We start from the raw sequence: 134,882 nt of genomic DNA, 5'->3' as shown, positions 1-134,882 counted from the left end.
GGTGCCTGCAAGGAACTTGCCGGAGTGAAGCTAAACTAAGAATGCGTGTTTTGCGTATGCTGCTTGGAAAAGATGGAATCTGTAATATTTTTTACTTTTTTTTTTTTTTTTTAATGTCTTCACAGAATGGATTCCCGTCTCTGTTCACCTTCCAGCCCAACAAACATGAAAATCCTCTCTGCTATTATATCATTTGCAATACATAATCATGTGTTACATAGCATCGTCACAATCCAGCTTCCTCCATCCGACTAGAAGTATGTATGCTCCCTTGAACACTTCATTTTCAGCACCTTGGAGTTTCTTTGCTGACTTTGGTAGTTTCCCCAGGAACTCTACTGCTGCAGGAGGTGATAATCTTGGAGATCAATTTTGTCTACTGTTATGTGGACATTTGATCAACAGACAAGAAGACTTGAACAGGATTTCCTATATGGTGAGAGCCAAAGGTGAAGAACACAGTACTGGGACATGATCTGCTTTGTTAACCAAGGTGGCTGCAGCATTTTATTCCTCTGGAAGCTTTTCCAGAGTAGCAGTGGTTCTCTGTGGTGGTGGTAATGAGTTCTTCCTACCAGAAGGGAACTGAATTGAAATATACTTGTGAAAACAATGCTGCAGCTAATAGCAGCAAAGAATGAACATGAAAGGTGAAAGCTGGTCTTCTGTACCTGTCCTTATCAAGTGGATCATTTTGTGGGAGTTTAACTATACATTTATCTCTACTCTTAGTGATTTTATGTCAACTTCATGCTAGTCATGCAGAAACACCCTTACGCATGAGGTATTCAGACAACAGAAGGTATTTGCTTAGTTATAGATCCTGGTGTTACGGAATCAGCAGAATGACTTCAGAGCAGTTCTCCCTTCCGGCTGTTGCTTGTTGGATTTCTTATGACTGAATGTCTTTAACTGTCGTGTAAACTGTCAGCAGCTGCACATGATAGCCTAGGCAGATGTGCAGCCAGAGTAGGACCAGGGAGATCAAGGATTGCAGGTGAAAAGCTCCTTCATGGCCTGATGTGCTAACTATTCTGTGGGAATTAGTTGGTCACACAACCCATAGTTCTGCTAATGTTTTTCTTGGCAAGAGTGAACCGACGTGGTTTACGTGTAATTACACAGTTTCACTTTGATTTCTACTTCCCAATTATGCCAATGGGCAGCATTTTTGGCTATTAAGGAATCTATATGTAGTTTAACACCATATATAGTGATGATATATGAATTGATATTGGAACAATGGCCGAATTCCTTCATGGTTTATTAATACCATTCCAAATTCAAGCAGTTTTGATTGAATGCTTACTCAGACACATGCTGTTTTATAGCCATGTGGTGCTTTTTGTAAAGAGGAATTGTTTTCTAACTTGTTTGTGCAAATACCAGTCCTGGTCAAAACACGGAATTTATGCATTTATGATTTTTTTTCCATTGCAAATGTGTTTTTATTCTGAATCAAATGAGAGATTAACTTGAAACCTATTTTCTCAACATCTCATGACTGTTATGGAAATCAAAATTTTGGTTTAGATTTTTAAAATATTTTCTGCATCTCTTACTTTATGTTTTTACATTTTTATATTGATAATCCCATCTTTAATATTTAGAAATCAGATTACATAGACCAACTTCAGCGGTACCATATTTTATTAAAAAGATTTTAAAAAATTGTTAGTATTGGCTCCTGTTTACCTTTCACTGAAGATTTTTATCTTGCAGATGTAAATGTCTCCTATTTCTGTCGGTTTGAAACAGTTTATCAGCTTGTTCAGTATCAATACAAACAGGAAATAAATACTTAGAGGGATGTGACATGCCACTTCTCTGCAACAATGACTAGACACTGTGATCAAGGAAAGATGCTTAATTCAGTGTTCAATAGCAGTTCACAATAATAATTGAAAAGGATGACACCACCCAAGAAATGAATGTAATATGTCAACCATGATATTCATTTGTACAGCATTATATTTTGCTCTCCTGCCAACAGCAGTAGTTTATAACATGCCATACTTTATAGAAACATTTAAAAATGAATAAAAGACAAATAGCATCATCATTTTGGAATGCCAAAATGAAGTTTGGTAATGTATGATGAATTTTATGTTCCTGAAATAGTCAGTGTTGGTGCAGAAAGCCTTTGGGGGGGGGGGGTTCATTTATATCAACATGTTTTTAAATGTTTCCATTTTGATGAAAAATGCACTGCTGCAAAGGAAAACATTTTGATGGAAAAGCCAGCCAATATTTTAGGTACTATTCGAAGACAGGATGGCAGTTTATTACAAACTTCAGATGAAGGAAATGAACATATTTCAAAGATGTATGCAGATGGAGGTACAGATATTACTACTTGTTTCCTGAGAGGCAGAACAAGCCACCATTGAAGTGAATGGAAAAGATACAATATATTTTTTTGTCTCTTATAGGACTCTGTGTTGTTTAGTCCTTTAAAAGCTATTAAATATTTACTTGAAGTTCAACTGCTCTTTGAATAGGCCCTTTTAGAGTACTTTTACTATTTTTCCTCTTTCTGATGGTGGTTTACCCTTAGAAACCTTCATGAGCTCTAGAGAGACCAGTAAGGCAGCATCTTTATAGACATCCTTTGCTTTAAACTTTCACATTCAGCAGTTTGAAAGACAGAAACCAAATCAAAATCTTGGACCTACTGGAGTCAATGGGATATTTGCCACTGGTTTTAGTGCAGCCAAGATTTCTTTGTGTGTTGAGAGAATTACTTTTTTTTTTTTAGTTTTATATTTCACTGTCTGAAAGGAAAGCTGTGCAAATCCAATACAGTTAAACAAACATATGGTGGATTTGGATGCATAACTCCTCTCTGAAGCAAATTATGTTGGAACCTGCCTGTGTTCATTACATGCAGGTGGCAGAGCGGTTGCTGATTCATAGCAGCGTGCAAAGTTGTTCAAAAGCTGGAGTTTCCCACATATCTGCAGGAAATAGTGCTCCAACATTAGCAATGATATTGCAAAGATGAAAGCAAGGCCATATAGAGAGAAAGGTGATTTTGTATGAAAGTTTGAATAATTTCAATTATACTCACACTTGAGTCCATATGCTCATGCTGACAAACAGTGGGAGAGTATATACCCTCAAATTGTCTGTCTAACACTCAGGCTTCCAGATGTGAGTATCTAGGTGGTCTGATCAGGACTCTCTGGCAGCTAGAACAAGGGATGTCACCTGTGAAGTCCTCTTCCACATCTTGTGGTTTCTTTTCAGCTTAGTAAAAATGACCCAGTTTTCAGTGCACCTCTTTCACACCATCTAGGAGTTGAGAATAATTAATTACTACATCCCAGCTCACCTTCGTGTCTCACTGTTTTGAGAAGCATCCTACAGATCTGCTGGGATCTTTATGGATGGCTAATTCAGGCACTGTTGTTCTTACAGACCTTGCCCTACTGCTCTGCACATGGTTGCCCATCTTCACCTTCCCATTCCCTCTCCTTTCATATCACTACTACTGCAGTTCTCTACATGCTGGTGCAAAATTCGACAGACTTCCTTTGTCTGAAACATTTTGAAGGTCTATGCAAATTCGAGCTGTTTGTAAACAAATATAGCCCCCTCCTTTTCACTTTTTTACATTGAATGTGGCTCTGTTCTAATGCTAAGATTAGCTTTCGCTCTCAGGAAAAAACACAAAACAAACCAACACAACAAAACATTGTAATGAATAGTTTGTCATGATTGCAAAACTTCACAGGATAATTCCTGTGTTTATATATATTTTGTGTATTACATCATACTGAGAGGCCTCCACAAGACGTATTTCTGCATGGCTTATGTTAAAAAGAATCATCTTTTTCAGCTTAACTGTTCGGCTCTGTGATTAAGAGACATCCATTTGGTGGGGCCCCGGGTGCTAAGCCCTGTAAGACGAGTAAAAGATCTCATTTTCCATCAAATTGTAAACATCACATTCTTTTAAAAAGATCTTGGATCAAGAGACAAGAGAGAAAAGAGGTATCTTAAATCTACTGTTTAACAGTTAGTGCAGTTCTTGCTTTTTATAGATTATCGCATGTGAAGAACAGTGAAGCTGACCAAATTAGAAACAAAACATTGCTTACCATTGCAAAAATGAATCAAGGCTTTAAAATGAAATGAAAGAACAACCTTCCGCCCACAGAAACCAGTCCAAAAGTAAGATTTTTATTTATTTGATTCTACACATATTTTTGTCATTAAGCTTTGTAGCATATTCTAAACTTTTGCTGTACTGTTATGCATACTAAGCCACTGATTCCCACGTGGCAAGCTAACAGCAAGGAAAACACTTGTGGTGACAGCTGTGGAAAAGAGAAAGTCCAAGGCAGAGACGCAGAAGATTTCAGTGTTCTGACAGAACCTACAAGGAAATGCCACTGTACGGGATTTCTGGGCTCTTCTTCCCTGCCTTAGAATCACAGAATCATTAAGATTGGAAAAGACCTCTATGATCATCTAGTCCACCAACCCATCACCACCATACCCGCTAACCCATGCCCCTCGGTGCTACATCTCCACGTTTCGTGAACACCTCCATCACTTCTACCTGAGCTGACTGTCTCAGTGTGTGACATCTGCTTGAGCTCCTTCCAGTTACAAGAACAGAAGCAGTTTAATGAAACCACAATATATATAAAAAAAAAAAAAAAAAAAAAAAAAAGGGAAAGGAAGAGCCAGCTAAGATGAGCTAAGATCTTTTATTTTAGATAGCTGTGCAGAGTGAGCAGGGCAGTTTTGCAAGAAATGAGTCAAAATTGCAGATGGCCATGAAAAAAGAAGAAGCAAAGCTGTTAGTAGCACTGAAGCTGCATCAGCTAAGTATGCGTACAAGCAAATGTGGGGACTCCTAGAACAAGCTCTTATAGGTTGATATGCACTCATTCACGCCTAAGGGAGCCTCAGCTCTGCTGGTGGCTGCCCCAGGACCTGGCCCTTAATTATGGGGAATTTCTTGGACTTTTCTTTCTTATAAACAAGAACAATAAATTGCTCACGTAAATACCACGCCATTCTCATTCTTCATGTGGGTCAAAAAATCATTTTCAGAATGATTTCTGTAGGTGCGTGCTTTACACAAATTAGGAACTGGCAATCTAAACCTTTATTTTATTCATCTGTTTGCTTGTCTTAAATCTTGGCTGGCCTACAGAGTTCTGCTTGCTCATCTGTGTCAGTGCTGGACTGGAAGAGGAGCTTACCCAGCTGTCCTGCAGAAACTCTCCTACTGTCCAGCACCAACAGCTTCCCTCCGAGGTGGGAGAGGAGGGCTGGGGATAGCTGTGGCAGCACAAGCCCTGGGATGTTGCTCATCCCCACAAAAGGGGCATAACAAGCCAGGCAGATGCCAACTCGTGGAGGAGGTTGCAAGGAGAATTGCAGTCCCCTCAAATCAAAGCAAGGCTGCAGCTGCAGAGATGCCCATCTTCACTTATTAGTAGAGCTATTTCATCAGTCAGCCTACCTCCTGGTGGTTTTCATCAAGAGTCACGCTGTGAAGTTCTGTTGGTGTATGTCTTATCAGAAAGGAGCATTCTCAAACTAACAGATTTTACCAACAGACTGTTTGCAATGTAAACATATAACTCCATTTTTTAGTGGGCGTGTTGTCCTCACTAAAGGCATTTGCCCATGTTTATCAGGCCTCCTAACTGAAGGATCATGAACTGAGGGATCAAAGTCCAAGCATTTTCTTGCATGGCACTGCCAGAATCGTTGTCACTACAACCAAATACTAAGGCTAGACCACAAAAACACCTTGATTAGCTCTATTTTTCCCCTTTTGCCTGCTCCCTTATTTGTATCTGCGGGAATATGTGTGCATGTGTGCCTTAATTTTTCACAGTTGTTTCACAATCTCCTTTCTGATGTCTTGAAGACCACACATTAGAGAAAGCCCGGATGTAGGCGAATTGTTAAGACTTTACTAGTAGCACAAATTCAAGCTTGAAATCCCCTACTCTATTCTTCTTCTTCTCAGAAGCAATACCAAAACGCCAACAGACAGAGAGACATTTTTCATGTGAAAACATCTTTATTTTGCATCATCCGGTGTGCTTGCTTGCTGGAAGGGTCAACCCGTCAGGGGCAGACAAACAAGTTATTCTGAATAAATTAAAGGTGTGAGCTTATGGCATAGCTGCATCTAGATAATTACAGATCCCTTCCATCTCCTCTTTGTGTAAAGGATTTTACCTGCAGTCACGGCTGGGTGAGCTTCCTGCTGCTGGCTGCAAGGTAGGATAACACAGAGGGGTACTGCAGACTGAGGTGGTGACTGTGAAAATTAGTTCACCTTTCTGATTATTTTAATGTTCTTCACTGCAGAGGGCAAGACAAGGATTGAAACCATAAAATGTCATGGAAACAAAAGGAAGAAATACGTGCTTTACTGAAAATATGTGTGTAAGTGCTATGTGCCTTTTCAAAGTAAAGCAAATGAACACACAACAGAAATAGTGTTTCGTATTTCTTTTAAATGTGGGATGTTTGCTAATGTTGTTAGACCAACACAAAGCCAGATGGCTTCATTTTGGATTGTTATAGGGTGTTCTTTTTCCACTGTGCCTAACAAGAAATCATTTATGAAGCAAAAGAAAAAAAAAAAAAACAGACTCTTTATATTACGTAATTTCAGAAGGAAAAAAAAAAAAAAGAAAGAAAAGAAAAAGAAGCCTTTTGAGATTGCACGGAAATATGATTGGACTGTTGCTGAAACTTCATTGCTTAAGACAAACACTGGATTAAATGACAGCTATTATGATGATACCTTTGTGACCAGTATGTGCATTCATGGGAGAGCAGTTAATGTTCCCTGCAAAGCAGCTCAGCTTTTCCGAAAGGCAAAAAACCCACCACATATCTTTCAGAGGCAGTCAGAACTCTCTGCACAATTGCACTGCTGGAGATGCCCAGGGGCTGAGGGTGCCTGCAGAAACCTCCCGCAGCCTGCACTTTCCTGATGGCTGCCTGTATCCGTGGCATTCATCATAGCGTGGCTCCCCAGATCCCTCCCCACATGTGCTAGGCAGGGATTGGAAACACCGTTTCCTCCGTCTCCCTTAACTAATATAGATACGAGCTACCATTGTAACAGCTGTGCAGTCTATGAGTGCCAGCGCTACTGCATGGTGAAAGATGGAAATGAAGCAGAGAGGAGCTGTGTGTCACGTAGCGCAATGGTGACAGTGCCAAGAATAGACCAAGACCTCCTGACTCCCTATCTTGTGATTTCACCACTAGACATCTTCCTGTTTGCCTTTGAAGATGTTGACAGCTTACTGGAGAGGAAAATCTACAAACATTACACATTCCTCTGTCAAAAAAGGGCTTTGTTATTTGATATAGGAACTCTTTTAATTATTTTGGTAACTTCACAGCATGAGGTCAAAAAGGGCAGATTTGTTAGCAGCATTTATTAGTGATCTCTCCATGGGTAGCGCACAAGTCCAGAAGAACTGTTGTGGCATGCTGAAGATTTTTCCCTGGTCCCATCCAAGAACATCTTAACAAGAAGCACCAAAACTTTTTGACTGGAAATAGTGAAATTGGTGCTGATCCAGAGAGAACTGACCTTATTTTTCATGCACCATTTGAATCAACACCAAAAGATGTTCCAGCTCTTGCTGCTTTGGGTATTACTTTCAGATAGAAACAGATGTACACAAATCCAAAGAGACTCTTTTTGCCTGTACAAGCCAAACATTTAAGTAAAACTTCTTATACCTCCATCACTCCAATTGCACTTCAACAGTTTGAGTTCTTAGATGAGTGTAAACTTATTAACAGAATTGATTACACATCTGGATAGATCAGATTCATTAGTCACAGAAAGCTTTTGTTGTTTCTTGGGAACATTTTTACCAGATTTGTTCACAATAAGCCATTTTTGTCACTTCTTTGTAATGACATAAAAGGGGTTGATAATGATGCAATATCGTAGGCAAAAACTCTTCCCCCTTTGCACAGTAAATGGATAGTAAAAGGGTGAAAAGCACTATTCAGTTATGTAAGTTATTTTATGGAAATTATATCCAAAATTGTTCTCAGTCTGAATTTGGCAGCAAAGTTCTGCTAGCTTTTTGCCTTATGCCTAATGGTACAAGGCACATTAGACTCAGCACTTGGCTAGGAGCTGAGAAAATCTGGAAAGTTTTCATCTTTAAAACAGCAACATGTCTGACTACACATAACAAGTCAAAGCACACATATTTGGGAATTCTGCATCACTGGCAGAACACCTTGTCTGTGCCTGAAGTGGTGCACTGGTTTAAATGAGCACCTTGAAGGGGAACTCTGCTAACAAGTTTATGTTCTCGCATTACTGGAACTGGTATGAACTCTTTACTTCAAGCAGATTTTAAGTGACCATGATATTATACTGGCTGGGCTAGGAGAGGGCACATTCTTTCAATGACTACGTGACGTAAGGACTATGGATGGAAACCAAATAAAGATTATGAAAGTGTGTACCACAGCTCTTAAAGAGTTTCACAGAAGGTGGTGTGGATCTGTCTTTTTTATGCTGAAGATGGGAAAAAACACAGAAAGCTTCTTCCAACATCAATCCAAAGAATGAAAGTTGGTAATTCAGGTTCCCTCATTCTCCAGTCCAGCACCCTTTCCATTACTGGCCACAGTTTTCAGTGTATGCATATGGGTTTGGGATCTGAGCCTGCAATTAAGCTGCAGCATGTCACCTGCCTCATCCTGGGTGTTTGAAAGGCTCAGAGCTTTGCAGTGTTAGGATTCCCAAGCACTAAGCCATGCACATTGCTGTAACTGCATTGCTACTGTGATGTCTTCATAATAGAGCCCGATGAGCTTATCAGAGATTCCTGGTGTGCTAGATTGCTAGGTCCTGGTTTATACTGGAGGGCTCAGAGAAGGAAAGTTTTGACATCTCAGCTGAGACAACTCTTCACAGCAGGCATCCATCTTAGGTACTACAAATAATAAGGCATTAGGTACAAGAGAGGTGGGACTATTGGACCCTGAGTTCCTGTATGATTCCAGCCTGCCCCGAGAGGAGCCCAGAAAAACAGTGGTGGATCATGCTCAGTCTGTCTGTCCCTGACTTTTAGCCGCTTTGTTTGAAAAACCAAGGCAGCCTAAGGTTGTAGGTGGTCTGAAGGGCTCATGAAGATCTTGACCTTTGACATAGCAGCGGCACCTGAATGTGGCCCAAATGTTCTTTCCCGGCAACACAATCCACAGGGGTAGACCTTTATAATGAACCTTTTGCATTCCCAAAGAAACTCGTGGGGCTACAAGTGAGCTGAAGAGTCTCAGCTTCAAATAGCGTACCCCTGAAAACTGTTACACCCTCATGGATGTTTGTATGAACTAACACCACACCTTCAAAAGGGAGGTTTGTTTTCCGCCTCTACTGATCTTTACATGTGAAATACTTTGGATCATTCATATCATATAGCGGGGTCAAGCATTTTAATTTATGGGGGGTCACAGTTGCTACTCCTGTTAAACACCAATGGAATTTTTCAATATCCTTGAAGTAAATCCCTTTTTTCAAAACAGTAAATGTTAGCATGACAGCATGTCAAACATGGATTTGTTTCAAGATTATTTACTTACAATTAGACAACTGTGCTGGCTCTCAGAGAGAATAGTCAGCAAAACCAACATTATTTGAAAGAGCAGCAGGGATGGCTAGTGCTTTAGAATCCAAGGAATGTGGTTTTCATGAATTCCACAGCCTTATGAGATGCCACAGAGCTAGCTAATTTGTTCTTTAAAGGTTTGTTTGGGCCTATTTTACATGCAGCTAAAGTTGAAGGGTGTTATAGTTTGGGAGGAAAAAGGAAACAGTGATTTCTCCATATGCATACTTGTGAAATGGACATTTTCACATTAAGGCCAAAGTGTTTTCCATTCTTTTTTTTTTTTTCACTTTTACTTTAACAAAACCATACACAAAAACCTATAGACCTCTTGGGCAGAGCAGATCAGGGAATTAAGATAGCAGACCCAGGCAGTGAGACGGGCAAATACAACAAGGCAGCTGGTCTGCCTCTAACTCTGATGTGCTTAATGGCACTGTTAGCATTTCTGCATGCTGCAACCCTGGCTCATCTTGGAAACTTCTGTTCCTTAATAAGCATCCCTTGTAAATCCTTTCTGCTTTGTTAGCTCTTTTCTAAGCAGAAAGCAAAAGGTAGAGCTTGTAGTTATGTGTAGGGAAGCACTTTTTAAAGGCACGTTCTTCCTGATGTGTGTTTTCAATAAAATCTTAATTATCCTCTTCACTGAAGCTAAATTGACGTGTTTGTCTTTGTGGGCACAGACGTGGCTCAGCCCATACTTTTGGAGCAGGGCAGGGACAGCTGAGAAGCAGCAGAGCCCTCCTGGGAGTTCCAAAATGGGTGCTTGGACATCATTTAGGCACACATGGCGGGGCTGGGTTCTGGTTTAACAAAACCCAACAGAGTGATGACAAGTCAGACATACAGACACTGCCCAGACCAAGACAAGAAGCAGGCAGGAAAACAGAGAGATGCTGGGGCAGAGCAGCAGTATGGCCACAAAATGGCGGCCTGGAGCCTCCCTCACCCGGGCCATGACTCTGGATAGGCAGAGATGCTGCTTCTCTGACTTCAGCTGCTCTGAAATTCCTTGAAATCCCTGCACTCTTTTTACAATAACCCAATGATTTCACTTCCTTTTTCCAAATTTTCATATTTCTGTTTCACATCTTGCAGATGATGCTGTGACATGCTGAATTCCCTCTCCTCCTACACCCATCCCCTCCAGCTAGGACTGGGCTCTAACTGGACAAGAGCAGATAAATGAGGTATCAGATAGCAATACTTCACATCAGAAGTGCCAGGCAAAAGAAGCAGGAAATCCTAAGTTTTTAATAAATGTTACAAGGCATTTTTCAAACTCAGTTTGAAGAGAAAAAGGGTTGGTGAGAAAGACGGAAGATCTCCTTACAGATTTACAGATCTTCATGTACTTGACAAGCTAGGTAGATTCTTGCTAGAACATTAAAGACATTTTTTGTACTCAGTGTTCACATAATGATGTGGAAACAGATGCCAAAAATGGTCTCAAGGGAGGAAAAAGAAACAGTGAACTAGGAAATGAGGCTCCTGTTAGGGCAGATAATTAGAATATCTGAAGAGTGACAAAATTCTACTGCCAAAACAGCTCCATTTCACATCACTAAGAAGGTGCCCGGAAGATGGAATACAACAAAGAGCCCAGAAAATTGCTAGTTTCTGTTAAGCTTCTGGTAGAAAGCCCATGCATTCTGAAATTTGGCACAGAGCAATACTCTCTTTCTTTCTCATCCAATTTGTGCTTTTGTTACTTTAGTACATGCCTCTTACAAATTTGCAGGTAGACTTTGGCTACCATGGAGATTCACCAACCTCAAGCAGAAGACATTTAAGTCTCCAGAACAAGACCTAGACCCAGAGCTGCACCAGGACTGGCTGTGGGATTCCAGCCCTGCCGCAACCTGTATGAGGTGTTCAAGCTGCTGTGTTCTGTATCAGGGTCCTGAGGTACAGAAACAACCATGACTTATATCCCCATCAGGATAGCAAAAGACTGCCAGTGCAGGCACTCTTCTTTACCCCGGGGTGTGTAAGGAAAGGGGTAGGAGGAGGCATCTGGCAGCAAGGAGCAGAAGAGCAGAGAACAAAGGACATGCTTTACTCTGCTCGGTTGGGTAGCCCTGCCCTGGACCATTTGTTGTGCAATCCAAAACTGCCTGTCAGCAGCATTATTTATGGCAATGTACAGGCTGAGTCTAAGAATCAGGAAGCCGAATCCAGCTTCCCTGATGTCATTTCCTATCCTAGATTTTTAGCCTAACTTGTTAAAAAAGTGATTGTTACGTGACTTCTGCAGCCTGTTTGTACCACCATCTATCAGTCTTCTTAGAACTATAGAACCTTTAAGTTTGGAAAAGATGTCTAAGATCAACCATCCAGCTGCCACCAACATTGCTCACTAAACCGCTTATTACCACTTCTACGCATTTCTTGAACGCCTACTTCCATGGCTGGTGACTACATCACCTCCCTGGGCAACCTGTTCAAATGCCCAACAAATCTTTCAGATAAGTTTTTCCTAACATCCAAACTGAGCCTCCTCTGGCACAACCTGAGGCCAAACCTTCTTAACCTATCATCCTTTTACCCTTATCTTAACAAGTTTATAGGGCAGATCACCAGTTTCAGACAGTTGGTAGAAGGTCGCAGGGCTCAACATTGTACAGTTCGCAAATGTTTGATTGAACCACTTGTCTGCATAGAAAAATGAGAGCCAGAGGAGCACCTGTTCCTCAAGGAAGGTGGGCAGAGCTCAGCCTTTATTCAGTCTGGAAGTGGGTCACCTGACACCTGACCCATCCACATCCGCACACTAGCTGGCAAACACATAACTTGTGCTTTCTGAAAGACTTAGTGGTACTGAAGGACACTGGAGGAGGTTTGTCTGTATTGCAATGGTGGGAAGCATGGGTGACTTGAGAGCAACTGGAGGAAGAGGGCAATAGTGTTTTCATGGGGACAGGAAGAAGGAATGGAACACTTCACTGGGAGACGGAGGCATGAAACAGAAGCCTGCAGTGTGCCAGTTCCATGGTACATGGTTTAGTGGGCATAGTGGTGTTGGATTAGATGATCTTACTGGTCTTCTCCAAACTAATGATTCAATGATTCCAGATCCTATGGTCCAACCCAGCCATCACAGGACTCCTGGGCTAAGAGCAAATTCTCTGAAGTCTCTTGAGAGAAGTGGACATACAGCAAGAGCAAAACTGAGCACTCTTCATGACGCTGTGTATTTCGTGGCACAGACAAAGTATTAGAGACAAGCCAGATGGTGCATAAAGTCCCAGATCTTAGTTTAAAAGGGTTACATAAATAAGGCTTTTGACTTAAAAAAAAAGTCCAAAGGAACCTTAAGGGTGGAAATGGGAACAGAAAGGGTCCAGGGACATGTCAACAGCTGAGATGATTGCATTCCTAATCATAAACCAAGGGGCTGTGATTGATGTATGGAATGATCAGACAGAAGGAATTTGAGTGGAATTTTTGTGCCTGCAGAGAAGTGGATGGAGTATGCAGGTCAAATAGTGAGCTGATAGGGGTATGAGGATTTTTAAAAAGTGTGGGCTGAGAAGTATTGTGGAGTTTATCTAGAAATTCAGAGAGGGGAATGCTTAATTAGAAAGGACACTTAGCTTCCTTCTGAACCAAAATGTCTCTCATTTGCTATTAGCAGCTCAGCAGGGGTGGTACGATACAATTACTCATTAGGTAAAGGAATGTCAAACCTTTGCCCTAAGAGGAGGCTAAACTCGTCACCCAAACTCAACCCTACATCTTTTCATAAGCCTAAGCACTACTCAAACAAGGATCACTTTTTTTTCTTCTTTTTTTTTTTTTTGGTGAGTGCTCTAATTCTGAAACCATGAGTTTGCTCCTGTTTCTCTCTGCTGAGCTGTAATGCAGCTGTTGTGCGCAAAGCTGGGAGGGACCAGTCTCATCTGTGCAAACTCATTTCCTCCATGAAAAGCATCAAGTACAGCTTCTCTCTCTCTCTCTCTTCTTTTTTTTTTTCTTCCTAAATAAATCATTAGCTGTAAGTGTTACAACCATATTTTTTATTCTGGGCAGAGGGGAAGAAGACAATAAAGCTACATGGCTCTGTGGCCATGTCTGCACTAATGATTCATATTTTGCGCTGTCATACTGCTGTTGCTGCAGCTTTTGTGGTTTAAGGCTGCAAGAGAGGTACTTTTATTTTAGACAGAATGATTTAATTGGAAAAATGGGCAAGACTTTTAGATTTGTGTCCTTTATTTCAGCTGTGGTTGTCAGGCTAGTAAAAGATGTTTGCTCCCTCAACAAATCTTGCTTTTCTGATTCAATCTCAACAGATTAAATGCTGCAGTGATTTACGGCACATTCAACATTATTCCTGGGTTTCACTCTTTTCAATCAGTAATAAATAAAAATATCAAGTTTAGGTACATCAAAGGCATTTAGAATAAAATCTTCAAATTAAATGGGAACATATGTAGCTCACATATCTTTATTTGAATAAAGAATATGGAAAAACTAACAAAGTGTACTATTTCAGCTGATCTATTTTCCTCAGAAAAGTTTGCTGAGTAAGGCACTGAAATGTTAAACTTTGTTGCTTTTTCCATTTCTGTTGCTTAAGGAATTTTCTGCAAAACTGTTGAATGTGTGTTGCGAAAATAACACCACTTTAGCATTTTTTTATAAGTTACTGATTCTCTTTTGTTATGCCAGAGATTTAATGTTTCTTTCGACATCGTAATGGCTGTTTTTTGCAAAGACTGCCTGGGATGGCAGAAAAGTGACCTCAGCAGTTCCCATCCTCACACATGGAACAAAAAACTAACAGGTACCAAGCAGTATCATAGGTGGGTAACAAGGAACTAGTGAAATCCCACAAAATTCTCACTGAGAAAAGGAAGCAAAGTTATCCAGAAATAACACCATTCAGTATGGGACCAAAGCAAAGAGTAGCCTCTGGGATTTCTTTGGGAGGCCATCACTTGGGATCAGGTGCTCTATGGGCTGTGTGCTGCAGGCCAAGATTTTTTCCCAAGACGTGTGTGGGACTGCCTTTGCTTTCCACAGTGGAAATACTGCCCAAAGGGCTGAACTTGCTTTTTCAAGGACACATGAGTGGGCAGGAGAGCTATTTCCCCTAAGAAAGTGGGTTATCTGTCAGCAAGAGAGCCATCTTTCTGCAAACAGTAGCTCTTTCATAGCAGAGCTACTTTGTGGAATCCTGTGGTTTCAGATGATTTCCACAGAAACCTCTAATGGTAAATTCAGCAGACAGTGCACTGATAATGTTCTTTGCTCAGAAATCCAAGCCTGAGCCTGGAGAACAGGTACTTTCCATTCCTCAACACTTCCTTTTGTACAAGTTCTTACAGGGGCACTAGGATTAAACACTCTTAAGACTTCCTTATGAGGTTACTCTGGTTAGAGATATAAGAAAAAGTAGATTTCACTTTTAGGAAAATGAATTCAAAAGTTTTCAGCCAAAATGCATTACTTCCATCATCCAAACTGATAGAAAGAAAACACATTTTAAAAATATGATGAAGAAAACAGCAAAGCAGGTGGCCTAAAATTCAGGGTTATGGAAAATGTGACAATGGGCAGAAATGCCTTTATTTCTGGCATATTAGACTGTGTAAATTTTCCAATTGTAGCTAACATGAATTGGATGTACTAAGCAGTTTTTGTTGTATGGCAGCTAACACTACAGGCAAAGCAGAGCAGGACAGGGCACTGCATATATTCTGAGTTACTTGAAGAAGAGCTAACAAGAAACCAGACAGCACAGCCACTGTAGCATGCTAGCAAAACCACACAAGCACTGAGAAATAGAATGGAGAAGAAAACATCTTGTTTGATGAAGGACACGAGAAGAGATGGACAATATGCTTACCTGTGTAATAGATTTCTGGTCTAACCTACAGCACTGCTCCTGCATGGGCAGGAGCACAGCATGGTCTCTCACTCAGTGGGTAATATCATTATTGCGGCCTAGCAACATTCAATATTGTACTAGCATCTCAGCTCAAAGCATTTCATAACGGCTATGAAAGGAGGAGAACTCATGAATCCAGCTCCCAGTCCCAAGATTTCTCCTGGGAAGTCATGTCCCCCATCACACCAACAGTTCTGTCTTTGCCATGCAGATGAGTGCAGTCTGTCAGCTTGTAGGGATTAGCTCAGTTCTCAGTGGAGGAGCAGATCCCCTCGCAGCTCCCTGACAGTGAAACTGCCAGATGATTTACAGAGAACATTTGAGGAACACTTCTGATTGCTGAGGCTATGGGGGGTGTCTTACAAAATCTGCTCTGGCAAGCACAGCCACATAACTGGATTCCTACTAAAACTGCCTCTAGTTCCATATGCAGACAGCACTTTCATATGGTTACAAAATGGAAGCTGACAGTGAATCTGTCGTTTTGACATCAGTGATGTAGCCACATCAGTGGCTACTAGGGCAAAATGGATAAGAAATGGAAGAGGAGGACTCAATTGATATATAAGAATTAGAAAAAATACATGCTAAGATATAAATTTGGCATTTCTGGCAAATGTTCACATGTAAGTGGACTACATGTACTACTCTGGATAAATTGTGTTGTAAATTGAAGACAAAATTTCACTTTTTTCTTTTTTTTTAAACAATAAATAAAAACACTAAAAAGTATGTTTATCAGTAAATGCTATTCAACTACCAGCAAACTTTACCAACAGAAGTTAAGTTTACATGTATTCTTTTTGCGTGCATGTGAAAAGCAACAGCCTTAAGTGCACTTAGTAAAGTAAATGCAACACTTGGAGGACTGTTGATAAAAATTTCTCTTTAACTTTGATTAGTGTTGAAATAAGTAGATTATGAGTCTTTATCCTCTAATCTGGTCTTTGCTCTGACAACAGTAACAAATTGAGATGAATGAAAGATAAGCGAGCACTTTGCATGGCTATTTCAGTCCCAAATAACACTTGGTGGATTGCCACAGGAGTGTCCTTCAGACACAGATATGCCTGAAGATCCTCAGGCACAGAAGATAAGTGCACACTGCTCGCTTGCAGCCTTTGGACAGAAGAAAAACCATTTTCTTGATGAAGTTTCTGTCATAATGTCTTTACATTCATTTCTCTAAACAAAAAAGAGATATCTGTTAGTTCTGAAGATATGACAGGAGGGAAGATCTCCCTTTAGCTGAAGTGAATGGAGAGAGAACTTTCCATTGGAGGCATAAAAGCATGAAGCTTTCTCTGATTGAAATATTTCAGTTTTATGCCTGAATGCTAAAAACTAGGGCAGAACCTTGTCCTGGCACTCCAAGCATGTGGCAGAATGAGGCACAGAGCTTCCATTTCTAGAACCACCTCCACTGTTCAAGAAAAATAGAAGGAGGCTCTGGTCACAGTCTAACATTGAACTGGCTAAAATTTTCAAATGTCACAGAGCATGATTTTTTTATGATGGTTTCTTTGATAGATGTTCCATTCTGAATTTCATGAGTGTGTATGTTTCTTCAGTGACCAAAAAGCCTAACTTCACATCTGTGAGAATTGAAGCCTTACTTGGATAGTATAGTGGTTATTATGTGTAGAAAGAATAGAGGTTAGATGTGGTTTCAATGACAGTAAGTCCTTCATTATCACAGTGACATACCTGTAAGGAAAGTGGAGAGCCTATGCTACTTACCGATGTGATAGCACCACTGTGCCCTTAAACATGCAGCTGTTTTAAGACAAACACTTCAGACAGATGGGGCATTGTCATAAACTTTTTTTCTGATTAATGATCCAGTAAATTATGTTACAGAAAAATACGTATCAGATGTCACCCAGGTCTCCACCTCTGGAAATTTACAGCTGTATTGTAATAAGAGATGATGCTCTCTGTATGGATGTTATGAGATTGCAGCAAAGGGCTATGGCTGTCCTGGTTTTGGTTGGAGCAGAGTTAATATTTTTGCTAGTAGCTGGTATGGTTCTGTGTTGTGGACTTAGAATGTGAATAACGTTGATAGCGCACCAACAGTTGTTGCTGAGCAGTGCTTAAACAGAGCCCACATGAGACACTGGGGTACTTGTTTCAGTCATATGAAGATGCAGCTCTCAGTTGCAGTTTGTTACTTGGCTGGTGGCTAAAAGTGATGCCTAAACATCAGTCATTGTGTGAAGAGAAAAGGAGAAAACACAATACTTATGTTGTGTTTTTCTGGGCTAACGGTTCAGAGATGGAACCATTTTCCTAGGAAAGATGGAAGGGGGGAAACTGCCGCTAGGTTCCCAAGGATTCAGCCCTGGTTTTTCAGCACTACAGCTGATCGCTGAGAGAAGGTATGCACAGAAATATCCACATTTCTGCTCCTTCTGGGAGCCATAGATAACACTTGTCAGTTAGACCTCGAGAGGAATCTGTTACAGAAAGGAAAACTAAAGCCAAATGCTGTCAGTGGATGTGGGCCCACATCCTTACTTACTGTCTCTCCGTCATTGTTGGATTAAATTCTGTTATAAAATTGATGAATAGTGATGGAATGTGAGTTCCAAGTAATTGATTCTATTTCGGATGTAGCCAATTATTTGCATTTATTTAATCTGAAGATATAAAACTTGATTTTACCTCTCTTTCAAGGTTTTATCTTTCTCCTATGAGACTGACAGAAATCTCTTTGTTTGCTGATTGTCTTAATTTCATTAGATTGCATTTAATGTCTGAGCTGAGATCATAATTTTCCAGATAAGTACATTATATAGGGTGAGCAGAGCACGTAGTTTGGATATACATATGATCATATTCCATGAGAACGACAGCATCACTTCAGGCTCTACCTGACCAAGCTACAACAAAGCAGCTGACATAGAATCATAGAATCCTTAGAGTTGGAAGGGATCTTTAAAGGTCATCTGGTCCAACTCTCTTGCAGTGAACAGGCAAACCACAACTAAATCAGGTTGCTCAGAGCCCCCTTGAAAGTCTCCGGGGATGGGGCATCCATCACATCTCTCAGCAACCCATTTCAGTACTTCACCACCCTCACTGTAAAAGACTTTTTCTTTATATCCAACCTAAACATATCCTCTTATAGAAATCAGAATAACAGAATGATCTTTAAAAAAAAAAATCTCAGTTTCATGTGCACTTTGTTCAGCCAGGAAGAACGCTCCTCCTAAACTGAAGAAATATAAAATAAATGAAAATTACTGTATTTTCCTTTGGAAAGGTTCATCTGGTTTAACCTCTTCTGTATGTGTATGTGCCTACCCCCAATATTCCAGACAAAGATTAATGGAATAATGATGCTGCCTTCACTATTAATAGCACGAGTTCAGGCTGATTAGTCAAGCTTAACCTACTTGTTTTGACAAGGTCTTCAAGTTTACTTCAGTTTAAACAAGAATAGAAAGCTCCTTAATGATGTTTATTAAGTATGAAGCTATATTTTTCTATATTGGCAGAGAAGAGAAATGAATAGCTCAAAGATGTCAAACAAACATTTTAAAGTGTGCTCTGTAGAATAAGTGACCCATCTGGTTTGTTTCCTTAGATTTAGTCAAAATACCCCATCCACAGAATAACAGGAAGAGATTTCAGCATCAAATTCCTTTGTTAGAAGGTGAGCAAGAAATACTGTTTTAAGCATTTCTTAGTCAAAAGAATTAGTCATAAGCATTATTTACTGGAAGGATTGGCTTTACTATTAGAAAACTCTAAGTTGCAATTCTGTATAGTGAATACAAATTAATGTCACTTGATCTTTAAGAAAAGAAGCCTAAACCTTAAATGCAAGTCCAGGTCAGACGCACACAAGATGATTAAGAATTGAAAGCTCTTTTAGCTAGTGAATTTAATGTACTGACCAGATACTTTGGTTTCCACCAAATTTCCTAAGACCCTTTCTCTGCTATATCCTCCTCCTTCAGACAGCAATAGCTATGGAGACAATTAAGCCCTTAGAGGAGGAATGTCACTGACGCAGATCAAGACAGGAGCCCTTTTATTTGATAATGCAGAACAGTGGCTAGTGGAGGGACACTTTCCCCTGGAGCTATGGCTTTTAAAATAAAACTACATGAGTTCCTGTGCAGTTTCTACAGCTGTTACTCATCTCCCCTAGGCTCATCACTCAATTAGAGAAAGTTTTTATAGAAAGTATCATGATGTTATATTTCATACCACACTTCCTCATGTGTGCTGCAGTTTATGTCGACCCACACAACCTAGAACCAGTCCTAGGCTGTGTACATTGTACAGATATATTAGGGTTTGGTGGAATGGCAAGCTGATGCTCACCTGTGTCTAATGTCAATCTGGAAACAGATAACAGCCTAGTCCCAGAAACTGAAAGTGAAGACAGATCTGATACATTACATATTGCCCAAGCATCCCCATCTGCAATGAAAGCATTACTTATCAATCTGAGAAGACACATAGCTCCATAATGATACAATTCTCTTCCAACCACAGCCCTGAACCATCAGCCTGAAACTTACTTGCCCTGACTAATAACATCAACCAGGTGGAGTGGCAATGAGGAGCATGGAGGACTGGATTTGAGGTCTTATGTGATGGGCACAGGGCAGAGGAGGAGCTGTCTGTGCAGCCAACCACAGGCAATTCAGCTCCCCGGAGAAGCTTGCTGGAGGCAGTCTGTAACATCTGGGTTGAGAAACAGCTGTGATTTGCTGATCCGCATAATTGAGATGCCTCCCTGGAATTAAGTGTCTCCAGAGGAAACTCAGCATCTGAGCAAACAAGACAACCAGGAAGGATGTGGGATTGAAATAGATGGGAGTCAGGTCTGTCCTCTCTCTAGCTGTGTGCTAAACGCTGTTCTTGTGTGCCTTGCTTCTTTGCAGGAGATTTATAACATGCAGCGTCAGTGCACAGCCTCCTGGGATCACCATGTGGAAGTTAGTAGCTTACAACTAATCTTGTGTCTCTGGTCATGGTATTTGGGCTGACAGACATACATCCATCTCCCTGTCAGTGCAGAATTCTTGCCCAGGAAGCATTTCCAGCCTTTTGTCCAGTCTCTGTCTTCAGACACTGAGTTTTTCCTTTGGATTCTATTCCAGTCCAACAATACCAGGATATTTTCCCTACATTTTAAATAACTTTTCATTACTTTGAAATTTTTGTACTACTCCACACCATTCGGCTGCCCCCTCAGCTGCTGGCCCCCATGGCACTGTTCCAGCATTTCACTCCACACTCCTGTATCAAATGCTCACTTCTCCTGTTAAGACTTTTCTTGGAAAAGCCCATTTCTCTGGTCTCTATCAATATATATTCTCGAAGAGATTCTGTATGAAAGGTTCTTGACCTAAATGCAGCTTTGGGTAGTGAGGGGAATAGGAGACAGAGGAGGCCGGGATCAGGAGAAAGGAAAGAAACAATGAGTGAAATATTTCACATTCCCCAAAAATCATGAAACTGTGCCTATAATTTCACCAGTAAGAGTGGGACTTAGCTGCCTTAACCGATAGCGTTTTGAAATGATGGGTGTTGTTTTTGCAGTTTGGAGACTGCTGAGAATAAGATGCTATTTCTAAAATATATCATATAGCAAAGGCATCATTTGCTGGAATTTTTTACAAAGACACTTTCATGTGGCAGCTAATTGCTTCATAAAACAATCTTCATCAGTAACATTGACAGTGAGATTGAGTGCACCCTCAGCAAGTTGGCAGATGACACCAAACTGTGGGGTGCAGTTGACATGTCAAAAGGATGGGATGCCATTCAGAGGGACCTAGACAGGCTTGAGCAGTGTGCCCAGGTGAACCTCATGAGGTTCAACAAATCCAAATGCAAAATCTTGCACCTGGGTCGAGGCAATCCCCATTACCAATACAAGACAGGGGATGAAAGGATCAAGCACAGCTCTGCAGAAAAACATATGCATCTGTGTCTCATTTTTCATTTAAAAATCTTGGCCTCACCTGAAATATGTAGATTCAGTGAAAAACCATGTATCCCCCCTACACCAAGGCTGTAGTACCAAGAGGTCAGTCAGTAACAGCACAATTAGTGCATACAGCTGAATGATTTGATTCTAGAAAATATCTGCAAAAAAGGAATTCCCCTACATCTTCATTCTTTCAACAGTAGGGAACTGGTGGATGGCAAGCTGGACATAAGCCAGCAATGTGCCCTTGCAACCCAGAAAGTAAACCATTTTCTGGACTGCATCAAAAGAAGTGTGGCCAGCAGTGTGAGGGAGGTGATCTTGCCCCTGTGCTCTGCGCTGGTAAAGCCTCACATGGAGTACTGGATCCAGATGCAGAGTCCTCAGTAAAGGAGAGACATGGAGCTGTTGGCATGCATCCAGAGGAGTGCCACAAAAATGATGCAAGAGATAGAACCACTCTCCTGTGAGGATAGGCTGAGAGAACTGGGGCTGTTCAGCCTGGAGGCGAGAAGGCTCCAAGGTGACCTGACAGTGGCCTTTTGATATCTAAAAGGGAGCTAAAGGAAAGAAGGAGACAGACTCTTTAGCAGAGTCTGTGGTGACAGAACAAGAGGAAATGGTTTCAAGCTTAAAAAGGGAAGATTTAGGTTAGATATAAGGAAGAAGTATCTTACAGTGAGGGTGGTGAGGCATTGGAACAGGTTGCCCAGAGATATGGTGGATGCTCCATCCTTGAAGACTTTCAAGGACAGGCTGGACCTGATCCTGGGCAACCTGATCTAGCTGTGAATATCCCTGTTCATTGCAGAGAAGACAGACTAGATGACCTTTAAAGGTTCCTTCCTACTTTAATGATTCCATGATTCTACAATCCTAATTTTTATATGCTTTATCATTTTTGGACTCGCCTGTGGGAATTTTGAACTGCCAAGTAGAACAAAGTTGTATCTCAAGTTACCTTTGCCCCATGAAGTCCTGAGCATTTGTATTTTAAGGATGGAAAGTGCAGAATACAAATCTACCCACAAGGACACGAAACCATTACATACAATTCTTCCCTCCTGTGGCTATGCCCAAAGACAATAATGTCACATAGTTGCCTGGATGTTTTTTATTTCAATTTGTAAAAGGTAAAATATTCCTTATTCCTCTATTTACACTCCTAAATATTTTACTTATATATAAATGGCAGCCACAGGAGCACTGTATTAACACTTACCTAATGACAAATGTGACTTTATAGGCAATTATTCATCAATTCCTCATTGACTCTATATGCCTGCATAAACAAGAGTAGGAGAATTGCACCTTAGCGCTTATCAAAAAGCCTAACATTTAAACTAGGATCATCTCAATGCCATGAAAAACACAGGAGTCTTAAACGGTGATATTTTTGGGAGAAGTGCACAGTTAATTACTCCCAGTGTACGTCCTGGATCTAACGCTGCCATACTGAAACTTGCAGGAGTTCTGGCTTAAAACTGCAGCAAAACATTTCTGCTATGAACTGGTTCCTCACAGTTATACCAGCTGTGCTTCTGGCCCAGAACAAGAGCCTTTTCTCATTTAAAACACAGCCAATACTCATGTGGGCTGATCTCAGTTTTGTTTTGGGAAATGGACAAACTGTGGTGAAACAGCTTTTCTCCTGTGGCTGAATTCTGCATGGGCTTAGACCATGCTAAACTTCTCTCCCACAAGCAACTTTCAAAGCTTTTCACTTCAATGAACCTTTAATAGCGAGTGATCATAAGACTATACCCTAAGGTATCTTTGATCAAGTGTTCACACATTTAATTTCTGCAAAGGTGCTGATGTTAGTTCAAGCTGTGACTGTGGTCACATAGGTACATGTATTTATCAGAAGCTGAGCTGCATTCTCTTTAAACTCCTGTTGACTTGGACAGAAGCTGTGTGTTTAGCTGAAGTCTTGTCCACACACAGAGAAGTCAATAGGATTATTTTCAGGGACTTTTATGGTCTTTAATGGCCCTGGCCCAGGATTAGAGTTTATAGTCTTTGCAGCCAGAAAAAACTGAATGAGATCATCTGATCTGATATCTGGTTAATCGCAAGACATGCAAGTTTTATGCAGATATGCCAGCATTGCGAGAACATTCTTTTCCTCAGGATATTGGGAAGCCCTCAGCATGATGAGAAGGAGTGGAGATGCCTTTCTCTCCATATTACCCTCACCCCATTGCCAGCCATGACTGCCAGAGAAGACTGCAAACACTGGCCAGCCTCCTCCTCTCACAGCGTGTGTGTGCTTCATGCAGTCTCAAAATAAGTACAATTGTAGTAGATTAAATCAAAAATACATGTAGCCCAGTACTACTTCCAAATGTAGCAGATGCTTTCAAGAGATGCAAAAAGATGGGCAATATAAAAACATCCTTCTAATAATCAGTGGCTTAGGAATCTCTTGAACCAGGGGTTGGTGCTGGATCATCATACTGGAATAATCTGATGGAGGGGTCTCTCCTCCAGGAGCTGCCTATTTTATTTTTTTTAACCCATTAATTTTGCTCCCAGAATCTATATTAATCCCCTTTTGCTTATAATATATTATAACTCATTGGAAGAACTCTGAGGGTAAATCCACTTCCTTCATATAAGCAGTCTCAATATTTTCTGCACAGCTATTAGGAAATTTCTCATTTCAAGGCTAGATTTTTCCAATTCTAACTTCCCGAAGCTAGATCTTATCAGACTTTCATCAGCACACTTGAAGCAGAGGATGGAAAACAGATTTTTCTCTTTCCCTTTCCCTATTGTACTGTATCCGTCTTTAAGTAATAGCCACTCTGAATTTTAAAATCCTGATCCAGAGGCGAGTGATTTACTTTAAGCGCATAAGCAATCCCATTGACTTCAGTGTGACTACTCTCTGGCTAAAAGTTAAACGTGTTCTTAAGTGCTCTGCTTGAATAGTATTTGAGTTCTCATTAATTTCTAATTCACTTTCATTCCTTGCTCATGATACTTGATCCCTACAATGAGTTGGGAGCGCAGTGTTTAAGTAAATAGTTCAGCCTGGGATCACGTAAGTAGCTCACAGCGCAGCAATTTCCATTGTAGGCTTTTGTCTAGTGCTAAAGGAATTCCGACTGATGGATACCAAGGGCTCTTCTGATGTTATTTTCTCTGAGGAGCTAATACTCTTCATTCTTGTTAATTCCCTCTGCTGCTTGGTTTATTTATTCAGCAGTGCCCTAAACAAGAAAGGTTTTCTTCAAACAATAGGCTGCTTTGCACTCTGTTCTGTGTGTGGTTTACTGAATCCAGACCTAGGGAAAATGTGCTGGTCTTCAGCTGGTATGAATCAAAGCTGTTTGCAGAGATGAGGGAGATATGCTTATTTACATCAGCTAAGGATCTGACAAGCTGTCTACAATATTAATATACAAATGCGTGCATACGTGCACACATTAGGACCTAGGCAAATCAATAGACTTTCAGCAACGTGTTCTTAGGATATGAGATATTTTATTAGAAATGTAAAGGCAAAAGAGAGAAATGAAGGCTTATTTCTTCCCGAGGTCAAGTAGAAGAATATACAGTATGATACTGTCTCCCAGTGCTAATAGCAAAATACATTTGAGTTATGTTAGCAACAAAGTCACATGGGTGCTACAGACCTCCTAGAGCTTTCTAGAACTTACGTTGTTTCAGATGAATCTGCTTTATTTCAGAATTTTTGATATTGGTTAATGTCTGTTCCTATGTCCTCGATATACGTGACTAGAGATTCTGCCTCCCTTTGTAGGCAACACAAAGTGGACATTTAAGCCAAATTAGAAAGTTAAATACTGCCTAGCTCATGGTTTCAATAATTTTCTTCTGTATCTCTCTGTTGACCAGATGCAGAGCTAAATCCCTTCTGTAAGGTGCACAGAATGTGCGATGAGAGTACATCTTAATGTACAGTACTTGCCCAGTACTCCAGATTTTTGTCAATATTCTGAAATAAATTGTTTTTAATGAAATTGCCTGTTACTAATTTGCATACACTAGCTATATTGCACGTCAAGGTACAGTTCTTAAAGAACTAAAAAAAACTTGACTTGGGTGAACAAATGGTTATGTTTTAGTGTACAGTTTCCAGCTGGAACTAAGCAAATTTTTTACTACCTCTTCAAATCTTACAAAAAAAATCTCAATGTAGATGTATAAAATTGCCTTCACAGGCAGAGGAGATTCCTTATTTTTCCAAAGCTCAAGAAAAAACGGTGAAGTATCTAGCATTAGCACTTTTGTGAGAAAATAAATATCTCCTGTGTAAGTGCATAAATAAGAATCTACACTTAACATCATTCCAGCAGCAGTAGAGACAGCATTTTCTCCATTGTGCTGAAAACCACAATGAGTCTATGCCCCATGATTATTTTTATGTCCTTTATGTATAGGAAATAAAGTAAAAACATAGAATCATAGAATCATAGAATCATAGAATCATAGAATCATAGAATCATAGAATCATAGAATCATAGAATGGCTTGGGTTGGAAGGGACCTCAAGGATCATCAAGTTCCAAAGCCCCCACGACAAGCAGGATTGCAAGCTGCTAGAACAGATTGCCCAGGACCCCATGCAAGCTGGCCCTAAACACTTCCAGGGATAGGGCATCCACAAGCTCTCTGGGCAACATGTCCCAGCACCTCACCACTCTCTCAGTAAATAACTTTCCCCTGACATCCAATCTTAATTTTCCTTCCTTCAGTTTAAAACCATTCCCCTTTGTCTTATCACTACCTGCCCACATCAAAAGTTGATTTTCCCATTTATAAATTCCCATTAAATATTGGAAGACCACAATGAAATCTCTCTTCAGCCTTCTGTTTTCCAAGCTGAACAAGACCAATTCCTTCAGTCTGTCCTCATAGGAGGAGTACTTCAGCCCTTGGATCATCTTTGTGGCCCTCTGCTGGACCTTCTCCAAAAGCTCCACATCTTTTTTGTGTTGGGGGTTCCAGACTTGGACACAGTACTCCAGCTGGAATCTCACAAGTGCACATGGGAACAATCACCTCTTTGCTCCTGCTGGCCATCCCTCTTCTGATGGAATCCAGGATACCATTGGCCTTTTGGGCTGAAAGTGCACACTGCTGGCTCATGTTAAGTTTTTCATCTACCAGGACCCCTAAGTCCTTCTCAGCAGAGCTACTCTCAAGGATTTCTTCTCCCCATTCTGTATACATATCTGGAATTATGTCAACCCAGGTGCTAAACTCTCTGGACAGCATCCTTTCTTTTTGCTGTATCAACCACACCAGTCAGCTTGATGTTGTCAGCAAACTTGCTGTACGTGCTCAATTCCATCATCTACGTAATCAATAGATGTCAAAGAGTACTGGTCCCAGCACAGAGTCCTGGGGGACAACACCTGCCACCAGCCTCCACCTGGACATAGAGCCATTGACCACAACCCCCTGGCCTTCCAACCAATTCCTTATCCACTGAATAGTCCACGCTTAAATCCATATCTCTCCAATTCAGCGATAAGGATGCAGTGGGAGACCATGCCAAAGGCCTTGCAGAAGTCTGGGTAGATTATATCAGCCGCCTCAGGAACTGCATCAGGAATCACTACTAGCCATTGTCAAGAAATTAGGACATCTGATACCATGCTGGATACTAATAAATGTATCTGACCCAAAACCTAAGTGAAAATCTAGCAAGACTTTCAGTTGTTATGGTCTAATCCTGAAGTAAATTACTGAGTTAGGTTATGCTCAAAATGAGCTTTCCTTTATCTTTTATGACTTTAACACTTTGATTCAAGCTTTAAAAAAGATGATGGCTTAGATATGGAAATGCCATCTCATCTAACCTCAGATGGTGCTAGGAAATGGTAGACAGGAATTTGTACAGCTTGAAATAATTGCTAACATCATTATGCTCTAAGTGTGAGTGCTCAGATCCATGCATGCCAGAAGTTACACGTAGCAGACTATAAATCCAATTTTGGCTTGTATTATACAAATATAAACAGGAAATGAGAGAATAGCTGAGGTTGGAAGGGACCTCTTGAGATTATCTGGTCCAAACTCTGCTCAAGTAAGACCACTTAGAGCTGGTTGCCCATGACCATATCCCATCAGATTTCAAATGCCTTCACAGATGTAGACACCACAGCCTCTCTGGGTAACCTCTTTCAGTATTTGACTGCCCTCATGGTAAAAAAACCTGTTTTCTTCCACTCAGATTGCATTTCATGTGTTTACTTTATGCCCAATGCCTCTTGTTCTGTCACTGGCATCACTGAGTCTTGCTCTTTTATCTGCATTCTCTCCCATCAGGTATTTATCTATAATAGGATCCCTATCAGCCTTCTCCAGGTTGAGGAGCCCCAGTTCTCCTGACCTCTCTTCATATAGAAGATGCTCCTGTCCCTTAATAATCTTTATGGCCCTGCACTGGACTTACTCCAGGGACTCCATGTCTCTTGTACTGACAAACCCAGAACTGGACCCTGCATTCCAGATGTGGCCTCACTAGTGCCACTAGTGACACATTTAGGGGTCAAAGATCAACTTCCTTGGCCTGCTGGCAATCCTGTTCTTAATATAGAACAGGATATCACTGGCAAAGACTTACAGACAAACCAGGTCAAGTTTAAGCTGCATGTCCTATCAATTAGATTAATCTGTCCCAGTTTTAGAGACCTACGTTTAGATTAGTCTGCTACTAACTGTCCACTTTCCACTCGGGACAAAAACAAGGTCTTGCAAAATGTGACTCATCTAATTCTGAGGAAAAGGTCTACAGCAGATCAGCTGAATCTCAGCTCAGAAAAAAACTGCTGGCTGAAGTGCACACCTTACGTACTCAAATCCAGACTGATAAGTCCCGTATTCTTTTTCTAGCACTTACTATTTCACAGCACCTGCAAAAGTATTAAGAAAGTTGAAGCTCAGGCAAATCCTCATATTTGCCTGAATGGTTTCATAACAGAGAAGAAAATAACAGAGAAAGTATTTCAAGGTTTGTGTGTTTGTCCTCTTATGTCACATGTGCATTTTCATGGGCTTCATTTCCACTAATTGCAAATACTTATTTGTTGGTAGGGGATATGGAAATGTAATTAATTTCATGTATTTGCAATTAGAGAGACTGTTCTCTTCAGTGTCTTTCCTGATGTTTTGGTTTTTCATGTCTTACCTCCATTTCCTTCCCTGCCTTTTTTGTCTCACTGCTAATTCTCATTTGCTCAGAACTCAGTGTTTCTTTTTTATTCTCCTCCCATTTGTCAGGTCTCTGTAACTGATGTTGTTGTTTCTTTGTAGATCTTTAAAAGTTGTGAGTACTGAGGCAGCTGCATGGGGCAGTGTACTAGTTATATAAAAAGACAGCTGTAAAAACACATGCAGTGACAATTAAGCAAGAACTCTTAGGAGCATGAAGTCATTAATTCTAATTGCAGCAAAGCTCTTCTTAAAAATTGTTTCTAATATCTGTAATGATGAAAAAGCTCCTGGAAGCATTCCAGATTTACTTCCTCCATTTCTGTGCTACTGCAAATAAGGAGGCTGTGTTTGCCTTATTACTGACTGTATTGTGGAACTTTTATCTTCAGATATCCCTCTTTGGTCTTCTGATCTCTCAGGCACTTTAGCAGGCTCCCCTTTAGATGCAGCAGAAGCAAAAAGTTAAGTTTCCAGCCAAAGGATTGTTTCTCACCAAAGCAACATCCACATTCTTCACTGATTATTATTATAAAGGCCATTCTGTGAATGCCTTCAATAATCTTTTCAGGAAACCAGCAGACTGGGGCAGTTAGCAGCATCGTCAAGAGTTTTTAAGCACCTCACAAACTATTCACTGATTATTCAGTCATCTTAATATCATTAAAATCCAGAGTAGTTTCCAACAAGCAACCACTCTTTAACTGGCTGATACAGAGTTGAATGACAAAGATGCTTAAGCAAACCAGATGAAAACGCACAAGGAACCTTGCTCTTTTCAGTTGCAGGATGAAAGCTGATATATTACATGTCTGCATGCAATAAAACTTTTTTGTTTTAATGTTCCTAGGGAAGCTTGAAACTAAATCCTTGCAAAACATCTGGTTGAAAACTTCAGCATTTTCATATTAAATGCTTCCTGAAATCTGTTTATGTAACTGTACCATGCAGATTTGCTTCACAGCTTTATAATAAATTGTTTCTAACTCATTTTGTTATCTTTGCACTGACTTTAATATCTCCTGCTGATAACATAACATCAGTAATAGTGCTACTCCAAGTTCAATAGTTAACTGATATCCCACGCACAAATTCTAAAGACAACCATATAATTTTTAGGTTTCAGCTTCATACTGTCTTACATTCAGTCCTAAAGCTTTCATTCTCTGTTCCTTAAAAGTATTTAAATCCTGTTACCCCATAGGTTTGTCTCTCCAAATGTGGTGTTCAGTATCTTGTTACAACTTTGTTGGCACAATAGATCCCTTCTTTCTGTGTAGTATCTTCGGATAAGACATTAAGAAACTTTGCACACCTCTGTGAACAACAGATGGCACTTTACTGCTGGCATTTGGAGCTTTGTGTCAAAGTCCTGGAGGGCCTGGGAAAGAAATCAGTAGCAAAGTGGAAGATTTTTCCGCACCTAATAGTCTTCCTGAGTGACCAAGGATAGGCAACCAAAGGGAAATCCGAAGAGACTCATGCATTCAAGGAATATTTGGACACTGTCAGACGCTGAGTTTGGATTTTGGGTGTTGGATTTTGCCTCCTGTATGGAGCCAGGAGTTGGACTCCATGATCCTTATGAGTCCTTCCAAATCAGGATATTCTATGGTTCTATGATTTTAAAGCACATTAAAAACTGTGAGGATGATTCCTCTGATCTCAAAAGCTGTAGCTTAGCAGTTCCAAATAAAGACATATTGAAGTGCAGCCATGTCCAACCTGCGGCCCACATGCAGCGCAGTCCAGCTGGCAGGGTGGCCGCCCCTGCCTCATGCCATCATGGCTGCAGCTCTTCCCGCCGAGCAGCCCAGCCCTCAACACCAACCAAATCCTGGTGCGCTGTGAGCCCCTTCTGTGCTGAAACCAGGGCACGGGGCGTGGTGCAGCGCCAGCCCAAGTCGTAGCCAGTAAGGTTATGAGCTTTGATACATTGGCTAAATACAGCCCTGTGAACAGCAAAAAAGATGCAGCCATGCCTTACATTTTGATTACGAAATTTGAGAATAAGTTTTAAGATTGCCAAAAAAATAAGCAAGTTCTTTGGTTTATTTGTGACTCCATTTTCAGTTGACATAAATACATTACCTGCTAATTTTCACATTGAATGTACAGGGTTGCAGTCAGATACAACTTAAAAGAAAATGTGACCATGTCTCTCTACCAGACTTCTACGAGCCCCCTCTTGCCAGAAAGAAATACAGCTCACTTCACAGCCGTACCTTGTTCACATAACCACTTTTTGGCAGTATGTACATTTGCGAATCAAGGATGAAGAGTAACAGAAAGAGTAAAATTTCATCAGAAATCTCTGATGAACACCTTGAGATCTCACTGCGGATTGCAATCACTGCCATTGAACTAGACTGATGTGTTAGTTTCACAAAAACAAGGTCACGTATCTCACAAGTTTTATGGTTTTGTTTCTCTCATTTGTATATGTTTTAATAAAAAGCATTAAAATTAAAGTAAGTCTTATTACCTTCTATACATTAACCTTATTGTATGTTTATTGAGAGTTGATCAGAAAGTAATGTCTCCCACTTTATGATGTTTGCCCACAGTTTTAGGGGCAGATGTTGGTGTTATGGCAGTAGAGGTTAAACCTTCCCGCCAGCCTTCCATTAGATGTTGTTGCTGTGTGACAGATGGCAGCAGAGGGGCAGTCTGACAGAATGGGGTCTGACATGGAGGTGCGTATGAAGCAAAGGCATGTCATTGAATTCCTCCATGATGAAGAAGTGGCACCTACTGACATTCATCAGTGCTTACTGAGTGTTCATGGAGTTCAACAAGTGGATGTGAGCATGGTGAGGCATGGGTAGTGCGTTTCAGCAGTGATAACAGCAACAGTGCTGGTACCACATCCGCTGGTACAGATTTTTACAAGTGCACCATGCAGTCTCTTATTCATTGCTGGCAAAAATACATAGCTAATGGTGATGACTATGTTAGAAAATAATGTTTGATAGCTGAGAATCTGTTCAACCGGTGTTATTGTGCTCTTTGTATCTTTTGTTGTTTCCATGGAAATAAATGGGAGGCATTTCTTTTGGAGTGGCATATATATATGTGGCCCAAGACAAAACCTCTTCACTCAGTATGGCCCAGGCAAGCCAACAGTTTGGATATCCATGGCTTAACATGATTCACCAAGCTAGGCACACTGATTTCATGCCTTCAACTGGTTTCATGTTTTTTTGAGCACAGTGCAGAGCCTGAGCATGACTGCATCTCAGGATCTGCCTCTCTCTCCAGGCCTTTTATCCTAATTTTGGCTACTCAGGTAAAGCTCAAAGGCAGATTGAGTACAAACTGAAGGATGACTCCAATCACCTCTGAAATACACAGGGAAATAGAAACCACTTGAGAGCTCCTGAAGTGCTAGAAAGGATTAAAAACAAAACAAAACAAAACAAAACAAAATTTTGAATTTCTATAGCCTCAAAAACCATACCAACTTTTAACAAAGTTTTGAGCCTGCTTTAGATTAGCCACATAATTAGACAATAGGCCTCCATTAAGATTTAATTTCAGTGGAAAGCAGTGGAACTAGTGGTGTGCTTACAAACAAAACTAGCTAAGATTTTGTACAACTGGAGACTATTTCATAAAAGTATCAAGAGATTAAGCACTTTGCATGACTCATAGAGTCTGTAAGTGCATCCACATATTCTCAGTCTGATTGTTATATGACTGGCCTGTCTCAGACATAGTAGAAAACAACTCTTCCAAACAGCAAATAATTGTATAAATATATAACTGGAACAAAACCCTACAGCTGAAGTACAACACAGGAAATTCCATTTCAACATATTTCTTGATTCTTAATCCTGCCAGGTGGAATGGATCAACAAAAAAGGGAGAAGTCACTGTACATTGTAAAAAATGTTATACATTTGTGGAGGTCATCCAGTAGGACAGAAGGAAACTCCAGAAATCAGCTACAATTTCAATTTCTAGAGTTCAATTAGGTTCAGGTTTAGTGTCTATGTGAATCACTACAATTATTCAGTTTGAATTTATCAGTGTCTTGCAAAAAGCCAATTTTTCCTGAAGTCCATTCTCAAGTTATTTTCTTATTTTTTCCAGTGTATACATATTAATTTCAGTACAAATACAAGAGTACTGGAATAATAGTTGGGAGGAGAGAAACACACTTTCTATCATTTGCTCATAAGAGCTCCTTCAGATTGTCTTCTGTGTAAGAGCTGTTACAAGGCTCCCTCATAATCTGCAACCACAGCAGCGAGCACTGAATCATCTGCTTGTGAAAATCATCTGATTGTGAAAAAACAAACATGTCTGTATCATAATGTGGTGAAATGGCACAGTATGGGTTATTGATCCATTAAAATTTAGAGGAAAATAAAATGTTAAGAGGAAACAGCTGAATACATCAGCTAACATTAAAATTGCAGATATTCATGACGAGTCATTGCAAATTCGAATTAAAACATTAAAAGAAAATGAAGTGGATATTTGATATGTAACCTAATTTCTTTTTCTTTTTTTTTTTTTTTTGAGACGTCTGCTTAATTAAGTTCAAAATTGAAATGAAACAGAAAAGATTTCCAGAGTGATCACTACTTGCAATTACATTTAAAGAACAGTGTTAAGTTCCAAAGTGCATTTCAAAGGCTAAATTTAAGTTCAGGATTAACTTTATCAGGCATACTAGCTATGGATAATTTTGTCCTCGGGTTGAAATTCCCTAAGTTTCTTTGGGTATTGTCACAAAAGGGATCTTGAAAGATTTTGTGTACAAATGAATCTTGCTCAAGTATTCAGCAGCATTTCAGTGAACCATAAATTCATATTTATTCCCCTCCCCTCCGTCATTTTCAGAAAATGAGACAAATTCCAATAGCTCCAATTGGAATTTGTAATGCAAGTTGAGGACTTCCAGTTTCCGTTAAGTGCTAATTGGTCATCTACTCTTCCTGATACACCTCCTGACCAAGAAGAACTAATCATGTTGGATCTTGATCATCAGTCATCAACTGACTCTTATGAACTTTGAGGTAAATTTTAAAAAGGGGGGTTATTTTAAAACTGATGTTACAGTGCATGAGCTGTAGGCATCTACATTCCCTGTCTACTCTTTTGCTTTAATGGGGTAATAGTGGTAAACATCACAGGTGGGATATAACCTGGTAACAATACTTGTGCATATTTTATATCAAGCATCTGCTAGTACTTAAGTATTTCATTTCAAAATACCTAAGACTTTGTGCAAGTCAGGTCCCAAACATATTTCACACACACGGATTATCTGAAGAAAATCACTGAAGGGCAAAACCCCAAAACGTGAGCAAGTTTGATGATGTACAGAACGCCAAAAATTGCTTATCTTATTTCTGAGTCTACTCGCCTGACAGCCTGCATCTAGGTTTCCCAATTCTTTTGATTTCTGTACCTTCAGAAGTTATATGAAGAAGGCCTTTCCATAATCCAATGTTTCTCATAGCAAAATAAACTACACTGAAGATTAAAAGTTGGAAGCTATTTTTAGCCAAACTAATTGTGATATTTTCACTAAGAACATAAGCTGCAGATGCCTCCTAAGGTAAAAGGCAAGATGATGAAAGACCTGAAAAGACGGAAAGACTACCAAGATACAGCGTTTCATTACGTAATTCTATCCAACGCTCCCCCTAGTGGCTTTACTCACACATCTGAGCGTGAAGTCCCATACGCACAAATACGCCCCAGCCTAATGACAGAATGTACCACTAATAGGATTAAATACCTTGTCATCAGATAAGTCGAACATGGCAAAATCCCTGTCACTCCCAGCAATTAGATCAGAGCACAGCCCCAGCCCTTCCCGACGCGGGCAGCAATTTTGCAGAAGAGGTGTTTCAGTATTAATGGTAAATATGTTGTTTTTTTTACTTATCTTTTGTAAGGGATTTGTGTTCTTTTGCAAAGTAGATCAATCTTTCACTATAGATGTAAGTTTGCAATGTGCAAGTGACTAAATAAGTAAATCCAGGCTATAAATAAATGCAGGCTTTTAATTTACGTATGCATTTGCAGCTGCTATATGCATCTTCAAGAAGGCTGCACTGGCTAGCAAAAAGGAACTTAAACACTGTGTTCACTCAATGAGATGAAAACTATAAAGTGTAGTTGAACGGTTCCTAAAAAACAAATCTTTCTCATTAAACTGTTTCTGGGAGGGAAATAAAATAAATGGCATTTCTTCCCCTTATTTTGCAGGAGTTTCTTTTAATTTCTGATGTGTTTATTTTTAAAACTGATCTAATTGCCAGTATCTTAGCACGTCTATTACTGCCTTTGCTATGTTAAGTATTATCCTGAAGGACAATGCATATTTGGAGATACGGATAGGAACAACATTTTAGAAATTTCCCTTTTTAAATCTGGCAGCAGAGTTTAGCACGGAAACGCTCGTAACATGAAATAATGATAAAAAGAGTAAAAGGATTTTATTACAGTACTTAGCATGTTTTGAAAAGTAGGAAAGAGAAAGGCTGAGCTCTATAAGCCTGCAGTTTTATTTATCTGTGTCCTGGTTCTATTACACTGCTGCGTAAACTCAGTAGAATGAATCTATTTAGAATTAATCTATTAATAGAAACATAATGAATGAGGTCAGCTTCTTACTCATGTGTTTTCGCTAGGAGTATCATTTAAGAGCATGTTATAGATCTCAGAAGTTATAGTTAGGGAAAAAAATAACAGGATTGTATTATACTTAGTAAAAACTGCACCTAGGCATTTGAGCACCAGAAAGATGCTTACATTTAACTGTTTCAACTTGCTTCTTTAACAGAAAGAACATGAAGTCCACTTGGTTATTTATAATATACTTGCTATGGCTGAATGGTCATCAGTGTGCACCGACCAGGCAGGAGGAAATGAATCTCCGGGAAAACCTGAAGAGTAAGTATGCAGGGGTGTGCTGCAAGCCTTCAGGCCCAGGTCTTCACTGAGGCTTGCTCTGATTTGCTTTGCCTTCCACGCTCATTGGAGTCAAGAGGTTCTGTTTTTAAGTCTGGGCTGACTTTTGTGGAAGCAAAGTGTCCACATGTCTGACTGGGAGATAACATCTGAAATGAGAAACCAGAGGGATTAACAGAGCCTCCCTTACAGAAACTCTTTACAACGTTTTAATAGGTTATTTGCTCCATCATAAATCATTAGAGTATAAATCAAACCTAACAATTAAACCAATTGATTTACATTTTATTATACTTAGCTGTAAAATGTAGTTATTAAAAATAACTGCAGCAGAATGACTTAATAAAGAAAAAAAAACAGCTGTTATGCATATACTCACCTTGAAGCATGGCTTTATTGTGTAGGTCAGAATCCCAGGAGGACCAGCCATGAAATATTCCTTAGCTTCAATGTATTTTAAAAATATTTCTGTGACAAATAAAATGCTAGGAGAGAGGAAGAAGGCTAAAGCAGAAGACATGAATGACATGTGTGCATGCAAGTAATGTGCACTTTAGTTGTTTTTATATCCCCAGTAATATTCACAGCACTTTTGCAAAGAGAACAAATAAAGGATTTGCACTCAGGCAGAGACTCAAGGTCCAATGTAAAGACCAACCTGCCTTTCACCAAAACTCTACAGCCATTATCTCACAGGAAGTCTAGAGATTATATTTTAGGAAAGTGGGTTGAAGATTCCTGTAATCCATATTTTCAAAATGTTATGTGAAACTGTCTCTGATCGATTTCAGATTAAGAATAACTATATATGTTATGTCACCAAGAAACTGATGAGCAATCCTAGGAGATTCCCAAAACCCAGGCTGAGGCCCTGAGCATCCTGCTCTCCTTGACCCTGCTCTCATCAACCCTTCTCTGAGCAAGGAGTTGAACTTGGTGTTCTCCAGGGTTGTCTTCCAATCTCAACTATTCTGGAGTTCAGAGATCAGAAATGGGATAGCCAAATACACAGTCTGAGCTACACACAACTGATCACTGAACACGGCTCTGGGCCAGATTCTTATCTGATGGAAATTGTCTTGGCTCTGTTATTCAGCATTCACTATCCCATGAGTTGGCTCTGCAGTTGTAGGGAAACATAAAGCTGTTTCACTTTGTCATTAGAGAATGGCCATTTTTGCTAGTATTAAAATTGGATTAACTCACTATATAATTTGGCTTTTTTAGCTTTATCTGAAGTTGGGGAGAAATATGTAGATGAAGAGGTAAAGAAAGCTTTGATTGGTATTAAGCACATGAAAATTATGATGGAAAGAAATGAAGATAAGCACATAGATCTGATGAAAACTTTGAAGAAGAGCAGTGAAGAAAAACAGGTAACAAGTGCATCTGTTTTCATTTGTTTGTTTGTTTGCTTGTTCTTGAAGTTGCATCTATTTTTAATCCAAGATGAAGCAGGTTGTACATAGATTTTAGTGCACCTTCTTGAAGAGGTAGAGTATGTGTAGACTCCCTTGGAGTCTCCCTTTTTCTGGGAAGAATGAAAACCATACTGTATGTACTCTCTGAGGAGCAGTCACATAGCAAAGCCAGGAGTAATGGGAAATCCCAGCTTCTGTTTTCCCTCCCTAGCAGAAGAAAAATCTTACAGCAGCTTTATAAAAGTTCTCACTGCCTTTGTCCCTGAAGCAGGAGCTGGGCCAACAGACACCCTTTTCTAGCCTTGATTCACATTTCTGAAAAAGTGAACATTGTTTTACTTTTTGCAATTTCTTAAGAAAGATCTTGCGTGTTTGCAGGAACATGGCAATCTAAGGCTCCAGTTCTGACTGAAGCTTTCAGTCTGCACTGACTATTAGTTCCAGTGAATTTAGAGGAAAATTCCATCTTGGCCCAGCTTGGAGATTATTTTAAACTGTTCATATTATCAAATCAAAAAGCACATGGTAACTTGTTAACTTTAGGAACACCGGTACACTCCCATTATCCAGTCTGTTGTTGGTTCTTGCTGCATGAGTTCATTTACCCAGAACTTATCCCCACAGTAAGAGTTTATGAAACACTGAATAAGTATATTTAGAAAGATCAGAAATAATTAAACACAGACCATGAATATCGCAATTACCAACTACCAAGAGCATTCTGACTGAAGTTTTCTTTTCTGTGAGACTTTTCTCCTAATGAATACTGCCAGAAAGGAATACAACTGATGAATTAAAAGGTTTCTCCATGCTTGGGAACAACTTGGAATATTGTTTGGAAACGTAAAGTGTTAAAATATATTGCACTGGAAGAAAGAAATTAATGATGTGCAATCTACTTTTACTAAAAAGTTTTCTGTCTTTCCGTTGTCCAATCTATTCTAAAATGCTTATTGCAATTGTTACTTATGCTTCTGCAGCAGAGGGAAGAAATCCCCTCCCTACAGTCTTTCCATTAGAATAATCCCCAAAAGATGGAGCTATGTACTTTTGAATGCTTTTACATTAGAAGAGGAATTTATGTATGGCAAGGACCTAGCTTTGTGAAGTATCACAGGCCCTTGCAGAACAGAGCAGAGTAAGAAAAAGGACTGTTTGGGGAACAGATGAATACTTAGAGTGGAGATAAAAGACTTGCGTTAACTCCTGACCTTGTGAGAACTTGAATGCTTTTTGCACAGAAAGCCTCATGATTTTTTCACAGCCTCAAAAATTCAGGTAAGCCATAGAGATCTGGTTATGTAGGCTGCACTATATTGTTGAGAGAACAACATCAGGAAGATTCCATAAGGAAAAGCTTTTCAATTTTCAGTTCCTCCATATGTGATTGCCTCTGAGAAAACATCCTATCCCAGTAGTGAAGGATTAAATAACAAAAATGAGCAATCAGCTCTGGAATTAACATTCACAATATTAACCTGAAAACTGCAATCAGCAGAATCTTTTTTCTTATTCAGGAAGCCTTGCGACTTATGGATGAAGTAAAGGAAAGATTAGAAGAAGAAGAAAGACAATGCCGAGTATCTTTGAAAAATCTATGGGATGAATGTGAATCTTGCTTAGAAAGCACCTGCATGCGATTTTATACGACTTGCAGACATGGTTTATCAACATTTAGAAGCAAGGTAAGAAGAAATTTTGTATCTGGCAAGTGTTCTTGAATTTACCCACCGGTTTTAGAGAGAGCACGGCTTATTTTCTCGGTGGCCAGCTCTGTCAGTGACATCAACTTACTAAAACTGATTTAATTTGGAAGGTCTGGAAATGCAAAGTTACAAGGCACAGACTATAGTAAATTACATTCATTGAACACAGAGCTAAGACAAGTTCTGGGGCACCCTGTTGTGGCACCGTGGACACTGATCATTCCCCTCCTGTGCAGTCTCACCAGATATACAGTGATGTATCTCACAGTAGGAGTTGCACTACAATGCTCAATAGCTTTTTGCGAAAAATAATGCATAGATTGTTTATGTTCCACAAGAAAATCAGCAGAGTTAGAACTGTAGATTCAGTTAGGAATACTTATCAGGGAGGGGAATCACCTACTTACACATCATACTTTTCTATATTTATATTATTTTATCTCTATTCTACAAGTAACAAGATGGCTTTAAAATGTTTCACTGATTTCAACAGAGGAAACCATTAGCAGAGGAGATTTCCCCAGTTCTACTAGAAAGTATGCTTTCCTGACTGGTACATTATTGTTAAATATTTAACTGTTACTTTTTTTGACACTATTGATAACTTCCTCTGTGAGCTCAATGTACACGTATTCATGTACACATGCATTTGGCACGGTGTTTCTTAACCCTTACTGGCTTTCTAATGCCATAAAGCACGGCTCCACACAGCACTGCACCTGCTCAGTCAAAGGCACTGTGTCACAGCATGGAGCAGGGATGAGCAGCTGAGGTGTAGGGAACAGGAACTTCCCAGAGTTGAACTGTTGTTCAGTCTCTTCCATCATCAAATCATGGACTCAGAGACACTGTTTTATTGCTTTTAATGGGTTTCGGTTTGCAGAGGAATTTGAGCACTTGGCCATTGGTGAGACACAAGGGCGTTTATAGGTCACGGTGGGAACAATTGCCCTCTGTTCTCTACATGACACAAAACTACCACAGAAAAGTTTCCAAGATAAAGTCCAAACTGTTTGTTGGATAAAACCCAGAAGCCGGTACTAACTTTGAGCCACAACAGACTGAACCAATTTTTCTCCAGATCAGATTTGTATCTAATGATTTAGACTAAATGAACTTTCACTAGCATCTTAAATTACTTTGGAGAATATGCTGTGATTCTGGTTATTGAAAGAGTCCGTTGTTTCTAGAGGTATTTGAAAAAAAGTTTAGAACTACTTCTCTGAGAGAAGAAAAACTGATAAGGCTGAGGGAGCTGGGCTTGTTCAGCCTGGAGAAGAGGAGGCTGAGGGGTGACCTCGTTGCAGCCTTTCAGTACTTTTCAGTATCTACGAACAGGAGGGGAATCAACTCTTTACAAGGGTAGATAATAACAAGACAAGGGGAAACAGTTTTAAGTTGAGGGAGGGAAGATTTAGGTTGGATGTCAGGGGGAAGTTCTTTACCAAGAGAGTGGTGAGGTGCCCAGAGAGGCTGTGGATGTCCCTGGAGGTGTTCAAGTGCAGGTTGGATGGGGCCCTGGGCAGCCTTGTCTAGTATTAGATATGGAGGTTGGAGGCCCTGCCTGTGGCAGGGGTGTTGGAGATTCATGATCCCTAAGGTCCCTTCCAATCCAAGCCATTCTATGATGCTATGATTCTATGATTCTTTGATTCTGTGATTCCATGACTCTGTGATTCTATAAACTGTCAAGCAGCTGATCTCTTTCTTATATGCAGGTTGAAGATTTTTTGAGGAAAATACCTCCACTTATTTTCCCTTTTCATGAAGATCAAGGAAAAGACATCCAGATTAATGAAAAGCCTGAGAAAGAGGATACTCAACTAGTAAAAATGGAAGATTTATTTAGCCAACTGTTATCAGACATGGGCTCAATGTTTGACAGAAGTTTCACGTTTTTCAAACAGATGCAAAAAGAATTTGACCAATCTTTTCAAACATATTTCATGTCTGATCTGGATTTGAGTGAATCCCCCAGCATGCCTGCTTTACCCGAGGCCACTACCAGAAATGACGGCTTACAGAAAGACTGGGGTATACCGGCCTTCCTGCAGACAGTCTTTGATTTCAGCAAGACAGTGTTTGAAGGTGTCAGTGAGGTGATTACTGAAGTATTCGATGAATACAAAGATAATAGAAGAGATTTGCCAGAGCAAGCCAAAGGCAAGTGTTGGAAATAAAAATCAACTGCACTGTCAATGACATCAAACCTCTCAGGACAGCTAACCCAGGGCTAGTGGCTCAGTCTGTGGTGCATTAATTCTACATGCGGTATGGGAACTCCGGGGGCTTAGTTGGCATGGGTTAAGCATAAATTCACTGGTTAAATTAAAAGGTAAAAATCACCTAGAAAACTCACAGAAATATTGCAGTGTGACTTGGGTGTCCTACACAGTCTGATTTTCATGGCATTACTCTCAGTGTCTGCAGAAGTTTCTCAGGAGCTCTTGAATTCATAGCAGATGCAGGTTTTCAAAAGGTTGACTGATAGGTCTGATATCAGCATTTGTCAGGAAGACTTGTATATCATATCATACTGACATGTCTCCAACTCTAAAAATTCTGTGAGATATCCCTGCCCTTGCCTGACAGCTGCAAGCCTTGCCTAAAGCTCCTGCAGCAATGTCATGTACCAGTCACATACAAACCAGCCAAGTGATTTTCCAGTAACCAACAAAATAACTTTAGTATCAGGTGATAATTCTCAGTGGCGGAAACAACCCTCAGTCAACATTTAGAATGCAAAAAGCTTTATGTTTCCTATCTTATTAATAAAAATAGAAATAAAAAATAATTGGCTGTCACCAGGGAATACGCTACCATTTATAAAGGAATTATACAGTGACATGAATTTTTTGAAAGAAAATATGGTTTGCATCTTCTCCCAGCCTCTACTTTTGGAAGTTTAACTCCTATATTTTGCTTGGCACATATATTAAGTTACAAACATGTATTTGTCAGGATGTTCAACTTAATGACAGTCTAAAAATACTGTAATTTCATCCTAGGTTCTGACAGGGGTGGCATGTTCTCAAAAATTGTGTCAGGACGTCAAAGGACTCTGTGCAAAGAGCTTCGAGAGAATTCCTCTGGATGCACACAGTTTCATGAGAGATGTCAGAAATGTCAAGACAATCTTTTGCATGGTAAATAGATGTTTCCTGATGTATTTCTGCAGCGTGTTGGCCATTGGTTTGTACACCTTCAGGCTGTCACCTTCTACTGTGCTCTTTCCGTATTTTTGGAATTAACATTCAGTCACAGACTTTTTAGTGTAATTATAAATTCAAAACGTCCAGAAGATTTCAATTACCTTTCCCTGCTGTCTCCACACAGTGTCAGTATAACTCAGTTGTTAACATACTGATGGAGATCCAAAGTTGTGTACTCTATAACAAAATACCTATGGACATTGTTAAAGTTGCCATTCTCCAGCAGAGCAAAAGGTGAGGCAGCAATTGATCCTGCCTGGTGCAGAAGCAAGGAGAAGTCAACATTCCTGATGCTGCAGACAACATGGGCAGCTGGAAAAAATTCAGACTGCAATACCTAGAAATACTCTCAGGACTCCTGCTGTAGCATAACATTATGGCTTATCCAGAGTTATTTATGTCATAAAAGTCACAGAAAATGCTTAAACCCAGATATCAGAATATCTCCAGTGTGGCAGATGTTAATCATTCAGTGACATTTTGGAAAGAGTGTTGGACCATTTCCAACTCACTAAAAATATCTTTTTGTCCACTGTTGTGTATTACACATAACAGTGTAGGACAAAGGGGAATGGTTTTAAACTGAAAGAGGGGAAATTGACATTAGATCTCAGGAGGAAAATTTTCACTGAGAGGGTGGTGAGATGCAGAAACAGGCTGCCCAGGGAGGTTGTGGGCCTCCCATCCCTGGAGGTGTTCAAGGCCAGGTTGTGTGGGGCCATGGGCAACCTGATTTAGTGCCCGATTTAGTGGGTGGCATCCCTTCCAACCCAAGCTATTCTATGATTCTTTAGCATGCTTGAAGATCTATTGCCAAGCAACATGGTACAAACCTTAAAGAACTTAGCAAGTTGTAATACAGCAAATAGGATAATTAATCCATTCAGTCATTGTAAGCCTAAACTAAACCTACCAAAATAGGTCAGCAAGAATTTGTTTGTTTTGTTTAGCATAGTTTAAACATGAACTCAAAAACATGCCCCATTTCTAGACCTTTTTTGTAGTTTTCCTATGTTTCTGTACTTCATATAGAGAAGAGCAAGTACAAGACACCTTGTTTTCCAATAAACTTCACTGGCTGGTGTTTTCAAACAGATTGCCCAAATGTTCCTGAACTGCATATGAAGTTTGATGAAGCCTTTAAGCTGGTTAATCTCTCTGGTGAGCAGTACGAGCAGATTCTCCAGATGGTTCAGCATCACACAGAAGACACTTCCTACTTGCTGAACAAAATGAAAGAAAGATTTGGATGGGTGTCTGAGTTATCCAATATGACCATCGGACCAGAAAATATTTTCAATATAGTCAAGGTAAGGGTTACCTACTAAGGGGATCTATTGCACAGTACTGTCTTCCATCTAAACCTTGCTCATAAGTGTGTTCTTGAGGATTGTGAATGTTCATATACATGTAAGTTTTGTTTTTACAAGATACAGTCCCTACTCATCTCATCTTGAATATACATTAATAATGTATTAATAATCCTTCAATGAGTTTAATAATCCTTCGGTGAGCTGAATCTCCAGAGATTAGAAACTATTTTCCTCTAAATCCTTTTAGTCAGGTGGATGGCTGACAGGCTAACCTAAATCATAGCTGAGAAGAGTAAATTGACACTAGCAGCTTTGACAGGCCTGCAATTACCTTCCTGGATAAATGTCACTGTACTAGCCAGCAATGCATCCTTACTGGATCACTGAATATATAGCTACGTGTCTGTGTCTGTACCTATATATCACAAAGCTCAAAGAAAGCAAATGCTATGCAGGTTATTGCAGTGGAAGCTGCATATCATAAGCAGCAGCTGTCAATATGACTTGAAATACATCATGATTATATACATCTCACACACATGAAGACATCCAAAGTAAATTAAATTGATTTTACTGGGCCAGGGACAAATTCTGTTCTCCCTTTCAACTCAGAAATCCAGTGTGTACTACTATTACTACAAGACCTTTATGAAAATCTACAAAGCAAAACAAAACACAAGATCAGGAACAAGGGAATAGGCAATATTTAAGCACATTTTCCCAACCAAGTCTAAGCTATCTGCTCAGGAAAATAAAGCTACAGAACTAAGTCTGGCTTAGAAAAACACATAGGAATGTGTAACTTCAATCAAGCAAACCTCCTCTTGAAATCAGTGAGAACAACTCACACACAGGTTTTCAGTAAGTGATCAGAAGTTCTTTATAAATGTAGTTTGTGGTTTAAATATTAACTCACAGTTCTTAAACATAATCTTGCAGTGCCGTATCACATCTTCCCACCACTTACAATAGGCTTTGGCATAAATTCGAGGCATCCACTGTCTTTTCACAAGAAAGTAATTAAAGAAGGTAGACAAGATTAAAATATTTTTCTATTTAATTTTCCCTTATTAATTATGAAAGTAACCATAAAGAAAACTGAAAGCACACAGCTATTTGTAGTGCTAAAGTACTGATTTGCTCTATTCAAGGTGGTACCTGGAGATGCTTCTGGTACAAATGAAACTGTGGTAGATGTGAATATTTTGACTTCACCTACTTTCACCATTAAAGTTCCTCCCCACTTAGACCCAAAGAGTGCTGAATTCATCGAATACATAGCTGGAAAAGCACTGCAACTATATAAGCAGAATTTTTAAGTGGTAAGTTCATCTTTTCTCTTGCTTCGCAAAGAATGCAGCTCTTCATAAGAGACATTTACATTGCAATAAACATTAGTTGGAACAGGATTCTGTCATGCTATATTCAAGACTGTCTCTTTGGAAACAACGCTTTGATTGAAAGACAAACACAAGTGTTACAGAAAACAAAAATAAATGCTCAGTGTTCTAGCCTGCAAAACACCGACATTATGATATTAAAAGACTTCACTTATTTAACTGTGAAAACCCTCAATCTTTAAGTAACATCTGGGATGAGGTAATTTAATGAGAAATATTCCATCAGAAAAGAATTGCCTCGCAACCACAATCCAGAGCTTTGTCATCAGACACCATGTCTTTGCATTCATTAATCAAGTATAAAATGGAATTACCACTGCTCATCTTTTTTCTTCTTTAATTTTAGGTTGTGTTTAATAGCATGTTCCATGTTATTTTTGACAAAAAAATGGGCTACAATGTTGAATCAACATCATGATTTGAAAGAGCTGTTTTGACATACAATTTTCACATTATCAGTGCTCTGCTCAGAGTAACAGTGTTAACACTGCTAACAGAATCTGCAGTTTGACTTGCAGGAGTGTTCACAGAAAGATCTTTCCCATGGCCTCCTAAATATTTTTGTAGGAAGGGCTCATGGAGATCCCTCTCCATTCTTAAGAGATTGGGTAGGGAAGAAACAGGCTGCAAGAATGAACAAACTTCATATTCTCTAATCTCATGGAGAAACTCCAGGAAAGGTAGCAGAGTTTTTAAGTGGCATCATGTTGCTACTGATACCACACTGCCATGGGGCTAGCCACAAAGTCCCAGGGAAGTCTCCAAGATGTGCAGCTCTGGTGGACTCCAATGCTCACAAACAGTTCTTCTAGAGGATATTCTTGTCATTTTTTGTCATTCTTTTGATGAGAGATTCACAATTTTTCAACAGATGAGAAAAATCTCTTCCATCAGAGAGGCTGAGGTGGCCTACAGAATTTAGACAGAATATGATAAGCCTCACCATGAACTCTGATTTAGGTTTATGTTGGTGAAATTATATGTGTATTATTACTCAAAATGCATATTTTCCAATAGTTATAGGCATATAAAATGAAATGCTCAGCATCATTTATATACTGTTTTCCTTCAAAATTCTCTCTAATTTATACTCAGTAATAGATAGCATATACTCTTTCAGGTAATGTAAGGCTAAACTTCATGGTCTAATGATGGCAATGTAAATTTCCTTAGTGTGATTATGATTTTCAGCCTCAATCTCTAGTGCAACACAACTTGTATAGCCTTCTCATGCCTGAGAAAAGGTGGTAGCACTTATTTCCAAATCGCAGTACCATTTTTATTCTGTTTGTGCAACAGATTCGGGATATGTGGAAGCATGACAAAAGGAAAGAATAGGAACTCCACAAGAAAAGAGGAAGATCTACAGGAAGGGAAAAAGAGAGAAAATTTTTTTTCAGTCTTTCTTATGTGTCATACATGTTTTCACAGCAGGATATTTGTACATTCCCCATACACAGATTTTTCCAAATCTTTCTATCAAAAAATATAAAAAAATAATCATTTATTTTCTTTTCTCCTAGGAATGAAGATGTGGGAAATCTCAATCCCTGAAATCCGTGTACTCTCCTTAGGTGAAATACTCCTAAACTCAATGTTCAGCTATTTGTTAAATGACTACAGTTAAAATAGTTGCATATAAATAAAATTTTGCTTAATAAATACCGTGACATATGAGCTAGCAACTGATGACTGTAGCAATCTTTTAATTGAAATACAAATTCAAGCCCACTTTGAGAGACATTTATTTAAATAAAATGTTGTTTATGTTGTATATTAGGTGATCTTTGAGGAATCATGTATGGCTCCGGTTATGCAAAGATTTAAGGAAATAATTAGCTGTAAACATGCAAATAACTCCTATTTGCATACTTAAATTCAGGCAAATTTTTAAGCCTTTTCAAAATTGTTCCCTAAAGATACTACATATTCAGCTAAGCCTGAAACAACCAGATTACCATATGCATATAGCATATTATTTTCCAATGAAAATGCCCCATTTCTTCTTCCAGTTGCTTTTGATGTTTGTAACACACATTAAATGACTTTTCTGAATATGCATAAATGAGTAAGTTTTCTGCCTTTAGCACTTTTTACTTGTAGTTTGCCTTTGGAACCATAATTAACAGGGAACCCTTTATCAGAAAAGATGTTTGTCTTTTCCTACATTGTTGTCTTTAGCTTGCATGGTATTTGCAAATTATATTCACTAAGAACAGATACAACTCTCAGAAGCAAAGCTCTAGGTGTTTTGGTTTTATTGGCTGTGATTGAACATTTTTGCACGCATTTACATTCACCATTTCCAACTGTATCTTTGCAAAATAAAATGTATGCATCTCAAAATGTATAAAGCCACACAGGAGACAAAAGGGAAATGGCAATTTAATTGTTTTAAGTAGTGAAAATGATACATTTTCCCATCTACACTATGGAAAAATTAACATTTTCTAGCCTACAGTTCCTGTTCCTTCAACTTCTTTTATATTACAGAACGCTAATCTTGAGAGATTAAGTAGCCGTAACTCCTGGAATCACACCAGTTATTAGAAAGTCGGTCTATCTGAGAGATGTGTACCTCAACCGCTTAACTACTAAGATCTACTATTATGAAGAAATATTCAGAGAAGAACTGGTCTGTTTTGGCCAACAGAGAGAATATACCTCGAAAATCTTCAGATGACGCTGTATCAGGAGCTGTGCAGAAGGCAACATTCAGAACACAAAACTATGCTGAAAAACAGGGGAGAGGAGCGGATACTGGCAAGGTGAAACTCAACGACAGCCAGCACTGAGTGTTGCCCTTAGAGAGAAGGTACAGCATAAAAGGTTTGCAGCCCAAGAGGAGTGACACTGTAGGCCAACTTGAGTGGGGCCTGGGATCCTCAGTTCAAGACAGGAAACTTCTGAAGAGGGCCCAGGGGAGGGCTACAAAGATGATGAGGGGCCTGAATCATCTGCCTTATGAGGAAAGGCTGAGAGAGACCTGGGGATGCTTAGCCTGAAGAAGAGAAGGCAGAGAGGAACCTCATCACAGTTTATAAATATCTAATGGGTGGGAGTCAAGTGAATGGGGCCAGGCTCTTGTCAGTGATGTGCAGTGACAGGACAAGGGGCAATGGGCACAGACTGGAGCACAGGAAGTTCCATAAAAACATGAAGAAGGACCTATTTACTTTGTGGGTGAAGCACTGGAACAGGCTGCCCAGGGAGGCTGTGAAGTCTCCTTCTCTGGAGATATTCAAGGCCCCCCTGGATGCTTTCCTGTGCACCCTACTGTGGGGAACCTGCTTTAGCAGAGGCTTGGACTGGATGATCCCTTCCAACCCCTGTGATTCTGTGACTGTGTGACTGATGAAGCAACATTCAGAATCTCTTGATTGGTCAGGCAGCCAAGTGGAAGCTAGATTCTTCCATACTTATCTCAGAACCCCCTTCTTCACAGCTGCATTTGCTGTCTGAAAATGTCAGCCTCGCGAGAGAACCGGATATGTTTTCTTCCATTTTTGCTTGCACTGTCCTTAGCCCAACTTACATTCACTTCAGGCAGGTATTTTTAGGAAGATGGGCTGTCACAAGCTCTGAGTGTAGGCTTTGTGAGTCCTCTGTGTGCCAAGGAAGTGTTTAGCTAAACGTATGAGATGCACGATGTTAGCATCTTTATAAATGTTAATACAATCCTTGCCGCCGCTATACTACCCCAACGCCCTCGCAGCCCTCACACCTCGCCTAACGCAATAAGGAGCAGACAACGGGCGGCCGCGGTCCTGCCCTGAGCAGAAGGCGGCGCGTACGGTGCCTCCCGGAGGGGGTGGAGAGGAGAGGGAGGCGGCAGCCCGCCCCTGAGTGCCTCTGCGCGGGAAGGAAGGGTTTTGGCGGGCTCGGCGGAGACGGGCGGACCGCTCGGGCCGACTCCTGCCCGCCATGCCGGCCGCGGAGGAGTCGTCGAGCAGCCTGGAGGGCGGCGAGCCCCAGTACTTGCAGCAGGTCCGGCACATCCTGCAGCACGGCCACCGAAAGGAGGACCGCACGGGCACCGGCACCATCTCCGTCTTCGGCATGCAGGCGCGGTACAGTCTGAGAGGTCGGCACCTCTGGGACCCGCGGTCCTTCCGGCTGCAGGCTGCCCCGGGAGCTGCCCGCAGCTCAGTCCCTCCGGTGCTCGCCCCCGTTCTCTGCGGGGGCCGACTTCTCGTCCCGGGGCTCGGCCGCCATCTTCTGCCGCCCCGCAGCAGGGCTGCATGGAGCGGGGCCGGCTCGGCGTCCCCCGCGATGTTTTCTGCATTGCGGGAAGGAGCAGGCGGTGGTTGTGGGTCTGGGGCCCGGCCCCGCTGCTCTCATCTCGTGATAAAGTAAGCAGGGGACGTCAGTGCAGGAAGAGCCGTCAGTGCGATAGATTCTTATAATTTTACCTTAAGGCTCTGCTTCCCGTTGCGAATACCTCTGCAGCCCTGTGTGCTGCCCACGTGTAGGTCCTCACCTCCATCCAGCACTGCAGTGTGCCTGTCAGCCTTGGTCCCAGTAAGAGCATGACACGTCCTTTCCCAACAGCAAACCTCAGTGTCAGACAGGGGCATTGCCTTCTGTGTGTGGAAAAACGTCAGTTATTTGGGCAGATGGGATCAGGCTCTTGTAAGCAGTGCCTGGTGACAAAACAAGGGGCAGTAGGCACAAAGTGGAACACAGGAAGTTCCATCTGAACATAAGAAAAATATGCATTAGTCTGAGGTTGATAGCACTGGAACAGGCTGCCCAGGGGGGCTATAGAGTCTCCTTCTCTGGAGGTATTCAAACCCAACCTGGGTGCTTTCCTGTATAATCTACTGTAGGGAACCTTTAATTGGGGGTTGGAATAGGTGATCTCCACATGTTCCTTCTAACCCCTAGGATTATCTGTTTTCATCCCAACAAATCGTTGATCATCTCTGACACCTTGTAACTGTTTTTCAGATCAGTTCCCACTGCTGACAACAAAGAGAGTGTTCTGGAAAGGAGTGCTGGAGGAGCTGCTGTGGTTTATCAAGGTGCTGTATCTGGATGGGTCTATCAATAGTAGGCCTGAGAATGGCATCAGTCTGATGTACTGGTGTGAAATGGGCTAAGGAATTTGGTGTGAATGCAGGTGCTTCTGTTGGAATAGCAGAACAGCCCATGTGTACAAGACTGTTGTTTTCAAAACATTCCATGTATTTCAGTGAATACTATTGCATTGTTACAAATCAGAACATTTTTTTCTTCTCTTTCTTTTTAAGGGAAACAGTCTGGTACAGGGAGAGCTTTTGCTGTTTTGCTGCAGTTAAAAAGCCTAATGGAGTCTTTTTATTAGTGTTTACATGAGAAATAATATTGTAATTTGCAAACAATCTTAATGATTTGCTTTTCAATAGGTAGCTTGTATTGATTTGAACAGAAGCAAACAGTGAGGAACCACAGGTGCAGTAAGACTGAAGTAAACACTAGGCTATTAAATAGCAAAAAATGACACCCAATAGGGCTAATTGCTGCAGTTCAAAATACTAAAATTCTGTAGATAATATGTTGCAGTACAAGTGTTCCTTGAAATGCTGTAACAATGTGCTGATGTGGGAAAACCTAGACAACCGTTTGCTAGACAAGGGGACTCACACAGATAATTTTTAAAGTATCTTTTTTTCAAAGATAAAAGACTGCGCACTCCCCCAAACAGAATACTTGTTATGCTGGATTTTTGAGTTTGCTGATTGGCACTCACTGCAGAATTCAGTGAAACTTTTCTATTCATTTTGTCATGTTTTCATTTTTGTCATGTTAACAAAAGGGACTTTCAGACTAACTTCATTAGAGGTGGCTTGGGAAAGACATTGTCTAGGCCATGCTTTGTCTGCTTTTATCCATTTGAAGAGTAAAATCTTGTTCTCTGTAGATGTGTATGTGAAATGATACACAGCAGGTGACCTTGAGACTGTAATTTTTTTGAGTTAAACAACTGCAGCTTGGCACCTCAGAAGTCTAGTAAGGTGCTTAAAAGATTTGTTCTGTCCAAGTGCGAGAAAGCATCTAGTACATTAATCAGACTGCCCATCTTTTATGTTAAAAATGGAGAAATTGCTGAGTAGCAAGGCTTAATGCTTCTGCGTCAAATCGTGTTCTCTGTTCTGGGATTAGAAGGTAAACTTCATACTGTCTGTATTTTGTAGGGTTCTACAAATGCTAAAGAGCTCTCTGCAAAGGGTGTAAAGATTTGGGATGCCAATGGATCACGTGAGTTCCTGGATAAGCAGGGGTTTTGCTCTAGAGAAGAGGGGGACTTGGGACCAGTTTATGGTTTCCAATGGAGGCACTTCGGAGCAGAATACAAAGACATGCACACAGGTAATCACATAAAAATGCAGCCTTGATTATTTAGTGGGATGACTGGAACCTCACTTCCAGAAGTCTGTGGGTGGGTTGTACTGTTGTTAGAAGGACTGTTCACGTGGAATGAAAAAAGAATGAGTAATCTGAGGGTGAATTTTGCTTTATACTTTTTAATTAGCTGAATCTAATTATTGTGAAAGATTTAGCTTTGTATGTGATAGTTTGGTATTTATAGAACAGAGGAATCATACATAATGTATACGTTATTTTTACTTTAATGTAGAGGTGGTATGGTCACCGGTAGATGGAGAGATGCGTATCTGTATTGCAGTCCAGAACCATAAGCTAGCTCAGTGACAGCAGTGGAACAAAGACTGCACTCTCTGAATACCAACAAAGGATGCTAATTCCACGATGAAATAATGTTAATTCCATGATGCACTTATACTGGCAGGAAGTGGTGTTAGTTCTGTATGTTCATGGGACATTGTGGAAAAGAAATTGTAGTATCATAGAATGGCCTGGGTTGAAAAGGACCATAATAATCGTCTAGTTTCAACCCCCCTGCTATGTGCAGGGTCACCAACCACCAGACCAGGCTGCCCAGAGCCACATCCAGCCTGGCCTTGAATGCCTCCAGGGATGGGGCATCCACAGCCTCCTTGGGCAACCTGTTCCAGTGCCTCACCACCCTCTGTGTGAAAAACTTCCTCCTAATATCTAACCTAAATCTCTCCTGTCTCACTTTAAAATCATTCCTCCTTGTCCTATCACTGTCCACCCTCGTAAACAGCTGCTCCCCCTCCTGTTTATATGCTCCCTTCAAGTATTGGAAGGCTACAATGTGGTGAGGTTGTGAGGTTTTTCTGTTTTACAGTTAGAACAAAGCAGGATGATGCTGTAGATAGAATAGCTGTAATGAACTACAACATGATGCAGTTTTTTTTATTTTCAGTTGAATTGATTCATTAAACTTACTTTGAAGTGTTTGGGTGGTTCTTTCTAAATTGTTGAAGGAGAGGATGTCAAAAAAAAAAACCACTTAGGACTGCCATTAAAAGAAGAGTCAAAAAATATATATATACATATATATATATATACATATACATATAATATATATATGCATCTGGTGCATCTGGAAGAATACAATTTATTTTTTTCTCTTGTATTTTTTTGTCAATATGTTCTCAAAGTTGACATTAGTTACAGATACTGTACTTAATATTGGCATATTGACTACTGGCAGAGAACAGTTTTACCCTAACATAAGTGGTGCAAACAGTGAAATGTAAAAACTTAGTAAAACGTTTTAGCTTTCCTAACTTAAAAGATCTGAGTTACTGTATACTACAGAAAAATAAATGAGATAAATTTCCATTGCTAATGGATTTCATTATGTTGCACTACTAATGCATGATAATTAGCTTCAGGATCTAAAAAAACCATTTGAAAAAGTTTCTGGCACAGTGCTGCTGGTATATTACCATGTTGTTTGCCAACCAGCTTGGGTCTCTATCACTGTAATTTGGTGTTGGGTTGCAAGAAGAGTTATTAGAAAAAATTAGTTGCCAGCCATGCTGATTCACTGGCATGAGTCAGAATAATGAAAAACAACTAATGATTCTTTTTATTCTGGTATGCATTCTGCTGTTAATTCCAGTGAATTTCTCTATAATTGACATCAAGCCTAAAGTCAGCCAGCAAGGGTCACTGGGTGGATTGTAATATCCTGTGCCTTCTGGCTCCGAGTGTTTCAGAAATTTAGTTTTCATAAATGACCTTGGTGAGTGCTAGATAGATGTATGTATTTACTTGTCAAAAGCTTTCTTCTTTTAAGCATTCAAAGAATGCACGGCATTCTGTGTTAGTGGTCTGGATGTGATTTTTGATTTTTTTTTTTTTGAGTAGGAGTACTATAGCACATAAATTTAAGTTGCAGACAAAGGCATGTTCTACAGAAACAGAAACAGAATGGGAGAATTACTTTAAAAAACATGCGAATGAAATGTTAATATCTGTTGCTCATTCCAATACAATTCCGTCCTTTTTAGGTATCATGAATGTCATATTCATCATCATAACACGTTTCGTACAATTAATATATTTGTATCACAACCTTTGTTTCCTGGGATGTAGTGTAAGTGCAGACTTCTAGTTTTTGATGCTTGGAAGAAAACTTTAGATAGGAATCGTCCAATTTCGGTGGATGCTAAAGGTAGTGGAAGCATTCAAAAGAGGTGTGCACACATTCTAATACAGTAATGAGAACTTCACAAGCCTTAGAGCAGCCAAAGAAAGACCAAGCATAACCTACGCTTGGTGAGTGCCAACAGATAAATTTAGTTGCCTTCAAAGTTTCAATAAAAGCTTCAGAGGCTGTCATTTGAATATTGCTTTCCAGTAGGGTGTGGGCTGGGCTTTAAAAATAGATAATGATTTGAATCTGACTTAGATCACATTTGGTATCTTTCTTCAGATTATTCCAACCAAGGAGTTGATCAGTTACAAAAAGTGATTGAGATGATCAAAACCAACCCAGATGACAGAAGAATCATCATGTGTGCTTGGAATCCCAAAGGTACTGAACCATGCACTTTAAGGGAATGTTATAAAATATATAAACTGTATTCTAAGTACTGTGTCAGCATCAGTTCCATTTTACTGCCTTTCCTTATTCTTTATAAAACTACCAGAAATGTATGTCACTGAGTGCAATTGGTCAGGGGTTGTCAGTTCTGTTTCTGCTTAATTCTTGTGCTCAAACCTCGAAACTTTTCAACTATTACTTCTGAGTTTTTATCTCCCTGTTAAAGTGAGGGACGTACATGGCTACCAGTGCCTTTTGACATACGATCTGTTCAGAGACAGAAGTTCTTATGTTAACAAGGTTAAAAAACAACAAAAATAAGTATACCAAAGCAATGTTGTTGTTGGATTTTTTTTTAGCCATATATTAAATAGTAAACTTAGAAAAAAACAGAGAACTTGAGAACAGAAGTGTTATTTTTATTGCAGGCATTCTTCTTGGGCCTGTTCACTTTTGTAGGATTATTTGTAAATAGGAGCTAGTGCTAGTGGTTGTTTTACTTTAGCAGCAGTAGATCCATACACTAAAAAAAAAAAAAATCCCCCAACATTTTCCTTTCGTATCTCTGAAAGGGGATTCTACATGCTGCTGCTGCTATTTTTAAGGCTAAACATCCTCACATACCAGGAGTGAGTTCAAGTTTTGCTTAAACTAGCTGTAAATTTACTGTCTTCACTTTAAGTGTAAACACTCATATTTTATTTTCTGAATTTATCAATGATTAGTCAGTTTAAAATCTCAACAAACAATAAGGTTACACTGCAGTGAGAAGTGAGTAAGATAAAGCAGTTGTAAGTTGCTTTAGGATGCATGCTTAATTTTGCTCTCAAAGTTTTCCTTTAGGGAAATAAATTGGCTCCCCTAGGTGAGTAAGGCTAAACTGCTGTGCAGCAGTTCTATAATCTGTTCTATAGAATATCTGTTTATGACTTTTCTGATCATACAGCCCAGGAGACAGCTTGTTGTGACCCAGTCCTAATTGCTTAGGCAGCAGGTGCTCTCTTGTTTAAAGAGAAGCAACAGAATGATAGCCGTATCAAGCTGCACTACCTGCCGTCTCTCTCACTGTGCTTGTTCAGTTTTTGCATTTTCTAAGTTTATGACACTAATGCAGTTTTGATTTCTCCTCCCCCCCCCTTCTTTCTGTATTGTAATTCTTAGATATTTCTCTGATGGCTTTGCCACCTTGCCATGCTCTTTGCCAGTTCTATGTTCTAAATGGTGAACTGTCTTGCCAACTGTATCAGAGGTCTGGAGATATGGGACTAGGAGTGCCTTTCAATATTGCCAGCTATTCGCTGCTCACATACATGATTGCCCACGTCACAGGGCTGAAGGTAGGCTATTTAACCATTTTATTTGATACTGTCTGAAGAGTGAGGGACTAAAAGGCTCTGGTGTCATGCTCAGGAGAAATCATAGAATCACAAGGTTGGAAAGGACCTACCAGATTATCTAGTCCAGCTGTCCTCCCATTACCATTGCTACCACAAGCCACTAAACCATGAAATGAGTGTACTGTTCAGGATCTTGCTTATATATGTATATATAAGCTAGATTGTTTAAGAATTGCCAAGTCATAGAAAGCCTGCAAACCTTACTTGGATGCTCTAGAAATGCTTTGGGGTTTATCTTGTGACTGACACCTTTGCTTGCACAATCTACATTGTTTAGCAGTGGCTAAAGTTGCTAGTTTGAAACAGCTTGAGCAAGTAATACATATGAGATGTGAAACAAGGCTGGATATCACTGCCACATCTGTTTCCAGTGGATGAGCAAATCAGTAGTGTCTGTTCAGTCACTGTAACTATCACGTATTCTCTTTTCTTTTCAGCCTGGAGAATTCATACACACCTTAGGAGATGCTCACATATATCTGAATCATGTGGAGCCTCTAAAAGTTCAAGTAAGTATACATTTTGTGTTCTTGTACTTTATTTTCCACAGTGCTCATCAAATATCAAATTGTCTCAGTACTGTGTGTACTGTTTTCCAGATGCTAATTTGCATGGCTTTTCTTTTCCACATTTCTGTCCTAAAAATTGCATTTCACAAACTGGTCTTTAACCTATATAGAATTTGTATTTATTCTTTTTTTGTAACAAACATGACTGAAATGAACATCTGTATGCTACTCCAGATCAAAACGGACTATTCTAGAACTAAGTTCAAGACCTTGAGTCCATACCCCTATTTTTGACTTCGTCATTACAAAACTTTAGAAAATCATTCTGCCCAAGAGGATAAACACAATAAAATGTCTTTTTAGGTATATCAGGAAAAGATAACTCATCAATTCAAATTAGTTAAATCAGTTTGCTCGGATAAGGCTCTATTTTCTTCAGGAAGTAATTTAGTGCAGGAGAAGAAAATAAGGATTTTAGTTGGATTGAGTATCCTCACCATTCATAGAGCTCAAAACCACCCAGAGAAGTAGCTATTGGATTGGGCTCTAATGTTCCTGTGAGAAATTGCAGCACATTTGATGCACATCTTCATCAGAATTTCCAATTTAGTTTTGTCTGGAAGGAATCTAATTTGCATCCACTAGAATAGCTCTGCAAACTCAGACTGCTCACAGTGCAGTTGGATGCTGCTGCACCTAATCAAAATACTAAAGTAGATTATGTCAAACCGTCTTGTAATTATTTTTTTTTTTATGCCTTCTTGGGAAAGAAGGAGAATCTACATGGGGAAATCTGAATTTAGATTAATGAGGTCTAATTTATAACACAAAGTCTCTGTCTCTTAAGTATTTATTACTTCTGTGCAATTAACATAGGACGTGCTTTTATTTTAGCTTCAAAGGGAGCCCAGACCTTTACCCAAACTCAAAATCCTTCGTAAGGTTGAAGACATCAGTGACTTTAAGGCAGAAGACTTTCAGATTGAAGATTATAACCCTCATCCACCAATTAAGATGGAGATGGCTGTTTAATGCTATTAAACATCTTCTATTAATAAGGAAATCTACCTAAGCTACTTTGCTTCTTCTGTACTTGAAGTTACAGGTTTTTTTAAGTATAATTCTAAAGGTATATGCCTTAGTATTGAAAAATAGATCAATGTTGCCTTCATTACTAAGTTGTAAGAACATGTACGTAGGCATGGAATTTACTGCTGTTTTTTTATATCTGCTATGAAGCAGAGTAGAATTCCTGGCTCGTCAGACAGTGAACTTGGATTATTTATTCCTCTCTAAATAACACATTTAGTATGCAAATGTTATCCCATTTTTACATTGTTTGAGAGATACTTTTCTACTGATTACTTCATTTGACTGTGGCTGTTTCAGTTACTATTCAGCTATTATTTCTGAGTTGTATTTGCTTATACGCTTTATTTAGTACTGAAAATAAGAATCTTTATGTACAACAGAAGATTCTTTCATAGAGGTCTTTAAAATACATTTGTTTAATAAAACTTTGTTTTTTAAAAAAATCTTTCGGAATCCATATTTAATTTTAATATGCTTGCAGTAAATAAGAGTTGGAAAGCAAAGGGGGCTACAGGAGAGCTAGGGAGGGACTTAGTGTAATGGCACGGAGTGACAGGACAGGGGAAATTGGCTTTAAAGTAGAGGAGGGTAGATTTAGAGTAGATAATAGGAAGAAATTATTTACTGCGAGTGTGGTGAGACAACTGGAACAGGTTGCACAGTGAGGTTGTGGAAGCCCCCTCCCTGAATGGGGCTGTGAGCAACCTGATCTAGAGGGAGGTGTCTAGAAGGAAGCCTACAGCAGGGGTTTGGAACTAGATGATCTTAAGGGTCCCTTCCAATCCAAACCATTCTGATTCTAGGATTATGTTTTAGCAGTCCAATATATGCTACCATGGGCAAGAATTTCCTGCATCTCCTTACATGGACCAGTCAACTTCTACTATAAAACTAGTTGCATCTTTCTACCCTTATTTCCTACTGAAACTATGTTCAGGATATTAATACTAATCATTGTGTTTTGATTTCCAACGAGTATGACTAAGTGAACCTAAATTATTGCTGGTTTTGTCTCCAATGTAGCCAACCAAACAATTCCAGAAAGAGGATATCATTGCCTTTTTTAAGTGCACCAGATGTAAGCAAGCTACTGCTTCTCAGAGAGGTTCTCCTTATTTCTCCATCCTTCTTGAACAGAGATGAACAGACCATACGTGGAAGGATCAAACTGATTTTTTTTCCGAGGCTGCATTGTATGGATGCTCAGTACCCAACTTAAACAAACTTGGGCCTTTGCCTTCTTTCAAACTGCTGAACTCACAGATTCATTTAAGCAGTGTTCTTGTTACTAGGCCTAAAATCCACGTCACATGCTCTTCCCTGTAAATTTCATTCCAACCCTAATAATCCTACATTTAAAAGTCATCTAGTTAGGCTATTCAAGACTATCTCCATTAGTTAGGATGTCACCCATTTCAAATCATGACCATACTCTTGTAAGTTAACAATTGTTGAGTATATTTACAGTCCTCCTAAAATATAGGGAAACAGTTTGGGTTGCAAGTTCACTTAACCATGCTGTCTGCACTTAGCAAGTCAAGTTACTTTTGCTGGAAACCAATTTATGCAACACTTCAGATAAGATGGAATCTGCAGGGTGTTCTAGCAAGTGTAGCCAGAGGGAAAGCATAACAAAATGACTAATGGCTCGAGTGGAATGAATGAGTCTCAGTGAAATGAACCAGTACAAGAGAAGAAAGAATTAAAGAGAAGTTAGTCCAACTGGAAAGAGAAAAAAAAATAAAAATCTTTTAAGTACTACCTTTGTGAAAAATGGTGTATTCTTGCATGTGTATGTATGCACACAGCATGCTTTAACACAGTAACAGACCAGATCTGGAAGAGCTACAGCTTTTCTGTGCAGGAATTAACTGAAATATCCCTTCATCAGAACAGTTTACTACCACTAGCAGTTGCTGAAATGATACACATACTTTTGAGTCCAAGACAGTTTATGCTGCTGCAGAGATGAAAAATATATAAGGCAGAAATGTTTTACTATGCAGGAGGCTTTAATGGGAATAAAATGTAAACACACTTTGAATTAATAAGCATTAGACTTCTATATTTTCAGGCCAAGAAAATGAATATTCAAAGAATCTGAATACATAGACTTAAACATAATGTACTCAAAGGATTTACAGGGCGTGAAGCTCGTTCACTGCTGGCAAAGAGGACTGGTATGACTGAAGGCTATACTTCAGAACACTGGTGTAGACAAAACACAGGACGTTGCTAGATCTCATGGGAATCCCTGAAAGGAACCCATAGGCCTTTTGAGAGAAGGATGTGTTCTTACACTTAGTTCCTGATAAATAAGCTTCTTACTTCTCATGCTTTCCAGCTGCTGACTTAAAGAGTTCTACAAGTGGCACTGAAAGTCTGTTTATTACAAGGTCTGCACATCCACAGCATTTCTGAGTCCTTGCCATTTGCCGTGTTAACTGCTACTCATTCTGCCTCAGAATCTGGACTTTTAAGTTCCTTTTTCCATTCTTGTCATTCATTTTCTGAATGCATCCTTCCATAATTTCTTTCCCCTTTCTTGGCCTTACAGTAATATCTGCAAGAACATTCATTTTCTAGTCAGATGAGAGGTCAAAAAAGAAGAAACTCTCTTGTCAGTCATCAAAATCCACGCTTAACTTCCCTTTGGAGCCCACATTGACAACAACACATGCATGCTGGGAACACCAAGTGGCAGCATCCTTTTAAGAGGGAAAAAAAGACTGCCACCTCAGCCAGTTCTTACGGCAGCGTTTTGTATAGTTAGCATGCTTTCGGGATTTCTGGATGCTGAGATATCATCGAGTGTCATCAATTGCTGGACTAGTTCATGGAGACCAGCACTCTCAGCACGGGGGCAAATAGGAACTGAAAACAAAACAGAGCAATGTGTGGATTTACTTAAGTGAAGAACATGAGGGGAACGACTAAAAGGTAAAGATGAACAGCACTCCTATTCTTTCCTATTTTAATGCAACTCCTGACAAACTGTCACAGCAATTTCTGCTGGAGAAAAAGTGCCCAAGGCCAAAAGGTCAGAAGTCTTTTGGTGCAGCCCTATAGTCCGACATGAAACAAACAAAAATTACTGCACAGCATACAAGCTTACGCTTACAAGTCACAGGCACAACAGCTGAAGAAACTTAACAGGCCAGGATGGAAAGTAGGGAGAAATAGATTTTCTTACTACTGCTGCATTTTGAAGAGCCTTATTCTTCTTGGCAATCAGTGGCATAGACAAGGTTTCATTCACTCTTCCCTGCCTGCAGCTGACAGTTTGAAGATAACTGAAGGCTCTAGCTTGTAGAAGCTGTTTATAATCACTCTGTTGTAGCACTACAAGGGAAAAAATAACAAGGTCTGAAGTCTCCCAAATTAACACAGCATAGGAGCTGCTAAAATTGCTGCTGGCAACTGATAACAAAACATTTGTACAGCATCCCGTCTGTGTGGTTCAGTAAAGCCAAATTATTTTATTACTCAATTTAAATGAAAGAGTGTGAGTATTTGGATGAAACAGTGTTCAAGGATGTTACCAATCCTTGAAAGAGCCACATTATGCTTGTAAGCTATTAAGAGAGCCATAACTGACACAAGTGGATGACATGAGCTAGTTACACATATACAGATATTATACAGATATATATACAGATATATATACAGATATATATACAGATATATATACAGATATATATACAGATATATATACAGATATATCTGTGTATGTGGGCATGGGCATGGGCATAGTCTCATTGGAGCGTGTTTAGAAATTAGTGCCCCCTTACTGGATGCTGAACTCCGCAAGTAAAAAGTGAAGTGGAAATGGTTCTTCCATTCAAGGACAGTGGGCTTAGCCCAAGCAAGTAAGACTGACTTTGCACTGAAGATTATGTAAATGCTCACACAGCTCTGCCAGGTTACACCTCACACATTCCTCAAAATCTCTGTAGGATTTGCCTCTTCAGGAGCCAGTTCAACCCCTTCCGATCACTCAACATCCATGTTCCCAGTCCAGGACTGCAGATGCAGTGAGGCCTGGGCTGTCAGCCCTCCTTCAGCATGCTAAGCACCGCGCAGCTCTGGAATGTGATTGAGCACCTATCCTGATTTTGAGACAGCCAAAGCGATTGCTCTGCAGAAGATCATTCTTGCACTTGGATAAGAGACAGGATTCAATTTCTAACCGTGCTAGAGATATCCTGCCTGGAGCTTGGCTAAGTTGCTCTGTCAGTTCAGGTTTCACATTCATTTCCCAGGTTTGTAGTACTGATAATACTATTCCTTCTATTTCCAGGGGAGTTCTGTGGACAAACAATAAACACATCATTTTCAGGTGTTACAATGAAAAGAAGAAAAAGATAATACAAACCATCAATTAAAGCCAATACTCGGGACTAGCATTTAGTTTATAAATCTGAACTATATTAAAACTCAAGCTCTTCCTCCTAGATCTTCTCCCCAAATTCACTCCCTTATCTACTTGTAGAGAATAGCTGACAGTGAGAAGCACAATGAAATATGCTGATGGTAGGACTTGGAATCAGAAATGAGCAGCAGGGAAGCTACACAAACACAATCATGTTGACTCCAGTTGTCATAGAGAACTGAGAGTTGTTAAATCACATCATTGGGTTGTTCTCATGAAGAAGCAAAAGCATGACTGACTGGTTCGTGGTGATACCAGGCAAAGTATTAGCAGGAAAGCCAATAGTTATGCACAGAAAGAAAAGTCAAACTCACCCCACTGATGAAAGTACTCTCTGGTCATACAGCACTCCCGAAGAAGCGACCTAGGCCTAAGAAATGCTCCCCCTACAGTGGCTGCCCTTATATGAGCCCAGCATGGCTCCACCATGGGTCCACCCTTTCTGGGCACAGGGAGGGCACAGGTGCTGACAATCTGCCTCTGCTTCCCTGGTTCAGGGATTCCCCTTCACCAGGTGCTCAATCACCAGCTCAAGCCCTGATCTAACAGTTCCTCTACATGAGCTCTGCAGATTTAGTGTCAAGACTTGGCAAGAAGATGGCTGCAGTAAAAAAGCATTTACATGAGCTTGAAGTCTGCTGTTCTGAAAGGTACCAGCCTGACTTTTGACACTTCACTATTAGTGATATAGTCTGATACAGTTATTACATGTATTAGTTCTGGTTTTGAATTCACTGAGGTATTTAATGTGAAAAACGTTTAAGTGTAGCAGATGATAGAGACTAACACAAATACTGGCAAGGAGTTTCCTTGAGAGAAAGGGAAGGTTATTTACAACCTTATAAAGCTGCACAGTTGTCTCCCAAGTGTGCTGCAGGGAGCAGCCAGCCCTCACTGCACCCTGACCGAGACACAGCATACCATCTTTCTTCCAACTCTCCATCTTTGGAAGTGACTGCCAGCACAGCAGAGCTGGCTGCAGGGGACATGTGCCCATTCTCCACCCCGTCCTGCAGTCAGAGGAGCTGACGTGGCGAGCTCTGAGACTAGCACCAAGTGGCCTAGCCTGTCTGAGCAAAACCTGCTTGGTGGAGAGGCCAAATGGCTGATGGGGTGATGTGGAGGCTGGGCTAGGAAACCTCAGCCTCTGCATCCGTTCTGAGCTGTGAGCATGAGCTGAGTATAGTGCACTGAGTATATAAGCGCATACCAAAGAGACCTCCATTTCTACCCTGATACCTAGTTCTCAGTACTCACATTCTCTGGGTATATCCCAAGGAATAGACAGGATTGCAACACTCTGCCTTACTGGGAGAATTAGTTAAATAGCATTGGGCATGGTTATCACCTCCCAAAACCTATTTGCAAAGTTACATTTCTACCCAGTCCTGCAAAAGTTCTCAGTGTTGAGTAGCTAGCAGGGAGAACTGACCACCGGCTGTCAGCATTTCTGTGTCTCTCACACCATTTAAAACCTTGCTGTTGTCAGACCAAACATTCAGACCCATTTCACCTGTTAGGACAGTGCAGGCAACATAGGGTGCTGTGTGGGCCAGATTTCTGCTTCTGGAGCATGTGTGTTAAATGGCCCATCAAAGACTGCTTCTTGGAGAAACTGAAGGAGTACAGGTGTTTTAACCTTTTTTTTTTTTTTTTTCGAAAGCCGTAATTTTGATCAAATAGATCAATTTTGCTGAATTAGCCCTCCCTCTTCTCCCCAGTTATTTCACTGTAAGAGAATTGCAAATCAGAAATATCCTTGGAAGCAGCAGAGAACAGCACGATCTCCTTGCTAACCCACCACAAAAGCAGCCTTACAGCAAAAAGTCACCAGTGCATGGTGAACTGCATGGCTGACTGTGCTCCTGGGACACAAGGAAATGCTGGCATTCACCACGCTCTATCTCACACAGCCCCTTCCCGTTCTCTAGGGGCTGCAGAGTAATGGTTCTCATCAGGTGCAGTTCTGCTTTAGCTCACCCCCTTTTCCCGAGAAGGCAGTTTTGGAAGGTTTCTGTTGGAGAGCAAATGTATATACCAAGCGACACTGAAGAAGAATTTCTTCTCGCTCTGTGGATTTCATCCTTATGGCTGCCCCTCCAGCCTAAGTCCCACAGGCTGGTGTTGCATTCTTGAGCTGCTCCCATCTGAACTGATGAAACAGTCCAAGAACGAGGAAGAGGGAGGGTACCAAGGTCCACCTTTGAAGGATAGATGACTCTCCATGACTTCTGTTAGCACATCAGTGGTATATCTGAAATCTGTGCAATTGTTTGTCATGTTGGTTTAAGGATGATGAATAAAATAAAAAAAAAGCACAGCATAATAAAAATGTATTAAAACAGATGAAGTGAGGCTCGCCACTTGAGGCACAGCTACTAGTCTTTTCCCTTTACCCTTGATCCAGCAGGGAGACAAGGCAGAGTAGCTATTCCATCCCAGCTATCAGCCTGTGATGTGCTGCCAAACATAGACTCATAGAATCATTAAGATTGGAAAAGACTACCAAGATCATCTAGTTCAATCATCAACTCTTCCCCACCATGCCCACTGACCACATCCCTCAGTGCCACATCCACACAGTTCTTGAACACCTCCAGGGACAGTGACTCTACCACCTCCCTGGGCAGCCTCTGCCAGTGCCCAACCACTCTTTCAGAGAAGAAATTTCTCCTAATATCCAACCTGAACCACCCCTGATACAACTTGAGGTCATTTCCTCATGTCCTATTGCAGTCACCTGGGAACGGAGGCGGACTCCCACCTCACCACAACTTCCTTTCAGGTCATTGTAGAGAGCGATAAGGTCTCCCCTTAGCCTCCTCTTCTTCAAACTGAACAATCCCAGTTCGCTCAGTTGCTCCTCACAGCTTTGCTGCCCTCCTCTGGACATGCTCCAGGGCTTTCTTGTAGTGAGGGTCCCAAAACACAGTACTTGAGATGCAGACTCATCAGTGCTCTTTGTGTGATTCTGGGCAAGACACATCAACAGTCAATGCCTCTTTGCATTGTGGGGAGAATATCCCACTCACATGCCCTGGGTGGAGTGAAGCCTGTCCTACAGAGGCTGATGTCCTGTAGCTTTCTCAGCAGGCTGCAGCAAGCTCATCTCACTCATGAAGACCAAAGGGCGTTCAGCATCTTATATCACTGGGTCTGGAGCAGAAAGTAACAAACCAGGGACGTGCAAACTCACATCTGAGGATGACTAAGAATAATGATGAATCCTTGAAGAAGCTTAAAATAACAGAGCATGTACTTGGCAGATTGCTATGTTAATTATATACATATATGTATATCTATATTTCTATAAGAATTACAGATGTAAACTAAGAGAGGAAAAGCCTTATCACCAGGTCAGAGTTTTGAGGGTGATCATCTGATGGCTTGGAGGTTTTTGACATATGCAGCAGTGACAGTGAAACACCAGACTGAGCAGCAAAGGAGGAATTGCTCATTTCCGTGGTCTGGGGCACCCACTTCTGCTTCAGAAGTGCAGCTGCAAACAGGGCAGGGAATGAACAACTGCCTGGAGGAAGAGTTCTGCATAAACAAAGTTGATGCTTACATAAGCAAGAACACTCAGTATTTAGAAAACCCATTCAACTCTGATCGCACTTAAATGGCTGGTGCTATTCTGACAACAGTGGCACACAGGATTATACTTAGCCTATTAGTGGTCTAATTACTATAATCTTAAACTCAGTGTAGCTAATGAACTTTGGTATCAAATGAAAAGAGACAACAACTCTCCTTTGCAAATGACAGTCCATCAGTCCATTGATAAAGACAGCAAGGTGAAATGTACAGATTTAATGTAGTGACCTTAACAAATAGCAACAAATATAAATGCTGTAAACCATTTCTATTGCTCTTGCTCCCTTTAGCTTAAGGGAAGGAATGCCCATGCTGGACACCAGCCAACTTGAGTCATTCCTCAGTGCTTCCGAACACCAAAGTCAATAAGCATCAACAGCCACCAAAGCACTGGATGACTGTCAAAACGTGAATGAGTGTGGGGACACCAAGCAAAGGGTGAGTGCAGCCCCTGCTGAGGTTCAGGAAAAAACAAGCTGTGAGCAAGCACAGGATGGATTTTCAAGGGTCCATCCATCAGCATGTACTTACCAGTAACTGCAAGAGACTTGGAGGCTGGGCAGTGGGGCACAAAGCACAGGGGCGAAGGGCTCCCATGGAGAGGGAATTTTGATGAAGAAGGAATGCTTTCACAGCAGCTCGCTGCAGTGCTGGTGCATGACTGATTCACCAGGAATGCTGCACTCAGGTTTCCCTTTTAAACCTGCAGCCTGCTCTTCAGGCCCCGCTGAGTTTAATGGGGTAACTGGCTCCTCTCCTTTAGGAAGCACAAATTGAAAGCAACACAAGGGCCAATTTCTCTGCACTAAAACAAAATACTTGAAGGAGATAGGCTGTGTTTTGCAAAAGTATGCAGTGCTGGGAATACTCTGATCTCCTCAATAAAGTGGTTGTTACAATTTTTAAAAAATCTGACTTAAATTAACAGAGAATTCAAAATTAACCAACGTGCTGCGCACAAGCAGCAAATATTTGCATTCAAAACTGACATGGGAGATTTGTTCAGAGTGGATTCACTAAAAGACCTGTGGGGAATGCCAGAATAAACTCTGGTGGATTTCTGGGCACTGTGCACCAAATGGAGGGGAAGGAAATGTAATCTAGGTCCCTCACACATCCACTGGGAAAGAGACACCAAGTTAAGCCAAAGTGCCATCGCTCAGGCCAAACTCCAGCAGCAAGCATCCCTGTCAGCTCAGGATTCAGAGACCAGCACCTCTCTGCACCATTTTTTCCTACGAAATGCTTTAGGCTCATTCTGGAAAATGCTGCTCTTTTTATACAGGGACTCCCTAACTAACACCAAGAACTGCAAGGAAGCAGGCACAGTGAGCTGAGCAGACACAACCACCACAGAAAACGGAAACGCTTGGTGTTAGCCCTTCTCCATTTCCACTGTGCAGGGGGAGAAGCAGCTTTTCAGTGCCCTGTGTGGCAGTTCTAACCCTTTCCAAAGCACAAGGAGGAGAAGAGATGACACCTGCAGTGTCATACCTCTGCTCTCTGCCTTGTTCTGCACAGCTGCCGCGAGGCCTACAAGGCAATGGCAGCCTTGCTCTCGTTCCTGCTTTTAGACATTCACTCATACCTACTGCACAATGCAAAAACTAGGCAGGCAGATATCCATCCACACCTGCCTGTATGACAATTTGAGCCAGTGTTTGCAAGAGAATACTCTGTTTAAAAAGAGTGCTCTTGGGGTTTCAACCCAACATAGCCGTGTGGTTCCACAGCAGTCTTGTGTGCTGGGGGCGGGGGGAGGGAGAAGCTGTCACAAACACCTACAGCATCTTCCCAAAAGGAAAATGAAAATAATAAATAAAACCCAAGGATTTTATTGGATTAAACAGATAAACATAAATAACAAGAGCAGGGACTCACTACCTTTAGTTTGTACTCACTTTCCACGTTTCAGGTTTCTCAGTACGGTGCAGATAGTGCACTTCAGAACAGGGAGCATTCTTAGATGGCTGTGGGTAAGGCAGCATTCTGCCTTGGAAGCCCCAGGAAGCTTTCTTTGTTTAAGGCCCTTTTTCTCAGGTTAGTGTTCAGTGGTAAGAGATAGTCACAGCCCCAGCGAGATGACAATTCAGTGGGAAGGATAAGAACACATCAGGTTCTTTTCATTTTATCTAAACAGTAGAATCGTACACGTTTTTATGTTTGGAAGTTTACTCAAAAATACGAAAATATTTTGAAAACACTACAGCTTGAAAGAATGAATGACAGAAACAACCTGAAGGCCTCTCACAAAGAGCAGACGTGGTAATGGTGGGATGGACAACAGGGAGATTACCAGAAATTACACGACTGTTACCATTAAAAATAGAAAACATTAATTACATTACAGGACATACTTAAAGTACAGTAAATGTTGCGGGTCATAGAATCTGTAAAAATGTTCTTAGTGCTCTGTTACGAGTCGTTACTGAAACAAAACCAGTCGCTGACAACACCAGCTGCCTCATCTATAGTGGCACTGCTCATGAACTTCAGGATCTTTGATCCGAGCTGTACTGGCCTTTGAGACAGATAACATTCAATGAAGTTGAGATAAAACACCAGCTACCACAAGAACAGATTTATAAAATTCCCTGAAAGAATTGTGCAGAAGCCACCAGAGGCTACCAACAGCAGATAAAGGAGGAAGGAAGGACCCCTGCCCCACAGCCCAGCTGCCAGTTGGGAGCCCACTTTGGAAGTTCTCTACTGAGAACCGCAAGCCTGTCTGTCCATCCAGCTATTAAAAGAGACTTAAAATAAGTCTAGACAAAATTATTCTAGCCAACTCCTGCCAAGGACTACCGAACTGCTCTGGAAAATATCTCCCATTTGACACCAATAGTTTATAACACATCACGCAATCAGCACCTTTAAAGTACACTAGAACAGTTTACAGTGGATAAAAATGCATCCCAAAGTCAACAAGACAGCTACAGCTTCTAAGTTCAGTCTCCCCTTTTATTGCACTCCTTTTCCCCTCAATATGAAGACCACTCTGCTTTTGTTCCCCGTGTCTCTTTCCCTCCCAAATAAGCAGATGCAATCAAGGAGAAATTTATTTTGAACCAATTCTGCAAAACAGTTCAACAATGCCATACTTTATAAAAATACTTAGTTACATAATTAAGCTTATTACTATTTATATAAAAAGTGTGAATGTGAATTTTAAATTCCATTAGGGTAAGAACCACATCATCAAGATCTTCAGGTGAAACAAATAAATTTTCATAAACATACAAACTCTTTTGGAGAAGTCTTATAATACACAACCATTTACAATGAACACGTTCATTAAGTTAGTGTTTTATTCCTTTACTATACAAGTGTTATTACAATGAACTGTTCCATTCTGTAATTAAAATCCAAACAATGCCAATGTCATTTTTGGCATTTTTTGTTATAGCTGTATTAATACATAAACTCACATGATTGTGTTATTTATTTTAAAATACTTAGAAAAATTAAAATTCCATCATATATATTTTTTTTAATTTTTGTTGTTTTTTGTGGGTTTTTATTTTTGTTTCTTTGTTTTGTTTTTCTTACATAAAGCCCTTTTAAAATTTGATAACCACAAATGTATAGGTGATGAGTGATGACGACAGAAAATGGAAAATGATGGCACTGTTCTTACAAAGATCCGTTTGGTAGCTGGATTCAACTGAGTATAAACTCATGAAAAATGGTAGGTTTAGTACCAGAACTATATCATCAGCTTTTCTGAAAATCATTTGTTGGATAGCTTTACAATGCTAATACAAATTCAAACCTGACAGCTACCTAAGAGTTTAGTGTTTCAAAATTAAAGTATATAAGCTCGATCAGAAATTCAAAAACGTCATGCAAATTGCTGAATAAAAGACATGATGTTATTGCTTGATATGTCAGTAGCCAAAGAAAATAAATTTGGATGTAGTGTGAGCTGGGCCAACTGCCAGCAAATTTCCATGTCACTATATTCGGACAACATTAAATATATTTTCTCCCTTTAGTTTTTAAGTTTTCACATTTTCTTTTGTTTATTTTTAGTTAAATAATTCTGTAAGAAGGGCATAAGAGGGAAGAGCAACTGTGTTTAGGGTGTCTTAATAGTCAAGAAAAGCAAAAGTGCAATCAAATCCCTGAACTAGTGACAACTAACGTTTGTGGCACCCACCCTTACTAACACATACGAGCCACATACAACAGTACCAAATCTGTCTCTGCAAAAGGACTAAGAAGCGTCCATTTACCAACTCCAGCCTAGCTCTCAAGGTGAGCTTTGTTCAGGTAGTCTTCCCACTTAAGAGCTCACTGTAGGATTGGAACTTACAATTTTTAAAGGATTTCCTCCCCCGATTGTATCACATAGTTTCAAGTTCAAATATCACCATACTTTATCACATAATTTTATAAAATATTACCTCATTTTCTAGTTACCTTCATTATTCTTAATTAGCTACGCAGAAAGAAAAAAAGAAAAATCTCTCATGCTACTTTCCAGTTATATTAATACAAGTATTAACACAGTGTGTTATGCTCTCTAATTTCGCTATTGAGGTGTACCATTCAGATCAACTTCGTCACTCACCATTCCAATTTCTCTTTTAACTTGCCTACCCTAATTCAGACCATGCAAGAGGAAGCTTAAAGATCAAGACTATGCATCAAATATGGTTGTACCATATTTGGGGGGACATAATTTTGGACATAGAAGTTTTATAGAACTGGAATGGAATTGTTTGGTCCCACAAAGTTCTTTTGCTTTAAAAACGTCCTCCCTCAAGATCACTTCCAGACAATTCCCTCTTTCAGAAGATGATTAGACAAATAAAGGATATGAAACATTTTTTTTTCTGCTACCGTTCACACCAACACTCATTTTACTACCTCACATTTTCAGTAAGCTTCCTTTGGACCCTGAAATAAATTGGGAAATAGGAAATAAAGACATGTCATTGGTAAATTAGATTATAACACTTGAAAAGTGGTTTTGTGCAACTGTATTATGAAATTCCAGTTTGCCATTAAGAGCATGCAAAGTAGCGAAGATTTTCTTTCCTTTGATTCCTTACAGATGTCAGGAATTCTTTGCAAGTCTTTTACATTTGGCAGATCTGTGCATGTTATATAGACTGTTGGCTTATAAATTGTCCCCAGGCTGGTACTGTGGTTCTGTAGCAGTAAAGTAGTCCTCCAGGAAAGACTGTATATATTCAAATGTTGGTCTCTCATCAGGGTCCTTCTTCCAACATAGTTTCATTAACTCATGGAGAGATTCTGGGCAGCCCTGTGGGCAAGGCATCCTATATCCACGTTCCACTTGTTCCAGAACTTCCCGATTCACCATTCCTAATAAAAGGCAAGCATGTTAGCTTTGAATGACATTAAACAAAGAACGGAAAAACAAAGTTTTTCAAGGGTTTCTCTACCACAATATTGTTCATGATGTGCATGTGACTCTATCACATCAGCACTTTATAAAGAATGATTTTTTAAAAATCTTGGATTAAATATATTTCCTAAAAATTATTTCACTGTACTGATAATTCCTCACTCCTTGGTTCTTGTTCATTTTTATAGTTACTTGTACGTTTTATTATAGAACATTTACCAGTGTCTCGGGCCTGTTCTTTCAAAAAGAAAGACTTAAGCACAAATACCTTCTGTCTCCCTTGGGTTCTATTCAATTTGAAACAAGGCCAAGAAAAAGGCATTATATGCCTTGCAGGACTGCCTTACAATTCTATTCATGGCAAAATATCCAGTAGATCACGTTACATGCTTTTAGTTTCAAAAACTGGTCTGGTATATTCACTCTAGGATGCTTACTGGGAAAATGTATGAAGTGGAATTTTCAAGAACAGATAGATAGGAAAATGTAAGAACGCCCACTAATCTGAAAAGAACTACCAGTCATATTCACAAATGCTATCATTTTAAAATACTTTGAAAAATCATATAACAGTTAATCTGTAAATAAAACAAGTATCTTTGAGAACAAAGAAAGCAGTAAAGCGTGACTAGGTTTTTATCTCTGCTAATCTACTGTGGGCTCTGGATGGAAGTAAGAAAAGTAAAAAAGGTAATTTCAGAAGCACAGAATGCCACAAAGAGAAGAAAAAAAATTTCCTCTTACCTGGATATGGCACTCTCCCCTTTGTTACCAGCTCCGTCAGTAAAATTCCAAACGACCACACATCTGACTTGATTGTAAACCGACCATACAATGCTGCTTCTGGAGCAGTCCATTTAATTGGAAATTTAGCTCCTGCAAACATTAAAAAGACAGATGTCTGACTTCCCTTTCTTCACGGATGATTTGCTTACACTTTAAAATTTTTTAAATAAGAGTGCATTCAAAGTATTTCTTACAGTTTTCTTTGTTGGCCAAATTCAAGGTGGTTAAGTATTTTAGTATTTCAAATGGGAAATCAAACTTGATCAGTCTATAATTTTTGGAAGCAGGTAAGACCTCTGAGATTCGTAAATACGTTTCAAAATGTGGGATAATTTTCAGAAAGCAATGGAGATCTGTTCTGGAACTGCAGTTCTCTTCAAACTATACTAAGTTTTTATCTGAAAAAAATAATTTAAAATGTTTTTTGAAAAATCTGACAATTTACTTAAGACAATAAAAATTCACAGAAACCTGCATTTAGGCAGAATGACATCCAAAAACAGATGCAAAAGCACATGTAATCTTAATTCATGCAGACACAATATAATGACCTGCTAAGTGGAATAGTTCTAAATAGTTTATGATAACTGGACTTACTTATTCAGTAAATAAATCAGCCTTACCTTGCCTCGCAGTGTACTCATTGTCCTCTATTAACCTTGCTAGACCAAAGTCTGCTATTTTACACACAAGATTGTCTCCTACAAGAATGTTGGCTGCCCGGAGATCCCTGTGGATGTAGTTCATTCTTTCAATGTAAGCCATGCCATCAGCAATCTTAAAAATAAAGTTTTATTAAAGTTACTTCTCATGACTGTGCACATTTATTCTAAGCATTAAGCTATATCCTTTTATTTTAGCTCCATTCTCACTGTGTAAGTACAGGAAGTAGAGCATAGCAAGAACTTGCTGCTCTGGTAAGCACCTGTCTGGCTCCCTGTTATCTAAATTCTAAGATTGGTGATTTCTTTTTGACAAATTACAAAGTTACAACAGAAGATGTAAGAAAGAACAGCATACAATAGCCAGAGTGTTCAATGTTTATACTTAGGTGATATCAGAGAGAAGACTTAAAGCTGTATCAAAGTACAAAACACAGTTTTCTTGTCTTCTATGAAGTACCTGAGCAGCCATGTCCACCAGCTGTGGGAGTTTTAAGAACTTCCCTTCTCCTTCTTTCAGGAAGTCTAGTAAGCTGCCTGTAAAAGACACAATTCAGTGAAAAACTACAGAAAAGCACACGTTAACCTGACCCGAAAACATGAACTTGAGATGCTGTTTTTTTTTTTTTTTTTCTCCACTAGACATTACAGTTAATACATTCAGCTTCCAATACCTGAGTTTGAAAAGCCCTCATTTTCCAGAACACAACTCAGTGATTATGTCCCTAGTCCACTGTGCCCTGGTACTCAGTGCAAGTTTTAGCCAGGCATTTTGGTATTCTTTTTATTAATTCAGATTACTGAACACTAACTGCCATTTGATAACTATATGCCTGAAGATTTTGCCCAATATTCCAGGTATCCTAGTTGAATTTTTTTCCCCACGATAATTAAACAAACAGAAAAAAAAAAACAAACACCGACCCTCTTAGTTATATTCCAATTCCAGCTCCAATTATATACTAGAGAAATGATTCTGAAACTGTTACTATTATTTTGACGCTTCTTCTTCCTTACAGGAGAAAACAAAAGTACTTTCCATTCCTCACAACATGCTACCTTCTCCCATTTTCTATAACAGAATGATGCCCAGAAAATTACATTAGTTACATTAGAAATGAATTCCAAGGACTTGTGCTTGTTTTAAAACAACAATTTTCACAAGTATGGTAAAATCTCATCTCTGACAACAGAAGCTTTCAATAGTATTTCAAATGTATGGTTTAAAGAAACATGCAACTACTTCACCATTTCTTTCATTCTGCTTTTATAATGTCCCTAGAAAGCAATTGTTTATCTTGACTGTCTTGCCAAAACCTGATTTCTGAACGATGAAAACTGATTTTGCATGGCTGCTTAAAATCCAACAAAGAGATTGGCAACTGTTATTTAGGAATAACAACACAGAAGTAACCTTAAAGATCTTCTATTTCTCTCTCTGTTTTAAAGCTTACAAAATATTTAAAAAAAAAATCCATTCAAACGTGGAAAAAAATTTACCCAAGCAAGATATCTGCAGTGGAATAATGAATGGAAGTAGTCACTCTCTTGGGTTTTGGCATTATTCCTATTTCCTACCAGGACAGCAAGACTTCTCTGAGGTAAAGAGAAATTGACATTTTTCACAAACTGGAAGAAATGATTTGAGAATCTGCTTCTTCTTAATACTAATATGCTTATAATGTTTATTTCCACACTCAGCCTAAATCTCTTAAGTCTCCATATCAGGAGCAGGGAAGGAAAAAAGAGCAAGGGAAGAAGGGTGAAGGACTGAAATCAAGGAGATATAAAGGCTAGATTCTGCTATTTTCAAAAGCCAACCTTAAAAAAAATATATATTATAGAAAATAAAAACAAAGTGAATAAACAAAGAAAGAAAACCGCAAAGCAACTATGGTTCTGTGGTCATGAGCACTACCTATCTACAAGGCAAGCGTATTAGTTATAATGGTATTCCCAGCTATGTCACCCAATTTAAATGTACCAGGCACTACTCACTAAAAACAAAGGGGAAAAAAAAAAAAAAATCAACCATGAACTTGGAAGATTAGCAAGGGTGACACAGATGTGCAAAAAAATCATGTATCCACCCATGATCTAAATCAGAACTGCTTCAAGTAGGTCAACCGTTGCTCATTTTAATTTAATCAGAATTATCATTTATACTTCAGCTTCTTTAAGCGTAACATTAATTAAACATATCATTTGTTGCTGTGATCTTAAATAATCTTTTAAACGTACTATCTTTGGACCATTCTGTCACACACCTTTTGTCATGAATTCAGTGACTATGTAGATTGGTTCCTCAGAAACAACGGCATACAGTGGAACAAGCTTGTCATGTCGTAATTTCTTCATGATCTGAGCCTCCTGAAGGAAAGCCTCAGGCATCATTGTACCAGGTTTAAGTGTCTTGATTGCTACTTTTGTGGTTCCATTCCAGGTTCCTAGAGAAGCAAATCAGATGTTATTCCCCACTATAAAATCAAGGATTTTCTACTAAAAGTTTTTTTTTTTTTTTCCTTCTGTTTTGTTAAGTAACAGAATAATCTTAAATCATTAACTACACTGAACTACAATGAACATTAATCAAATATATATATATATGTATAATATATATATGTGTGTGTAATTGACATTTTTTTCCTTTGATTGTTTATGAGATCATATTTAGATTCTGAAAATGACTTGAAATACTATTAAAACATTCACAGAGATAACTAAAAGGTATCACAATAAGCTCTTACCCATCCACACTTCACCAAAACATCCTTGGCCCAACTTAACTTCCAGTCTCAAAGACTCTCTAGGAATTTCCCAGGCATCTTTCGCTAGTCCCTGTGTTTGTGGTTTCACTGTGGGACATACAGTTGTCAGCTTATGACACAGTCCATCAGCATGTTCTGGAAAATGGAAAATATAAGCTCCAGAGATAAACAATGGCAATGCTACAGCAAAAGTAACATTCTCATGTTGATAAAATAACTGTTGTATTTACTGTTAATCAAAATAAAAAAAAGTTTAGAATAGTCAATTTGAAAAGCAGGCTACACATGAAGTTTTTCTTCCTCACATATGCACAAATTAGAATTTAGGTTTACCTCTGTAGTGCTTCACCAACTTCTGTAGAGATTCAAATTGTGCTCTGGTTGTGATATAGTATCCACCATTGTCAAGTTTTCTGATTTTGTAGTGTTTCACATTATCACCTCTGACCTCATCCCAGTCACGTATGGAAAGGGAGTAAGCACCTAGAAAACAAAGTCATATGTGCTGCTTCACAAAAAAATTAAAAGTACAGAATCATAGAACCATACAATAGGTTTGTTTGAAAGGCACCTTAAAACCCACCAGTCCCACCCCATGCCATGGGCAGGGCTGCCCCCCAGCAGCTCAGCTGCCCAGGGCCCCATCCATCCTGGCCTTGAGCGCCTCCAGGGATGGGGCACCACAGCTTACATGGGCAGCTGTGGCAGTGCCTCAGCTACACACAGTACAAGCAACACACCTTCCCCAGTGTTTTCATATAAATATGTGTGCACATGCGTATGGATAGTCTAACAGACATAAAAATGACCATCCTGCTCACCTTTTGCAGGGGTGAGAGAGGAAGAAGAGACAGTGATACACATACCTTTAGTGGTTTCGCTCTCTCTTACTAAGAAAATACCACGCTGGTTCCCAGGATTTAAAAGTAGTCTTTCTGCATCCTTCCTGCCCATTTTACCAAAATACCACCTAGAAGAAGTCAAAGGAAATACATTTAAATAAAAGCTGCCTATGATTTGATAGTCATGTAAAGAGAAGATCTGGAAATCTCAAGCACTGACCAGACTACTAATATTATAAAGCAGTTACAGATCAATAAAATGACACCCATATAATCAGAAGATTAAGATGACCTATTTCTACATGACTAATTTCTATTGTTAGCAAAATACTTAAGAGGCTTCTGTCTGCAAATATTTTGTATGGTTCAACAGGAATCATCAACAGCATTTGTCACTGGAAGGAACACTCTCCTTGTGGTAAAGAAGTCCATAGGTCAAGCTAAATCTGATGTCAATGAAATTCTGTTGGTAGTATTCTCAAAACACTGCAGCAGTCCAAAATGCTTTCTTTAAGAAATTTCAGCCACATGTTAAAGAACATATGTATTTAATACAGAGGAGGTGTGTGGCAGTATCATGGGATTACAGGTTCATTCAGACTGGAAGAGTCTCTGGGGGGTCCCTGGTCCAGTCTCACTGCAGGCAGGGCAGCTATGAGATCAGATGACACCTGGATGTTGGGTGTCATCCAGTCCCCTTGAAAACCCTACAGGACGGATCCTGCACAATGTCCAGGCCCTGTGACTCTGCTAGGCTGCCCTTCCTCAAGGTGAAACGCTTTTTCTTACTTCCAGTTGGAATCTCCTGCTCTAACTTCAGCTGTGCTTCATTCTTCAGTAGAGGGAGCACATTTTTCTGACATTCATGTAGAAACACTCCTGTGATAGTGAACGTACTTTTCTCCATCTTTGTTGCATCATTGAAAAATACACAGATGTTTTAACACGTCTGCTTTTTTTCTTGCCTAAGTTCTTTCAGAAAAGGGATTTCTCCTACACCCCTGAAGAGCTGACCAACAGGCAGCATAGATCATTTTAATGTCCAGACTTTATAACAACACATTTTCTAAATATATTTTGATTGCATGTCTTGGAAGTCACAGAATGGTGTAAAGTGTAAATTTCCAACATTTTAATTTGGGACTGTTGTAGCATCAAGCAGATCCTGCATTATAAGTGTTGGAAAGTTGGCAAAAAATGTAGGTGAGAAGGGATCATTTTGCTGACATGCAATCAGAATGGCCTCTGTGATCACTTAGGGAATTTAAACTTATTTTTACATTTATGTTTTCAGTTTGACTGCTGAAGTTGACCTGCAAATTTAGAATTGGTCGTGAGAATATACACACACCTGAGACAACTTGGACGTAACATACAGTCTTACTGAAGCAAACCTGAACCCCGGTAATTGCTTCACATGAAAATGCCTCTTCTCAACACTATGTCAATTTACAAATTATATTGTAAAGTGTTATTATATAAAATAAAATAATAGCAGGATTAACTTGTTCTTTTATGAGCTTTTAACATTTATAGTATAGTAGCATTCGAAAGCCATAAGGATAATATGGATCCTATCTCAAGCAGCTTGCAATATAAACATCTTCAGGTTTAGGAAAGACCACTTAAAGAAAATCCTAGTAACTTAGAGTATATTGCTTTTTTATTTGTAACTCCAGCTGTAATTACAACAAAATCTATAAATACAATCAAAGCTAAGCACTACCAAATGAGTTCTAAAGCAAATGAACTATATTTCAGATAGTGAGGCAATACTAAATAAAATTAGCATTGGTTCTTTAAAATAGTGTCAGCTTAAAAAAGCTTCCTTGCTTTTTGCCCCTCACTCTCACCTCCATCCATGACATAAACCTATGACAAACCCCAACCTCTCCATCTCTCCTTAGCAGCAATATTCTGTGTAGAAGCACTGCATTCTTACTTTGCAAAGGGCCATCATTTCCATTTTAACACCACTGTAGCCATAATGATGATATATTTTTATTGCATAGTTTAAGACGATAATAACAATAATTTTATGTATATATACATATATACATAAACTTCAATTATAAAAGCAGCTGAAATGCAAGGGCCTGCATTGTATATAATAAATAACAGCAAGCCTTTGACACAATCGTTTTTAAATAGCAAAGGGCCAGGTGAGAGCAGCAACAGCATGCCACGTTCTCAGCTTGAAATTCAGGAAATATCCTGGAAATTGGGCAGTTTTCCCAGAAGTGCAGTAGGAAACACAGAAGTGCCCAGATAATGTACCAGGGAATTGCTTATTGGCAGAACCATGTCTGTGGATCACATCAAGAGCTGCAGAGCTTTACGTTGGTAGTACAATAAACACAATTATTATTCCCTTGAAACAAGTATCACCTGAAAGTTATACTCCAACTCATTATTCTTTAAACAACTTCAGTTCTGTAAGCTCTTGGGGGTCTTTGTTTTTAAATAAGTGTGGGATTTATTGGTACCCAAATTAATGCAATTTTCCCAATTTATGATTGTTCTCGATGTCCCTAACCATTTTGTCAATAGGAAGCTGTTATAGATGAATAGATTAGTAATAACTGTCAATACGAATGTTACTTTTATAATGTGACATTGGGCACTACCAGAGATACAGCTGATTTTGAGTTAGATTTTAACAAACAAAAAGCCTAGAGTGGAAGATGTGCAAACTCTTCATTAAAGACCTCGCATTTTTGCTCTTTATGATATATATAGCACGTCTCCCAGTTCTCATCTTCATTACTGCACTGTTCCATCCTTTCTCCTTTAGCTACATGTAACAAGCAAGCAAGCATAAAAAATTCGCAGAAACATCTACCTTACATCCACTAACAATTATACTTTTGACAACACCCACATAGCATTCCTATCTTTTAATTAGTGCTGTAATCCCACTTCACCCTTACATGCTGCATGCAGTAATTGAAGTGAATGTTATTACAGGGCACTAAATGCAGAATGGATAATAAGAACAGATTGACAGGATGGAATGTCTTACTCTTCCGCTTGAATGGAGTCTGCAGGAGCTACATAATTGCTTGGGATGTAGCCTGTTTTTCCTGTAGCAATGGATCTTGCTTCCCACCAATCGCCTTCCCTGCAATGTAAGATCAATTACATCTTCCACACATGAACAATACATCAGTTCCGAACTGCTGAAGCATCTTCACATAATATCATATTTTAACTGAGAAGGCAACGACTATAATTTGTGCTGCAGCTGAATATACTTTTCATTATAAACAACGTGAGTGCCTTGCCTTTTACAGGAATTTTTATTTTAAAGGTTTTTTTTGTTTTGTTTAATGTAAGATATATATATAAATATATATATATATTATATAATGCAAATTTGCAACAAAATATTTTACGGCAGAGACTTATAACAGACTTTCCAGTTCTCCAGTCCCAATCTGCCTCAGTCCTACAATTTTGCCTGTATGCTGACAATAAGCAACACACAAGGCAGGAAGTGAGCTAATAAATTAGAGAATTGGATGAGTGAGAATTGCTCCATCTACGTATTAGAGTATTTACATCAGCTTTCAGCTGTGCTAAGAAGTCTTCAAGGTGAAAAAACACTTTCCCCTTTTCCAGGCTTCTATAAATCAGGCCATAAGATCAGAATAGCGCTGCAATTTAACTAGAAAATCAAACATGCAACCCTGATGGATGTGGAAGCCCAGAACACACAGAGCCTGATAGACTGTGCTTTTCCCCCTCTGCTGTGCTTCACTGTAGAAAGGAATGAAAGGATGCAGCTTTGGGATTCCCCAGCCGCTACATCTTGACATCTGCCCCCAAACATGACCTCAGCCCAAAAGCATCATCTAACCAGTATCACTATTTCAGCTCCCATCTGTGTTGAGTCTCTCATTCAAGAAAAAAATTCCAACCACTCTTTACTGAAACATGACACTTAAATTTCAAGAAGTGCCGAGGATCTATTTATTCCCAACAACACCCTAGAGAAGCTTGCGAACGAGAACACTTACGTGTTGTTTATTATCTGGAACCGTTCACCTTTCTTAAATGAAAGGTCATCTGTAGTTCTAGCTTCATAATCATATAAGGCCACAAATACAGTAACACCACCTTGAAAAAGAAAATAAAAACAAGAAGATATAGCATTAATGCTGCAGAACTTGAATTAAGGTCTTCTCTGCGAAAATAACTCATCAATTTTAATTCAAAAGCAACTGAAGGCTTTGGATTCCAACTCAATTTGGCAGCTGTGATCAATAATCAGCTCATTCTTTAAAATTAAGGAAAGCCTATAAACAAATAGTGCTAAAAAGTATATTATTTCCATAGCAAAGAAAGTATTTAGATATATCATTAGAAGTACATTAACTATTAGAGCACTTACAGAGAGACATTTGCAAAACACATCAACATTAGAAAAAAAAGTTATCTTCTTCTTAAGAAATTCAATGAAGAAATCATAAAGCCTACATTTGCTGAAGAAGATCAGTCGGTTCATTCTTCCATAAAACAATGATTAAGTTCTGTAGGTTGTTCTGAAAGCAATGCCTCCTATTTATTTTCACGGAAATGACAACAGATTCAAAGAGCACAATAATACTATTTGATTGAGCAAATTCTCAGCTACAAAACTACTATTTTCAAAAGTTGCCACCATTAGCTATGTGTTCATGCTAGTGAAAAACAAAAGCCTGAATGCCATTCTCATAAAAATCTGCATGGCCATCCAGAACATGGCTTGTCTTTCATGTTGCTGTCGTCACAGCTGAAACACACCATCCACAGCCTCACTGTGCTCATATCCACTGGTTGGTCTCCATAAATGCTCAACAAGTGTTGATGAATGCCAGCGAGTACCATTTCTTTCGCATGGAGGAAATCAATCCCACACCTTTGCTTCACACACACTTCCATGTCAGACACCATTCTGTCAGACTGCCCCTCTGCTGCCATCTGTCACGTGGCAACAACATCTAATGGAATACTGGTGGGAAGGTTGAATCTCTACTGCCAACCATCAGCATCCACCTCTGATGTTGTTGGCCAGCATCATAAAATAGGAGACTTTACTTTCAGAGCAGCTCTTGTATTTCACAGGACTAGCAGCTGCGCTCCACCAGCTGTAAGGAATTTGCTTCCTCTACTCCACTTCAGGCTCAGGGCACTGAGTGTGACCCACAGACAAGACAAGTGTGTACAAGCAGGCAGGCTCCTTCATCTACTGTAGAAACACATTTTCTATGCTTGAAAGAGCTGATTACTTAATAAACTTGGGCTAAAGGAAGCAAAAATGCTATTTTACAGTGTAGCGAGCATTTAGGAAGCCTAATGATAATCCAAGTAATACAATAATTAATTTAAGTGTAACATTACATTTCTAACACATATATATGTACCAGGACACACAGGAATATGCTGTATCTAACTTTAGATGATACAACTAATGCGAGGATGATCAGAAAGGAGGAATACAGTACATGATGAGTATTGTCTATACCCAGTATTATCGTACTATGAATGCTTTCACTTAAATATTTTTGTTTGATATAGAGATTCCTGTGCTCACACTGTATCAGTAGGCCATAAAAGGCAATGAATCTACAGTTCCTCTAGGAAAATCAGAACAAAAAAAATATAAGATGGTTGAGTAAGTGAAGGTCTATAGTGAAGTATGATTTACAAACTGAAAATTAGTTAAAACATCTCCTAGAAGTTAACAGTACCTAATCTAAGTTAAAAATCAAGAGTTCTTCCAATTATTGCCCACATTATTGTACTACATTATTTTGATGACAAACTGTGACTCAGTGAAAGAAAATTGTGGCAATATGTATCATTTTCACACAATCAGAAACTGAATGCTAAAGAAATAAAACATCCCCTGAGAATTCTTCTGCAGATCAGTGATCTCAAGTCACAACATTACAAAAGCTTATAAATCTTTATCAAACTGCTGGGAGACTCCAAAAACTTCAAAACAAATTGCACAGTATCTGGAAAGATACTAATATAGAAACAAGAGAAATATCCATTTCTCCTGGAAGTGTAGCACTAATTAGAGTAATGAAACAAAGCATTCAGATGCAAGTCACAAGATAAGAAAATTATAAGTGCTTACTATTTTTAAAGATATAATTTATAAAGCTAGTATACAATACATCCAAAGTTTTGACTTCAACACTTCGGTACTATACAAACCATTCTCATACAGAAGCATTATTTATTCTGTAGCACAGAATAATAAAATGCTTTAGGTGAACAGCATCAACACAGAATATTTTAAACAAGGAGATACAACTCAAGGGATTTTTGAAGTCTTTTGTAGATGTTTTTTTTGGAATCACCAATCTAGTTGTTAAAGCTACCTGGGGTCAAAACACTTCTTGAAGGGGATCCTCTCATTAGAGCAGAATTTTTATTCTTTAATCAAGGACCAGCTTTGGAGAGAACTTTACTTCGCTGTTCAGTATGAGGACTAGAGAGCACTAGTGTAAACACAGCTTCAAGTCAAATAAGTCAAATTTTCTGTTCTCAGTTTCATTACTATTCTGTGAATTTGTAATGTCTGATGACAAAAGAATGTATTAGTACAGGAGGAGAGTGGATTTAACTCAGATTTCTTTTCCAGTTCTGCTCCAGAGGATTAAAGGTGGTCCAACTCTTTTTCATCCTCACTACAAGCTAAGATGAAAATGGTATCATCCTTTTGTAAGACATCACTGACAAGTGCATCTCTTTTTCTGTCTCACAAAACAAAGGGCCTCAGATCCTGACTGAGTGTTTACTTGTGACAAACACTGAAAGCTTACAGCCAGATGAAGTTTGTCATTTAATCCGTTCAAAAAAACACGCAATCCTCATTGATCTGAAAACGAGAAGTGGATTTATTGAACAACTGTTAGTACATTTTTATTTAAAGAGAAAAACGCGTGTTTGAGGACGAATGGCTTTCTGGTTTTACAAAGGAGGAATAATTATATAAGCAGTATCTTTTTACCTGACCATAAAATGATGGGGGCAAGTCAGCCTGCCCAAATCCACACCTATGAGGTTCGAGACCTATCTTTCCATGAGAAATCTCTCCTATTGACTCTGAGCCAAGATACAACATGCTTAATGGCTAGGATGAACAGAGACAGGCAAGCGATCAGCCCTTCTGATCTTGGCAGAAAAGAATTTAAAGTAGCTGGGGGCTGGCCTTCCTGGTATCTGGTAATACCCAGGAGGGCTTGAACGTATGGCAGGAGATTCCCACGTGAACAAAGAACCAAATCTAACGAGAGGCAATACATAGAGGTTTCTTAGAGGAGATGAAGATTTCTGTAAGCACACGAAACTTTACTTGGTATAACTAGTGAATAAAAAGAAAGGCTGCCATCTCTTCACTTTTGCATGTGTTCATCCAGTATTAGGTTTCAGATGGGGTTACAAATTTGAGATGGGATAGATACTCATTTTCACTATTTGTTTTTTACTGAATTTCCAAAAAGGGAGCATGAGGTAATCAGTACCTGACAGTTTGTATTTGTTTTTCTTAATTTCTTAATGTCAAGGCCACAGCAGATTTTTATAGACCTCAAATTCGTTAAAAGCTATTAAATGCCATTGTAGTGAAGTAAACATTTAAATAGTGTAATTGTGCTAACACTAGAGTTTTGTGGGAAAACTAGAAGGAGACTGATAACGGAATTATTTGCCACATTTCGTGAAGTGCCTGTAAGAGGCTTCTATTTTCTCTTCTGAACTCCCAAATAAAAGAAAATCAGTTTCCTCTTAAAAAGATCCAGCAAAACTGAGTGAACTACTGGGATCAGCCATGTGCACAATTTTTTTTTTTTTTTAATGTTTTAAGGTAATTATAGACCATCATATAGTCTATAATATGACATCAAATACGTATATTGCTTTAAAATGCTGCATCTTCAGAAACTATGTCAGTCAAGACAGTCTCTGCATCTTGTAAATTCTACTTTTTTCAACTTAGCCTTTAATATGACCATCAACAGATAGAATTCTGCTCTTTTATTTTACACATCCTGTTCGTATATTAAAGTACACAGCACATACTGAATATCCCGATTATCCTTGTAATTGAACAGATTCCACACTGCCTTAATGCAAATAACTCTAAAAAACAGTTAATAAAGACTTGAAAATCAGATTAAATCACAGTATGAGAGCCTAAATTTGAGATTCTTTTCATTTTGCTTCTTTCTCCAGACGTGTACAGCCATTATTCCATGTGCATCCTTTCAAGAACATAGAAATTCTAACATCTATTCCCATTATCACTTCTAACATGTCCAACACCTCTGTGCTATGGACCTAAAAACCACAAAAGCAAAAAAAACCAGCCCCCAAGCTCCAGTCATTAGTGGGTAATGGTTGAATTATTATGTCAGTAGAAAAGATTCTGAAAATCAGGAAATCCTAAAAGGCAATTTATTTTAAATTTCCATTTGTGTGGCAAGGGGTAGTAGTATTCTTTTCATTTTCTTATTTTTAAATATGGCTGTGAAGCTTACAAATGAATAATAATACAAGAAGAATTTTAGGTAATTCTCACCTGTTAAAGTACTAGGATATGGACTTGGCACAGCTGAAAATGAAGACGATGCTCCTCCAAAGGGTGTCATTCCTGAGGGCCCTCCAAAAGGAGTCATAGAATGACTGTTAAAATTAACTGCTGATCCCTTTATTGCCGGTGACTGTGTTGCTTGGCTGGAGTCTGACCCGTAATGGCTGACGTGGGAACTAATAGGTTCTGGAGTGTTATCAGTCCTGTATTTCATGGCTGGACCTTTATCTTCTTTGCTTTTAATGCACCCCATGGTCGCTTCTGTGAAAATGAGAGGAAAAAATGAGTTCATCTGGATACTTCATCTTTTGATAGTTAACACAGAAGATTCCCTACTGCAATTGCTGAAAATGCTGATTAATTACTGTAAACAAACAAACAAACAACAACAAAACAAAACTTCCACTAATTGCTACTGCACGCAGATTACAAATCGTGGTGAAAAAGGTTTCTGGAATAAGACCTAAGCTATCCCCAGACTAGAGAGGATGTCATTTTTTCCTACTACAACACATACAAACAATGCATTTGGATTATTCTTCCATCCATCCCATCTCCCTGCTGGACATGGTAAACAAATAAACAGGCAAAAACCAAAAAGACAGTTGGGGAACAGAGGAGGAAAAGACACTGAAAACTTCTCCAACAGGGAAGTTGGGAAGGACCAGGAATTCTGAACAAAGGTGACAAGTACAGAGCCGCATAAGCCATGACGTGAAGGAAACAAGTGGAGCATCTCTGCTTGCTTTTTTTAAGTCCTGTGCTGTGGGTGGCATTACAACTATGGATATCTTTGAAGACAGATGTAGAGAAGCCTCCACTTATTTCCAGCTCCCCTAACGCAACTCACAAATGAACTCGTAATAATCATTGCTGCAGGACAGGATTAAGTTCCAGAGTTGAAACAAAATTAGAAGAATGTTTACAATAGTAATTACCACATCCAGTAGCTTAGAAACTGAATTGCACCCTGAGCGGTGACAACTTATGGTCCTGACAGCCCAAGATGGCCACGAACTTCCATTACAGGCAGACCATGAGAGCTGTTTACTGCAGGGACACCTCTTACCTGCTGACAGCCATCAGAGAGGAGACAGTCACAAGCAATTATAATTACCACATCTTAAGAAGTCACCACCTGTCACTTATCGGGTGCTGACAACTGATAGCAGGCATTTTCTAGCTTGCTTCAGCTGGGAAACAAATCAGAACAAGAAAAGGAGCTTGTGTCAGATGTAAAACTAGCCTGACATGAAAATTCCTAAAATCTTAGGGGAAAAAAAGAATCAAAACACCCAAAAAACCTACTTTAACTTCAGCATCTCCATACTATTACAACAATTACAATAGCGGTTCCAGGATTCTTTAACTAGAAGTTAGAAAAACTGTTTCCCATTGCAAATCAATTCCCCCCCTTCCCTCCCCCCCTTTCAGTTCTCTTATTTTGTTCACTATTAGATACAGAAATCTAGGACAAATTAAATCTCACTAAATGAATACTGCCTTAATATAGCCACAAAGAGAAAACTTAGTTTTTCAATCTGAAAATTTTCTAATTTCCTCTGTTTAACAATTACAATATTAAAGATGCCATAATTTATTTAAGGGCCTCAAATCAGAGTTCCTGGAAAGAAGAACATCCACAGCTATTGACATACCATATAATAATTAAAATTAAGAATATTCACTTGTCTTTTCAGTCCCTTGTACTATAATGCTCGACAGACAATTACTGGTGTGGAAACAAGAAGCAACAAAATCAAGTTAACTGCATTTTTACAAATCTCATCGCAGAGAAAGCACGCCTTATTCAGTCGTTTACTACTTCTGATGTTGTTATTGGCAACTTATTCTATCAACAACTCATCACAATCAATAGGATTCAAATATGAATGTGAGGGATGCACCCTGTCTACATAGAATCATTAAGGTTGGAAAATACCTCTAAGATCATACATAGAGTCCAACCGTCAACCCATCACCACTAATATCACCCACTGACCACGTCCCTCAGTGCCACATCCACACGGTTCTTGAACACCTCCAGGGATGGTGACTCCACCACCTCCCTGGGCAGCCTGTGCTGATGCCTCCACAATCTTTTGGAGAAAAGGTTTTTCCTAATATCCAGCCTAAACCTCCCCCGGTACAACTTGAGGCTATTACTTCTTGTCCTATTACTGTTACCTGGGAGAAAAAACCTTACAATCTGTAGTAGAAATGCTAGTTATTGATTGTCAATGCAAGTGGATCAAACACACAAAACACATCGTTTTCCACCGCAAAACAGATGCTGTAACTTGAAGCACAACTTTCTGTCCACTTCGCTGCTTTTTGTGAACTCTTGCCTTAGTTTGAGGCCTACCTCTTCGATTCTCTTTAAACAACTGCAGTCAAAGTTTTGTTATGAATACAAGTCCAAAAACCTTTGTGAAAATGTTTGCTAACAGTAGTGATTCCCTACCTTTGGTTAAAAATTAAGCATCATGAATGATTCAAAAGTACTTATGTTAATAAGCAGATTAGAAGGAAAAAGTAAGAACATTCAACCATTATCACCACAACCATTTTTTCTCTGTCATTTCTGGTATTTGGTTAACTTGTAACAGACTGATAAGACTTCAAGATTAAAAAACAAACAAACAAGATAGAAACAATTTTACCAGTCCCATGGTAATTGACAACGCCAGCAGGTTATGCAATTATAACTAATATCACCTGTTATGAGGCTAGCAGCAAAAAGTTTCCATTGGTGAACTCCACTGCAGTAAAAAGTCCTTACTGAAGACCTGAATTCATTCTAGAGAAATATAGTTTGCCTCTCTTTCCCTTGCTTCTCCCCTTCCCAGCTATTTCACTGTTAAGGTAATCTTCTTTCTGGGGTTAAAGAGATTAACAGCAGAGATTCAATCAGCTCTTCAAGGAGACAGACATTCAGAAATAAGCAGACAAAAATTTAAACGTTCTTCTACTTTGATAATTGCATACCCACGAAACAAAATTGCAGAAGCAAAACCATTAGCTTTTGAAAGTCAAAAACATAGGTGAAAAAAATTCCGATAAACACTGTGTTTGAATTTAAGTGTAGGAAAGACAGGGAAGATGACATAAGGCTGAGTAGCAGGAAAGTGAAAAATGACTGCCTGCAATATGGGAAGGAAAAAAAAAGTTATTACTGTTGAGTCCTGCAATATATTACTGGATCAAAGAAAATATCCTAAGCAGCTGGTAGGATTTGGTTATTGTGGTACTGCATTTGTTATTAAAAATTTTCATAACTGAAATAACTTAAAACTATTTTCATTACTCTTTGTCTGGTCAGCAACAAAACATTAAAGAATCACTTTCTGCCATAGCATTTCTGAAGCACCAAACTCTTTTCAGAAACAGACATAAAGATGAGACGCTCTTGTTGGCCTTGCAGAAGTCAGTCCACCGACTGAAACAAGTGCTGACCAAAGTAAATCATTCAGAATCCACAAATCCATTTCCTTTAGTTAAATCATTCTAGATCATAGAATAACTTTGGTAGCTTATTCTTCCTTTGAAACAAATACTTTCCTGTTGACTGTGATTAGTGTGCTAGCATGTTTGATGGGGTGGTTAGGAGTTGGCTTGCAGGAGGACTATCAGGAAGCCACACTCCAAATGGCATGGAGTAAAACCACAGATGTCTTTCCCTGCTTTCTAGATAGAAGCAATCCTGTGGTAGAACATTTTCAAGAGGCAATAGCTAAAATGATTACTGGAAGGGTGGATGAAGGTTAGCAGAATGCCCACAAAAATCAACAGAACAATAAGCAGACTCAAGAAAGAAAATGTTATCAAACGAGTGCTCAGGGACATTATTTTGATTTGTGACATATGGAGAAATCATACAAAGGGCAAAAGTTCATCGTGGTTCAGTACTCTACAAACCCTGCAGACAATGACACAGATGCCTTCAGAAGCAAACAGAGCTACAAGAGTCAGTGCTGCCCTCTTATTCTTCCAACTTAGTTTTGGAGCAGAGTGCTAGATCACATGGAAAACATTGTTCAATGCATCAAGAAGTATGGCTTCTAAGGCTTTTTTTCCCCTGCTTTCATTTCAGAAGGATGATTTACCCAGTCCAAGGTAAGTGAGCTTTTCCTCAAGAGACAGGGTTATCTTAAGGTACTGACAAACCGTTCCCTTGGGGCGTGTGTAGCCTGGTCCATCCCTTCCAGAAACTTTGGTACCACGTGGGAATCCACTCCTTTGTCAAATGTCTTTGCTCTTTAAGGTTGATAGATATGGAAGTTACTTATTCATTGGTTCCTTGTGACACCCTTTCTCAGAGCACTTCAAGGAAGGTTTCTCAATGGCATGAAGAAACATCACATGGATAATGAACCAACAGTGCAACAGCTAGCTTTCTTGCACTGTAGTCTGATATCCCTCAGAACTGTGTGTTCTTCCCACTTTCCCATATTCTACCCATTGGAATCAGGAGTTTGAGGGACAGAGATTAGGCTCAGAAACCTTGAAGTCCTTATGCTGGGAGAGTCTCATGTTTCCTTCACTTATTGTCACTGATTTAATAACAAAAACTCCACTAGGAAAAAAAAACAACAACAACAAAAAACAGCAACAAAAAAACAATCTTCCTCTTAGGGCCAAACTGAAGGCATTCTGATCTCTCTCTTTTGTTATGATCCATCACTTACTTCCTCAGATCTTCTGGAGATTTCACCACAGTGTAAAGTAGCTGCACAGAGAGGTTCTAATGTGCCACAAAGGAAAAGATGTTCCAGGGAGTTGTTCCTTCTGGACTAAATCAGGTACTAAATGCAAGTAAAATCTCTTTCTAGAAGAATAAAGCAAGACTGCCTAAAACAAAGAAACAAACAATCCTATGCTATATAATCTGAAAAAGAATTTGAGACTCACAAACCAAAAAACTGAAGATTTTCACTGCTACTTTATTTCTCAGCATTACCAAAGTTTCTACTGATAAAAGTAGCATCTTCAGCACTGAAATGTGAAAAACGTTTTGCAGAAAAAGGTCCTCATATTTCAAACAGTTCTGATTTGAAGTTATTAAAATTTCATGCTGTAATGACTACAAGATATTCTGTAGAAAGCTCACTAATGGATCCATTAGCTAACAGCTGACTATTTGCTTAAACAAGTGCAGAGCTGACTCTGTATGTCACTGGAGACACTCAACCTATACTGGCTTTTTGTACGCCAGGCAAACAACGCAGGGCATTCACCAGACAGGTGGTTTCAGATGGTAGTATCTAAAACTCATTAATTAGAAATAACATAGACTGAAAGAAATGAAGATAACCAGAAAATAAGCTTCTGGTCAATATTATAACATCCAACAAATTCCTTTCATCTTTAAAAAGATTCCCTGGTATGAAAATATGTCGACAATTTTTATTTATTTATTTATTTATTTTAATACAAAACAATTCACTGGGTTGGTAAAGGAAAACGAACTAAAGAATGACTCAAACTCTCTTGTGTTCTTTGCACAGTATATACAGTTTTCATTCTCAAATTATGTACTTCTTATCCTGCAATAGTTTATCTTTTACGAGCTGTCATAACTTGCAACATTTCCTTATTTCACAACCTATGACATTTCAAAAAATGATGTACCACTGGATTCAGTTTTATAATTAGCAATAATATTAGCATAACGAGACCTTAGAGAGTCTGTATGATTATGCATTTAAAGTGCAACTGACATGACCTTGTAATTAACGATCGTATAAGAAGTGAAAAATGAAGATAAAAGAAGAAGTATAAAAAAAAGACACTGAAGCAAGGACTTAGGTTATTTGAAATTCAATGTTTGCCATGCTTCTATGTGTAATTCTACCCAGAAAAATAACTATTAGACTCTAGGCTGCTCACATGCTAAAATATGTTTAAAGAAATATTGTCCTTTATCACCATTATAATTTGAATTTTTTTTAATCCTAATGCTTCTACAGATCAAATCCCGCTTTCAATGGTGACTGTAAATACATATTTATAAACGAAAAATTCTGTGGCTCCCATGGTAATGCTTTTGATTTCACAGAAGCAGAACAAACCACAGCCAGCAGAACTAATAGAGCAATGGAAGACACTGCACAGAGGAAAAAAAAAACAATGTGCAGAAGATTGCTTTTATAACTAAAAATTTCAGAGAGCTTAAAGGTGTCGCAAGTACTACATCTTTCTGTTCTAACTCCTGTTTTTCACAGAGAACAGATTGTAAAGTTAATGATTGAGTGTGACTGATCCTTCTATTAGAGGACCAAGCTGACAAGATCATTACACCTGTACTCAGGAACACCAGATCTCAAAACACTACTAAAAAAATTCGGTACAAACAGGAATTACATAAGAAAGAATAAGATCCTTCAATCTTTCACATCCTTCCAGGATTTCTTAACATGTCTGTCACAAAAGACAAAAAATATGATGGAAATGTGTTTCCTCTGAGGTTTGACTGGGTTAGAGGTGGAAGGCTTACCCAGATGTATCAGACTTTCAACATACTATCGGTGAAAGACACTGAGGGTTTCCAGTCCTCCAGTTTGAATGGTCTCAGAGAAAGGTTTCTCTTTAGAAGCAACACCTACTGTTGCTCCTGAACAGAGAGGCAGGAGATGGAGCTGCTCCAAAGGGCAGTACTACCCTCATCTCAAACCATACCACGCTCTGTCATCCAACTACAAGGCCTCATTAGGTGTTTGGTTTACAGAGGTAAAACAAAAACAAAAAAACAAACACAACTGCAATGAAAAATTCTAATAAACAAAATAGAAATAAGGATTGTCAGTGATGTAATGCCCAGAAAGACAGAAGCAGTCTCAGTTTTCTCCCGTCACACCTGTTTTGTCTGGATTAAACATGTAAGATTTCTTCCCACTCCCTGCATACTTGGGACAGTAAGATCTGTAGAGATGGTCTCTCCTTTTAAGGAAAGGTAAAAGTTTCAGGAGCATAAAGGAGAAAATAATCATGCAATGCATGACACATAGCCTGCTCTGCAAAACACATACTCATAAGACGGTGTTTACTTATAATTATTGTTTTGCCTACATTAGTTGAGATATCCTACGCTTATCTTGACCACCTGTTGTACAACAATACAGAAAGGAAAGGTGGCTTCTCCAATCAAACCAATACATGCTCTCAAGAAAAGCATACTGGAGGTGGAAGACAACAAGCCTACATAACTTTTAATGACTTCTCTAACCAAAGATGATTTAGTTCAGTATCCTGTCTTCAGCACCGGCCTCAGCCTCAAACCAAGAGCTCCTCATACACCACAGGCCTGGGCAAAGGCTCTGACAACAAAGTTGGCCGTCTTTCTGCAGAAAGAGTAACCAGTGCCAGCACAGCCTGAAACGCCCCAGCCTCCACTGACCCACTCAGGAATTCCAGTCAGAGACTAAAAGTCCTGCAGGTGTGAACAAGATAATGAATATAACCTAATATACGTTATGTTGATGAAAAACATGGATAAGATTTCCACGCCAGCATGTCTTTGCTTGAAATACTTTAAATTGCCTGGTTAAACAGGAATAACCATATCCAAGAAAACATTATTACAATAACGATATAGATTTCAACACCACAACTTTCTGTTTTGGACAAGGTTTCTAAAATCCCCTAAGAGTGTGCCACAGCTAAGAGCTGGATTCAGTTTGAAGCACTTCAGCATGGCTTCTCATCTAAGTTGCTTGTGCATCTGATGAAGCACACGTCCATCCCAATCTTCTTGCCCTCTAGTTGCAAGCTGTCTACCCTGTATGCAAGGTACAGCACGAAAGAAAGGAGATGCTGGGAGGAAAACCAAACAAATACCCAGCAGCCCAAACCCACTTTCACAGGGTACGCAGTCTAGCTGGGGCACCTGAATGAGCCAGAAGAAGTTGCTCAAAAACTTCAGAGCATAGCAGAGAAAAAAATAAAAGTCACATTTAAGTGTTTAAATTTCATTTAATAAACCTATAAATTGCTAAACGTAACTAGAAATATAAACTTTCTTAAAATAATATTTTATCCTCAATTTTTAGTAAAGTCAGCTCTGTTCATATCCAGAAAGAGTAAAAAATACGTATTTTTTTCATACATCCAACAAAAAATCTGCCAACTTAAGATAGATGATGCAAAATAGATACACAACACTGACAGATTAATTTTCTTTATTCCAATGGTCCAGATCACAAGGGAGAGATTAACTAAAATATCAGACTGCAAAAGCAATTTTACATGCTGAAATATATAATACGTGCACGCAAAGCTATATTTAAACGTAGAGTTATAATGTCAAGCCTTACAATCTGAAGCCCTTAACACACAAAGAGATTTTCTCTGACAACAGACGGTACCAGACTAAACAACCAATACATTGTCTAGACAGCATTATTGCTGCTCCATTGTCTCGAACATTTAAGCATAAAGTCAATAAATAAATTAAAGTAGAAAAGGACATTTCAGTGCAATAGCTATTTATACTTCGCAATTTGTAAATAATTACAATTTGTAATTAATTAGAATTATCTTGAAAACAGAAAGCCCAATATAGTCAAGAAGGTGCCCAAAAGATTGTGTCAGATTGTAGTGCAATGCATGTCACAACTTGTCAAGCTATCCGTTCTATTTCAGACAGGATTTCTGAACTGATTTATAAATAGATTTTCATTGAGTCTTATTTGGAAAAGAACAAAAAGAATGCTTGGTATCACACAATGCCATATATACCATTACTAACCATTCTATTTAAGCATATTATCTCAAATAAAGATGCCTCCAGAAGATATTTCAAAAGCAACTTTTAAACTTTTATATATATAAATAACTAACTTTTATGTTAGTTGTTTACTAACATAATTGTTCTGTTTCCAGCAAGAAGCAGGCAAACTGCTTTCCCAAGGGACATCTGCGTTGGAGAACAAGCAAAGAAAAACTTATGAACTACAACTATTTGCAGCGCTTTTGTTCTGAGAAATTCTATGAAAATGTAAATGTCATTTTTTTTTTTCATAGATTAATTATGAAATACATATGAAAAACAGGCCACAAAATTTGGAAGCTCGTAGAGTTCAGTATTAGCAAGAGTCCAGCTACAATTTCATTTAGTCACTGTTAGTCAACTTAAAATGTTAAAGAATAGTCATGGCAATGTAAAATTGAACAGCAAAAAAATGCTATAACATATGAGCATAACATCTATCCAAATTATAACATAGAAATTGTGCTAAGGAATCACATGGAACAGATTTAGATAGATTGGTGTGTGCTTGAAACATACCTGCTTTGCAGAGATGAGTTTTCACAGCTACCATTTGCCAAACGTCACTCTAAGATGAAAGTAAAATCCCCTTTATTCTCAGGCTATTTCATCCTTGCTAACACAATTGACATGATTACCATCTTAACAAAAATCAGTGATTAGAGTACTTAAATCCAATTACTGATAAAATGTTGCAGCTCACTTATTGAAAAACCATATGCCCAAATCTCCTTCAGCAATTAGTTCTTTGCTGAACAACAGGAATCTCAGTAAGCCAGCTGGAAAATATCAACCTGTTGACTAAAACAGAAAGTCGAAGTACGTATAAACAGTTAAAACCATACACTTACACTACTCTTCATGATTCAATAGCTTCTGTTTTCCTTTGCACATAAAATGCAAGTGAAGAGTACCATTATACCGTAAAGGAATTCAAAATTAAACAACAACAAAAAAAGTACGATGACACCTGCTAAATAATACCCTCATAAAAAGGGAAGAGCTGGATGATGTTTTAACTAAACAAGAATTATAACCCTAATAGCTATCGTTACTGCTGTACTATTACTTTCAATACTGACAGACATAATAGTTGTCATATGAAAGAAAACCAGAAGAAATTATCTTAATTAGCTAGTCAGGCATCTTGTAAAATAGAGGCCATAGAGTTGTCCTAAATTAATTTCTCTTTTTCTCTCTTTTTGAAAGTATACACATACTCAAATTCATTCAATTTCAAAATGATTGGCTAGTCACAGTCCATCCACACTGGACAAGTCCTGAGTTTTAAATACAGTAACCAGTAAAATACGGGCCTCCTATTTGCTCTGCATTCGACTCATGACACACCTTTTCCTGAGAGCCCCATCACCACTGAGTTCCCTCTGTATGAGCGGACCTGGGCACCCTACTCTGGGTGGCCCTGCTTGAGCAGATGGATCCTCAGTTATCTTCTCAGCCCAGCCACGGTTGTGTGTAGTTCGCAGCTGTAACCTCTCCTCTGTTAAGTGCAATGTAGTCTCACCTGAATGCATTCACTCATCAATCTCATCTCTAAGTCCCTGCATTTATTTCAGCATCTCCCTTTAACAGGGATCACCAGGCATGGAGATGGCACTCTGGATAGGGAATATTCGTCTTAATCCTTCAGCAAGAACGGAGCATTTATTTCAGCTGAAGTAACTGCCCCTTACGATTCTCAGGGATATCTCAGCATTGCTCTACAGTAGGAACTTCCTCATCTTAAGAAGAGCCTTCATTGCTCTTACCAAACGTATGTTGTACTCTGCTGGATTAAACAACCACAGACTCTCAACTAATCCAGATTATTCTAATCATGGAGCTGTGAGACAGATTTAGAAAAATCATTCACTCATCCAAAAGCAAAGACAACAGGACACGGTAGAGCGGAGCCTTACCATCACCCTACCTAGGGCTTCATAGACGTATCTTCAGTACCTCACTGCCACACTCAGAACCCACTCTACAAGCAGTTGGCACTGTTTTACAATGTGCTCAGGCATGCAGCAGCTCTACTTCCTGAGCTTCTGCAGGAGGAAGACAGCTCTGCTACACCTCAGTCCATTTTGTTCTGAATGTGGGCACTCCACAAACGATGAGGGCTGCTCTGAAAGTAATGCCTCCTATTTTATGATATTGGTCCCTGATGTCAGAGGCAGATGGTGGTGGTATGGCAGTAGAGGCTGGACCTTCTGCCAATATTCCATTACATTTTGTTCTGTGTTACAGAAGGCAGAAGAGAGGCAGTCTGACAAAATGGTGTCTGACATGGAAGTGTGTATGAAGCAAAGGTGTGTCGCTGAATTTCCCCATGAGGGAAAAATGGCACCCACTGACATTCATTGACACTTACTGTTTGTTTGTAGAGACCAACCAGCAGATGTGAGCACAGTGAGGCAGAGAGTGGTGCACTCAGCAGTGGTGACAGCGACACTGGGTCACCTCTGCTGGTACAGGTTCAATGAATGCAACATGCAGGCTCCTGTTCACTGCTGGCAAAAATGTAGAGCTAGTGGTAGCAACCATAGAAGAATAGTGTTTTGTGGCAGAGAATTTTCTCTATCAAATATTGTTATTGTGCTCTTTGTATTGTTTGTATTTTCCATGGAAATAAATGGGAGACATTACTTTCAGAGTGACCTACATTTTTGTGAGCCTGCTACCAAAATGATCTTAATTCTCTGCTTTCAAAAGCAATGTGATATTTTCCTCTCATTTCATGCTGATCCTTTTGCCTAAGAAATCAAAATACTCAACTCTTTCCAGCTCCAGAGTAGCAATTAGAGTGGCATGTATGGGATTTAACAAGCCTGCAATGATGGCATGTAATGGAAAACCACAGAGCATTCATTTCCCATTTCTTGTTGGCTTTCCTTTAGATAGATCTGCTGATTTTTCCCTTATAACTCATTAAGTGAATTTAAAAAAAAAAAAAAAAAGAAAGAAAGAAAAGAAGGCAAACTTTTTCTGAGGAGCATTTCCTACGATGGGAAATTTTAGCAAAATTTAACTAGAAAAAAAAAAACAAAAAAAACCTCACCCATTGAAGTCTCCAGGAGTACTCTGAGGATACATTAAAGAATACATATTTTCTGTTCACCCCTTTAAAGAGTTTTCCATTGGTGGCCAGAGGTGTGTCCTCTAATTTAGCATTTTCCAGCTTAGATTAGTAACTACTATGCAGACAACAAAATCCACGTGTGAGCTGCCCAGCAACATGTACAACACATTATCAGTCACTGGTTTCCAAAATGAACAAAACTGATAACTTGGTAAGTCAGCTTCTGCACACAAAAGAAAAGAGGAATAGATGAGAGAGCGATGAGGACATTGAACAGGTATAATGGGAGTGAGATGGGTTCTCATTAGAAGAGGAACCAGAGAGAATATTAGTAACCAACAAAGAAAAGAGGAAAATAAAAGGTTTATTTTGAGGTATTTCACATAGGTGAATACCATTCACCTACAATAAGGTACACTGCAGCACAAGCATATCCTTAAATTTTTATCAGTAGATTCAGATAGATAACACTGCTCTAAACAAGCAACCAAAATGCTTTCACCTTGTTGTATTTTCAATTTTACTGGTACCTTGTATTTAGAAGCACACGATTTATACGTTAATATTAACTTCTGGCTAAATAACTGCTATTCAGTAGAAAATTTTCTCACTCCTAACCAGTAAATAGAGCTTTTACTAATACTTTTTTGACTCAAAGAGTATAGCCAGAGGAATGGCCAACTTCCATTTTAATGAAATGCTAAATGTGGAAACACTGATGGGTAAGGAGAAGATGAACAGGATTTGGCACAAATATAAGTATGCATGCCAAACAACTTATTCCTAATAACTTCCAGCAGTTATTTAAATTTTGGTCCCAGGTCAGAAAGGTTTAAATTCTGAGTAACAGTAAAGGAAACAAACAACATTTAAAAAGAATGAATGCTGCTTAAAATAAAAAGATTGTGATGACAGAACTCTCAATCTTCATACATAAGCATGCTTAAAAGAGCTGAAATATGCATCCACAGCAGTTGAGAAGCTCTAACTGAAAATTTCAGTAAAACTAAGTGTGTATTAAAATTAAGTAAAAAAAAAAAAACAAGCATTTAAAATAACTATTTTTTTTTCATGTTCCCAGAAAACATGAAGTAGAGAAGGAGACCTCATTTCATGTCTTTCCTCAGGGGTGGTGGGGAAGATATTTTAAGTCCTTTTATGTGGTTTTTCTATCCATTTCAGTGTTCCAGTACTTACACTAATGTAAACTCGTGGCTTACAAATACTCAAATCTTCTAAACATCAGAAATGCCTGAAATCCTCAGTTTTATAAGCTCTAGACTTCTCTGTAATCTCTCAAGCAGAGCGAATGCAATGCTATCATCCCACAGGTCAGCTGTTAGAATCAATTCTGTATATTTTAAACAGTGTCTTCTAGACTGAACAATAAATGAGTCTGCTGAAAAGCAAGTTCTGTTATTTGGAGCTCAGTGCCACAATCCACTGCCACTCACTTAGCATAATAGCAACACTGATAACCCTGCAACTGAGCAGAAGTAGTACCTTCAGCTACCAAAGGAAAATTGTTATAGATCAATGGCAAAGACTGTAAGATCTACACAGCACAGCACTAAAACCCAAATACTGTGTAACAAAATGAGCAAACAAACAAAAACAACCCGGAAGGGAATCATTTCCTTGAAACTGTCTAAAGGGAAGGAGCAAGTAGCGCTTCCTATTTCTACCAAATGCTGGTTGTAACCCAGCATGAGGAACAAATGTTGCCCCCAAGTGAAGCCCCAGTCAATATCGGGTGGAAATCTCAGTGGTTGCTCCTTACTTCATGACGAGTCTACACAAAATCTGTACATCTCCCAGCTTCTCTATTCTGAACCATAATAACCTTTCAGATCTGTTTTCATCTGAGCTTTTTCCCCCATGTTTGTATTTGCTGCTTTAAAATTCAGAGAAAGGAATCTGAAGAATACACATTTATTTACGTGTACATAACCTGAGATTTTATTTTGAGTTGTCTTCTTCTACTGAACTACTTTTCTAGAACATTAAAGCTGATAGAAAAAATGAAAAATAGTAACTTTAATGGAAGGACAAAAGCATCAAAACAACCTCGGTATAACTCTTTCCGCCTTTGATATATAGCTGAATGTAAGCGTAATGAATAGGATAGAAGAGCAGAAGTGTACAGTAACAAGATTGTAATAATAATTCTCTTCTTTAGATATAATGATAGGGACTAGCAGTAGGACTTGATCATTGTGATCAAGAAGATAAAGTTGCCACAAATCAGGACATGAAAAAAGAAATAAAAATAAAAGGAGATAGCTGCCAAAAGGCATCGAGATCTATAAATAAGAAAAAAAGAATGGGGTGGGGAAGAAGAGATGGGAGGGGATTGAGAGTTTTCAAGCATGACAGAGCAAGTAAGCACTGCACAGCATTAAAAGTTCTTTAAAAGGATGCAGGCCATTCTGAGTGTCAACTTCATATGAACAGAAACAAAACTTAAGGACTTAAGGTAACTTCATGCCTGTCTTTCAGTACAGAAGCTCTGCAGGCTACAGCACCTGTACAAGGGCTTCCTGTGCAACCAACACAGAGACATAGGCTGCTCCAGAGGAAGAGCTCCTCTAAGGACATCTGAAGAGTCTTTTCTTTCCATCTCTTACAAAGTTTACAGCATTAAAAAAATGTCTTCTATACCTTGCTCTTCTCATCATGTTGGTCAAAAAAACTCAGAAAACCAACCAAACCAGTTGGTAACAAGATTACTCAGATTGCTTAATTTTATGTACTTAATTCTGCAAAGCTATGTGAATATACCCTTCCCTTTAACTTTCAGATCTGCAGTAAAAGCACAGCAGTTTCAAATAACACAAGATATGAACCAGGATACAGAGATTTAAATATCTGAAAACTAATTCATAGGAGAAAACGAGAGATACATAAAGCAGATAGTCAAGATAGTCTTTTTAATAACGTCTTAGCTTAAAAAAAAAAAAAAAAAAAAAAAAAAGACTCATCAATGGATTTCAGGTGGAATTCATCTTCCCAATTTAGATATATAGCTTAGGATGAGATGAATCATGCAGTGAAAGTGCTTATTTCTCTCCACTCCAAAGAGAACCTACAGAAGGAGCTCACACTCAGGCAGCTAAAGCTGGCATGCACCAAGCTGCCTCCTGATAGCTAATGCTGAAGTTCCTGTTGCATAGTATGCTTAATGGGTACCATCCATTAATGAATTAAAGAATTAGACTAGAAAACTTTTCTTTTAAAAAGGTGAGAAGCAGCACTAAATCAGCACATAGGATTACCATTAGCTTAAGTTATACGTAAAAATCTTAGCAGTCGCCACTATTTTCCCTTCACACAATGGGCAGAGAACTATTCATAGAAAAATAAGCATTTCTTTCAAATAAAAACCCCACACATCTGGTACAAACATCTGCTGAATACACAGTAATTATTTTAAGATACTGCAGTCACACAGAAACCTATTCAGAAGACTGTATCTTCATAAAAATACACATAACTGGATGAATATGCATTACTAAGATTATTAACTATCTAAACTCATCCTGAACTTCAAGAATTTTTCTAAGGCAAACAGGGACTTGAAATTCAAAATCAGTAATGTAGCAAGGTATACTATTAAGCCAAAATAATTAATTAAGATTGAACCAAACAGTAAAAATCATCTGCAAGTTGTGCAGCTGCCACATTAATAAAAGGAAGAAGACAGCTATTTTAAATAGCAGTCTCTTGTTTCAAATAGCACAAATCTTCTCAAATGCAGTACTTCTATCCAGCACAAAGTATGTCTTCTTAATATTACTCCTCCATTTACAAGTAGAGAGCTCTCTCTAGTCACTGCAGAAACAAAGAAGTATATTTTTCATCAATAAACTGGTCACATACAACACAGAGACACAAGGGTGCTGAGTATGTCTGTGGGAAGGAATAGAGATAAAAAGCACTGCAAAGGAGTCTGCAAGGAAAGCAGGAACAACCAGCCTATGGACAGCCCAGGCCATGCATTTGTTTTATCAGTACCCACTCAAAAATGCCTCTTTCCTAAAACAACTCTTTCCCTAAAGGGTCCCTATTGCATGGAATGCAAGACAGATACGACTAGAAGAACATCCCTTAAATGACCTAAAAAATATCATGCAACAGTAACAGGACAAAGTCATACAAAATTAATCCTTGATTTGACAGGTACTGCCCTGGCCTGAGATTGAATATTTTGATAGCAAATACAAGGTGACACTAAGAGAAGTACATGTAGCCTGTGGTCCTAAAACACCTCATAAATAGGTAAGTGCCCCATTTTTTGGCTAAAGTTTGAGTGCTACTGATAGAAAAGGATTCAGTAAACAGAAATTTAATAATAATAAATAAATTCTTCCTAACATAATATTAAAAGATCAAGCTTTACAACAAAGGAATGCTTGTACTGAGCAAGAGTAAAAGGTCCATTCAAATCCCCTGTCAAAGCAGCCAACACTGATACCTAGAGAAGCATGTAAAAACACAAAAATACATAACAGTACCTCCCTGCAATACTCCCCGAGCTTCCAATAGTTTGCAGAAGTAGGATTTCCTGAACAAGAGGCAGGTATTTGCATTTGACGATTTTCCTTCTGTGAAATGGCAGTTTCCCTTGATACTGATTTTCAATGTTTAGCCTCCTGAAATTCCTGAGGCAAGAAATTCTATAGCTTAATTACATGTTCTGTTGAGAACCACCTCCTTTTGTCTGTTTTCAATTCATCAGCTGCTAGTTTCATTAGATGCCTCTTAGTGTGAGTGCATTAAAAAAAGATGGTGAATAAACACTTCCTATTTATGCCTCCTTTGCTACTGATCACTTCACAGCATTCTGCTACACCATTTTTTCAGCCACCACTTCACCCAAAAGAATTCATGCTGCTCCTCTTACAAAAATTGCTTCCAATTGGTTTCATATTTGCTCTTCCTTAAACTCTTCCTTAAAACTTCAACCATATTCTTTCTGAAATTATGTTGGATTTCAGTTTTAGCTTTTTTTTTTTTTAATTAAATGAAATAGGGGTGAGAGGGGCAGAACTACATAAAATAATTCAGGTTTTTTTTTTGTAAAAGTACAACCATTAGTCTCCCTTCCTAAATATTTCTAATCTTTGGCTGTTTTTGACATCAGTGCTGAGAGGCAAGAGTCAGTTTCGATCTCATCTTTTTAAACGTGAAGGTAAGTTTGCTCCTCCCTTCCTCTAGTAATGTACCACACTAAGCTACTGATTGGAAACAATTTCTGCCATTTTAATGTCCAGTCGCTGAGTATTATTAAGCCCTTATAGTCTGCCCGTCCCATGCAGCACTCTCTGCTCAGTCTCATTGACACAGTGCACTATGATGGAAGGAATCACTGGAGGAGAAGACGGCACAGAGTCCATCAGTGTTGCCTCTCAGTTCTAACAGGAGTGTCTGTCAAGGTGGGGATTCAAGAAAGAGATCGTGGTCCTGACACTCTTTGTAAGTGACCACACAGCAGCCTCTGTATCTATTTACCAGTAAACTGTGAGCTCACCTTTCTCCTATATCCTTTATCAATGTGAACGTTCCCTATTAGCATAATCATGGAGAATTGTTTCCTATGATTCCTCTCCATTTTATTTATACTTTAGTCATTAATTTAAATGTATTATTTTCCCAAATCCAATGGCTACCTGTTTTTTTCAAAGTTCTCTGGAGGGGTTACTTGTCAAGTAACTGTTGGAAACCCAAATAAGCTATTACTTCTTCATGTGTTTGCTGACATCTTCAAAAAACTCCAAGGAGACAGCAAAGCGACATCCTCTCATAGCAGACTCTTCACTTTTTCTCGATAAATCATGTTTATCCACGTTGTCCTCACTATAACTTCTACTGATTTACTTGGCACAGGTTTCAAGCTTAGTGATTCTTAGCTCCTCACATCTCTCCTGAAGCCTGTTTAAACTAACCAAACAAAAAATCAGTGTTACATACAGAGTAAGACAGAACAGATCATGCATAAAGGAATTTGTATCTTAACTAGATTATGTACCTGTCAACACAGGTTAGAGGATGACCTGCTGGAGAAGAGCTCTACAGAGAAGGGCCTGGGTGTGCTGATGGATGGCAGGGTGGCCATGAGACAGCAGTGTGCCCTTGTGACCAAGAAGGCCAACAATATCCTTGGAAAAATAAACAAGTGCTTAGCCCAGCAGGTCAAGGGAGGTGAGCCTCTGCTCTGCTGAGGTCACATCTGGAGTGCTGTGTCCAGTTCTGGACACTCCAGTTCAAGAAAGACTGAGGCTCCTAGAAGTGGAGGCCAACAAAGATGTATAGGGGCCTGGAACACCCCCCTTATGAGGAAAGGCTGAGAGAAGACTTGACTGAGGTGGGATGTTAGCAATGCTTACAAATACCTAAAGGGTGAGGGTCAAGACTCTTTTCAGTGGTTTCCAGGAAGTCCCCTTAGAACAAGGAGCAATGCCACAAACTGGAACAAAAGACGATCCATGTGAACATGAGAGAAAACTATGAGGATGATAAAGCACTGGAACAGGCTACCCAGAGAGGTTGTGGAGTCTCCTTCTTTGGAGATATTCAAGATCCACCTGGATGGTTTCCTGTATAATCTACTCCACCTTTAGCAGGCGGTTTGGAATAGATAATTCCCAGAGGTCCCTTCTGACCCCTAAGATTCTGTGATTGTGTGATTCTTTGTTGCTTCCTGTGCACAGTACCTGGTTCGTTTGCAGTTCAGAATGATAGACTTCTAGGGTGGTAAGTGTAAATGCAAGCCTCTAGAAACAGATGCAGAAGTTTTTATTTTCCTTAGCCAGTTCAAGCAGTATCTTTCAAAAGATTGGTACATGTTAAAGATTTACTTTAACAGTAATACTACAAACATTAAATTGTATCAAAAGGATTCTGTCATCTTCTTAGTCTGCAAATTATAATTCCATAAATATGTCCTGCTGTGCAGTAGTAGCTGTTCAGTTGTTGTAATTATCAGAAAATGCAAATGAGCTAGTGAAAATGCAGTTATTCATTTGTAAATGAGATACTGCACAAAGGGAAGTTTAACTTTTAACATCTTGCTGGAAGACTGGAATTGAAAACTTCTGCAGAAATTCTAACCAAAGACTAGGCAACATGAGAGAAGGACTACACCAAGCCAGCTTTTAATATACACAAGTGTTTTTATCCTCACCAATTTTACAAGGTTTCTAAATTTCCCTCTAAATTTCATGTTGAATTTCACTCAATTATTCTTCAGCTTAGTGTTGACCATCATTTTCTACTCGTAAGTCCAAAGAGTTGAAAACAAGTCCCATCATACTGAACTGATCAGTTGCCCTTCCTTGATGCAAGCTCTAAAGCTTCACTGGATCTGCCTGTGGCAAGTTTCATTGTGATCACGTTTCTACTGATAAATACAACTATGTATATAAATCCACATGCAGCAGTTTCAGTCTGACTCTGCCCTCAGCTATATCTCTGTGTTTTTCATTGGTAAACAGAAGTATGCAGTTCTAGCACCAACAGAACAGTCTGGATTCAGGATGTTTAGTCAAGCATATGGAGGAAAACAGACAAACAAACAAAACCCTTTTTCACCATGGTAAAGAGATCATTGGAACAATGACACATTCCAAGTTTTTACAGCATTTTAAAAAAAGACACTATCACAGATGTTGAAATATCATCTTTCCAAATATAAGATGAAAACATTTCCCTGGCCTGTGCCAACCTGGGTTCATGAGGGAAAACTCCTTTTTAATGAACTTAATTTCCTTTAATGACAATGTTACCAACATAGTTGACCAAGAGAAGGCAGCTGATGTAATCTGGATTTCAGCAAAGCTTTCCATACTGCCTCTCACAGCATTCTTTTGGACAAAAAGTCCAGTATAGTTAAACAAAACTGTAATGCAGTGGGTGAACAACTGGCTGATGAGCTGGGCCCAAAGGGTTACATGGGGTAAATGGCGTTATGTTAGGCTGGCAGTCAGTCACTACCGGAGTTCCACAAGGTTCCATTCTAGGGCCAGTTCTCATTACCATTTTCATCAGTGACATGGATGCAGGCCTTGAAGGTATACTATGAAAGTTTGCAGATCTTACTGAATCGAGAGGGGCTATTGATTCCCTCAAACATAGAGAGACCTTGCAGAGTGATCTTGATATATGAAAGCACATCACCAATTGCATGGTTGCTTAACAAGAACTAGTGCTAAATTCTATACCTAGGACAAAGCAACTCTGGATCTATGTACAGACTGACTGGAGGATGAAAGGTTGGACAGCAGCCCTGCATAAAGGGATTTGGGTTTCTGGCTGACAGCAAGTTGAATCTGAGTCAGCAGTGTGCCTAGGCAGCCAAAAGGGCCAACTGTACCCCAGGGTTCATCAGGTCCAGTACTGCCACCAGGCAACAGAAGGGGTTACCCCTATTGTGTTCTGTGCGGCCTCATCTTGAGCACTGCATGCAAGTCTGGATGCCACGATATAAGGACACAGAACTAGCAAAGTGTTTAAAGGAGAGCTACGAAGACAGTAAAGGGTCAAAAGGACACAACATATGCAGAGTGGCTGCGGTCCCTGGGTTTGCTCAGCCCAGAGCAGAGAAGGCTGACGGGGGGGCCTCACAGGGAGCAGAGGGGCAGCACTGAACTCTGCTCTCTGGTGACAGCGACAGGGCCTAAGGGAACAGCATGGAGCTGCGACAGAGAAGGATCACGTTGGGAGTTAGGAGAAAGTTCTTAGCTAGTGGGCAGTGAGCATGGAACAGGCTGCCCAGGGCTGTGGTCATGATCCCAAACTGCTGGAATTCAAGGAGTAATTGGACAATGCTCTCAGATACAGGGCTTGAATTTTGGGTGGTCCTGTGTGGAGCTAGAGGCCGGACTTCATGATCCTTGTGAGCCCCTTTCAGTGCAGATCATTCTATGATTTTATGCCTTAAAAGCCTCTGGTGCTGCTCAACTTTTCATACAGCTCCAGCTGTGCTCTCACCAGCACTAAGACAGGGGGAAGGACCACCTCTCTCAATCTGCACTCAATTGTTTGCCTAATGCAGCCAAGAACAGTACTAGTCTTCTTTGCTGCAAGCATATGGTGGATATTCATTTACACCCTGATGTGCACCAAGACCACCAGGTCCTTTTCTGCAGAACAGCTTTATAGGTGGGCGGCCCCTAGCACAGACAGCTGCCTGGGGTTGTTCCTCCCCATGTACAGGACTATGCATGAGGTTCCTGTCAGATCATTTCTCCAGACTGACAAGGGCCTTCCAAAAGACAAAACAACCCTTTGGTCTGTGAACTACTCTCATTCCAGTTTTGTGTTCTCTGCAGACGTGCTGAGGGTGCACCTGTTTGATCATCCAGGTCAGTAGTGAAGGTGGTAAACAGCACTGACCCTGTTTTTGAGCCCTGGAGTAAACCACTAGTGATTGGACTGCAGCTTGACTTTACATGACTGATGACAACCCACCAAGCAGTTCAGCCAGTTTCTAGTCCCCCATGCTGTCCACTCATATGTACTTTTCAGTCTGTCTATGATGATTATACAGGAAACAGTGCTGAAAACCCCACAAAAGTTGAGATGATATTCACAGTGCTGCCATAATCCACGAAGCGATCACAGAATCATAGAATCTCTCAGGTTGGAAAAGACCTTAAAGATCATCGAGTCAAACCACAACCTAACCGTACTACCCTAACTAACAACCCTCCACTAAATCATGTCCCTGAACGCCACATCCAAACAGTTTTTAAACACATCTAGGGATGGTGATTCAACCAGCTCCCTGGGGAGCCTATTCCAGGGATCCATCACATCACAGAAGGTGGATTAAGCATGATTTCTCCTTCGTGAATCCATGCTATGCCAACAATACCTAACCAGCTACTAGTCCATCACACTTGAAAATTATTCTAGCTTCTGTTCTTCATCTTTTCCAAAATAAACATTTTCGTATCTATAGAAACACACATACCCATTAGCTGCAGTAGTAGCTATAATAACTGGGATTATTAGCACTTAAAGCAACTAAGAATCTCAAGTCATTCCTTAAACAAACTACTTATTCCAGCTACACACTGAAATAACAAGGCTTCTTTTTTCTCTGACAAATGGATCTAAACTTGTAGTAACATTGTTGCAGCTGTAGTGACTGAATGAACGCAGAGAAGCAACAAAAATATTCTCCTCAACCTCCCAAACATGCCTGATTGTTGGGAAAAGACAAGTTTATCAGGCATACTGTCTGACAACCATGCCTTTTAAGAATTTTTCTCACCTTTAAATAAAGCACTTTGTTAAACACATCCTCTCTAGTTTTATCCCCACATTTTGTCAGGTTCCTGACAGTAGTAGTTCCTGTTCTCAGATTCCCTGGGCTCCCAGAAATAGAGACAACAGGAACTGTGGGGAGTACCTTCACTGTGTTTTTTCCTTAACTTCTTTCAACTTCTGTCTTCCCTTCAGACTGCACTGAAGAAGTTTCAGGACACACACTGCGTTAAAAAGCACCTTCAATAAAAACAGGGTTTTGCATTGTACACCCTTTCTTGCCCAATACATATATCCAGAAAGTACACACTCCTTCAACTCCACTAAAAATCCATCAAAAACCTTTGGCCAGCAAAGAAGTGACGTAGTATTCCAAAAACCCAACACATTTTAAAGGTTTTCACGTACTCGATAAAATGGGAATTGCGTGGCTAAATGGTACGTCAGCTCTGCAAGTCTTACAGTGATGTGTGGGGGTCCAACTTTTTGGCTTGCCTGGACTACATTGAGTGAAGAGGAATGTTTTGGATTGCATTCATGTAGGTTGCTCCAGAAGTAATGCCTCCCATTTTTTCCAGGGGAAATGCAATCAATAGAAAGAACACAATAACTCTAGTTGATAGAGCAAACTTTCTGCCATAAAATACTATTCTTCCACATAGTCAATACCATTAGCTCTGCACTTCACCAGCAATGAACAAGAGTCTGCGTGCTGCACTCATAAAAATCAGTACCAGTGGAGGTGATCCACTGTTGCAGTTGTCACTGCTGAAAAGCCTCACCATGCTCACAGCCACTGGCTGGCCCCTAGAAGCATTCAGCAAGTGTCACGAATGTCAATAGGTGCCATTTTTTCCTCATGGAGGAATTCAGTGACACACCTTTGCTCCATACACACTTCCATGTCAGACGCCATTCTGTCAGATTGCCCTTCTGCTGCCATTTGTCACTCAGCAACAACATGTAATGGGATATTGGTGGGAAGCTTCAGTCTCTACTACCCTACCACCAACATCTTCCTCTGACATTGTGAGCCAACGTCATAAAATGGGAGGCATTACCTTCAGAGGAGCCTCTGTTAAATACATACTGTACTAAATGTATAGAAAATAACAAATCCTGTATTATTTTTAACCCTTTATTGAAACATAAAAAGCAGCAAAACCATGAAACTTGTGGGATACGTAACCTTGCTTCTGTGAAACTAATGCATTACGCTGGTTCGATGGCAGGGCTGCAATTTGCAGTGAGCTCTCAAGGTATTCATCAGAAATTTCTGATGAAATTTTACTCCTTCTGTACTTCACTCTCAAAAAGTTGTTCACAAATGCATATACTGCCCAAAAGCAGCAACATGAAAGAGGCATGGCTGTGAAGTAAGGGATATTTCATTCTGAAGGCTAGTAGAGAGAGAGTCACATTTTTGATTGCAACTTCACACATCCCATTTGAAAATTTGCAGGTAATGTATTTATGCCAAATGAAAATGGACTCATAAATAAGCCAAAAAACGATTTTATTTTTTGCAATTTTGAAACGCATTCTCAAATTCCTTTATCGAATTGGAAAGCACAGCTGCATACTTCTTGCTGTTCACAGGGCTGCATTTAGCGTATCCAAGCCCATAACCTTACTGGCCATGACTTGGGCTGGCACTGCACTGCACCCCGTGCCCTAGTTTCAGCCCGGATGGGACTCACAGCACATCGAGGTTCGGTTGGTGCTGAGGGCTGGGCTGCCCGGCGGGAAGAGCTGCCGCCATGATGGCGCTGGGCACTGCCAGCTGGGCCGCGCTGCAGCTGGTTGGACATGCCTGCAGTAATGGCAGGCTGCAGTTGTGGTTTTATACCATATTACACGTCTGACTAAGTGCTTCAAACACAAGCTGTGGCATAACACTGAACTAGAAGAGCAGATTACAACATGAATCCTGACTTCTTTCAACAATTTAGTGATGTACTGCCAAAAAAAAAAAAAAAAAAAAAAAACCAGAAAAAAGTCAATTTTAAAAGCTATGTTGTACACTTGGCCAGGGCACGTCTACTATGCTTCTAATAGACCAAGGATGATTGCCTAACAATAGTTTCTAGGATATTAATAGCCGTTGCAGTGAACTGGTTGACTAAAATATTTTAAACACATTTGGATACATTCCCAATAAGATTATAACAATTTCCAGGCAGCTGAAACCTTAGGCCAACGCTAGTTGACAGCATCCATTTAAAAACTCTTTCACACTTGTGCAAAGTTAAATCAACTTGGCACTCTTTCTGGTAGCCAATTGTCTCCTTAAAGTATGAGCCCTATTCATTCCATTGAATTGCTGCATTAAGGGGACAGTTGGCTGGCATGGGGAGGTTTGGGCTGATTGACAATGTGCTTTAGTCACAAAGAAGTTGCAGCAAGAGTTTCTAAAAACCAGAAAGCAGTTAAGACTGTGAATAAATGAAGCTAGTTGAAGACAACAAAAGTACAGGATGTTTCCGGGAAGAAGCTGGTGGTTCAATAAACTTCCTATCTATGACTAATCCTAAAGCCCCTTTTCTGTCTTGCTTTGTAAATTTAGTACCTCAAACACTCCAGTGAATTTCTGTTTATCACTTAACTCCACACCAGCTAAATATTGCAACAGCGGTTAGGATTTGTGGAATTTTTATTTTTGCAGAGCAGCAAAAGCTTAAATAGGTAAGATCTGCATTCATCCCATTGATGGGATTTCATTTTGCATGTGAAATGTTAATTGAAGAACTTCGAAGAGTATTTAAATGCTCATTCTAAGGAGATTACAATGTTCCAACCACTCTTCCCTTTGTGAAGCTTCAAAGATACAATACAAGAAAGCCATAGAGTGCTTAGGTCAAAACAGTCCCGGAGACTGTTGAATTTATTCATGATCCCAAGAGATACTAGAAGCATTGAAAGAAGAATTTGATACACTACATTGACATATGATACATTTTACAACAAGTGTAACACGGATTACATAAGTAATCACTATATTTGAATTGAATTTTCAACTGATGATACTTCCTTCTTTGTGTACACAATACAGATACCATTGCATAAAGTGCAAAAAAATATGCTAAAGACGCTACTGTCTACTGTAGAAGTCAACGAATTACTCAGAATACCCCTGACACAGACTAGTATTCAGCCCAGCTTTTGGTGTAAATGAATTTCCTTCTCCCCGTCTATCCCAGCAAGACCCCCAAAAGTGCCGGCAACCTGGTGCTGCGGCAACAGGAAGCAAGTGGAAAAAAAACTAAGCCCCTACAAGCATTTACAATAAAAAGCATATCGAATTTAAATTGTATGTAGAGTTACTGAAAAGGCAGACAGCTTAAACATTTGCTAACGTAGAAGTGCTCGAGTTTTCTCCTCCTGATTCCCACGTAATATACGCAAAATACTTCATAAACAGGTTCTGGCTTTCAGGTGCTAAAGAATTAGTGCTGTAAAGTATTGGTAGTCAAAAGTAAGTGACGTCTTAAACTACTCAACCGTACTATCTAACTGGAAAAAGGTAAAAAACCTCTGATTCAACTGCTAAATCAGCCTAGCTGTTTGAGACAGCAGATCCTATTTCACTGCTTGTAAAGGAGGGCCACACTTCTCCGCCTTCATTTTACACTCCAGCAAAGTCTACCCTGAATACAGTTGCCTCCATTTACCCCTGTGGACAATTTGGGCCTTTTATGTAAAGCTAATCCAACTCACCTCGAAGTCAAGAGGAATTCTGCACTTGACTTCAATGTGGAAAGAGATCAGGTCCTAGAACAGCAAAACTAAAATTATCTGCGGATGGAAAAACAGATTCAGATTTCTCTACTTCCTAAATACCTGAAAAAAAACCCAAACAAACAAACAAAAAAACCCCACACAAATATACAACTGATTCAATGAACAATTCAACAATGGAAAAAAAAAAAGTCATATTTCTATTTCGGTTTAAAGCTTATGAAAAGTTACTTAACACTGCAAAGTTTGAAAAAAACTCCAATTGAATTTCTGACAGCAGAACTGTACCATTTAATGCATCCTGCCTTGTCTTTCTAGTTTCACAGGAATTGATTAAAAAAAATAAATCCATCAAGTCTAAGAACTAGATTAAGAGAAGCAACAGATTAACTGCATGGTTTCCAAGCTGCAATAACTCATGCAACAAAAATGCTTAGAACCTGCCCCACTTCCCATCAGTACAGTTTGGATTTCCTTAAAAATCCCCATGCTGTCATTAGTCCACGGGCTCAAATGTTTCGGCAGGTTACTCCATCAGTCTGAATTATTTGATTCAGATTATTTGAATTATTTGGTCACCTGTGTACACTATACAGCATTTAATGCAGTAATGTTAACTTTTGAGTATTCATGTAAGAGCAAAAGGAAAGTATAATTGATCTGTACAGACAAATTCAGTCATACACTGGCTGACCACATGCTGTGTTACACTGAAAAGTTACCTCTCTGATTGCATTTATTTATTTTTATAATTTAAAGTAGACAAATACATATATTTAACTATAACACATATTTATAGTAACTCCACTGATAAGAGAAATAATAGTAAATTTCTGGTTAGGAAAATCAATATTAAAAGCAACTTTTTTTCAAGTTATATTAGCTACCAAGATCTTAAACAAATTCAAACTAGGCAGAGTTCATTTGTAACCACACTGAAATAGAATTTGAATACTTACCTTAGCTAACATATTCTATTACAAATGTACAAGATTTCCACTCAAATTAATATTATAAAATATTGGTTCACTAAAGTCTGAGATACTTTTAGGCAATATATAATCAAAAGAGGAGAGATTTTTGTTTATATTTTTGAAGAAAAAGAACTTAAACAGTATTAGAACCATTCATTCTCACATTTTAGAGGCTTTGATGAGCAAAAATGGTTAATAAAGTAAAGCTAACATTCCTTTTTGTAAATAAATCCATAAAATTTAAAACGTTTGCCATTTACAATGATCACCTTCTACAACCTTATCTGAAAGTTAACATACTTACAACTTGCACATTAAAATATAACACAAGTTATTTATGAGAATTTCAAGCACAATTTCCATTCAAATGTCATTAAACATTAAATGGGAAGAAAAAAACCTATTTTGTGAGTAAACTGGGCTTTCATTGCTTAACAAATCTACCCATACCTTAAAGGAGCCACTAGGACATCTTATTATTGCATTAAACACCACATACAGAAAATCCATGCCACTGGCAAAAAGCTAGCAAGGTTAGCACCAACCCTAGCATGTAGTTACAGTCTACATATTTCACTGACTAGGAAGACTCAACCTCATTCTCTGGGAAAAGAATTAAGAAGCAGAAGTCTAAAACTAACCTAAAGTAATTATTTAAAACAACCATACACAATCAAGATGTCATGTTTGTTAACATAAGTCAGTTTACAAATTGCCCTGTATTAGTTTGGACATGGTTTTACCAGGTACACACCCAATGTAAATAGTATTCCGATGGTATATCAGACTTACACTAGAGATAGAACAAATGTAATCCAAAAGTCTTCGCTTTGTACAAACAAGTCTCACATTTCTCAGGAAGTAAGTTTTCATCTATAAACTACCACTTCTCTCTTTTTTTGTGCATCATGATAGCCTGAACCAATCAGCCCTATGGCAGGTCTACAGCACATGAGCTAAGAAATACTTCCTAAAATGAAAAAGGATCTTGATATCTTTAGCAAATTATATAATATATATCATTATTCAGCAAGCTATTTTTAAAGTGATAAGAGTAACCTGAATCACTATGATTTATGAATTGCGTTCTAAGTGTAGAGCTGTATTTAAAATACAGTATGGAACTGTACTTAAAAAAAAAAAAAAAATGTATGCATAGCCATATTACTATTGTATCTTAGCTTCTAATGCTCTAAACACGAGTCAGTGTTTCATTCGTCTTATTTCAGGAGTTAAGAATTCAGTCCTTGCATTTTGCTCATTCATTTAAAAAACTCAGAATGAAAAAAAAAATCCATTCCCTTATTTTTCCCACCACTCGGAATATTAATACAACTCCCACTTACATTTCAGGCTTGAAAAAAACGTGGCTGCTGCAAAAAGCAATTTTACTCAGGACAATTTCCACTGACAAGCAGTAACAGCTCAGAAATTGTCTTGGTTTTCCTTGCTCTTTCTTTCATCTACATTTTTTTTCCAGAAGTAATAATATTTTACCCTATACCATATACATTCCCAATTAGAGTATTTAATTTTACAATGAAGAAAGAATTAAATATGGGTGTTTACAATGAGAGTAACAGATTTCTCTTTCTCTCTCCAATACATGTTTATAAGTTAAGTACAGACAATCTGATCTGAACAGCACCATCATAATCTTCAATCATCTTTTAAAGAAATCTCGAGCAATCAACACTGAAGTTAGACAAATCCCTTTCTCTCTTTGTTTTCAGGACTTTCTAATTACATTAATACACAATCTACCTAGAATGTATAGGGGAGGAATGGAGAGGAGCAAAAAAAAAACAAACAAAACAAGCAGAAAACGTACATCACGTGCTTCAGAAACCAGAAAGCACACGTATGCTTTAAGATACTACTGTTGGAAGAAAATCTGAATACTCCATATTTGAAACGGGCAGAATCTGAACCATCATCTGGTGTTGAAAGAACCTCCTGAAATTTCCCCCCTTAACTGAAGTTCCAAAACTTTTATTTGAGACATTATTATTTCTCAGATCAGGATAAGTTCTCAATAATAATAATAATGATATTTTTGGTTTAGTTGGTCTTCTGGTCTGATTCACAACAGCTGTTCTTTCAGTAGGCTTTACTGAGTACGAGCATCAAAGAGGAGAGAAAAGAACTGTTAAGATTTAAGGTAAAAACAGACCACCACGAAACCCAACAAATCCAAGCCTTCCATTCTCATGCAGTATAGGACAGCCTTCTTATAACAGTGATGCAGAACTCACCTTGGTTTGTCATCACTCGAAGTAGAGAATGGCCTTCATCACACAGATGTTGCTTAAGCCTTACATAAATTTGCATTAGGAAACAAAACAATCTGTATTTTCATTTGTCACTTAAACACTGCAAGACTTCGTATTTAGTGAAATTATCCAGAGGCATATAAGATGTGTTTTCAGCTTTGTTATAGCACCAAAGTAAGTCTGCACCTACGAAGAAACGTGAACTACTTCAAATGAAATCAGAGCTAAGCAGAAATAATGAACGCTGTATATTGTCAAAAACAAGCAAACAAACAAAAATTTAACCAGAAGTAGTAAAACATTTTGCCCACACATTCTGTTTTCTGCTCAAAAAAATTAAGAGAAATGAAACATTCACTACCATATGCTTTCTTCCCATTCCCTCTCACCTTAATTTAGTTTTTATGTGAATACAAAAACCATGTTTTTAAGGAATGTTGGAATTTGAAGTTTGCTACAAGGTTTGGTGCAGATTTTTCATTTTTAAGCTGTATAAAACAGGGGCGTGGAGATCACCCTGAACATATTTCAGACCTGCAACATGACCCTTAATTCTGTTTCTCACACACTAACCTTGAGAAACTTCACTCTAAAACACAGTAAATTTTGTCTTTAATATGCTTCCATTTGGAAAGCACTAAGATAAGGTTTTAATCCCAAACTGCAGACATTCAGAAAAATAGTAATCAAAGTAAAGAAAGGAGACACAAGAAACCTGAAAGATGTAATAATAACTTTACTGATTTATAGTTTATACTTATAGTTATCCTTTACTTATATATACTTACTATAGTTATATTTTACTTATAGTTTTCACTTTATAGTAAAAAACAGACCTTGTCTATATTCAGATCTCCTTTCTCAACTACACAACAGATTTTTGAAACTAACATTTTTTGGCTAATCTGTGGGGAAAAAAAAATAACAAAAAACAAGAAACAGGCAAAAGTATCTTCTGAATACTAGAACACTGCCTATACATTAATTTTGTATTTATTTTTCAGCGAAGCTTGTTTTGAACAAAGAGTTAAGTGTTTCTCCATTCTGATGCACACAATCAGTAAATAACATCTACTGAAAGAACACTTGCTAGGAATCAGCTCAGAAGACCACCTAAACCAAATAATCAGAAGTCCATCACCAGTTTCCACAGCCCAAGACAGCAAACAATATAGGCCATATAAATCAAGAAAGCTGGCACCACAGAGAGCATCGCCAGCAACTTCCAATTTCTGGACACTGGAGGAGATCCTGACAAAAGAGAATATTTGTGTTGAACAAATCGGTTGGCAAACGCAATCAGAGGAGTACAGAGAAATACAGAAAGGTAGAGCAATCTGTACACAAGGGCTTGGGAGGCTTCTTATTTATTATTGCTTTGTGGTTACAAGTGTAGGTTGCGATTTTAGTTTCCAATAAAACGTTCTTGAAAAGCAAGAGAATGCTGCATGTAATTCAGGCTTATTTTTCTTTGTCAAACTTCAAGCATAAACATTAATTTTGTTATCTAACCATGCTTAAAAATAACTTATTAGCAAAGAATCGTTCAGTATTAATTTGTTTTATGTCTTCACCTGGCTGACTGCCAAAACAGTATAATGCTGCACAACTGCAATACACAAGAGATTCAGAGCACCCTCTAATTACTCTTTAAATGCCCTCACATAAGCACTGTCTTTTCCTACAACTGCGAGGGTATTAAGTACAGAGGAAATTTTCAAAACCTTCAGCATAGGTCTGTATTTAATTCCCGATACTGCACTTCACAAGCACAAGTAGAAGCATCAGAAGGTCTACCGAACTAAAGGTAAGCATTCAGGGCTGGACTGAACACAAACATGTCCTCTGCTACTATCACTGTTTTGCTGCGGGGCCACTGGTCCTGGTAAGCATACCTGAGACCTGAATGTATTTACACTCTGTCATTCACACCACAAGTAAAACACTTGTACTGTCTCATTTTTACAAGATTAGGAGGTGCTTTGGGCATGTACAAACAAAGGAAATGAACCCCACTGAAGTCTCCCAATATGTAGACTGACTTTAAATATCACATTAACACCACAAAATGCCTCTGGAAGTTTCCCCAGAAACACCATAAAGGCCCTGACCTACACAGATTGACTCATGCAAGTGTATTTACTCAACAACTTCACTGTCAATGGAAGCAAATGAAGTCATCTACTTTTCTAAGCCTAGCTTACCTCAACCTAAAATCTGAACAGAAAGGATGGCTCAAACCTTCTGAAGAATCTTTTAACTTCTTCAGACTTCTCTACACTTCTGGTGTGAAGAAAACCACAGAAACATGCATCTTAAGCCACAGAAGTTTCACTTCCTCCTGAAGTACCCATTTGAATGGCAATCTATTTGAAGCTCAGTAGCACCATCAGAATCCAAGACTTACGTCAACATTTGAGACACTAATAGATATCAGTATCGATTACATCTTACACAATACTACTAAAATAGCATTAATCCTACAAAACTAAAAGATAAAATAGAGTCAGGACCAGCCAAAAACATCATCTAATTCCACATGCAGCATCCTAGAGTACTCAAGGAGCTGAAAAAAAGATAACGTCAGTCTGAGGTTTTAGCGGTCATTACTCCCTCTCCACTCTCCTGCTATATCCCGCACCATTATCTAAGACTACAGTCAAGAAGAAAATCAAAACAAAACCCCAGTCTCGATGATAATGGTCAACACAGCCCACATTCTGCTCACTGAGGATCCCTACTGCAGCACCCTGCTTGGCTGCAGGGCTCAGGTAAAAGCCAAGGGGGGAAGTCCTCAGCTCAGGGACACATTGCAGCTGAGCACAGCTTTGGTTTATTGGTCTCTGAGAAGAGTGAGAAGAGTGCATTATGTAGGCATCTGCCTGAAGTGACAACAGAAAGGGATGCTTGGTATTTCCATTCCTATTTCCAGCTATTCTTTGCATTTAAAGAATATGTGCTTAAACCTGAACAAAACTCATGCACAAGTAATAAGTTTTGCTCACTCTAACACTACCATTATTATCATTTCTATCTCCAATCTTGAAATCAGCCATGTGTGTTAACTTTACCCAAGGGTGCAGTCCCTCTCACTTTTGTAACTTGCCTTGGCGCTGATTTCTGCTTTGAAGCATTGGCACTACCGAGAACAAATCCTGTTCCCATAGGTAGAAATGGCAGTAACAATGACCTTCTAAAAACTAAAATTAAACCTGTCCTGCAGTTAGCTGACAGCATCTTCTTAGTGATACATTTTCCCCTTCAGCATACAATGGCAATTTCACCAGTTTGCTACAATAATCTGGGAACTGATAACATGATCTGGAACCCTACAGCTCTAAATCATTGCTTCCAATGCAGCCCAGGATTGTAGTGATTGAGAGAAGTTACCATATGGTAACTGTAAAGCAGTTTGTATTCAAGAAGTATTATTTTTTTAAAAGTGGCTGCTACATCATAAAATCCATCAGTGTAAAACAGCACCCTACTAGTTCTTCAAGAACAAAACTAAAAGAAATGCAGAGAATGAGCTATCTTCTCACAGCCCAAGATCGTTCCTCCAGGTAAAAATTAAGCCCTATTTTTTAGTTTTAGAAACCACATTTCTCTCTCAGCACTGAGTCTATTCTGTCAGCTATCAGAGGACTTCAGTGCTAGAAGCACAATACCTTTCAGAAGGGCTTCTCAGAAGCCACAGCCTGTCTATGTATGGAAGGTATCCTGTCCACAGAAGGTGGCTTAATATCACATAGCACAATAAGTTCTTGAAGTTAGTAAGTTCTTTGTGTTAATACCAACATCAGTTTTAAAATTAACATAAAGGTAGCTTACTCAAACTGTGTTCAAAGATGGATGGAAAAGTTTGATCCACATAGTGGATAAAGATGAAAGAATGTGTTTCTTTTAGCTAATGGTCTGAACATGAGGAATTATCTGTGAAAACATACTGCTTTTGTCCACAGGCAGAGCGCACAGGAAAGTAAAACTGTGCAGCTTCTGTGTTCCTAAAGCAAACTTTGGCCACATGAACTGACATAAGCCACAACACGGACATGCACATCCCTGTCATGTGACAATAGGCATTTATCTGTGAACACAGTTCTGTTTTTTTTCTTCTGGAGTTGCAGGAAGTATGTCAGTCTCAGAATAAAGAATATTCCTCCAGAGAGGACAAGTATTGATAAAAATCTAAATTATATGATGCAATTTTTTGAGAAACAATTCTGTTGCACAGTGCACAGCACACCAAAGATTTATTAAGTACGATTTTATGATATTTCTCTATTTCAAATAAATTGGCAATTCCAATACACTTCTAATATCATTCAATTGTTCCATTTACTATCTAACAGTTCCCTGGATACATTAAAAACAAATCAATCAATAAAAATCCTCTTCATATCATGAAATACAGATCAAAGATACCTGGGGCTCACTCTCATTCCAAATGAAGCTCTCCAGATTCCAAATAACAATACCAGGATCCCTAAATTAGAAAGTTTTTAATAAGTGCACAAGTAGCCCTGCGAGCAGCAAAACAGGGAAGTCTGAATTCCTGCATCGATTTCCAGCTTGAGAGAAATGATTATGTGAATCTCCAGTGTGCAGGTTAAGAGCTCTTTCCTACCTAGCTTCCTTAATTTTAGAAATTTCATAGAAATATTCCACCTGGGAGACCTCTGCTGCCAAATGTGTTTGAGATTGGCTGACAGCTGGAAGACTTACATATGACAGGCACGCAGATGTTGTGGTTGCACTTGAGCTGCTCTTCCTGAGGAAATAAAGCTAACAAAACCCATGGAATAAAATAATCATAGGGAAGCACTGATACCAACCAAAGCCGCAGTCTCACATTTGGTATTGTGTTTTTTTGTCCTTTGAAATCCACCACAGTCCCTTTCAGCACCGCTCCCACTGTTCTTGCCACAAAGATACCTTACCCTTAGATTAACCCTCGCACTCCGGCTGTGCAGAGCACCCAGATCCACACGCATGTTCAGTAGGAACATCCTAGAGCTAAATTTACAAATGTGCATAGGAAACACAGGTGTAAGTATGAGATTTTCCTCCTCAACCTACTGTAGGGAACCTGCTTTAGCAGGGAGTCGGGCCCAATGATTTTCAGAGGTACCTTCCAACCCTATGATCCTGTATTCTGTTTTGTCAGCTGGAAAGGAACAATTCTTACACTTATATCAAGTCTGCAGTGACATTGAGTTATAGCAATGCTGCACTTCACACTGCAAATGTAACCGACAACACAACTGTGAACCCCTCTTCCCAGTCATACCTTTCAAAAACAAAAGAGAAGGCTCCAAAGTAAACTTTTTTATCTTGCTTCCTTGACTAAAGGTCAATTTCGCTTGCAAAACTTGCCTGAAATTTCATTCAGCTGTCTACGAACTATTAAGAGAAATACAACACACTTCCCTTGGCGACACACTCTACGTTCTACACCACCTGGGGACAATTCTGCCCATTTAAATGCATTCAAATATCTGTTTTTAACTAATGCTACCCTCTGCTTTGGCTCAAATGCAGCAGGTAGGCCTGGAGAAACTTCCTCAGCCTCTGCGAGGGTCAGACACATTTACACCCCACTTACTCCCGATACAAAGCGGCACATACGTGCCACATCAGGCATCTGGAAGGTCCCACCTTGAAACAAATGCAATAAACCCACGTCCTTAAAGCCGTATAAGAGAAAGAAAACGAGCAGCCGTACTCCTGCACATAACTTCACACGCAGAAAGTTGCACAGCAGGAATCGGGCTTTACATCCATTTTATTATTATTATTTTTTTCCTAAATCGCCAGGAACACGACGGGGATTGACGAAGTGTTATGATGGCACATTTAAATTAATGACTCAGAAATTTAAAGCAGTCGCGTTCCTGCTAGGTGGAGCGATACCGAGCCGAGCACCGAGCAAGAAACAGCAGATAACACGCACGCGGCCGAGCGAGAGCCGAGGCGGGAACGCGTTTCCTGCGCTCCGTCCCTCGGCCCCAGCGACGCTCCAGCAGCGCCCGGAGCCGGCGCGGCCATCGCCGGTCGGGGCGACGCGCACCAACCCCCGACGCTCCGAGCCCCCTGCGGGGCCCGGGGGCGGGCAGAAAGTTGCCGAGAAACTTTGCGCGAAGGGGCCGAGGTCCCCACCCGGGGGTGGGGGCGAGGCGGGCGGCCCCGCGGGGAGAGGCCGGGGGCGGGCGCGGGCGGCCGGGGCCTAGCGCTCAGCCGGGCGCCGCCGCCGCCGCCATCGCGGCCGCCTCTCCCGCGGGGCGGGGGGGGTGGGGAGGACGGGACCGCGGCCGGGTGCTCACCTGCCCGTCCTCAGCGGCGCGAGTGGGAGAAGGAGGGGGAGAGGGAAGGAAGCGGGGCCCCCCCCGCTCCTCCCGGAGCCGCGGCGACCCGGGGAGGGAAGGGGGGGAGGAGGGGAAGGGAGGAGGGAAAAGGAGCAGGAGGAGGGAGCCGGGCGCTCCGGTGCGTGCGAGGAGCCGGAGCCTGGCGGCGGGAGGAGGAGACTCCCCGCCCCTACGGCCGGGCTCTCCGGCGGGCACCTCCGGCCCCTCCTTCGCCGCGCTCCGCCTCGCCCCGCTGCCCGCGGGCGCCCGGGTGAGGCGCGGCGAAGCTCCCCACCCGATCAGAGGCCGCGGGGAGGAGCCGGGTGGACCCCTCCTCGGCAGCGCCGCGCACCGAGCTAACATGGTGGCGGCCGCGAGGGGCAGCCCACGATCGAGGCCTTTCGGGGAGGGTTGCCCAGAGCCCGGCTGCCTTCCTCCTGCTTGACGCCTTTCAGGTGTGTGACTTCAGCTCTGAGCTCTTCCGCCTGCCGTGGGAAAGGTGTGGAGAAATTACTCTTCAACCGCGCAGCGGGGGATGTTCAGGCTTGGTGTGTGTTATGGGTTTGAGTCAGACAGGTACATCCCGTTGGTCTCAGTGCCAGAGGTTAGCGTCGCGTGTTTGAAAAAGAAAAGTTGGGTTTGTGTCGATGGACTTCAAGATAAAGGTCCTTCAAATGCAGTTATAGTCTTCTGAGGTCATCTTTCAGAAGTCAGGCCAAGTAATCAAGATATCCAGGCTGGTTCACCTGGCCTTGAGTATCTGAGGTTGTGTATTAGGAAATTTTTCAGCTCAGAAGGAGTGGTGAGGCATTGGAACGGGCTGCCCAGGCAGGTGGTGGAGTCACTGTCCCTGGAGGTGTTGGAGAAATGTGTAAAGGTGGCAATGAGTGACACAGAGGACATGATGGGGATGGATTGATGGTTACATGTTCTTAGTAGTCTTTTCTAGCCTTAGTGATATGGAGTGACTGCAGGAAGGACTGAGAGAAAAACTCCCAAAGGAACCCAGATTATTAAAGTTTACATGGTAGATTGATGGCTGTCATTCAAAATTAGCTTAGTTTTCAGCTCATTAATAGCTAGATTTATGTCTCTTGCACTTTTATTTGGTGTGAAGACTGACTGATAATTGTATTGGTCTGTAATGAGAATCTAATACAATGTGTACTTAATCTTTAGAACAATCAAGCAGGAGGTCCCATTTCTAGGCAATGATGGAAAGTAAAACCATTTGTCTTTTAGTTAAAGTCAGATACAAGTATTTGCTTTTACAAGATCATAAATACAACTAGGTAGTTAACAGAAGATATATATGTATATAAAATAATAATGCAAATATGTTTCAGGTTGTGATGCTCCTTACCATAAATCATACTCATGAAACCCTGTTAGAGTAGTGGAGTTTATCATTTTCCTGTCTTGTAAGGAGCCTAAATCATGTTATTACAGAATTGATTTTTAATTTAGAAATCAACGAGTTTTACAGATTGAGCTGGGTGATGAATTATTTAACCAAGGAGCAATCAGAGCTTTGGGTCTGGTCAGTGCTTCGCAGCACAGTCTGGGCTTGCAGCAGTCCTCCAAGCCTACAGGATTGACTTCCAGTATTCCCTGTGTTTTCCTTTCCTGTATGTGGGCAAACACTGTTGGACAGTTAAGTTTACAGCAGAACAGTGAAACTTGGGTATCTGAAAAGCAGACTGATAATAAGCTTATTATTATCATTGTGTTTTTTGGGTTACTCATTTTTCTTTAAGGAATGTAGCAGCTTTGGGCTAAAGCTGTATGGTTAGAGGCATATTGGCTCTTGCCAGCTGTCAGTGTAACTCAATGCCTAGGTTTCAGGCCTGAAGTGGATAGGATTTTTCTCAGCATCTGGCTGTGCCCACGGGATACCAAAAGGTTCCCTGGGATTCTCAGTCTATTCTAGCTCTCTGATTGGTTTCTCTCCCAAAGACCAATATAGAGGGTGTGTTGGACTTCTAAAAGACCCAGCAGTTATCTGTGGCCTTCTCTTGCTCTCGTCTGTGCATTTATGCTACTGACTGTCCAGATGTACCACCACAAATAATACTAAGACTGCACTGGTGATCAACTTCTGTCGATAATTAATTGCAGAATCGTAGGGGTTGGAAGAGACGTCTAGAGATTGTTTATTCCATCCCCTCTGCTAAAGCAGGTTCTCTAGAGTGGATGATTACATAGGAAAGGATCCAACTGGGTCTTGAATGCCTTCAGAGAAGGAGACTTCACAACCTCTTTGGGCAGCTTTGTTCCAGTGCTCTATCACCCTCACAGTAAAGAAATTCCTCCTGTTTGCCTGGAACTTCCTGTGTTCCAGTTTGTGCTTGTTGCCCCTCTTTCTGAAGGGAGTGGCATGCTTAATTTCAAGCCCCATGTGATTTAAATAGTACATCAGTTTGGGAGAAGACATGATGGCCATTCTGCTAGCTGGTAACAATCTCAGCCCCACACCACATCACATGGATGGGAAAGAATGAATTAGGGCCTGGAGTCGTGGAGGCCAGGCATGCTTTCACTGCAGTGAAAAAACTGGCTACTTCTTAAATTCTCCTGCACTTGTTCCTGACAGTCTCAGCCTTCCTTGTTTATATAAGACCATGTCAAACAGGTGATTTAAACCTACCAAGCTGCTGGTTGCTCCCTTTATCTCTACGCTGAAGAGGACTTGGGATTGTCATTGCTACCTTCTGCCTGTGAGTCAGCCTGCAGCCTGTTGCCACATTTCACCTAGATAAAGCCCTATTATGCTACTGCTCTGTTGCTATTGAGTGGGCTCTAAAATCTGCTGCAGTGCTGTATGTGCCATAAGCCATAAAGATTGGGCTTAGCCCCTTACTGTTCATTCAGGGGAGCAGCTGTAGCTGGCACAAATCTCAGCTGAGAGTCAGCTAAGGCCAGTGTCTACTTTTGGGAATTTCACTGCCTTTTTACTGTTCTGGTTTAAATTAATGTTTTTGACTTTGCACAGGACAAGGAAGGAGGAGCTGCACTCATCTGCTGTAGCATGTGTGGAATACAGTGTGAGGTGCTGCTGCTGTGGTTTGCTGCTACCAGGTGCAGGGTACCATTTCTTGACCAGTGCTTCAGGCAGGATCAGCATCTGTGAACTCATCAACTGCATTGCATTTCTGGTATTCTGGGAAAAATGCTGCTTTTAAAGTTGGCATTAACATAATCACAAAGATTATGTGTAATATCCTAAATGTAGTCTGTGAAAATTGTTACGTATTTGAATTGATTCCTAAAGAAGGTGATCATTTATATTTATGCAGTTCTAAATGCACTTTCGTTTTTGGTTCAAATTATCCAATGATTGATAGGATAAAGAACTTACTATGCCAAAGGAAATATTTTTAGTGGAGACACAGGTATAAGACCAGAAAGAAGGAAGGAACAGGAATAGAGGAGAGCAGTCTGGGATATTTCAGGCACTGATGTGGGTGTGCAGACTTGTGATTGAGGAACACAGGACTTGTATCCTGAGACTTGAAGAAAGCAGAACTTGTATCCTGAGATTTTGCAGGAGGTGGGCAAGGGTTTTCTGAAGGGCTTTAACAGTGTGTGCTGACGGTTAATGTATGGTACACACTGTAGGCGTGTAGAAACTTGGAAACATTGAGACATTCTTGAAAATAACCAGTGGGATTGTTTTCCAGTAAATCATAATAAAAAATAAAATACTGGAATGGTTCATGGCCCCTTGCAAACAACTTTTAAAAGATACCCTTACTTACATTCATCCTTTCATTTTGAGAAATAAATGGTAGTCAAAGCCTCATCTTATTTTCAAAAGTGTGGAAAATATTGGCAAATAGAAAATAGAAATTGGAAAATAGAAGCATCTTCCAAAATTCATGGGCTAAATTCCCATTGCTTAGTGTACTGTGTGATCAAATTATTATAAGCAGTTCTTCTTGGAATGGGTTAGTATTTGTTACATGCTTATTTTTAAGTGCTTTGATAAATATTTTTGTTTTGTCATGTTAATTTCCTTGAGTGAAGCTATTAATCATTGATTTTTAGAAGTTAAATATTTTACTTGTGTATAATGCAAATTACGTATGAATCCAGTAGTTCAGTGAAGAAGCAGTGTTAAGTCACCGGGTGGTGGATCTGTCATTTTTTTTCTTATTCTGAAGCAAAAATTCTATTTAAACTTTGTGTTAAACTTCTATAGGTTTTCTTTAGAAATGCCGTATTTTGCCATAAGATCATTCTACTTCTCCAAACGTCCAGGATCCATGTGTTTGATACTCACTTCTATCTGAAACATTAAGTATTCCATTCTTACTCAAATGCAAATAGCATTTCCCTGTGACTTTGTGAAACATGACTAACTACTTGCATGTCATACTTTTAGCAAGTGTGTGGAGGCTTTAAAAAAAAACATACAACATTGATTCACACATTATTTGGGAAATCATTTATAGTTACTTCTGAATGCATGCTATACTCTATCTTGAAAAATGCCATGCTTCTAAACCTGTTGCTATTTACATTTGTGTCACATCCACTTATATCAGACACGCTGGATTACATTGTATAATGAAAGCCGTATTGCTGTACTCTAATCTTTATCTCTTTATATCCGATCTGCTTTGAATTGCACATGAGTATTGTTTATGGTTACTTAAAATAACTTCTGCTTTTATTTCAAGGGCAATGTTATGTATGGTGAACACTTAACACTCAGCCCTACTATGGCAGCAGCTACAGATCCTATATCCTTGGTTCCTGCATGAAAGCTGCAGAGATCCAGATCTTTCATTTAAGTTTCACATTTGAAAAATCTGAAGCTTGTGAAATTGCAGATGTGAAGAAAATTGTAATGCAATTCTTGAACCATTGTTCTCTTTTGAGGGATTTGGAAATTACGGTCTCTTCCTCACAAAGCAGGTCGCACACTCTTGCTCAGAAGGGAAAGGAACAAACAGCAAGAAAGAAAGAAATATGTGTTAAAGCTGACCTGAACTACTTTTGGTTTTGTCATCAGTGCTTGAGTCATTCAGAGCCTTTAAGAGACTTCACTTACCAACCTGTGTAACGGAACAGTTTCTGCTGACTTTGGGAGATTTGCACATCTGCGTATTGGTTATACTTATTAAATTATTGTCGTGCATTGTGCTGACTGCCTAAGATAATACTGTGGAAGAAACTCTTAATATTATCAGGTGAAAAATCCAAGTGAATACAACATTTAGAGAGAACTGTTGGGGGATTCCGCTCCGGATTCAATTATTTCCCAGCACAAACTGACTTTTGGCTGTTGAATATACATGCTATCACAGAGCTTTTTATATATGACTTCATAAGTGAAGTGGAGCAGAATTCAGCAACTTCCTTTTTACAAAGGCATGGCAATTATGCACATTGTCTTATTATAGCCCTTTAGACCAGCTTTCCTATGGAGCCTCTCTCCCACCATCCGATCATCCCTGCTGTATTCCGGTTTTCTCCTCCTCCTCATGGCTGGCTGGTACTTCCTCTGCTCTTAGGGTGGTCCGTTCCTCTGAGCTCTCCCACTGACTGAAGATGGACAACTTCTTCAGGCCTGTGCCAGTGCCCTTTGTTGTGTGTTAATCCTTAATAGATCTGAATTTTCCATGTTAGGTTGTTATTATGGCCCTAGTGTTTTGAGGATAATTGTCTGGGCACCAGAAAGCCTTCCCTCTTCATTTAGATGAATGTGTTGATGTTTATTAATTTGGGAATAGTTCCAGGAAAAAATCATTCCACAGTCTACGATGCCAGACAAATCCTTAGAGTGGAGCTTTGATCAGGATGGGGCTGCTCACTGACATGTTCAACATTGCAGGTGAACGCAAACATTGCGTACCATCTAGAGATCTCAGAAAATTGGGCAGCCATCAGATGCATTGTTTCTTTTCTTGGCAAGCTCTGCATCTTTGTTGTTTATCCTCCGTCTTCTGTTTTCTCATCACTGTTCCTTCAGCTGGAGGTTGCAGTCTCCTCAGGTCTGTCAGCATAACTGCAACTATCATTTTTTTCCTGTACTTTTACAGTTCTGCCAACACGATCACAGCCAGTTTGAGTCTCCTAACAGTTTTCTAAAAGCTGAGATTTGGTTGGTACAACTTTGCTGGGGAATGGCATATATGTGGTTGTGCTCACTTCTATGAGGAAAGAGGTTACCACATGTGGAGGAGACCGATGTCACCTTATTTAACCTCAGCTGCAGCCAGAACTTTCTGAATTTTCCTACAATTCAGACTTTAGAAAACCGCAGTGTGATTTCAGTAATATAGAAGAGACAGAAGTGGTTGGAAGGAGGGAGACAAGAATGGCTATGATTTCCTGATGTGCATCTCTTGGCCCTGCATGGATCTTGTCTAGCCTTGCTTCAGATAAATATCCTTTCGTTCCTTTCTTCCTACCTGCTCAGCTTTGCTGAAGCAGCTGCAGCCCTTTTTTTCTTCCCTAAGGGTGAACAGAACGTAAGGAGTGAGCCGGCCCAGGTAACAAGAGCTGGAGAAGAGGCACTTATGGTAAACTCACTGTTAAAATGTAAACAGAAAACAACAACACAGTAAGAGGTGGAAGAAGCCTGGATTTACCAAAAGCAGTTTTGCCACTAGATAATGCTTTTTATATTACTGGTAAGAGTTCTTCAATTTCTTCAATTTCTTGTGCTGAAGTTGTTCTTTGCAATCATCTGCTTCACTGCTGGGACACTTGCACTGTGAAATCTGCTGCTCTCCCATGTTAAAAGAAAGTAAGTTTGCCAGTGAATCTACAGAGAAGCACCTAAGCCTCCAGACTGGGAGCAGTCATTTGAGATTTTGCAAATCTCCCGTGCTGATGTCAGGGATATGCCTTTTGTGGGATCTCATAATAATACACCCACATTTGACCTGGTGGTGAGTAAGTCTCTGCACAGCCTCGCTTTGCATGTAGGGGCTTAGCTCATCTAAGCAGAGCTCTCCCCAGACTATCTGCATATCCTCCCACAAGCCCTGCTTGCCAACCAGCCTGGAGATGCTCCACTCCAAGGCTTCAAAGGCGAAGCCAGCATTTCTTAGCAATTAGGTAGAAATGTACAGCTGGGATGGACCTCCCACTGCGCAACAATCATTGTGGGAAAGTATCAGTGGCCTTTTCCTTCTCCACGCCTGGCTTAAAAAGAACAGAAAAATACAAGAATGAATAAATGAGGAAGGCTCTGTTTCCATGTTGCTCTTGTTCTGCAGGCTGCTTCTTTGTCCTGCTCTGACATCAGCACGCTTCTTGAAGAGCTGGCTCTCAAATGGGGAAAGAAGCAGAGCAAAACCCAGCCCGAGCCCCCTGCACAAATGTTTGTGCTGGGGATACATCATAGCTTTTTGGAACTTCTAATGTTTGTATTCTTCAATAGGCAGGAAAAAACTGCTATATTCAGCAGAAAACTCTCTCTATACTGTGAGCTTAGAACTGAAAGCTATAAATATGCCAAATTTTAATTAATTTTTTTTTAGACTGGAGAACTTGTATCAACATGTGTTTCTCTGAATTTTGAGTTAGTCTTAAAAAAAAAATGGAGCTGACAGGTATTCCTTTATTTCCCTTAAGTACATAATTGATCCTGTTGGCTTGGAGAACTGCAAAACTGTGATGGGAATATAAAAATCTTCAATTAAAAAAAAAAATCTTACTTCATTATTTCCTTTTAATCCCTACATTTCTTTAAATAGTCTGTAGCAGCCAAATAATGTCATATAAGAGATATTTCACTGTTCGTAGAATAAACTGTAATTATATGGTAAAAGAATACATTTGTCATTCTCATAATGGGACAAAATTAATAACGTGAAAACAAATACAGTTAAAGAAATTAAGAGAAATACTAACTCAAAATACATAGCACTAAAGGTTACATTAATGTTGCTTCCTTCTGCTTGTTTTTCCTTTCATTTTTGGTTAAAAAGGGATTTTCCAAAGCACAGGAATTTGCTTATCCTATTCCTGGTTCTTTGAAAACAGAGTGTATGAAAATCAGAATGTCTGTTCCACACTGTCCCATATTTTTGCTTTTGTTTTCTAATTTGGGAAGAATAATAAAACATGGAAAGCTCAAAAATATTTGGGTTTTGAAATGTGGGCTTGGGGCTTCTTTGATGGATCATCCTAACACAGCTAGAAGGGACTCTATTGTTCTTTATGGAAAATATAATCCATCCAGGGACCCCAGATGACAGGGGAAATAAGGGGCCTAAACCATGACAAACTCCTGATGAGTAATGACAAACCATCCTGAAGCAAAACATTTTGATTTGCTTGGACAGTTCAAAACATTTTGGATTCTCTTTTATTTTCCCACAGGGACATTACATTGTTTTGGCATAACCAACCTTTTCCTGTGGAAAAAAATAATATTGCAGAAACCACTTTTCAACTAACAAACATTAACAGAAAATTGTGGAGCAGCAATAAAGAGATGTCAAGCCAGAACCATGCACATTTGAAAATATTCTCCCCAGAGAACATTAGGAATACTCCAACCTGGCAATGAGAATTTTATATAATCTCCATATTTTACACTAGTATAAAGGTAAATATATTTCATAGACAGTGAATGTAAGGTGATGAAATCCATGTGGCATGGCTTGATATGTTTCAACACATTTAAAATATGATGTTTCACAGAGACCTTCAAAAACTGTTTCTTTCAAAAATGTAGAAGTCTTGTGGAAGACTTAGGCCTTTGAAATGAAAAACTATACTTGAGACTTCACAACTGTGAACTTTCTAAAAAACTGACCACTGCTTTTGAAAAAAATAAAGTCTACAAAGCAAAAGCTTCAGCTTTTAGCTTTAGAAACATAGCTAAAGCAAAACATATTTAAAGCTAAATTTGGGATCCCACTCGTGGGATCAAGTGCACCCTCAGCAAATTTGCAGATGACACCAAGCTGAGTGGTGCAGTTAACATGCTAGAAGGAAGGGATGCCATCCAGATGGAGCTGGACAGGCTTGAGTGGTGGGCCCATTCCAACCTCATAAAGTTCAGTGAGGCCAAGTGCAAGGCCCTGCACCTGTGTCGGGGCAATCCCAAGCACAAATACAGACTGGGCAGAGAGTGGCTTGAGAGAATCCATGAGGAAAAGGATTTGGGGATATCGGTTGATGAAAGTCTCAACATGAGCTGGCAATGTGCACTTGCAGCCCAGGAGGCCAACTGTATCAAGAGAAGGAATACTAGTAGGTGAAGGGAGGTGATTCTGCAACTCTACTCTGCTCTCATGAGACCCCATTCTGGGGACCCAAACACAAGAGTGACATCGACCTGTTGGATTGAGTCCAGAGGAGTGCCACAAAATTGATCAGAGAGCTATAGCACTTTCCCTATGGGGACAGGCTGAAAGAACTGGGGCTCTTCAGGCCTGGAGAAAGGTCCAGGAGGACCTTATTAGTGGCCTTCCAGTATCTGAAGGGGGCCTGTGGGAAAGCTGGAAAAGCACTTTTTTTTAAGGATGTGCAGCAACAGGACAAGGGAAATGGTTTTAAACTGGAAGAGGGTAGGTTTAGAGTAGATATTAGGAAGAAATTCTTTACTGTGAGAGTGGTGAGACACTGGAACATATTGCCTAATTGTGGGTGCCGCATCCCTGGAAGCATTCAAGGCCAGGCTGGATGGGGCTGTGAGCAAGGTGGTCTAGAGGGATGTGTCCCTACCTATGGCAGGGGGTTGGAACCAGATGATCTTAAAGGTCCCTTCCAATACAAACCATTCTATGATGTTTCTATGAAGTTTTTAGAAAAATTCTTTGTTATTTGTTACTCAGAAACATACTGCTACGTTCAGTTCTAAAAAAAAGGGACACAAAACTTTTTTAAAGCAAAGCATGAGGTATGGGGTGCTCTTCCTGAAGTCATAGGTCAGTGGTAGTTAGGTAAACTGCCAGGCCATCACATAGCCTTGAGTAGCCTTGGCAACTGGAGGCAGCAAATTCTAAGAGAAGGCCATTGTCTTTCTAGAATTGGCAGCCACCTCAATGTCATATTTCAGGACAACTTCTCTGCTAAATGTGGCAAAGTTTCCCCTGACTTCTTCTGTATCAAGGCATGCTTCATCCTGGCAGTGGTATGCAGAGCTTGTTGTTTCCCACAACCCAAGTTAATTGCATGCTTTGCCTAGGGTAATAAACAGATAACTCGCTGAGTTTAAAAACAGAAGTGACCATCAGAGCAGCCAGTTGAGTTCTGAATATTGTCACCACTCAGATTTCACCCATGAGTGAATCCTGACCCAAGCGTCCCATGCAGACCAGAACTCATTGAGAGTTGGGGAGTCCCTGGCTTTGGGTGGTATAGGCTGAAGGGAATGGCAAGCCCAAAGAGCAGAGCAACAGATTGGATCAGGAATCTGCCTGCTATTTGTCGACAACTGCTTGTTGGCACATGGATCATGTATCAGCTATATTGTACAATCACTTGTCTGGTTCTTCAGGCATGCATCATTTTTTTTGTTCTTTGTGTGCAGAGTTTTCAAACTGGGCTTCTAGTCCTCCCATGGCAAGTCTGTTGGGTGCTTTCATTTCAGGAGCCACTGTAACATAAACAAGCCTTGCTAATCAGACATGAAAGACAATCCTGACAATTCTGGGCTTTATCACACCCAGCTGTTGAAATCCATGGTCACTGCAGACTCATGCTGGTAAATGCAGAAAATGCTCTACTTGGTTTGTGATGTTTCTGACAATGACTGTGAAGTCAAATTAAAAAGGACAAGTGCATTTCATAGCCGAGTGCTTCAATTTGGAGCACTTGTGAGTCTTCACTCGGACTAATTACTAATGATTCCAGAGGTACTTTAAGTGTATTAGTTTTTTTTTTTTTAAGCCAGCATCACCTGACAAACAAATGTTGTTTATTAATACATTCAGTGTGTTTCAATACAATTTTCCTTGCCTTTTGCTGTTCTCGAGGAGATTTATTTTTTCTATGATTGCTTTTATTAGTCATTTCGGTAGGCTGTCACCCATTTGTTACCTGTAGTCGGCTCCAGACTTAGCAAAATACAACTGCACCCTCTTGTGGTAGCCAACGAATGGATTGTTTGGGTTTCATGGTTTATTTTTTTCTGAACAAGAGAAATATAAACAAATAGCAGAAGTGTCCTGAGGCCACACAGCAGCAAAGCTTCCTGGAGAACTTCAAAAACGAAGCTGCAGTGTAGGAATGTTGGAGCTCCGGCAGGCTTTGAAGAAAAACTCCTATGGGGAAGATGTTCAAAGGCACCATGGGAGACCTTTGTGCTCTTTGTTTTTGTGGGGATTCCTATCATAATATATTCTTCAAGAAAAACAGAGTTGGTATGGCTATATTCATAGGAATGGTACATTTACAACTAAGTCTAAGGATAATAATTCAGTATTAGTATCTAGCATTGACTTGAAAATTAGTTTATGTTCATTATCTGTATGTAAAAATCCATAAACTATCTGTTCCTCTTATATGCACTAATGGAAGTAAAGTTGTTGCACACAAATATGCTTGTGAAGAGCGTAGGTTATGCTGTACATTAAAGGTTCAACTTTGAATACTTGTAAATCTCAACATGTCTTTGTTTTTGTGACTCCTATGAGCACTTAAAGTGAGTGCATTTACATTCATGAATACATTTATACACTGTCAGAGGTGCAGTGGCAAGAACTCCTTCAACTCATGAAGCAAGTGCATTGGCATGTCTGTCTTCCACCCTGCAGTACAGGGAATCAGTGGGAGATTCATTCAATATTTCCCTTGCTTAAGATTTTTAAAAATTGTATACACATTGGAATGTGAATCTTATGTGGAGCAGTTGAGGAAACTGGAATTTTTCAATCTGGAAAAGAGGAGGCTCAGGGGAGACCTTATTGCTCTCTACAACTCTCTAAAAGGAGGCTGTGGTATGATGGAGGTTGGCCTTTTCTCCTGTGTAGCTAGAGGTAGAACAAGAGGGAATGGCCTGAAGTTGTGCCAGGGGAGGTTCAGGTTGGATATTAGGGAAATTTTCTTTTCAGAAAGAGCGGTGATGCACTGGCACAGGCTGCCCAGGGAGGTGGTGGAGTCACTGTCCCTGGAGGTGTTCAAGAACTGTGTAGATGTGGCATTGAGGGACATCGTGGGAGTGGGGTTATGGATGGACTGGATCACCTTAGTGGCTTTTCCAAACTTAACAATTCTATTATTCATTTTCCTGCCAAAGAACCTCAAGCACTCTCTCTATTTTTTTTTATTTATTTTTTTTTCTCTGTTGGTGTGAAAACAAAGAGCTTCCATCCAAAGAGTTATCCATGAGATAAAATGAAGGAAATACAGGTATATATTTTTTGAAATAATTCTTTGTGTCCTCCATAAGCCAAGATAGTCACTAAAAATAAGGGAATCAATATCAATAAAATTACCAAGTATTTCTGAAAACATCACTTTCTACAAGTAAATGTTACATAAAGAATAGTGAAAAACTGATATAATTTTAACTGAATAAATATCCAAATGAATTATGCTCCCCTTAATGCCATTTCTAATGAAGCACAACAAGGCTAGTCTTTCGCAGAGCACAGAGTTAACACAGAGCCTGCTGTAGTGCCAATTACAAATCTGAAAGAATTTGTCTTAATCTCTGCCAATAGTTAGTTTATGTGTAATGTATATATAAAAGAGAGCCGTTACACAGCAGTGCGACCGTCTGCTCTATGCAGAATGTAGTGAGGTGAGCTGGTTTGTCTCTTTATGCCTGGACTTGTTCAGCATGTCCTACAGAGCTCTGCAAACAGCTGGGCTGCGTGGTAGACTTCAAGATGTTGGTCTGGAAGTCACATTTAGGGAGTTGTGTGCAGATATTCACATTGCCTTATCCATGATGGAGTTGCGTGACTTTCTGAAATTCCTCCACAACCATTATATTATTAAAAATTCATATTTCTCCTTGTTTCTGTCATGTTTTTCTCTGTACCTTAAAGGGCCCTCCCCCATCCTCAGTTGGTATCCTTTTCTGCTGTCAGTAATATGGGAGTTTATACCATTTTTATGCCTTCCAGCTGTCTGCCCTTGCCCTGCATGCTGTCCTTCTGTGTGCCCATGACAGACAGCTATTGCTGTAGGTCTTGTACCTCAGCCAGCTCTGTTCAACTTGAGCTGTCACAAAGCAAACAAACAGGCCCAGTGCTCTCCTGACTGTTGACATTATCATTTTGCTATGTCTTTCCACAGGACATGCAAGAGTGTGCAGGTGGATGGGCAAAAAGAGGAGCAAGGGCTCTCCTATATGAGAAGGCTGTCACCTGGATCTCAAGGTGGATTGCTTTGTGTCTCCAAAAGCAGCAGGTCTCCCAGTCATGTGAGCTTGCTCCTTCTCCAGGATGAGTGTGGATGTGAAGTTTATGCAGCTGCATCCCTCTTTAAAGCTAATTACATCACAACAAGTGCTTTGGCTCCAATCCTACACAGCCATGCCCATAGCCTGAACCAGCCTGCTGCTTTTCCTGGGTGCCTGCCACAGAGGTTACCTCCCCGATGAGATCCTGGCATGCTCCCGATCCTCTGCAGCCCGGGCTTCTTCCAAGCTCACATACCTAGAGCTCACCACTGTGGCTATGCCTCATGTCTCTGCATGAGTTCAGCTGGTTTTTCCCATGGGGAAAGGAATATGTCCAGTCTCCTTTAAAATAAATGCAGCTGAAATCCAACATTCAACTACCAATGACATCTCTTTTGTGGCTAATAAATAATGAAAACCCATGTTCAACTCGTAGTATTGAACCCTCTGCTTGATAATCCTGATCATTTATTCAGTACAAACCTCCATCACAGGCCCACACTCATCACATACTCTAAAACTAATGCACTTTCTAAATCAGCTTTGATAGGAAGTTGGCTTTAAGATGCATTGAGCTTGGGAAATGCAGAAAGCAAAAATGTTCAATCTTTTCCACTCATAGCACACAGTTCTTGAATAGCTATGGAGCAATGGCCTGCATTTTGCCCCACTCATCATAAACAAACCCACTGTGCCTTTGGCACTCTTCCTCATAAGCCTTCTGGCCTTGGAAAATCCATAAAAGAATACAGACTTTCTCTTTTACTTGAATCTTACAATCCAGCTTTAACATTAATTTTGGATCCTCACTTGTGCTTCAGTTAACTGGGCTTTGCAGTGCACAACAGACAACAGATCTAACTTTCAACTCATATCTTCTGAAAATCTAACTTGAATATTAATTCTTCTCATTTAGAGATATCTTTCCCAGATCTTATGTGAGTCTCTCAGCTCTCCAAGAAGGTCCTACATAACATAGTCCCTTCCAGGGACTAGGAGTGAATGTGACTCACTGCACTGCTAGAAATTTTAGCCCTAATTGTAATCCCGACTGTATCATGGGCCCCATATCACTGTTTCTATTCTTCTAGACACTCTCCCACAGTAACTTCAGCATTTCTTGTAGATGCCGCAGGATCTTGATAAAGCTATTCATTACTTGCTTTCATAGAGATGGGACAATTGATGGAGGATGGCACTATGAAAGAGAAGGATAAATTCTGAGACTTGTCTTAAGTTTGGTATAAAGAACTGAGTTCAGAAAAAGGAGGCGTGAAAATATGAATAGCATAGGATATGGGTCCTTGCAGTGAAAGCTGGAGTTGCAGATAGAGGTTTGGATAGAAAGGGTTAATCTAGGAAGGTAACAGGATGAAAGTGCTAGTCACAACTGCGGGTTAAACTCTGAGCTGTGATTAAGCTAGGGTAGGAGTACAGATAAAACCGAGGGCTCAGGAGGGCTGGAGAGTCAGATGATTTCCAGATCCGAGGGGCACACAGGGTGAGGATGTGGACTGACACTGATAGGGGGAAAAAAAAAACAAACATCACACTGTTTCCAACAGCTCATGTTGGGATGAATTGGTGGGATATACATAAGCTCTATGTTTGGATTAGGGTTAATATTATCAGTTCACAGGAATCTGAAGAATTCAGGAAAATTCAGGATCTTCCAAGACATCTGGGGCTTTGGTGAAGAATGAAACAAGAATAGGTTGAATTTATTTTCAGGTTACCAAAAGCTTGATAGAACAAAATTAGGCTTACATCAAGGGTTTGAAATTAGGTTGGATTCCAGAGAAATGGGAACTGAAGGGTTCAGCTTACTGCTGAATTCTGCAAGACATACAGGAAAACATGATCAATGCTGGCAAATAATTTGTGGCTCATTCAGGGCATGATGGTTAAGTGTAAGGACCAGTTGACTGAGAGCTAGAACACTCAGTTTACTTCAGGTTAAGTATAGCAGCTGATTTCAAGCAAAGGAATGTTTCATGCATAGTTGCACATTTATGCTTAAGTTTAAATACAGCAGGGCTTAACTTCTTGCTATTTTGGTATTTTAGGTAGAGTTTGATTTCTTGATGAATCTGATAAATTTAGATGCTAAGTTGTAAGGAGCATTAGACTTGTTGAAGAAAATTTTATTTAGTTCAGTGTTTGTTACCTTCTGTATCAACTCTAACAAGGCAAGAGTTTCCTCATGGGAGTTCAGATACTTTATTTTTGGGGCTGGAGGGAAGAGATTAGATTGGACAAAGCCAATTTTGATGAGTGTAAAGCTATGATCTGAGTGAGCATAGTTTATGACCCCATAGATAAATAATACTTGTGTTCTAAGATTTTAGCCAGATTTCTGGTAAGCTGGCTAAGACTAGTAGGACAAACAATGCACCTAATTAGAATAATTAAGTTTGGAAAAGACCACTGAGATCATCTATTCAACCATCAGCCAATCACCGCCATGTCCGGTGACC

General features: G+C 39.6%; 3 protein-coding genes and 2 long non-coding RNA genes across 8 annotated transcripts; 3 read left to right on the top strand and 2 right to left on the bottom strand.

The window, feature by feature from the left end:
* Positions 1-35,489: 35,489 nt before the first annotated feature.
* Positions 35,490-46,610, top strand: CLUL1 (clusterin like 1). The gene is made up of 8 exons (XM_019613959.3): positions 35,490-35,595; positions 36,841-36,989; positions 38,552-38,719; positions 40,459-40,903; positions 41,749-41,886; positions 43,048-43,262; positions 44,417-44,587; positions 46,189-46,610. Exons 1-7 carry the CDS (start codon positions 35,493-35,495, stop codon positions 44,582-44,584), a joined length of 1,386 nt encoding a protein of 461 aa, XP_019469504.2. The 5' UTR covers positions 35,490-35,492; the 3' UTR covers positions 44,585-44,587; positions 46,189-46,610.
* Positions 46,611-48,499: 1,889 nt separating this feature from the next.
* TYMS (thymidylate synthetase) lies at positions 48,500-57,029 on the top strand. The gene is made up of 7 exons (XM_010708811.4): positions 48,500-48,749; positions 49,616-49,689; positions 50,842-51,016; positions 53,478-53,579; positions 54,750-54,925; positions 55,423-55,494; positions 56,389-57,029. Exons 1-7 carry the CDS (start codon positions 48,590-48,592, stop codon positions 56,524-56,526), a joined length of 897 nt encoding a protein of 298 aa, XP_010707113.2. The 5' UTR covers positions 48,500-48,589; the 3' UTR covers positions 56,527-57,029.
* Positions 57,030-60,330: 3,301 nt separating this feature from the next.
* Positions 60,331-66,106, bottom strand: LOC109366750 (uncharacterized). 3 transcript variants are annotated; one of them, XR_014882188.1, is made up of 4 exons: positions 65,147-66,103; positions 64,051-64,174; positions 62,999-63,478; positions 60,331-60,893 (listed from the first exon to the last, which is right to left on the bottom strand). It is a non-coding gene; the product is annotated as an uncharacterized LOC109366750 (long non-coding RNA). The 3 variants fall into 3 exon arrangements; XR_014882186.1 differs by having other exon boundaries at positions 62,999-64,174; positions 65,147-66,106; XR_014882187.1 differs by having other exon boundaries at positions 63,057-64,174; positions 65,147-66,106.
* Positions 66,107-67,656: 1,550 nt separating this feature from the next.
* YES1 (YES proto-oncogene 1, Src family tyrosine kinase) lies at positions 67,657-119,213 on the bottom strand. The gene is made up of 12 exons (XM_085220847.1): positions 119,064-119,213; positions 83,626-83,898; positions 79,070-79,169; positions 78,073-78,171; positions 75,075-75,178; positions 74,542-74,691; positions 74,188-74,343; positions 73,708-73,887; positions 71,901-71,977; positions 71,402-71,555; positions 70,737-70,868; positions 67,657-69,949 (listed from the first exon to the last, which is right to left on the bottom strand). Exons 2-12 carry the CDS (start codon positions 83,888-83,890, stop codon positions 69,741-69,743), a joined length of 1,626 nt encoding a protein of 541 aa, XP_085076973.1. The 5' UTR covers positions 83,891-83,898; positions 119,064-119,213; the 3' UTR covers positions 67,657-69,740.
* A 186-nt stretch (positions 119,214-119,399) lies between these two features.
* Positions 119,400-127,182, top strand: LOC146544696 (uncharacterized). 2 transcript variants are annotated; one of them, XR_014882446.1, is made up of 2 exons: positions 119,400-119,539; positions 122,077-127,182. It is a non-coding gene; the product is annotated as an uncharacterized LOC146544696 (long non-coding RNA). The 2 variants fall into 2 exon arrangements; XR_014882447.1 differs by having other exon boundaries at positions 119,439-119,583.
* Positions 127,183-134,882: the final 7,700 nt, after the last annotated feature.

This window comes from Meleagris gallopavo, chromosome 3 (assembly GCF_905368555.1).
Source record: "Meleagris gallopavo chromosome 3, MGAL_WU_HG_1.1, whole genome shotgun sequence".
Lineage (NCBI taxonomy): Eukaryota > Metazoa > Chordata > Aves > Galliformes > Phasianidae > Meleagris > Meleagris gallopavo.
This window is presented reverse-complemented; position numbering and strand designations above follow the sequence as displayed.

Bases quoted from the DNA above. Each gene is read 5' to 3' on its own strand.
- YES1 (XM_085220847.1), bottom strand. From the start codon at position 83,890: ATGGGGTGCATTAAAAGCAAAGAAGATAAAGGTCCAGCCATGAAATAC. The intron at 79,170-83,625 runs GTGAGAATTACC...TTCTTTTTCAAG, and splicing joins ATATCCTAGTACTTTAACAG to GTGGTGTTACTGTATTTGTG. The intron at 75,179-78,072 runs GTAAGACATTCC...GACTTCTTCTAG, and splicing joins GACTCCATTCAAGCGGAAGA to GTGGTATTTTGGTAAAATGG.
- TYMS (XM_010708811.4), top strand. From the start codon at position 48,590: ATGCCGGCCGCGGAGGAGTCGTCGAGCAGCCTGGAGGGCGGCGAGCCC. The intron at 48,750-49,615 runs GTCGGCACCTCT...ACTGTTTTTCAG, and splicing joins GGCGCGGTACAGTCTGAGAG to ATCAGTTCCCACTGCTGACA. The intron at 49,690-50,841 runs GTGCTGTATCTG...TGTATTTTGTAG, and splicing joins AGCTGCTGTGGTTTATCAAG to GGTTCTACAAATGCTAAAGA.
- CLUL1 (XM_019613959.3), top strand. From the start codon at position 35,493: ATGAAGTCCACTTGGTTATTTATAATATACTTGCTATGGCTGAATGGT. The intron at 38,720-40,458 runs GTAAGAAGAAAT...TCTTATATGCAG, and splicing joins TATCAACATTTAGAAGCAAG to GTTGAAGATTTTTTGAGGAA. The intron at 40,904-41,748 runs GCAAGTGTTGGA...ATTTCATCCTAG, and splicing joins TTTGCCAGAGCAAGCCAAAG to GTTCTGACAGGGGTGGCATG.